The sequence below is a fragment of the Ambystoma mexicanum genome, chromosome 6q, assembly GCF_040938575.1.
Source record: "Ambystoma mexicanum isolate Mex_15411 chromosome 6q, UKY_AmexF1_1, whole genome shotgun sequence".
NCBI classification, from domain to species: Eukaryota; Metazoa; Chordata; class Amphibia; order Caudata; family Ambystomatidae; genus Ambystoma; species Ambystoma mexicanum.
The window spans coordinates 1,096,005,866-1,096,150,044 of NC_090937.1; positions in this window are offsets into that span (position 1 = coordinate 1,096,005,866).

Consider the following 144,179-nt stretch of genomic DNA (forward strand, 5'->3'; position numbering starts at 1 on the left):
AATTAGGAGGCCCCACAAGGCGATGTACACGGCATACACAGCTAGACACCCCTACAGACCACATCTATAGCACCCAGCGGACACCTGGAGCAGGCGGATTCCTGCTATCAGAGACAACCGGAGAGAGCAGCGAGGGGCAGGGGACTTGTGAGGATGCATGAGGACACGATCCTAAGTGCAAGCTATGCCGTAGAGACAAGTAAGGAGAAATATAGGCGGTGAGCATGGGGCGCACATCACACTGCTGGTGTCTCACAATACCTAAGGGAAGCACCCACTGGGACTTGTGAGGGGAAACGAGGACCAACACCACCTCCTGACCAACAAGAGGTGCCCGGCACACACCATGAACTGCAACGCACGAACTGCACGGAGAAACCAACACGCCTACACCCAGGGGAGCAGACGGCCCGTGACATCTCTCAGAGCTGAAGCCCACAACTCAGACATGTGCACACTGTGCCTGAAGCCAACACACAAATAGCATAATGTGGGGCGGCAACTCCTCTAATCAGTCAAGCCGCCTAACACCCATGGTGGCCCTACGATTAAACCTGAACCTGGCCTACTGAGGAATACACCGATACGCTGCAACTTAGGGCCCCCTGATGCAGTGGGGTCATAAGGGAGGCAATGAATTGTGAAAACCACAGCCATAGAGACGCGCGAAAAGCTCAGGCCGAAAGACGCACAATGAGAGCAGCCCATATCTACCAGATGCCACTCGAACCGGACACTGCTGACATTCAATACCCAACAACTAATCTTGGACTAGCTCCTAGGCGTAGATAGGATTCACACCAGAAACCGCCAGCGAAGAAACACTACCACAGGCGGGTACTCTGAATGGGCCCCAAGTAGTGCACTGTGTGACCTCAACTCGCTGGTCAATAAATTCTAGTGCACTGCAGTCAGCTATGTCAAACTCCAAAGGAAAAGGCAAGACCACAATTATGGAGTCATTCAATGCAGCCAAGTCCAAAAAAATTTGCCAGAAGCCCAAAGGGACCTGTTCTGAGCCACTAACACTGGAAGAAAATGACATAGACAAGCAAGTACTAGAGGCCATCAATGGGCTACGTTCCTTCATAAACACCAAAATAGAAGAGGTGAAGTCCAAAGTGAGGCTGATGTGCCAGGACATACGCAACCTCGCAGACCGAGACAGAGTCGGCGCAACAGGAAACGACCGAGGCCATTAAAGGTATACAAAGTAGAGTACAAGAACTTGAAAGACGCAACAAGTTCCTGGAGGAAAGGGCAGAAGACGCTGAAGGGCGCTCCAGACGCAACAATGTGCACCTACTTGGAATTCCTGAGGGAATGGAGGGCTCCAATCCAACCAGTTTTATAGAAACCCTCATACAACAAGAAATAGGTGCTAGCCGCCTTTCGCAAGGGTTTGCGGTCGAGAGAGCCCACAGGTCTTTGCAGAAGAAACCACCACCTGGATCCCACCCATGCCCGATGATAGCCCGAACCCTGAACTTTCAAGATAGGGAAATCATTTTATGCTATTCACGCGAGGGAGGTGAAATCAAGAGGGACAACGCTAGAATTGCCATATACCCAGATTATACGCCAACAGCACAAAAGGCGAAGAACTCTTTCATCCCAATTAAAGCCAGATTCCGACAACTGAACATCAAATATATGCTAATGTACCCCTCGAGACTTAAAATAATACATAAAGCCAGGGCAATCTTCCTGGAGTCGCTGGTGGCTGCCAACATGTGGTTGGAGCACAACAATATACCAGAAGGAGAGGACGACGCACCGTAACTCGCACACAAGCATTAGGAGGCAGGATCACCCGAAGACAAATCGATGACATGGATCAAGGCACGGACAGCTCAAAGGGTAGGAGGCAGCCAAGCTGTCAGGCCGAACCTAAGGCACTCCCCGTGAACGGACTGGTGACAGCATATTGCTGACGCTTTACACCCACTCAAGATGACCTGGAAGGGCTGTGAGGGAGTAGGGGCACCTGAGCATTGCCAGTGTTGCCCAACTGCTAGGTGCAATTGGTTAAGTTTCTCTTTTCTTATTTTTTGTTCTTGTTTGAAATGTTTCAAAGTCTTCAACGCAACTGTAGAGGAGGTCCCAAATAAAGCCTACACTCCAGTCTCCCATTTTGAAGTACCAGGAATGTTCACACCAAAATATGTGACATATGATAAGCAGATAAATCATCAGAGAGCCGCAGTAGGGCTCTGCCCAGTACCTATCAGAAGAGCAAACCCTATTGAAGCACCGATACCAAGAAAACCATGGACAGTAAGGTGTCCATTAAGTAAACCTTACCAGCAATGAGACGAAATGAAGATTGCCTATGTACAGTCCCGGAAGAAACCAAGAAGGTCTTAATGGAAGACGATTCGTGACTTCACGAGGACCCGGACAGACGTACAAGTAGAAGAAATGACAACCTGAGAATGACACCCAGAGACGAAACACCATGAATAAGGATATCTAAAAGGGGAGAACAATGTTGAAATGCAAAGAAGCTGAAGCTGTAAACAGGATGAAGATATTCAACCAGCTAACACCTGACAATTTGCTTGGAACCACAAGAAAGCTAATAAAACAATGCGGCTTGCAATGCTAAGTAGAAGAATAGTGCGGCAAGCGCCATTACACATAATCTACCTCAAAACAAAGCACTGTATTATAAGTGTAATTCCACTTTGCAAACAAAGCAGAATCAACCCAAGTTACTAAAGGCCGAATGAGCAGAGATTCATATTCTAGCAAAACGAGAAGAGAATCGAAACTCGGTAGATGCAAATCATGCCAGGAGAGCCAAGGCCATACTAATAGAAGGAACAAACAGTAGCTACATATAATTGAAACTTAAGAACAGAATATCCTGTCTCTGAAAGGTCAAGATAAGGAGGCGTAGGCAGGTGGCAAGCTGAATAAGAATGAAATGCACAAATTAAGAGAAACTAGACAAATTCACGATGTGGGAAGCACGTGACCATACGAGCGAGGAGAAGCACGAGTTCACACCTACGCTTGGCATCCGCCCAGGCAGAGATATCGGAACTTTCCCAGACAGAAGGTGCAGTTTCAAGGCCAACCACAGTACATTAAATGACACATAGTTGCTGAAGTGATGATTGATTGTAACCCTAATTGGAGAAATGCCGGGTAACTAGGGAGCACCCTGCACCTGGCTGACCATTCTGGATGCTGCTAAGCAAAGTGGAAATGTATGCATGTGGTTGGTGCCAACCCAATCACAATGAACCAAATAATCTAGGGTCCTATAGTTAGTAAAACCAATGGGACGTCATACTTTTAGTGACGTCTATAGTAGTCATCTTTGAAGGAAGGGCTTAGATGCCCACCTGACAGTGTTTACCCAATCCCCTCACTCGGTTACCATATACAAGTATAGTACCTACATTAAAGTTGCCTTTTCCTAAACAAAAGAATTGCATATTAACTTTTGAGTGTTATACGTCAATTATGACGAGTTTCCAGTATAAATGCTATGATTTTTATGAAAGTCATTGGAGTTGAAGCGAGAAGGATGATCGCATCACTGCTGATTTCCATGGCTCCCTTTTTTTTTGTACTTGTCATTAAACGGACTCCCCTTGCCAAACCATTGAGTTGTCCTTATTGATTGGTGTTGGAGTAATAAATCTGCACCCCCCATCCATCTCAAGGGTGCAGCTATCTCATCTTAAAGTAGCAAACCTCAGCTCTATGGGCTGGCCGGGGGTCTCCGGAGTACACAACTATCACACAGAGACAGTGGGCAAACCACAAACGGACCTGGGCATTGATGGACAGCCATGGCGACTTACATAAAGGTACTAACATGGAATTTTAGGGGGATGGGCACCTATATGCACAGAAACAGGATCAAATCTTTCTTGAGAAGAAAGCGTATCTCCATAGCACTGCTTCAGGAAACACACCTTACTGCTGAGGCTGACTCAAAGATACCTGTGTGGTGGACAGGGCTTTGGCGCAACGTACTCTAAGTTTGCTCACGGAGTACACACATGGATAAGTGGCTCTGTAGCCTTCAAACTCCTATCTATGACCATGAGGGCAGATACCTGATACTTCGAGAAACCAGTGAGCAATGTGAAATTTGCCTAGTCAACACATACCTCCCTATATGCGGAACCTCGGCGTACCTCATCAAACTGAGGCTGAAGCTGGCTTCCTACAGAGACTGCTTCTTCATCTGGGGAGGTGACTTCAACTGTGTACGGGACTACACCCTTGACAGATCTACTCCTCCAATGCAGCTGGCCAACCCGACCTTCTCCACACTGCAAAAGGTCATACAAGACTTGGATCTGTCGGAGGTATGGAGACAGCTGCACCCGAGAGGTAGGGAATTCTCTTACTACCCTTCAAGTCCTCAGCCCTCGAAGATGTCAGGCTGGAGCCAGGCCACGATCACCTACATGGCCCTCAAGGGCCTCTCCATCCCTCCAAAGACCCACTTGGAGTCAGACTTGGCGCTTGTGGCACCAGACTCACTCACTCCCATAGGATAACATTGGGGATTGGACTTGTAGTGCATTGATGGGGACAAGATGGATGCCCACACATATTTCGGTTCCCAGAACTGCATGTGCAGTCTAGTCTTTTGGGTGTGGTTCAGCCCAGAGACACCTGGGATACCCAGAGACTATTTAAGCCATGCCAAGGCTGAGAAACATGCTTTGTGTTTTCTGCACCTGCAGCGTGACACTCACTGTGTTCGGATCGGTCTCCAGTAGGCCTGCATCTTTCTTCTGCGCTCAGCTCCTGCAAGAACAAGAACACCGTTAGGAACAGCCTTACCTTGTGGCACTTCTGCCCATCATTCATCGCTCCTCCTGTTCTGCGGGCATCTTCGGTGGTGTCATTTCCATCCCGGCACGCCGCTTCCTAAGGAAAAGGGAAAAGAACAGAAAAAAGGCATTAGTAAGCATTCAGCAAATCTTCGCTTATTTTTTAAAGACTGTACGAGCTTCAGACGATTACCTGAATCCCAGCCGCTCTGGGGGCACTCTGTCTCCAGAACTTCTCATCCATCTTCAAGAGGCAAAAGACACTCCAGGTTAGCGTGGAAACATCTAGAGGCGCCGCATACCGTGCTTACTCACCGCATTTCTTCTTCATAACCGGCATCCACGCTGAAAACGTTGCAGCACCTAAAAGACACAGAAAAAGAACTCAGTTCAATACAAATACGAAAGGGTAGCATCGCGTATCTCGTTCTCACTCACCTTCAGCGCTACTCATCTCAGCAGCACGTCACCATCCCCGGACGCCGGCCATCATCTAAGGAAGGAAAGGAACGAAGTTAGAGAACTGTTCAAAAGACTCATTATACTTACCTGTCAAACTCTTGCCAGTGAAGTAACTAGGCAGCAACAAGCCTGCATCAATCAACGCGCCCCTGAGATGAAAGCAGGACGGAGAGCACACTTTCCAAGAAAACAAGGTGAGCTGTGGATCAAAGGGAGAGGTTAGACCCCGGGGAAGAAGGGGTTCAAGCACACAGAGACAATAGGAAGTTAAACTCTACCAATCCTGTATTTCAGGCCCAGTCTCCAGTCGAGTAGACTCCAGGAAAGGGTTTGAGGTCGTAAGAGGTCAGAACAGGCTGAGTGACGTCCCCGTAAACGCTCACCAGCTGAGTGTTACAACTACTCATCCCCACACGAGGTATACACCCGAATTGATTACCCACTGATAGATAAAGCACACCTGCCTCAGGTGGAATCCGCTTCCTACCTGGGCAGGACCATATCCAATCACTCCCCGCTGCTCATGGTATGGAAAGTAAAAGGCCCTAGACCACCCATATCGGTGTGGCGGATGCCACCGGAAGCACTGACAGATAGGGCTTTTAAGGAGGAACTCTGGAACAAAATAAATTAATACATGAACAACAACGTGGGGAGCGTGAGCGAATGGAGTACCATCTGGGAGGCCCTGAAAGAAGTAGTTAGGGGGGAAGTTATAGCAAGCGCCGGTGGAGTCAGGAAAACACTAAAGGAGGGACTGGAGGCTAGTGAGGAGAAGATTAGACAGATGGAGGCCGCGGCCCTCAAGACTAAGGAATCGGAAGAGGAAATATCAGCAGCCAGGAAAGATTTCCAGGAAGCCTGGGCCAGATTAACTAAATTCGACTACATTGCCAAAACCACTAGCGCACACACAGAGGGGGATAAACCCAGCAGGCTACTATCGTGGCTGTGCAAAAAAGAGAACCCGAAACAGCCAATTGTTGAAATCATAGACCAGACAGGCACAGTGCATACTACACAAGCGGAAATCAATGAAACATTCAAAAACTTCTACTACCACCTATACAGCCACAGGTCAATCATATCCCAGGGTGATATATTAGACACACTTGAAGAGATAGGCCTTCCCACGCTTGATTATGCCCAAAGGGACTTACTTAATGGGGAACTGACAGTTGAGGACATACAGGAGGCGATCAAAACATTGACCACTTGTAAAACCCCTGGGAGTGACGGGTTACCCCTGGAGTTTTATAAAGCATATGCTACTGAGCTGGCTCCGACCCTATATGAGGTTTTCAAGGAAGACTATGAGACAGGAGTACTACCAAAAACGCATGAAGGAGACGCTGGTGATCCCAATACTTAAAGGCATGGTCTAGTAAAAGATGTTATTGTCCCTAAGGGTCGGCCATGTTTTTTTAAGCCTAAGTGGCTCGATTATAGAAAACTTTCCTATGGACCTTACCCGAGTTTTCGTCCATTAAACGCACGTGAAAACAAGCACCAGGGAGCCGCCATTTTCTGATAATCCTATCTTTTCCCCGATCGCCCTGGCTGACCTGCTTTTGCTTTCCCAACGCCAAAGCACGTCTCGTGTCAACATTCGCTGCGCTTCAGCTAATGACGTGTCGCCATGGAAATGGCAGGACGCCTCTTTCCTCAATAAGTATAAACAGACCGTTTCACAACACACAGCAGCAGATTTTCGATTCCATTCCTCTCTCTGTGTTACTTTGAGTATTCTGTGACTCGTTTCAGTGCTCTGGTCAGCTACCTTCGCCGCTTGTAGCCCGTGTGAACAGATACCAGTACCACCGCTATAAATTATTTTAGTTTGTTTAACACACAATGGCTACAATAATGCCCTACATGTACGAGCCCGAGTATACCGAGGAGGAACTACTGGAAAGGGAAGCACGCGAAAACGATGGGGATTCGGACGGCAGTTGGCAGGACGAATCAACAGATGAAGAGCCTGGGCCTAGTCGAATGGACGGCGTCTCCACCTGGTGCACATGCAATCGGTGCGAGCTAATGCCAACTGAGGACGAGAACTGCTGCTGCCGAGAAAACTCGGGATGCCTGGCCTACATTTCGGAAGGCGAGCCACGACCGCAATGCATCACCGAGCTGCCAGACTTCAGGGCAGCCTGCCTCACACGGGCCGTGTTGAGAATAATGATGGTGCTTATGCACGAACTTCGCGCAACTGTTCGTCCTCGTAATCCGAGTAACGAGTAAGTATACTCTGCTTGTCATGCCACTCCTATTTCATGTTCTTCTACTATATCCAAAATTACATCTACATATCATTGTAACGCATGTAAGTCGTTCAATAGTGTGCATTGTCTAGATAGCATTTGTCCGTGTAGAATGCCATTAGTTACAAGAATTGTCATTGACAACAAACGTTTATTAAACTTATCTTGGTCATTTAAAAACAGTTTGTTTCATTCCTTTTCACAGGTGGTACAGGCTGGTGGCCTATCGTTCCTTTACATGGTGGCTCCACGGGAGGCTTGGACACCGCGTTCGAAGAGTGATACCCGCCTGTGCCGTTCGTGCCATTAGAGAAACGTTCCCCAGTGACAGCGGTCAGTACAGGGGATTTTCTCTCGCTGTGCTGCAACCTGACCTGTATAATCTTTAAAGTCTTGTATTTTTGTGTCATGAAAATAAGATACAAAATAAAACACCACATATATTTTTACAACGGTTGTTTCGATATTTTAAATGAATCAAGTGTGTCTCCATTCAAGGATGGACGTCAGACATCTGGGCTCCGAATGGGTGAAGGTCTGGTCGCTGTGAAGCAGGGTGGTCACTATCTATCTAAGCTAACATAACATATTCTCGATAATGCATGCACTAAATAACACTTGTTCAAAGTCTTTCAGTAGGTTATGTCTCTATAAAAGTCACACATATATCTATACTAACAATTACCATTGGATTATACAGGCCTTAGGGTCTTGACCACTATAATACACCGGTTGAAGTGTGGGTCTGTGCTCACAAGAATCTCCGGTATGTGGCATTTGTTATTGATAAGCAACGATATACTATCATTGATATAAAGGCGATATACTATATATTGATATAAAGGCGGTTCGCGCCAGTGGATGCGCACTGGCATGGGGGGCTGTCAGGGGCGCGAAAGGCCAAGGTGCCAAACAGCATGTACACTTCAAAAGGTATCCCACGCCAAGGGGCCATCGATCACATGGCCTCCTCAGACCCCGTGCCTCCAGCCAGGCCTCCCCTTGAAGCAGGCCGCCCCCCTGCAATCCACATAAGTGTGTCTCCATTCAGCAGTCTTCCTGTGCCTTATCTGCATGCCCCAGGCCCATCCATCCCACCCACCCTCTATCAAAGGCGGTTCGCGCCAGTGGATGCGCGCGGGCATGGGGGGCTGTGACGGGCGCAAACGGCAAAGGTGCCAAACTACATGTGCACTTCAAAAGGTATCCCACGCCAAGGGGCCATCGGTCACATGGCCTCCTCAGACCCCGTGTCTCCAGCCAGGCCTCCCCTTGAAGCAGGCCGCCCCCGTGCAATCCACATAAGTGTGTCTCCATTCAGCAGTCTTCCTGTGCCTTATCTGCACGCCCCAGGCCCATCCATCCCACCCACCCTCTATCAAAGGCGGTTCGCGCCAGTGGATGCGCGCTGGCATGGGGGGCTGTGACGGGCGCAAACGGCCAAGGTGCCAAACTACATGTACACTTCCAAAGGTATCCCACGCCAAGGGGCCTTCAGTCACATGGCCTCCTCAGACCCCGTGTCTCCAGCCAGGCCTCCCCCGGAAGCAGGCCGCCCCCCTGCAATCCACATAAGTGTGTCTCCATTCAGCAGTCTTCCTGTGCCTTATCTGCACGCCCCAGACCCATCCATCCCACCCCCCTGTATCAAAGGCGGTTTGCGCCGGTGGATGCGCACTGGCATGGGGGGCTGTCAGGGGCGCGAAAGGCCAAGGTGCCAAACTACATGTGCACTTCAAAAGGTATCCCACGCCAAGGGGCTATCGGTCACATGGCTTCCTCAGATCCCGTGTCTCCAGCCAGGCCTCCCTTTGAAGCAGGCCGCCCCCCTGCAATCCACATAAGTGTGTCTCCATTCAGCAGTCTTCCTGTGCCTTATCTGCACGCCCCAGGCCCATCCATCCCACCCCCCTGTATCAAAGGCGGTTCGCGCCGGTGGATGCCCGCTAGCATGGGGGGCTGTGACGGGCACAAACGGCCAAGGTGCCAAACTACATGTACACTTCAAAAGGTATCCCACGCCAAGGGGCCATCGGTCACATGGCCTCCTCAGACCCCGTGTCTCCAGCCAGGCCTCCCCTTGAAGCAGGCCGCCCCCCTGCAATCCACATAAGTGTGTCTCCATTCAGCAGTCTTCCTGTGCCTTATCTGCACGCCCCAGGCCCATCCATCCCACCCCCCTGTATCAAAGGCGGTTCGCGCCGGTGGATGCGCGCTGGCATGGGGGGCTGTCAGGGGCGCGAAAGGCCAAGGTGCCAAACTACATGTGCACTTCAAAAGGTGTCCCACGCCAAGGGGCCATCGGTCACATGGCCTCCTCAGACCCCGTGTCTCCAGCCAGGCCTCCCCTTGAAGCAGGCCGCCCCCCTAAGACCACGACATACATACGTCATTCATTCACAAACACACCCCTGTTTCTAATACTTTATAAACCACTTGATATGTCTCATGAGAACATCTTTGTGCTTTGCAAGTCAACTCCTGAACGTGTAACCTGGCAACCACTGAGATCTACGCTAATCTGCTCGTCGTCGTGCTATCCGTGAACTTCTGTGACCGCTTAGAGCAAACCCATCAGTGTGCTACCTGTGGCCACCCACCTATTCTCCTGCAACATACTGCTCTGCTTGCTGAATCCAACTGTTTGTTGGTCAAGGTAATGCCATGTATCCTAGTCATATTTCGCAGATTTTTAAATTTCTATCTATTTACGAGTTGAGTACACAATAGTGCTAGGTTCATTGGTCTCATTGCTGTTGACTTGAGTTTCCATTGCTATGCTATCAATAGATCTATTTATTTTCATCTGTGTCTATTGTCATCGAATTGCACCCTTCGGGGGTCCAGTCTATAATGTAAGCATGTTTCCTTCTCGTGCAATACAGAACATCCAAGGGATGAGTTACATGTTCAGTTTTTAGTCACATCATTTATACATTTCTGCAATTTATGCAAATACTAAGCCGCACATAATGAACTGGTATAGTTCCTGCGACCAAAACAAACCTTGCATTGATCATTGTATGATTCATTTACTTTTGTATCAAATCTTTATTCTTGAAGATTGTATAATAATGTTGATATTTACTTTTCAGATTTATCAACAATGCCTGCCTGTTCGATTAGCGGTTGCCCTTCGAAGACCCATGCTAAATCTGAAGGCGCTACAATGCATGTATTCCCGAAAACTGTTGATCGAATAAGAGAATGGGTCAGACATTGCGGATATCCACTGGATGAGCTGGAAAGTAGAGTCCAACAAGTCTTACAGGACAAGAGGGGTGATCGATACCGCATCTGCAGCCGGCACTTTGCCTTGGACATGTACACAACATCTTGGGTAACAAAGAAGAATAAACGGCGAACGACACGGAAATTGCTCGAAAACGCTATTCCCACTCTGTTCGTCCACATTCCGCCACCGGTGAGTCAAGTGTCCGGATTTAGCTTTAGGCCTTGCGGTAGTGTGTAGGTAGCCGAATGGATTAATTGATATTGTAGGTGTTCTATCCCTTGTAATAATTTCGATATTGATATGAGTGTATAGTTTTTTGAATAATGACATTTATCAATATATTCTTTTTCGATTTCATAACCCACAAACGCAATGTATATATATATGGGGACAGGGAACTGTGCTGTATTGAGCATTTTTCAAGTATTCTGTCGCCTTACATGGCTATTTTTAATATTGGCATTTCATTATCAATCATTAATTGACCTTTGCAACTTCTTGACTATCCCTTGAATCTGAAGCAAGAACATTCTACATCCTTGACGTGGTCGCAGTTATCAACCACTTCTAGCGCGTATCAGGTAATCTTACTAGGCTAATCCGCTACATACTTGTTTTATGCATGTCAAGTAATAGTTTTATTCTATCGTGTAATTATTTTACCGAATGTTTGGTTAGTGCTTTCCAATTGATATACACCTTAGTTATCGTCCACTGGTGTTTGTTTTCAGTTATAATTAGTGTTATCCATACTAATGCAAGTACTGTCTTTCAGGGAGATGCTGAAGCGTCCGCCACATCTACAACATTTCTAGATGTTCTTCAACAGCAGGAGGTATGGATACTGACAGCTCCATCGAGCGTCATCATCAGAGCTGGAATTCTTGTCGTTTGATTGTTCTACACAGTGTTTCATTCATGGTTAGCCGTTGATATGTACCTGTGCTGTCGACCCCAGGTGTGTGTTATGTTTTCACAATTGTAATCCTCACTAATGCAAGTACTATGTTTCAGGCAGTTGATGGGGCGTCAACCCCTGCACTTGATGCAGAGCCTGACATTCAAGTAATTCCAGGGGAAGTGGAAGCGGGACCATGCGTATACGAATCGGCGCAACAGCTTTCGGAAGTGCGCACTACATTTGCAACATCCATAGATATTCTTCAGCAGCACGAGGTATGGATAATGACAGCTCCATCATGCGTGATCATATAACGTGATTCCATTTGCTATACGTTCTTCCCTATTAACGCAAGTGCTGTGTTTCAGGGAGACGACGAAGCTTCCACTACAATCACAACATCCAATTTAGATGATGCAGATGTAAATAAATCGGAGAAAAAAGTCGATGAAATTTGATCATATTTAGATTTTCCTTGATTCTTTTGGACAATGCATCATTTGCGGTTATCTCTTTATATGTACCTGTGCGTTCGACCCCAAGTGTGTGTTATGTTTCCAATATTGAAAACCATACTAATCCAAGTACTGTGTTTCAGGGAGTTGACGGAGCTTCCACCACAATCACAAAATCTCATTTAGATGATGCAGATGTAAAGGAATCGTTGAAATAAGTCGATGAAATGTGATCATATTTGGATTTTCCTTGATTCTTTTGGACAATGCATCATTTGTGGTTATCTCTTTATATGTACCTGTGCCGTCGACCCCAAGTGTGTGTTGTGTTTCCAATATTGAAAAGCATACTAATGCAAGTACTGTGTTTCAGGGAGATGCGGATGCCTCCTCTCCAATACAACCATTCATGGCAGTCCATGCAGAGCCAGAGGTATGGATACTGACAGTTCCATCGAAATAGATAATCACTGGTCGAATACTTGTCGTTTGATTGTTGCACACAATGTTTAAATCATGTTTGGCTATTGAGATGTACCTGTGTGTTCGTCCTCACGTGTGTTTTATGCTAACAATATTTTGATACATAGTAATGAAAGTACTATGTTTCAGGGAGACGATGGAGCCTCATTCTGTGCTGTCTATGCGGATACAGAAAATATAGTCGTTGCAGCGCAAGAGGAAGGGAGGACATGCGGAAACGAATCGGAGCTACAGCGTGCAGATGTTGAAGGTCGAGTCAAAAAAGTTGCAAAGAAAAAAAAACAAAAAAAAGGTTAGTTACAAACAGTTCATAACTTTAAAAAAATGTTTGTGCTGGGGACTATTTTATGTTTTTTTCCAGTCAATTCTACTACACTCCATCTTGTGTTTAAACTGAACATCCCTTTTCCAATCTCTCCTCCAGTTACCCGTGGGTGTCAGAACTATACACACACAGACAGTGAAGCGAATGAGAGATGTGGCTTGCCAGACCGTGTACACTATGGAGGAACTATTAATTGAGGCGAGGCGTGTTCAGGCTCGAGATGCTCATGTCCAGTGGCCAGAACATGAATTAACTGTGTTTGGAGACTACAGCAAAGTTGCATTGGACCATAGCTACAGTGCGACCGCACCACCACAAGAAGATGTTATTGAATGTATTGAAGATAGCTCTGAAGTAGTTGCAGATCAATTTACACAATCTACACCCGCCAAAAATTTGCCACCAAAAAACCTGTCGACATTGTTGTGTTCTCCCATCAATGTTGAAGTAATAGATGTTGAAATGACAGAGAATGAACCAGCCGCAGCATCCATAGACGCATCAGAACTTGATATCAGCGATATTACTTTCCAATGTGTTGAAATCTCCACAACGTCACAGGCCGAAACAACGTTGACGCAGGATGACAGTCTAATGAAAGAGAGCAAATACATTGTATTCGACAGTTGTTTGATGGAAATTATAAGTATGCTGAAATGTGTGCATTCCATTAGAGGGAAAGTATGTGGGAAGCCATTGATTAATGTGACTCGTCAAATAAAAGGCAGTAACATTAAAATAAATGCCACCTGTAGATTAAATCATAGGTTCTCATGGTCTGCACAACCGATGCTGGGGAAACTGCCAGCAGGCAATCTACTGTGTGCAGCTGCATCACTTTTTAGTGGCTCCAGTTTTAGAAAGTTAGAGGCTTTCCTTCAGTTTTTGGGACTCCATTTCTTTTCTAAAGCGCTGTACTACAAATACCAACGTGATTATCTGTTTCCGGCCATTAGTGATGCTTGGAAAATTGAACAATTGTCTCTAGCAAGTACATTCGAAGGCAAACGATTCAGGCTAGCCGGCGATGGACAGTGCGACAGCCCTGGATTTTCTGCCAAGTACTGCACCACCACTTTCAAGACATGCATAGTAAGAAAATTGTGAGTTCGGTGGTCGTGCAGGTAACACAATGTACATCCTCAGTGGCCATGGAGAAACTAGGATTTATAAAATCAGTGGAATATCTACAATCAAGGGGAATGCACATCGACCTCATAGCCACGGATAGACACGTTTCAATTGCCAAGACAATGAGAGAGCAGTTCCCACATATTAAACATTAATTTGACGTATGGCATCTTGCTAAATCAATCAATAAGAAAATCTCGGCTGCAGGGAAAAAAAAGGTTTTGAAAGTATTTTGCAGTGGTCACATTCTATCACCAACCATCTTTGGTGGAGCTCAAAAACTTGTGAGGGTCAGTGGAAATACTACTTGAAAAATGGCGGTCACTGATGCACCACTGTACCAACGTTCACCGCTGGACAGCAAATGAACAATTCCACCAATGTGAACATGGCCCTTTGTCCCCAGAGGAGGCACGGAAGAAGAAGTGGTTGATTCCATCTTCACCGACACACAAAGCCATTGAGAAGATTGTTTTCGACAAAACTCTATCAAGAGATTTGAGAGGACTGACAGAATTCTGTCACACAGGAGATTTGGAGGTGTTCCACAATATGTGCCTAAAGTACAGGCCAAAGCGCTTGCATTTTAGCTTTCGGGGCATGAAACATCGCACTCTACTAGCGGTCTTGGCCCATAACAGCAATGTCAGACGTGAACAATCTAGGACTAGGGGTAAAGTAAGGATGCCTCGCTACACTAAGGTGTTTTCAAAACGAAGTAAGCAATGGGTGATCAAACCAGTCTATGATGAAATGCAGTTCGACTTTGTGAAAGGCCTTACTGTTGCTGTGTTAGAGAAGCACAGATATGGAATTTTGGACGTTTCTGTGCAGAGCAGTGATCCATTGCCACCGAACATTGCGACTGTGCCATGCCCACCCGAAGCACAGCTGATTGTGAAGTACAAATCCCGGTTTAAATAATTGCAATACGATTGTCTTTTTGTAAATAAATGTTATTGTACAGTGTAGCTGTAAACCTAACCCCTACCTTCACCATCATGGGTGGAGAACAAGCTGGGTGTCATCTTTGAATTCTCTCTATTCACCTCACATATGTGTATGTATATATTTTTCTCATGTCTCATCTCATGTAAATGTAAATGCTGCGCACTGTTAACGGAGGGGAGGCTTGCGTATTGCAAATAATAAAACAAACAAACAAACAATAAATCTCACTTTTAACTCAACTCCTGTGGTACTTTATACTTTCCCTGACCTTCTGCAAAAAATTCAATGTCTCAATTTGGGCTGCAAAGCTCGCAGACAATGGGGACAAAATTGGGGCACTTAGAACGCGCCAGCCAAGCGGGCCGTGGCATTTGGGAGAGAAGCCAGTTCGCATTTGCACATTGAGGCACACTACATAGACGGATTCTAAACTTCAAGTTCTCACAGATGCCTATACTACGTGATGTTGCAAATAAAGAATGCGAAGGACAGCGCCCAGATGAGGCCCACAAGTCGCACTGGAAGTATAAGGGTCTATTGTTTTTTGACCTTGAGACAGGGACAATGCCGAAAGAACTACATTTGAAGGGAGTGCGCAATAACGTAAGAGACGATAAGGCAGAAAATTCAGAAACTAGACCGAGTTTCATTTTAGTTCAGTATACGAAAAATCGTTGTCAAGAGCACGGTCCGTTTTACAGACTGCATTACGAAGAGACACAATGGAAATTTCAAATATAATGTAAGTAAATATTTACACACTTTTATACCGGAATGAAGATTTAATGAATGGATGCATGAATAAATGAATGAATGAACAGCTGGGAAAAGCAAGTAAAACGTGTTCGTAGTGGGCACATGGGCATGCAGGTCCACTGGTCTCACCGATCTCGGTCCTTGGCCCAGCCACTTTTCCCTGCACTGCCTACCTGCACTACGGGACTGTCTCTGTATCCTTCAGCCCCTTCTCCCGGCATTTACCTTGCACTTGCCACCAGCTGGCCCTATTATTTAATTTGTATTCAACTAACCATGTACAGCCCTTCCCCATGCGCGATCAGAAAGACACCTGGCCTAGTAGGATCGTTGTCTGTCTGCCCTTGTTCCCCACCTGCCTCGTCACGCCTAGAAACACTTGAGTATAGGCGCGTTACAAATGCCATATCATATATCATATCATTCCTCACGCATGTAGACTAACTGTCGTTTATCATTGTGTGTTGGCCTCGATTTATCTCGTTACTTTTCGCATTGATTTTAGAGACGAACATACTCCATTGAATTATCCTTGCAAGCAAATAGTTTCTGATCGGCCGTAATAAATAAAATGAGTAATATTAATGAAGTTCGGCTAGCGAGACTAATTATCATTTTTTTGTTTTCATAACAGGTATTTGATCCCATTCTGCCACTGCCATCTGTTTGAGACACCGGCGGATGGATTCTTCAGCAGACACCTGCAGCTTCGTGTCAACAACTGGAGCACGATCACCAATTATGGGACGATCGCCAAGGGCCCACATGCCCTTACGCTGTACTAGTGGCTAGAAGCAACATATCAACCTTTAGGCTGGACTAGTGCCTAGTTGATGGAACAGCCTTGCGGTTCACCGTGCTTCACAAGTGATTCTTTTTACGAAAATGAACACCCTGTGTACCATAAAGGAACAGCGCGTGACTCAAGATGAAACGGAACAGTTATTGCGGATACAGATAAAAGAAAATAAATGGCTTTCGGAGTTCATATGGCAATTGCTGAATATTCTCTAAACATTTAATGTCAAATAAATGTACTTTACCAAATGTACCGTGTTGCTGTTTCATTTTAAAGTACAGTTTCATATTCCGAATTGTGGCGCGCTGTGTTGTGAGTTGATCTGTGTTGGTTTCCGGGTTCTGTGTAGAGTCGCGCAGAAGACGACTGGGCGCGTTTGCCTACGCAGCACAGTAACGTCACAGAGAGAGGCGGGGAATATGAATTTTTGATAATGTCAGGTTCAGGGGCGGGGGAATTGATTTAGTGCCGCAAAAGCAGGTCAGCCAGGGCGATCGGGGAAAAGATAGGATTATCAGAAAATGGCGGCTCCCTGGTGCTTGTTTTCGCATGCGTTTAATGAACGAAAACTCGGGTAAGGTCCATAGGAAAGTTTTCTAAAATCGAGCCACTTAGGCTTAAAAAAACATGGCCGACCCGTAGGGACAATAACATTTTTTAGTAGACCATGCCTTTAAACCTGGGAAACCAACGGCCGAATGCAGCTCATGCAGGCCGATAGCCATGCTCAACTATGACATAAAAATGTTGACGACAATACTGGCTAATAGATTATCAAGAGTTATAGGGGCCCTAGTACATGGGATCAGAATGGGTTTGTACCAGGTCGAAGCACGGCAGCAAACTTACGTAGATTACAACACATCGTAGCACAAACAACAGGCTCACAGGAACCATATGCAGTAGTCTCCCTGGATGCTATTAAAGCGTTCGACTCCATATACTGGGAGTGGCTCCTCGCCAGCTTGAAACAATTTGGAATGGGTGATTACTTCATCCATTGGATTGAAATCCTATACAAGACACTGTTGGCCAGGGTTAAAACCGGGAGAATGGTGTCGGCACTATGGGACATACAGAGAGGCACCAGACAAGGATGCCCATTGTCACCAATGCTATACATCCTAGGGTTGGAGCCATTGGCAATATACATTAGAAAACAATTATTTGACGCTGGCATCAAAATTGGGGGAATATACCACGTGATCCCGCTATATGCGGATGATGTTTTACTCTACCTAAGGGACCCACACCTCAATATACTTACAATCCTGGAGGTACTAAAGAACTTTGCAAATGTATCAGGGAACTCTTTTAATCTGGAGAAATCATGTATATTCCCACTTGCGGGACTGGCTTGGACCAAAAATTCAGATCTCCCAGATGTTGGGATAAAGTGGGAGCCATACTCATTTAGATACCTGGGAGTTAACATTTGGCACACACCCGAACAGACGCACGGGGGCAACACCTTACTGGCGGTGCAGGGGCTCAAGAAGTCCATAAAGTTCTGGTCCAAATTACCACTGTCAATGATGGCCCGGGTGGCTGTCACCAAAATGATAGTATTTGTATTTGTATTTATTGATTTATAAAGCGCCTTACACCAAAGAGCTGTACAATGGAACAACACAATACATGAAACAAACAATATAACCGTTGAAGCAATTACATTATGAATCAATCAACAAAACAGTGAAAAGAGCAATTAACTGCTACCGCGCTTTCTGTACTTCTTCCAAAATGTTAATTATTTTATACCGGCCTCCTTTTTCCGTCTGGGGAAACACCAGACACAGGCTGTCTCTGGGTACACTGATGCTACCGTACAGGGCAGTCGGGGTCCAACTACCAGATCTAGAGAGGTACTTAGCTTAAATTTGTGGCTAAATGGCTCATAGACGAGCCTACCTCAGAGACTGACCTACTGGGACAGATGATAGCTCCGGTGCGCCTGAAAGAAATCCTCTGGGTCTGATGGGAATGCCCAGGGGGGATACGTCTGTTTATACAGCTAGGCCGAAGAGTGTGTGACAGGACATTGAAATTGCTGAAGATAAAGGGCCCGTATTCCCCAGAAACGCCAATGGCCGCTGACGTTTTGCACCAACAGAGCAGAATTGGCGCCCATAAGACTATGGAAAAGATACAGCATCTAAACTTGGGGAGACTTATATGAGGAAAATACCTTAGAGAGTTCGAATCCATGGAGATGAAAGAAGGACTAGCCAAAGGCCAATTTCTGCGGCACCGAAAAGTGGCAAAACTGAAATGGAGTGGCCAGATGAACCGGAAGCAGACCTGACCCTAACATTAAAGCACAACCTGGGAGACGGTTGGAAACCGACATCCAGGTTATATACCCAACTCATGGATAGGCCCAACCCCAAAAGTGATGCCCTTAAGAATTCTTGGGAAGTGGACCTGGGAATAAACATAACTGATAAGGAATGGGAAAGAATCCTTCAGTACCCCAGAGAAGTGTCAAGAAACGCAAGATTCAGACTACTCCAACTAAATGTCCTACACAGAACTTACATGACCCCGAGCAGAATAGCCAAGTTCAACAAGGCCACGATCCCACTGTGCCCCTGGTGCAGCTCTGACGAGGCTGGGATGGCGCACATGTTCTGGGGTTGCCCAAAGATACAGCACTTTTGGGCCAAAATTGAACAAGCCTGCAAAAGGGCAGGACTGACCCGATATGAATGGTCGCCGAACGAATGCTTGCTGGGGGCCTACCCACGAATAGGCAAAATCAGACACATTGTAAAATTCATAGATATGGCCTGTGTGCTGGCCAAAAGAGCCATCGCGATGGCATGGAAAACGCCAAGGGGCCCACAATATGCCAAATGGCATAAAGAGCTGGAACATTGGTCGGAGGCTGAAACCAGAATCTGGGGAGAGGGAGTGGCCAGGACAGGGGACGACCCAAGCTTGACTTATGAAGCCTGGAAATCCCTGATTTGGGATATGTTCTACCCGTCTGACGACAAACCCCTGTGAGAAATTGGAACTCACCGAAACTAGATTGATGCACAATTGGAACCAAACCATCAACGATTGTGAAACCACCCACGGAATATCAGACCCAACATACCTTCGGCTATGATTCTGCACGTACTTTGCCCCAAAAAGGAAACCAACACCATTGGAGGATAGCACAAGGAGGCGAAGGCTGTTTGTTTGTTTGTTTAGAAGTTAATGGGCCTCATTATGAGTATGTTGGTCCGGTAACAACAGTGCCGGTAAGCTACCGGCAACGTTGTTACAGGACCGGAATCCTCCAAGTTCTGCGAGCGGCTGCCTTTCCGCCCGCCAGGTCTGAACTGGTGGGTGGAAAGGCGTCCATTCGAAGACCTTGACGGATGCACCGGCACCGTTATCCGTCCTCCCCATTCCCATTGAGTCCTATGGAACTCCAATGGGAATGGGGAGTAATTTTTCCTGGCGCCTGGCTATGGGGAATTACCGGGACCGCCAGGGCTGTACCCCGGTAATTCCCCATGGCCAGGCTCTGGGAAAAAACGACCCTGGAGGCAGCCGTGCTGTTTTTACCGGCACGGCTACCGCCAGGGTCTTAATGAGGCCCATAGAAATGTCCATAGGCCCATATAAAGGCCACATTTTCCCTCTGGGGCTGTGGGCATGCATTTTATTTGTCAGTAATCTGCAGTGGTGACTTCATACCCTTTGGTGGTCTAGTGCCAGTACACCCATTGATGCAAAACTGAGAACAGAAAAAGTTGCATTGCTCAGCCTCAGAGTAACAGCAAGTAGTTGTGTTGAATCTGAGCAGCCTGCTCTGCAGCACCTGCGCCAGACAGGACATGGATAGACAAATCCTGTAAATGCCCATTATGAATCCATTCATAAACAGGGAGTGGGTCATGCCTCAAAGGAGCCTCACTTAATTTCTGATCCATTGAAAATGACTCTTGAGGCAAGACCATGGTGAGGATTTGACTGACACTCGCTTACCCTGTCTGATGATTACTGTATGTGCCACTGGTAGAGCATAAGGAAAGGCAGAAGCCAGTAGGAAGATGCACCAGGCCATCATAGAATAGGGCTAGAAAATAACTTTGTGTGCATATGTATGCATGTGAATATAATGTGTGTGCAGGTGTGTTGGAGTGTGCACTGTGTAATTGAAACGATGGGCCTCATTACGAGAATGGAGGTAATAGAAAAATGAAGGTGGAATGGAAATAGCGGCATCGTTAACGGATCTGGGGCATTCCGACCCGACAACCCGCCAATACCAGCACCGCCCGTACCGTGCCCCCTCATACCGGCATGGGCGCGTACACACGCCCCTTCGGGGAGCAAATACCGGCATGCCGGTAATAGGAGGACATCACAACCCATGCGGACATGCAAATACCAGCATCCCGAAGGCGGTAATCAGGGGCTGCACGATGCCGGCCATAGAGGCATCGCGGACCACCCGCAAACAGCAATCAGCAATCAAGCCAACTGCCACAGGTGCACACAATCACCACAGGTAGAGTCAATGGAGGCTGGGCCAGTATAAAATTAGTACACCCACACACCACACCCCTTCCTACACCAAAATGCTACCACTAGCTGTTGCAATCATGGCGCTGGAGGACATGCCTATACTGCTACAACTACAGCAACAACAGCAACTCCAACAACAACTACAGCAGCAACAACAGGCAGCACAGAGGAGACGCAGGAGGAGAAGGAGGGCGAGACAGGGCCAGCAATTACCACCAGTGCAGCCAGCAGTGCCTCGTAGGCAGCCACCAATCCCTCGCGTCAGACCCAGGCCATTCAACCTAACCCCTGAGCAGATCCACACCCTGTACCGGTTGGACCGGGACACCATCACCACCATAGTGGACATGATACACAAAGACATTGCCAGCCTCATAGAAATACGCACTACCACCCCCCCGCTACTAAAGATGGTGTCTGTGCTCCACTTCCTGGCCACAGGCACCTATCAACACACAGTGGGGCAGCTGCATGGCATTTCACATCCACTATTTTCCCGAATGCTGAACCAAGTGCTGGATGCCCTCCTGAAGCATGCAAGCACCCACATGTCCCTACCACGGACTGCCCAGGAGATAGCCGACACCAAAGTAGGCTTCCATGCACTGGCAGGCATGCCCAATTGTGTTGGTGCCCTGGACTGCACCCATGTGGAATTGGTAGTCCCCCATGCCATAGAGGTGGTGGACCGCAATCACAAGCAATAGCATTCCATCAATGTGCAAATGGTATGTGACTCCAGCAAGATCATCACACATTGCTGCGCCCAATTTCCCGGATCAACACATGATGCCATTGTGCTGCGTAACTCCACGCTACCCCGTCACATGGAGCGACATGCTGGACCACGTGCCTGGCTGCTTGGTGAGTTTCCGAACTGGGCCATGGTAGTGCTTTGGGCTACTGATGTGTAGGGATGCATACTCCACCTGGGTGGGAAAGGGGGGGGGATGCATACTCCACCTGGGTGTGAAAGGGGGGGATGCATACTCCACCTGGATGGCAATTGACGGTGATTGTAGAATGCATGCAGAGCTAGACACTCCTGACTTGAATTTCCCAAACCCAAAATGACACATCACTGGCAAACATTTTACCAATTATGCATATTGATGACAACAAGTAAGAGGCACAACCAGGCCACCATGGGTGTGTCAAGCAATGCATGACTGAACAGGATTGCAACTGTGCCAATGTGGCTAGTGTGACCATGCACAGTGTATAATGCACAGCATAAATGGGAGGCTAAACATTGTCGTACAACCACAGTACATCCGCCTCAGCATGCATCATTTCACCCTTCATCATCTATTGAACGTCATCCAGACTACCACACCTCATAGCAGTATAGTATGCATCTAGGTAACACTCGTGCATACGTACAGGGACATGTGCATGTACACACCAAATAGCTGCGGCCATGACTGTGCTTCCTGAAGGTGGCAGCTCAGAGAGATACACACCTATTTGTATTTGCTCGCAGGTGATGGAGGATATCCCTTGAGGCTGTGGCTACTTACCCCTGTGCCGAACCCGCAGAACAGCCATGAAGAGAAGTACAGTCATGTTCACACCCGTACCCGTGTTGTGATTGAGCAGACCTTTGGCCTGTTGAAGGCGCGTTTCTGCTGCCTAAGCAGGTCTGGTGGGGCACTCCTTTATAGGCCTGAGAAGGTGGCAAAGATCCCCATGGCCTGTGTCATGCTGCACAACATGTGCGTCCAGAGAAATGTACCACTGCCACCTGACATTGACATACATGCACCGGGTGAGCATGATGAGGATGGAGACAGAGGTGAAGTAGCCCCCCTGCCAGTACGTGATGCATGGGATGGCCATGCAGTACGCAAAGCACTGATTCACAAATACTTCTGAACCACAGGGACTATGATAGACATGTGTCAGTGACACATTGGGTCCATGTGAACATGCACACAGGGGTTGTTGGGAGTTGGGCACTGAACACCGTCACACATTAAATGGATACACACAAAATTAACAATGTCCAGCCATTGAATGTTTTTATGTGTATTAGTTCAAACAGCAAAAATGTGACCACTCCCCACCAACCCCCAGTGAACTCCCAAACCCACCCAACAAACTCCAAAAACCCCCAGTGAACTCCCAAACCCACCCAACAAACTCCCAAACCCCCCCCCAATAAGCTCCACAAAATGCTCCCCTTCACCCCCAACCATGTGTCCCACTCCCATTGTCCAACCACACTACTTGCGGAACTTTTTGCTGTCCGGGGGTGGCATTTCAGTGTGCCTTGCACTCCTTCGGGTCTGGCGCACAGGGCTGGTGGGGAATGAGGAAGCAGGTGTGGTGGCTGATGATGAGTTGGTGGCAGGTTCCACGCCTGCTGCAAGGCGTGGCCACTGCATGTGGAGCAGGATTGAAGTAAGTACTTGTGTTACTGCCCCCAGACAGGCCCTCATCAGCACAGCTGACGCATTCACAGCGGCTGTGTTTGCTGCAATGGCCGCTGTGGTCCCCGCAATGGCAGTGGCGATTCCCCGCCTGGTGTCCTCTCCATCGGCAATGTACTGCTGCAGGAGCTCCAACATGGCCTCCTGTCGGGCCTCCACCCTCGACAGACGTGACTCGAGGGTGTTGGTGGGAGCTGGAGTGGTGGGTGGTGCACTCACAGGGCCTGCATTATGGGTGCTGTCCTCCTCGAAAGGGCTCAGGTCCTTGGACCTTGGACACAGGGCTTGGGCTGGGTGGACATGTCACTTCTGTGACTCCATCCTGGTCCACATTGCCATCCATGTCATCCTGGTGGCCGGTGCTTGTGAGGACCCCCCTTCAACTGGTGTAGGTGTGGGCTGCTGGGTCTCAAGTGTGTCAGGCACACTGGCAGCAGGTGTTGTTGGCTGTGTCTCGGCTCGGTCAGGCACACTGGCTGTGGGTGTGGCCTGCTTGGCTGCCACGGAGGTGTTGTTGGTGGTAGCCCTTTTCTTTGGGTGGGACGTGGATGCCCTTGCAGTGTTGTCTTGCCTGGCATCTTCCTCATCGGTGCCTGGGAGGTAGAAGAGATGCAGGGCATCAGTGATGGTGTTACATGCCAGAAGCAAAAAATGGTGCTGTACATTATTCATTTAATCATGCATTCATGTCTTACAGGTGTGTCACACAGGGTATTCTAAGGGGGCATTTTGGCATTCCCTGCATGGCAGGTGGAATGCTCTTGATTTGGGGTTTGTGTGATGTGTTACATGGGCACGGTCCAGGCTGTCTGTTGGTTATGGGATTGGCACTCAGCATGCATTTCTGCCCGGCAGGGTTTGGCCCGCCATCTGGACTTGGATATGTTAATGTGGGTGTTGGGACATGCATTGCCTTGCCTAGACTCTCTTCCACATCACTTGTGCTATTTTATGGTTTCCCCTACAGGGATCTTCAGGGTCACTCACCTCCTTCTGGGGATGATGCTGCACCCATCTCCATCTCCCCGAATCCCTCGATGGACTCTGGATCTATGAAGCTGCTTGCGGTCTCCTCCCAGGGCATCATTTTGGCAGGAGAGTGGGGACCCCCGCATGTGGCCATGGCCTGCCTCCTGTTGCTTGCCATGATGTTGCGCACCCTCAAGCGGAGGTCATCCCACCTCTTCCTGCAGTCCTTGACACTACGTGGGGTGGTTCCTACGGCTGACACCTTGCAGGCTACCTCCTGCCAGATGTCCATCTTCTTCTGCTGCACCTCAGGCTTCATGTCATGGGATTTCATGAGGTCTGCATGTGCAGCAAGGGTGTCCGCTAACATATTTAATTCAGTGTCGGAGAAATGCTGTTTCCGCAGCCGGGGGTGGTCTTCCGGGTAGCCTTAGACATTCTCACAGTATTGGCACAGAGCTCTCCAGAAATCAACTAGTGGTTTGGGATGATTGCAATGGATTGTGTTTTTAAAGATGGCTGCTGGCCCATTTCCCCTTCCGACGCGATGACGTTATTTCCAGGGCCGGTTTTACGAGCCCGGTATTTGCATGTTGGTATTACCAGGTTGGTATTTAGGGGTTCCTCCTAGGCTGTGGCGGTACCGGCGGGTCCCGTGATGGCACTGTTGGGGGGTTAGAGGGCCTTTTGCGGCATGCCGGTATGGCCATTACCGGCATGGGGGTTCACGCGTGCTCGCGCACTCGTAATCACCCGCTATTAGTGGCATCATACGAACACGGACCCGCTCGTTCTGCCATGCCGGTAATGACCCTGTTTTTTTACTGTGCTACTCGTAATGAGTCCCAATGTGTTTGTGCGCAGTATGGTGTATTTATTTCTACGTGCCGATTGGCCCTCATTACAAGCTTGCCCTTCTGGGAAAAATTCTGGTAAAAATGGCCGTAATACAGTGACTGGCACTTTTCCCCAACTGGCAAACTACATGTTTGTTGCTGGGGGTTCTATGATTTACCTCCTGCCAAGAGCTGGCCCACACCAGCAAAAACAACTGGTATTTCCAGCATCAGTATTGTGTTGTAGTATCATCTGACTTCATATGTCCTTGGGCAGTACCCATGACAGAATGCCATCTGTGCATCCTGAACTAAAACAAAATGATTCTCGCTCAGAAAGTGAGCTCTGCTCTCTGAGTCTCACTTTCATAAATCTCCATGATGAAAAGTATAATGCAAACATGTAACTCTGCTAGCAATGTTTACTGACACCCAGAGCAGCTGCCCTGTAGGTTTGTAACATGGAAGTTGCAGAGTAATGTGCATTCCTGCTAACAGCCTGCTGGAACCCAAAGGTCCAACAGTCAGGGACTGCTCTTGTTAGGAAAGATTTCCATTTAATGTGTAATTTTCCATCCAGTTCTGTAGCCACCAACTTTTTGCTGATGTTTAACACCATAGTCTGACTTTATCAGAGGAGCCTAGCCTTCTGCTGCACTCCTCTGGGCTTTTCACTCACTTTTTATGGGGAAATTGACATGGCCTTAAAACAGTCAGTACTGGGAGACTTTGTTTCCCTTAGTCCTTTCCAATGTTGCAACTTTTCTGCAACATGTAACACGTGTACAATGTACAATGTACCTTCCAGTACAGTACACTTGGGTCTATTAGTCATTTCCAAAGGCCCCTGATACTCTGGAAGGAATTTTTAGGAGAAGTGCAGATGTGCCTTGGACAGGGTTGGTGGCAGCTTATCATTTCGTATATTTTTAACCTTTTCCTGCCAGGTAAACTGCGATTGCCGCATTAGGCACGAATAGGTGGCCTGGCTCCAATATGGCAATGCCACAAGGTTCTTTGTCCTTTTCCATTGCATGTCGATCTCTGGAGTTCTCACTGAACAAAGGATGCTGGTGACCTGCTGGAAGGTTTGGCACCCTGAGTGCTCTGTCGTCCCGTAGGACCCCTCTGCATCTGGCTGTCCTAGAAGGTCTGCGAAGACGCTTCAACCCATTGGAATAGTGGGACCAACTATTCTCGCTATCTTCATCAAAACCTGCAAGTAAGCCTTCTCGGAAGTGTCCCTCTGCCAACCAGTGAGCTGACCAGCTAACGCAGACTCTTTGCCCTGATACCGCCACCGTTTTGAGGAGGCTCTTGAAACTTGGTACATTGCTAGCTCTGTGTTCATGGCATCCTCACACTGAATTCCGTATACTTGGTGTTCCCAGGTCTGAAGTGAGAGGAGTGTGCCAGAACCGGAGTATACACGGTGACCGTGTCACCCCACCGTGGTGACGAACTTTGCAGGTGCACTGCATTTGTGCCCCTCTTGCCCCTGGAGCCTGCTGGAGTGAAACTGGCCTGATCCACCCACCAGGCGCAGAGAAATCGCCACGGTCCTGTTTGGGAATCATCACTTTATCTTCGCAGCTGAAAGCCTCAGAGCCATCAAATTGCCGCACTTGAACCTGCAACCAAAGTGGACACGACTGCCAAAGTTTAGTCCAGAGTGCGCCGCGGGTCGGTGAGTAATCGCAATCCTAACCGGTGGCCCCTAGCGCCTCCATCCATTTTTACCCTTGAGGGGCTCCCGGGTGCCCCTCTCCTTTCCACTGCTAGTGCGAGCTTGCATACTATTCTCAACTCTTGGAATCGACTCTGCCCTCAAGTGGAGGCCCTCCTCGAATAGTGGGAACCTATTCTTCATTGCCTCACTCACCTTCCTGAGCTGCTACAGACCCTTGAAGAGACCCCATTTGCCCATTTGAACTGCCGCGTGCACTAGCATTGCAGGTACATTTCAGCATTAGGCTCCTCTCTTCTTAGGGATTGGACTGCATCTTAGTTGGGAGTGTTTTGGATGTAGAAGGAGCTAAAGACTATTTGCACTGCCTGTTTCCTACCCCTTTTTAGGCTGTGGGCACAGTTCATGCATTAACCCTTTAGACCCTATTGGTCTTGTATATATGTATTTAGATAGGATTGTATTGGCTTAATAGTATTACTGTGATTTGATATGTGTGTTGAAACTCAAAGGCCTTAAAAAATGTATTTGTATTTTTAATATATCTACACCTGACTGGGAGTGATTTCTAAGTGCCCTTTACTCTGTGTGCTCAAGGTCTTTCAGTCACCCTCACCCCTCCTGACAACTAGTCTTGACCGCTGCCAAGCTACCCTGATTGGTCTGGCTTGTCCAGAAGGTTACCCTGTTCCAAGAAACTAGGCTGTCCTCCTGAACCTCTGCCCTCCAGGTCAGAGTTCAGAAATCCATCTTAACAAATTGGTGTAGAGCGGTGGGATAGGACTGAAGGTATTCACTGTTGCACACTGGTGAAGGCATTTCAAGTTATTCATATCCAGGACACATAGTGATTTTGTAGTGATAACTGTAAAGGCCATAGACCTATCTAATATAATGGAAACAATTACCTTTATAACCTTAAATGCTTCTGCATCAGAAACATTGAGAAAGATGTGTACTGAGAGGGGTTTGCCTGCTCAAGGTACAAAGTTGGAAATGATCCAGAGAGTCATGGAATGGCAAGAGTTGCAACTTGGTGCCATGGCTTCTGGTGAATGGGCAGAAGAAGGTGGGGCTGCTCCCACTGGCAGAACTGACAGTTTTGTCGCTGCCCTCATTCATTGTGCCCATGAGGATGTGGATGATGTAATGTCCAATGTTCCCTCTGCAAGCTCTGATGCTGAGGCTATTTTGAAATTCAAGAGGCAAGAGCTGCTGTTTAAGCAGAAGGAGCTTGAATTTCACATGGTTAAGCTGAAGATAGAGCAGGCAGAAAAACAGAAAGACAGGGATCACCAGTTGGAACTGGCCAAGCTTCAAGTTTCACCAGGATCCAGGGGATCTGGACATGGGTCTGGGTCCTCCTCTCATCCAAGATTTCCAAATGATCTGCTCAGTGTGTATGATGAGAAGAATGACATTATGGACTGGTTGAATACATTTGAGTATGCATGTGAAGTTCAAGAGGTTGTAAACGCTGATAAGATGGCATGGTTGCTCAGTAGACTATCCCATTTTGGCTGCAGTGCTATTATGGAAAGGTCAAAAGTTGAAAGAGTAGATTTTGCAATGTTGAAGCAATGTCTCATTTTAAAGTTTGGGAAGGTTCCTGCCCAGTAATTGAAAAGGTTTAGCGAGTACAGAAAGAAAGAAGGAAGTACTTGGGTGTCATATGAGACTGATTATTTAAAAAACCTTGACTGGCTGGGTTGAAGTCTATAAGGTCTCCACCTTTGAGGGTATGATATGTCTTGTCATGCCTGAATATATTTTTGCATCTTGTTCCGCTGAGCTTAAGCAGCATTTGGCAGATTCAGAAGCTGGCCATTGCAGCAGATTTGTGGGTGTCCCATAGAGTGTCCCATAAGGACAAGACTCATCCTGGTAAGCAGGAGGAGGGGAAAAAGTCCAAAGATGAAGAGGGTGGGGGATCTGATAAAACATCCTCCCAGATGGGCCACAAACAGAAATATAAGGGTAAGTCACAGGAGAACACACAGTGTAGTGGAGGTTATCCTCCAAAACAGAGCTCTGGTTACAGTAAGCCTCCCTATGTCAACAGACCCAGTGGATCTTGTGTGGCTTGTGGAGACCCCATATGTAAGGTCAAAACTTTGGGGGTACTCTCTCCTAATCTGGCCTTCTCCTCCTATGAGGAAGAAGAGATTACTTGAGCATCCTTCTCCTCAGATTCCTTCCCCAGTGGGATAGATTCTGAGGTAGTTTTAGTTTCCCTGGGTTCCTGGGAGCGTAAAGTCTCAGAGGCTTGAACTTGATGGACCCCAGCCGGCCCATAAGACTGGGGGGTCTCCAAACAGCCCTTGAAGATGAGCAGCAGCACCCTCGAGATAGATGGGGATGCAGATTTGTACGCTTGCATAAAATAGTAATGACAACTCAATAGTTTGGCAAAGGGAGTCTGTTTAATGATAAGTACAGAAAACGGGGAGTTCTATGAACATCAGCAACCGTTCTATCTTCCTTCTCGCTTAAACTCCAATTAATTTCAGATAAAACACAACCTTTATACCAATAAATCATCATCATTGACGTGTAATCTTAAAAACCTAACATGCAACTTGATTGGTTATAGTAAGGTAACTTTAACATAGGTACTATACCTGTATATGGTAACGGGGAGAGGGGATTGGATAATAATGTCAGGTGGGGCAACTAAGCCCTTCCTTCAAACTGGCCACTGTAAATATTACTAAAAGTATGACGTCCCTTTGGCTCTACTCTCTATAGGACCCTAGATTACATGGTCCACTATGATTGGGTTGGCATTGACCCCACACATACTTTTCCACTTGCGCTTAGCAGCATGCAGAATAATTAGCCAGGTGCAGGGAGTAAGTCTGCACCCCAGCTTCCCTCCAATTTATGTTACAACCATTCATCATCTCAGTGGCCGTGTGTCATTTACTGCTTTGTAGTTTGGCCTTGAGTCTGTTTCTTGGTCTGAGAAAGTCAAGGAGTATGTGTATGGCAAGGCTCCATGCGTAGGTGTGAAAGTCTCATCCCTTTCTGCCTGCCTTGCCACGTGACTAGGACACAGTGAAATCGGCTTCTTCTTCATGCATTTTCATGGGTGTCCAGTCATAATTTCGAAAACATAATTTCGAAAGTAAAAAAAGTCGAATCAAAAATGTCGAAAAAAAAAATGTCGAATTGTTTTTTTTTTCGATATTTTTTTTGGGCTCTAGTTTCTGTGAAAAAAATAGGTAAAAATAAAAAAAAGGGGGGTTGCGGGGGGGAACTCCCCCATTTCGAAAAAAAAACGTCATTAAAAAAAAATTCGACATTTTTTTTTTCGACGTTTTTTTTTCGACTTTTTGACTTTCGAATATTTTGTATTCGAAATTATGTCTATGAACCATTTTCATGTATTTGATTTACTAGTGCCAGTCTTCTACCATCTGTGGCTTATCTCGACCTTGCTGAACAGGAGACTCTGTTATTTTTTCTCTTTAATTGTAGGCATTGCTAGCCTATTCCATCCTGAAAAGACCTTGGCTTCTTTGCATGGTTACCTTGAGCTGAATTTCTCTCCGTCTTTAATTCTTGATTTGTTTGCTGTAGCCCTCTCGTCTTGAGACCTTTAGTAACCTCTATTCAAGTCTGCTCATGTGCGTAGTGGATTTTCACTCATCTATAAAAGTGCTTTTGAAATAGATATGTGTATGGTTGGCGCTTGCCACAATCTATTTTACTACTAAGCATAAGCAAGCTTCACGATTTCTTTGCTCTTGCGGACGTTTAAACTGGCTTAATGTCTTCATTGTGCATATGGCATAGGTTTCTTCATCTTGAAATCAACTGTTTCACCTTAGGCCCAAGATGTCACTAATCCATGGCATTTCATCTCTTTGTCAGCATTCTTAGGTCATGATATACTCTATATGCGCGTCAGTTCGATCTCTCATGACGTCACCAGTCATCTTCTTTTAGTATCTTCTTGGCTTCTTCGGGTATTCCATTCTGACAAACGTCCTTTTGTCATGTCTGTAGATATGGATTTCTCAGTGGGTACCTTAATGTCCAGGTTTGCTTAGGTGTCGGTACTTCAATAGGTGCTGTTACTCCGATAGGCACTGGGCAGAGCCCACTGCGGCTCTCTGCTGGTTTATCTGTTCTCCATGAGTCGCATATCTTGGCGTGAACGTTCCTGGCACTTCGAAGGGGGTGGCTTGAGTGCAGATGATGTCTGGCACTTCCTCTCCACTCCCCCCTCGGGCGATTCATTGACCACTCCTACTTCTTTCTTTGCATTCACCTTTCTGTCATCCTTTGGATCTGGACATCTAGGTCTGCAGAAATGTTCCTTCGGGGTCCATATCTTTATCACTCCCATTAAACATCCTGCTATTCTTACGTGCTTGTCTTTGTTCCATGTCCTTAGTTGACATTGTCCACTTCGATTGCAATAGATCAATGTTCCCACATATTTTCTGTGTTTCTTCGGATACCGAAAATTTGTTCCTTCTGGTGCGTAAATGCTGGCCTTCACAAAGTCTCTTATTTCTTCATCAGTCAGGTCTTTGGGCTTCCTGACTCGATGCCAATCATGATTTTCAGCCCTACGTCCTTTTTTGCAGTTTTCTGAGAGATTATTATCTTGATAACACAGAATCCAAGCAATTTCTTCACCAACGGGGTTCCTAGAATCTTGTATGCATCTGCCATCCATTGTGGAACCCATGAAAACAGTGATCCAAACCAACTGTCATCATCAACTTTGTCAGCTTCATCATTCATCTAATTCTGTAGTTTTGTCAGCATACCTATGGCTTCTGTTAAGGTACCATTTTTGTCATCGTGAGATGGTATAAATGTGCAACATGATTCTACGATTTTTGCACAAACACCTCCATCCATATCTGTGATTATGTCTAGGACATATCTGTTCTGGAGAGTCATTAGTCGAATCACTCTTAACTCTTCCTTGATTGCATTGAATCCCTTTATAGTTGTGTTGATGGTCTGCAGTAACTCCCATCTGGTTATCTGCAACCATTTAGTATTTGCTCCAATCTGAACTCTTGGCATCAGGATTGTTGTGAACACTGATGAGGTCAAGCTGAATAACCTGCGTTCATATGGGATTGCATGAAAGGCTTCTTCTGATTTGGCAGAGAAGTAATTCTCTCTCTTCATTTGGCTCATCAGTTCCACAGATCTCTTCTTTCTCATGTGAGCATCTGCTTTCGGGAAACTGTCAATATTCAGGTCACCTTTTGGAATCACCAATGCTGTAACATGGACATTCACCAGTGTGCATATACCTCCCCAATTCTTCGGCAATCTACTATATGCTTTGGATCTACATGCCCAGTAATGATCCATGTTCACTGCAGTACCATGTGCCATTCCTGTAGCATCAAAAATTCATCCACAGTTCTGATTTTCTCCCATTTTTCTTGTACCAATTTTTCTGAAGCACAATTGGGAATTCTCCAATGGCACTATCTGTAGGGGTCCTCCTCTGTCTTCAACCCATGTTAGCAGTCTTGCCAGTCTCGGCCATAATGGTTTGCCTATCATCTGTGCATTTTCAATGGTTTCCTTATAGTGTCCAATGATCATCCATGCTCTGCATATCACTACTCCTTTCTCCCATCCATCTGGTGAAAGCACTGTTCCCCAGATTTGCATTTGACCTTTGTTCTTCCATCTTCACGCTTCTTCCGGAGAGTTCCCTTGGACGTTCTGTTTCTTGTTTGTTTCTCTTCTGATCTCCGTTACCTTAACTCCGGGCTTTTCATATCTTATCACAATGTTCTTTGTTTTGCCGTTGTTTCTTGTCTTTATGTCTTGTACATAATCATCTTCATCTGGATCAGTCGTTTCAGTTGCCCATTTGAGTGAAGCATTTCTTCCCATGAACTGACCTCTGGTCTTGCACAGTGTTATGTGTGACAGACAGTGTGCTGTCTGCACATCTACTTCAACAGATACGAAGATCTTTGACTTCCCCATGCTGTAAGGTAGGAGTGCACACACAAAGCATTCTTCCTCTAAAGTTCGTCATTCAACTTCCTTCGTGTGTTGGTACCATATGGTGTTTCCCAAGTGTGCTGTGCTATCCAAGTAATCGTTCAATTCGTTACTGTCTTCTTGTGTGCTCCTTCTCATTCTTAAGGTTTTCCTGTAGTTTTCTATAACCACATCCTTAAACACATCTGTATAGCTTCTTCTTGCTGGGAGATTCTCAGGTATCTTCATCAATGCTCCTGGCATTTTCATCTGTACCATTTGAGTAGGAGAAGGTTCGGCAAGTATTTCTTTATCCTTCTGGTTTTTTCTGGCTCTGTTTATAATCGTCCATATTGATTCTGACAGTATCTCAGCACTTGATTGTCTTGCAGAATTTGAGCTTGACCTCTTCATCACTGGGTCAGGCGTGCTTGTCGGTGCTGTCTCTGTTCCTTCATTCTCTAGAGTCTTTTGTCTCTTTAAAAGTTCAGCTTTCTCCATCTGTCTCTCAACTTCTCTTGGTGTGGAACTTCTCATTGTTGTTTGTCCAAGCTTCCCCCATTCTCTGGAATGTGATTCTTAACTTATTGACACAAGACCAGGTGTATATGTGCTCATTATTCGTGTATGAATACCTTCCCTCAACCCCTTCTCGGGTTTACTTTGCCGACCCTATCTCCAGCATTGCAATTCATTTGTTACCCCAAGTTTTGTCCGTGTCTCATTATTTATCACATCCATCTCAAGTTCAGTCACTCTGTCATTCTTTCTAGGAACTTGAATGACTATGTAAGGTCTGGGTACCTTTGTAGGTTGCATGCGTACATAATTAGGTGGGTGTACGGGAACCTGAGCGCTCTGTGCACCAATAAAAAATGCAGTTCTAATGAAGGTAATAGGATAATGAATACTATGGGCCTCATTAGGACCCTGGCGGTCCCGTAATAAACGGTGCTGGTACAGGACCGGCACCGTTCATTACGGGATGCTCTATTATGAGGCCTGCTAGCGGGTCCCGCTTTTCACGTCTGGTCTGACACTACGTGTAATTAGAGGAGTTATCCCAAGGCCTAATGGGCCTTTTCAGCACTTGCATATCGACTACATCAACATGATTCAAGTATGTAACGGGTACAGGTATCTAATTGTTGTGGTGTTTCCATTCTCTAGATGAATAGAAGCAGGTCCATGTCCACACCCAGACTCTACCTGTGCAGCCAAATACTTGTTGAGGGAGGTGTTTCCCAGATGGGGAGTGTGTGAAGTCATGAGATCAGACAATGGTACTCTTTTTGTTAATGCAGTATTTGAACAGATTACCTTGTTGCTTGGTATAAAGCACAAGTTTTCTTCAACGTATCATCCTCAAGGGAACGGCATATGCAAGAAGCTCAACGGCTTGTTAAAGGAAAGGATAGCCAAGTTGACGCTTACTCTGAAGAAGGGATGGCTAAACTGTCTTCCACTGGCACTGTATGCACTCAGAAACCAGCCTGGCTCTGACCATCATCTCACGCCGCACAAAATCATGACAGGCAGAAGGATGTGCATGCCATTGACAACTCAGAACAGAGCTAGATGTGATGCCTAGCCAACAGGAGAAGTGTTAGGATTGGAAATGCAAAACTACTTGAATTGCATGACATCTTGTCTTACTGTCATTTCAGGACAGCTGCAGCGACAATAAGAAGGGTGCAGGGCAGCACAGAACACAGAAGGAGATACTACAAGAGACCCAGTTCTGAAATTACATGTTTCTCCCATATTCCCTGGGGACACAGTCCTGGTGAGAAACCACACAAGAAAAAAGTGGGACGAGTCGAGGTTCAACAGCCCATTTAGAGTGGAGGACTTTACACCCTCTGCAGTCAAACTACAGGGAAGAAGAGCCTGGATCTTTTTGGGTGACATCAAGCCATATATTGGAGTAGACCCTCTGCCCGCACCCCACATCGTAGAGATTACAGATGACGGGAAAGGACCACAGCACGTGCAGTTGAGATCCGTGATGAGGACGAAGGATGCATGACCAGCAAAGACAAGGAACATTTTGTGCAAATTGTGGCTTAATTTGGACACTTTCTTTGAGCAAAATAAGGGAAAACGGACATAAAAACATGGACGCTCTGTGCATCCTAGTTGCAGGGTGAAGAAGAAGAATTGCACGTATAAGCCACAAAAATAGCTTGTTGATTTTGGACTTTGGACTGAGGCACACTGAGGCCTTGAAAAGAAAGGATATGCCAGATTTTTATCGAGGATACATAAATTGGAAGAGAATACAGTATCCTGACTCTTTCAATACAGAAGCCTTATTTGGACTTATTCATGGTGTCACGCAATAGTGACCTCACCAAAGACATTCTGATCTATTTCGAGTTAGTATTGAGGTCATACCCGTCGTTGGTGGGAAGAATCACAAGCATAAAAGAGTTTCTTCAAGATCCTGAAAACGAAAAGACAATAAGGAGGCTGCTCAAAGTGATTGTATAGCAGTTTCTTTTGCTTCTGGAATACAGCAAGGACAAGACAAATGTCCCTGTCACAAGAAGATAGCAACCTAGCTAGTAACATTTTCTTTCACTTAATTGAAGACTTTCCAGAACTTGTGGGGAGACATGCCAGTGTTGATGCCCTCACTTTCATTAGAGACCCAGCGAACTCTGTACAGATGAGTATGCTCCTGCATGGTATCATAATGCAGGTTGAACTTTATAATCATCAGCAGAATCACTGGAGAAGATTGTAAAACATTCCTTCGAGGGACGGATCGTGAAGGTGTTGCCAAGGGCTTTGCTTTTGTTTATGCTGACAAAAAGGAACGACGTGTCATCTGGAGCGAAACAGATAAAAGACGATGGGGGTCATTACAAGTTAGGAGGTAGCCATGCTGCTATTAGCAGCATGGCTACCCCTTTACCAGGTAAAGGGTCCAGGTTCCTTGAATGAGGAATTACCGGGCCATTCCGACCTTGGAGGACCCGGTAACTCCTCATTCAAGGAAACCATCCCCATTCCCATTCGAGCCGCCATAGGGCTCAATGGGAATGGGGAGGGTGCTAACAACGGACCCATTAATATCGGGCCTGTTGTTAGCACCCTGGTCTGCTCGCAGGACCCCTGGTAAAACCAGGCATCCTTAACGGGTTCCCGCGAGCAGACTCGTAATGAGGCAGTAAGGGGTTGAGGGCTCCGGCACCTTTACCAGTGCCATTAACCCCGTAATGACCCGCATTGACTAATGTCCATCTTTTAAAACACGAATTAAAAGACTTGCTGAACTTATTGCCTTATTTTGAACTTTCATTTTTAGAGAAAGGACTGTTTCCAGAGACAAGAGACAGTCCAGTATTCAGACAAGGAGGATAAGCAGTCTAGCATGCGTAATCTGTAAACAGAGACAGTAGAATCCAGATAAAAATGGCAAATGTTAGTATGTATGAAAAGTTAGTTTTGCTTCCTTAAATGATCGAGATGGTAAACCAGAGCAGTAACGTTGTCCTCTATCAGGAGGAGAGACATGCATATTGGCCAAGGAACAAATGCTGTAAGCTTACTTACAAGTGTATTACTTACATATGCATAGGGCCTCATTACGACCCTGGGGGTAGCCAAGCCCTTATTAAGGGCACGGCTGACGCCGGTAATGATTTTTCATCGGGTCCAAGAAAAGGGCAACAACCGAGCAGCCGTAAACTGCTGGCAAATTATACAGTTCACCATAAAAAATGCAACGTGTTCTGCCAAGTTCGGTATGAACCAGTCTTCAGCAATCGTTGATGCTAGATTCTCCTTTGTCATGTGCGCTGCGTAGTGTAACTGTTCCAGTGCTATCTTTAATAAGGCTATAGGCATCACCGGTTTTCCAGTGCTGTCTTGTCACCACAAGCTCTCAGAGGAGTTTAAAGAACACCCTTGTCGCTTCCATAGGTTCTTGTCCTCCTGTGGTGTCTCCCCCTGGATCTCCACTAACTGAGTTCTTGCCAAATTGCTATAGCCCTCAGGCTTGCTTCATGCAACAGTCATTCTCTCATGCACATCATTTATTTCCACACTCATGATTATTTCGTCTTTAGTCGCCACACGCTTGGCTTCAGTGTCTGCTGCTTGATTTCCATGTGAGACAAAATCTGTCCCTTTCATGTGGGCGGCGCATTTCACGACCGTTATGCCCACTGGGAGTTGTAGTGCCTTAATGAGCCTGTACAATAAGGCTGCGTGTTGTACTGGCGTGCCGTCCGCTCGGAGGTAGCCCCCCCTATTCCAGTGTGCTAGGCCTGCGTGCACTGTTGACGTCACATAGGCGGAGTCACTGTACACTGTCACTTCCTGGTCTGCATGATTCTCGAGAAACATAGCTGGGTTCACTTTTTTGCATCAAACTATTTTAATCATTGTATTTCATATAACCACTTCATAAGCAGACGCTCTCTGAGATGTCAGTGTGCCTTTTGGTTTCTCTAAAATGACGAATAGTGCGTGCTCGACAAATAACGTCATTGGGCATCCCATTAAAATGGTTGTAGCCTTCTCTATGGTGAACGCTGCGGCAGCTAAACTTTGTTCACACAGGAAGTGACCCCTCATCACTGGGTCTAAATTCCCACTGTAGTATGCAAGGGGCTTGTACCACAACGTGGTTCTCTGCGTGAGTACTGCTGCCATAACACTGCTATTTGTGTGTGAAAACAGTTACAATTCCTTTGCATAGTTGGGAATCCCTAAAACTAGTGCCGTGCAAATGGCCTTTTTGAACTCAACAAACCCTTTTCCATGGTCTCGGTCCACACAATTTTTTCTTTCATTGCTTGTGCTTTCTTCAAGGCTTGTTACAAGGGTCTGTTATAGGAACTGTAGTCAAAGACCTATGCTCTGACATAATTGCATAATCCGAGAAAACTCTGCATTTGTTTTATCGTGTGTAGGTTAGCTGCCTTTGAAATGGCTTCAGCTCTTTCAGGGGTAACCTTTTTCCCCTCATGTGTGATTAACTGGCCTATATACAGCACTTCTTGTTGACAATATTGTAACTTCTCATTGTCAACTTTATATCCTTTCTCAGCCAGTATAGTCAATAGCTGAATAGAATTGTGTCTGCACTTTTCCTCTGCCGTGCTGCAAATTAGAATGTCATCAACGTATTGTAAGACAATACTCTCTAATGCGATATTGCTCAAGTCCATCTGCAGGACTCTGTTGAAAATCGAAGGAGACTCACAGTACCCTTGAGGCAGCCTTGTGCTTTTCAGATGAACTTTTTCTGAACGTAAACAATGTCAAATCTTGTGAGTCCTTGTGCAATGGGATTGAGAAAAATGCATTTTTAGAGTCAATCACTGTGAAATACCTCGCTTCAATGGTTATATTAAATAGGATCGTGGACTGGTTAGGGAATAGAGGGAACTCGACCTCGACTCTAGATGAACCCCAAAGAAGAAAATGGGATCTTTTGTTACCATGCTTACTGTTTACCTACAGAGAGGTACCACAGGAGGGTGTTGGCTTCAGCTCCTTCAAGCTTCTGTTTGGTCACCCTGTGAGGGACCCCTTGCCCATAGTCAAAGAGGGATGGGAGATGCCCACTCCCACCATTACTACCAACATAGTAGACTATGTGCTAGGGCTCAGAAAAAGGATGGTACTCCTGACGGGTCTGGCTAGTGAGAAAATGAAGGCAGGGCAAGCACTGGTGAAACATTGGTATGACCAGAAGACTTCCCTCATCAATTTCACACCTGGTCAGCAAGTCCTGATCATGAATCCTATAAGGCCTAGAGCTTTACAAGACAGATGGTCAGGCACTTACACAGTGGTGGAGTCACTGGGTGAGGTCAACTATTTAGTGGACCTTGGAAGGGATGGACAGGCTCCCAAAGTGTTCCATGTAAATAGGCTGAAGGGTTTCATCCCAAGAGTTGAATTCGCGGCACTGCTGATGGCTTCAGATGTTGAGGAAGAGGAATCAGAACCACTCCCTGACTTGTTCCAAGCCAGTCCTTCAGGCAGCTTCATTGAGGGTGTCCAAGTGGCCCCTCACCTGACTGCTAATCAACAAGCAGAGGTGAAAAGTTTGCTGAGGCAATTTTCCCCCTTTCTCACAGTCTCCTGTTTTGACACCTTGGTGCAAACATGACCTTGACACATGAGACAGTGTACCTACCAAAAGTAGGGGATACAGGATGTCAGACAAAGTAAGGTCTTACATTAAGACAGGAGTCAACAAAATGTTGGATCTTGAGGTGGTTGAACCCTCTAGTAGTCCTTGATCCAGCCCTGTGGTTTTGGTTCCAAAGGCAGTTACCTCTGAGTTGAGGTTCTGTGTGAATTACAGGACTCTGAATGCTGTCACCAGGACAGATGCACACCCCTTGCTTCAAACTGATGAGCTGGTGGATACTTTGGGGGCCTCCAAATACCTCAGCACATTTGACCTCACTGCAGGTTACTGGCAAATAGCTCTTGCAGAACATGCCAAGGAGAGGACAGCATTCTCAACGCCTGACGGTCTTTACCAGTTCAGGTTAATGCCTTTTTGGTTAAAGAATGCCCCTGCCACTTTCCAGAGGCTTGTGAATCATGTGCTGAATGGGTTGGATGAATTCTGCCTTGCTGCATATCTGGATGATATAGCAGTTTTCAGTACCACCTGGGAAGACCATGTGAAACACCTTAGGATTGTGCTGCAGGCTCTTCAGAAGGCCCACTTGACCATAATGGCCAGTAAGTGCCAGATTGGACAAGGATCTGTGGTCTACCTTGGACATTAAGAAGGTGGAGGGAGGATACAGCCTCTACCCAGTAAAGTACAAGCAGTACAAGACTGGCCTACCCCCACTACTCAGACCCAAGTGAGAGTCTGTTTAAGACTCACTGAGTACTACAGGAATTTCATGGCAGACTATGGCACCATAGCTGCCCCTCTGACTGCTCTCACCACTCCTAAGAAACCCAAGATGGTAACTTGGTCTGAAGAGTGTGGGAAGGCCTTCAATGGCTTAAAGGACTCCTTGTGCCAGGCCCCTGTTCTCAGGGCCACTGATTACCAAAGACATTTTATTGTGCAGACAGATGCCTCTGACACTGGGATAGGAGCTGTACTATCACAAGTAGATGAGAAGGATAAGGAACACCCTATTGGCTTCATTAGTCGCCAGCTTAAGGACAGAGAGCTCAGATGATCCACAGTAGAGAAATAATGTTTCTCTGTTGTGTGGGCCCTAAGGAAGATGAAGTCCTACCTCTACGGGACCCACTTCACTGTGCAAACTGACCATAAACCCTTAAAGTGGCAAATGATCATGAAGTGAGAGAATCCAAAGTTGCTCAGGTGGTCCATAAGCCTTCAAGGCTTTGACTTCACTATTGAGCATAGGCCAGGTGTCCAACTTAGTAATGCTGATGGGTGGTCCAGAATGTATAACTGACCTGAACATGAGACTCATCCAGGGGTGGATTAATTCCACCTGTCCTTGGTCTGGGAGGGGCGAGTGTTAGGAAAGATTTCCATTTCGTGTGTAATTTTCCCTACAGTTGTGTACTCCCCAACATTTTGCTGATGTTTAACACCACAGTCTGACTTTACCAGAGGAGCCCAGCCTTCTGCTGCACTCCTCTGGGTTCCTCTGGGTTTTTCACTCACTTTTTATGGGGAAACTGACATGCCCTTAAGACAGTCAGTACTGGGAGACTTTGTCCTTTCCAATGTTTCCAAAGGCCCTAGATACTCTTGAAGGATTTTTTAGGAGAAGTGCAGATGTGCCTTGGGCAGGGCTGATGGCAGTTTATCATTTCGTATATTTTTAACCTTTTCCTGCCAGGTAAACCGCGATTACTGCTTTTGGCATGAATAGGTGGCCTGGATCCAATATGGCCATGCTACGAGGTTCTTTGTCGTGTCCTTTGTCTATCTTCCACCTTCACCTTCCCCAGGTCGAGCCAACCCGGGTCAATCCTTATTTGGGCATGCATTCTCCCACGAAACGCCAAGCTTTCACGGGCTTCTGCATGCCTTGTGTGTGTGCCTCCAGGATGTGGGCTGGAATGTCTGGTTACAATACATATTATGGGTGCCAGAGGATCTGGAGTGCTGTGAATGCCTCGTACCACAGTGGTCCATGGTTTACTTCTACAGAGTGATACCACAACTTTTTAACACACAAACCACCGCAAATGATAGTGCAGCGGTACTGCCCGAAACAATCCTATCCCAGAAAAAGTTTGAGAATATATTTTCTTCACGCCAGACAAAAGGCCTAAAGTGTGTCAAATGAGAGTTCCATGTCCCCTCGCACTCCATAAGTAAATGCCTCAGTGTTTGATGTATAGGATCAATGCAAACTTTGCACAATTGTTTTGCTTTGTCACTCTGTTGTCGCCTTACCAAAATGTCTTTACAATGAACAAGATTTATCCTAGTTTTCAAGAAATTATTATGCAGGGAACTATTTGGAGATTTCATCAAATAGTTTGCTAGACATCCTAACCTTTTTTCACCACACAAAAACGGGTTTGCAGTGGACCTTATGCGCACTTTTTTTTGGACAGTTGTTATCTAATCCATAACCTCTAGTTTTTGCTTGACTTTTAGTGGATTGGAGATAAGAGTGTCTACATCTAGATCAACACTGGAAAGGAGTTCTCTTACGTTGCTCTCCAATGCTAGTAGGATTGCTGATATGGCATCTGATATCACTATACAGAGGAGTTTCTTTGCCAACCAGAATGTCCCGATAATGGGAAATTAACTTCCAATTTACCAAGCACCACAAACATTTTAATCCTAGTTCAAGTCTGAGGCTCCAGATGGAAGTGCACGTAGGGAGGCCTAAAACTCTTTTCCATATCGGCCTTCAAAAAGGTCCCAGTTAGTTGACCACAATCGTGGTCTGGCCTCCAGCCCATAAAGAATGACTGGCACTATTTTTGCCAAATAGTATCTAATCAAAGAGGAGATCGAAAACGTACAAAGTTTCTGGTTTAGTTTCTGCATTTGTGCGACTCCCTGCACTATTTTAGCTGTAATTTCTGCTTCAACTTTATTAAAAGCTGGAAATGCATGGATAAAGTTTTGCAAATGCTTAAATATCACAATATTTGATTTAGCAGGATTTATAGAGAGCTTATTCGCTTCTGCATAGATACCCAATTTTGTCAGCAAGTGCTGTAGACCTATTGGCGTCCAATCTAACAGCACTATGTCATCTGCATAGGCCAGCCAAAAGATCTTTCTCCCATTCAACACAGGGCTGTCCAATGCAGATGAAAATATGGAGAACCCCATATCTGCCAGAAAGAGGTTAAAATAAAAATGGGTCTCCTAGTCACCCTTGCACCTCAATAATTTCTGACAGAAGCCCCAGCTCGTCTAGGCGAACTCTGATATTGGTCTCCCTATGCAACTCCATCAGCATTGCAAGAAGCGTTTCTGGCAGACCTCACTGTCTTAATTTGTTCCAGAGAAGGGCCCAGTCCACTTAATCAAAGGCCTTTCAAAGGTCAACCCATGCTCCAAAGAGGGGTAATGATCTATTTTCATCTGCCTGCTCACTCACCAGATTTAATATTAGGCCATTTAGTGTGGTTGACATGCCTTTCCTAAAGCCTGTCTGGAAATATGGTCAATATTCCATGCACTTCTACCCACTGTGTCATCTCATTCAACAAAAGTTTCATAAAGATTTTACTCTCTATGTCGAGCAGGGCTATAGGTCGATAATTAGCTGCTGCTCTACAATACCCAGCTTTGAAGAATGGGATGACCAGGGCAGTTTTCCAACGCCTCTTCAGGATTTCATTAAATAATTTATAAATCAGTTGAGACCAGAATACAAGCTCTTTTTTGAGTATTTGATAGGTCAGGCCTTTAGGGCCTGCTGCCCGCGAAGCTGATGACTTAAAACTATCTCTTCTATGTCCTTCTCGTCAAATTTTAGAAGCCAAGGTATACATGGTGAAACCACAAACTGAGAGCCTTCGCTCTTTTTAAATACTTCTGTTAAGTGCTCTACCCATCCTATCTCTGAGACCAGATTATATAGTACGCCACCTGGACCATCTTCAAATTGGTTAATGAGTGCCCAAAAATGTTTGGTATTCCCTTCTCTGAGTAATTTAAGTACCTCCTCTCCATCATTTTGTAGGCAGGAGGGTCTCTGAAGGAATGACAAAGATCTATAACATGCCTTTTCTCTACTCATTTCTACCTTGTAAACCTCCGGTGAATACCCTGCTTGTTTTATTTGCCATAAAACTTTCCTATGTTCTCTTTTGTTTTTCTGTGTTTTTCCATCGAAGGAATGAGTATGCTTTTGCTTCATCTAGCATGCTGATTCATTGGGAGCAGATGTAGCCCAGAGAAATTTGACAAACATCTGGGGGTGGCAATTTGCTTCCGAGATCTCTCTTGGAATCTTCTTCAGTTGACTATTTAAGTTTTCGCCTTCGCGTCTATACTTTATTAGCCGGATTTTGAAGGGAGCTGACAAGTGCGGGTAAAAAAAGTTCCAGCCTACTATGATCACTCCCTCCGTCGTGCTTTACGACCATGGTCGAGGGCAGCGCATGTAAATTCTGTGAGACAAAAACATAATCTAGGGTTGATGAGGATTCCTCTCTATGCCATGTTTTGGAAGGCTTCAAATCTCCCTCTGAGCTGTCATTCATCAACTTTAGGTCACAGGAATCCATAAAATCTACCCATAGTCTCCCATTTTCTTTCTTGTTTGCAGATGAGCAGTTTTTGGCCCCTTTTTCAACTGCAGACAATCTGCATTGAAATCTCCAGCCAAGATTATGCTGCTATTTGCCAAACCCGGTTTAATCTTTTCCAACAATAATCCCAGAGATTCCAAAAACGCAGGCAGTTTTGAACAGGCGGGCTTCCAGTGTATATTAATTAGCACCCAATCTAGGACTAAACCATCACGATTTGAACAGGCTCTACATGACTGAATTCCCAAAGAGTTTTCAAAGATGGTAATTATATCCGTAAATAAATATTTTTAAGGCTAAGATTAACCCCCCAGATGGTCTCCTTTTTGCTTTGTGCTGTGCTGGTAAGCAAACTTCAGTGAAGCCCACAATATTCAGTGGGTTCGCCAACCATGTTTCTTGCAATATCTCCTAGATTGAATAGAACTAGATTCCTGCATACTTTTTATCTTAAACTTACTGGAACCCCACGTGTTCCAGCTGACAATGCTTAAACCTTCCCTCCTAAAGCTGCTGAGTGCCTACACCCAGTTTCTGCAGAACCTGTAAGAGTATCTCAGGAAGGAGAGAAAGAGCATTTCCCTGCAAATTGGGCTCAGTTTTTTTAATTCTAATCTCTTCTTCCCCTTGACCTTCAACTTGACTTCCTCTCAGTGTATTTCTTATAACAGACTCTGCTTCCCCCCTGGAGCTACACAAACAGCCTGTGAGTCATTAATTGAGACTTCCAGTTCATAGGCCTCCAAATCTCCAGCTTCATTTAAGACAGCATTTCTTGCTTCAGTTGACAAGAAGACTACCTCTACTAGGAAGGGGTCTTGTGTCAGAGGAAATGTCACAGTTTCAATATCCTCTGACGAAAACAAATAAAGGTTTTTGACCTTCTTGATGATTCCCAAGATCACTGAGCGGCTTAGAGACTTATGATGTTTAACTTTACTCCGAAGCCTCAACCAAGCTCTTGGGATAGCATAGTCGTTAAAGCTACTTGTTGATAACAATTTTATTTCTTTGGATGTCTCTTGAGAGTCTCAAGTATAATTAGCTTAACTGTGCTGAAAGGTGAGAGCCACAGATTTCCTAATACCATTATACATATTTCCCACTTGTGAGGATCTTGTCTGTGAAAGTTCCTGGGCTGTGTCAGTTGGTGAAACTTCCTGTCCAACCGGAAATTCCAGTGTGTTCTTCTTTTTAGTTGTAAGAAAGATCGGGGCCGGCTTAAAATTCTTTTGAATACAAACCAATGATGGCTCGCTGGAGGCTTTGGCTTTCTACAACAAAGGTGTATTTTTCTGTAGAAAGATAGGTTCTCATTTGATCTTGTTCACTAGTTTGTCTTTGTGGCAAACTTCAAGCGGAGGATTTGCATCCTGAAATATTTTGACAAGTCTTAATCCATTTGCACCAATCTCGGCCAAATCCTCTCCTGGGATGCTGCAATACCTTTGATTTGATTCTGTTTGAGAGCCAGTGCTTATCTTCGTAGCCTTGATGCTCTCCTCTATGTTGTCTTGCAAAGTGGTTTTTATTTTTTTACCACTATCTTTCCTTTTCCCCTTGCTTTGTATTTTGCTTAAGTCTTCCTCTCCACCTGGACAATCTGATACATTATGAGGCCCGTCCACTGACATTGTTATTACTGTACCAATTTCAGAGGTTGTTTTTTTCATTTTTTGTTTGTTCAATATATCAGATGCCTTAACAACAGGGACAGCTTTACCTTTCATTTCTTGATGTTTTCTTTGGAGGAGGGTTGTACCATTTTTTACCCTTTCTTGCCTTCTTGACATTATCTCATTTTTCTTCTGCTTCTTGATCGTTGGGAATGCAAAGGCTTCCAACCCAATTCCCCTTCCGTTTGTTTTTCTATTTCCACTACCAGTTTTGTTAATGGTGTTTTCTCTGAATTATTCAATTACCATTCTGCTGCATTTGCCAACCGAAAAAATTCCTCCAGCATTGATTCTGAAAGAGGTGTATCATCGAAGGGCTGGTTTGAGTTATTATCCTTTTTTGTAGCAGGAAGTTGTAATGTGGTAAATTTTCCCAGGGATTTAACCATTTCCTGCATCAGAACCTTATTTTCTTCATCTAATTTTTTTTTGGTTGCTCAACATAGTCTGTATTGATGAAATGGCGAGACCTTGCTTGGCTACTTCTAGCCTCAAGTCTCTTAATGATGGGATCATGCTGGTGTTGATAGCCGCCACAACACCCACTAGAGTGGATTCACAAGAGGCCACTTCCTTTGTGTTCTCCATCAATGTGCCAGCCTGGGTTTGAACTTCTGCTTTTAGTAGTTCAAAAACTGAAACAAAAGAGTTCAAAACAAAATGTAAAGCCGTCAGTGTATCTGAGCTTGGCACAGAGTTGGTTGTGGGCAGATCCAACTGAGTTGCATCTTCTTGCATTTTTAAGTTCTGTGAAGGAGTTTTTGGAGAGCTACTGAGATGTGAGAGGGAAAGGTGTTTGTTCTGCTCAGGACGACTGCGTCTTCATCATTTTCCATGAGGTTACTTGAGGAGTGCACTTCGTGACTTCGCAATGAGGATTGCAGAGCTTGTTGTATAGCCCAAATGATGGCCAAACTACCTTCCACATCATTGTGGCTTTTATGCCTTTTTTTCCCGAAATGGTTGTACATTTTTTGCTGGATCTTTTTTTTTAGTTGTCACTGTATATTCTAGACCCCGCTGCCAATGTTGCAGGAGCATAGCTTCGTACATGCCCTTTGGGGTAGTGGACATTTGCTCAGCATGCACTTGGGCATGAGTTGTTGCCTGGGTATGGCGATGTATATTTGGGACGACCATTTCGACAGGAAAACATCCTGCCATTTCTGGGTCTGGTAGATAAGAACCATTTCTTTCCACCTCACTCTTCATGCCTGTGTGTAACCTACTACGTAGTTTCATCTCAGTTGTTGCACTTAGCTCACTACTGAAACACTAATCAGGTAGCTGTTGAGCTCTTTCAGACTGTCAAAAAACAGCAGACCGAGGTAACACGTTGCTGGTGCAGTGCCTAGAAATGCTACGTTTCCTTTCAGTAATATTCAAATCAGATCATGTAAATCACCACAGTAGGAACACACGGTTTCCAGTCATTTGGTCGACTGAAAACTGGTCGAATGACATTTGGTCGACGCAATTTGGTCGAAAACCAAATGGTCGAATTTTTTATTTTATTTATATATTTATTTTTCGGGTTTTCGTTTTTAAAAAAAAGGGGTTTTTAGAGAAAAAAAGAGGGTGGGGGGGAGCCCCCAAAAAAATAAAAAAAAGGGGTGAAAATAAAAATAAAAAAAATTCGACCATTTGGTTTTCGACCAAATTGGTTCGACCATTTGTCTGGTCGACCAATTTTTTTCGACCAAATGTCTGGTCACCGGAACACACCGCGCTTGATTCCGCTGCAAGGCTTCATCGTGCGTGACTAGAGTACAAAATTGATCCTAAAATAGTTTTACAGCTAAAGGTTTCCTAGCCAAACCAGATAAGATCCTCTAGCCACACATCAGCGAGGTTCAAAAGCTATTGCCCGCAGTTGCCTCGCTGATGTTGCAGAGAAAATATACAATCAGTTACTTCAGGACAATTTCCTGGGAATACTTCACAGTTCTATTTTTGCAAATGTTTATTTAACTGAGTGGGGGCACAGAAGAATAATTTAAATATACAGAATCTTCTTCACCAAGAGGAGTGAACCGTTTTCACACCTTGAAGGTTTCAGACATCTTCAGGAATAGGTCCTCACCAACCGGGACAGACAGGCACCGGACACCTGACACACAATGCTGCCGGTGTCAGCATTATGTGCAATCTTTTGGGTCCGCCCCTGGACGTCCACCTCCATGGGTCCGCCTCCTATGGTCCGCCTCTTTTCTTTTCTGTTTGTTGAAGGGAGTAAGCACCCAAAAGGAAACACCAAGTATTTCCAAAGTTCGAAAAGCACACAGGTTAGTGCCAGAAAGCAAAATCAGGCACCAGTAACACCTGACACACAACGCTGCACACCGCATCCTGAAACTAAGAAGCAGAGTCGAGGAACCTCTGGTGACCCGCTGGAAGGTTTGGCACCCTGAGCCCGCTGTCGTCCAGTGGGAACCCTCTGCATCTGGTCATCCTAGAAGGTCTGCGAAAACACTTCCACATAGTGGGACCAACTATTCTCAGCACCTTCATCAAAATCTGCAAGTAAGCCTTCTCGGAAGTGTCCCTGGGCCAACCAGTGGGCTGACCAGTTTACGCAGACTCTTTGCCCTGATACCGTCACCTCCATCCATTTTTATGCACGAGTGGCCACAGGGGGCCCCTCTCCTTTCCACTGCTAGTGCGAGCTAGCAAACTATTCCCAACTCTTGGAATTGATTCTGCCCTCAAGTGGAGGCCCTGCTCAAATAGTGGGAACCTATTCTTCATCACCTCACCCACATTCCTTTGCTGCTACACACCCTTGAAGATACCCCGTTTTGCCCATTTGAACTACCGCATGCGCTAGCATTGCATGTACATTTTAGCATTAGGCTCCTCTCTTTTTAGGGATTGGAATGCCTCTTAGTTAGGATTGTGTTGGATGTAGAAGCGGGTAAAGACGATTTGCACTGCCTGTTTCCTTCCCCTTTTTAGGTTGTTAGCCCAGTTCATGCATTAACCCTCTAGACCCCATTGGTCTTGTATATATGTATTTAGATAGGATTGTGTTGGCTTAATAGTATTACTGTGATTTGATTTGTGTGTTGAAACTCAAAGGCCCTGAAATAAATCTATTTGTATTTTTAATATATCTACACCTGACTGGCAGCGATTTATAAGTGTCCTTTACTCTGTGTGCTCATTGAGGTCTTTCAGTCACCCTCACCTCTCCTGAGACCTAGTTTTGACTGCCGCCAAACTACCTTGATTGGTCTGGCTTGTCCAGAAGGTTACCCTGTTCCAAGAAACTAGGCTGGCCTCCTGAACCTCTGCCCACCAGGTCAGAGTTCAGAAATCCATCTTAACACTCTTAACCATGAGCAACTCTGAAACAAACTATAGAATTGTACATCCCCCAGCCCTGGTGGCAGATCAATACATAAATATAAACCATACCAGCTCCTTACTCACTGCAGGAGCAGTGCTCACCAACTCACAAGATCATCTCCATGTCATGGTAAGTCCGTGGGCTTTGACCTCACGTTCAGCTTGAGCAGTTGGACTTTATTGAAAAATACGAGTGCTGTGTGGGATCACACAGTTATTTTCACTTCAACTGCTATTATCTTATCAAAAGTCTCGCCAAGCATACAGCGACTGAAGCGTTCCACAGCCTTAATTTGTTCTGCTCTGGAAACCACGAGGGAAAGTACATTTAAAGATGGCCACTGCGTGATTTTTGGCTACTACATCCACAGCATTGTGCTGACATCATAGTGTGTGCATGTGGATTGGCTGAAGCTATCCACTTTAACCAATACGAATCGCCCCCATCAACAAAGGCCCAACATCTAAGGCTTCTGTCCGAGCCTGTCAGAGCTGGAATCAGTCGCAGCGCTGTCTGGAAACCACCCACTTCCATGGTGCAAGCCGATCTAATCAGCCATCGGGTAAGCGCTTATGTTCTGCCTTCGGCGGAGTTGAGCTTTATTTATCATCATCTAGAAACTCTGGCGATCCACTATTAGGGCGCCACTGCCCTCTCCCATCACCTGCAAACATTATCACCACAGCTATTAACGCATATGACCACTAACTTTCTTTCCCGGGCAGAAACGTTCCTAAGCTTTCCAAAGCCATGTATGGTCAAGTGAATGTATAATGCTTACCCCTCATTTTGCTGAGACCGACCCCCCTGCGGCTCATTGAGGCCCGCCTGACTTAAGATCCCGAAGGGGCCCAGGGCCATTGTCGACGTCTCTATTTACTTAATTATACAGTGCAACCAATATACCTACTATTAACGTCCACCTAACCACTTTTGATCAGGCCTACAGCTTCTCGCATTAGCATTACTGCGTACCTAAGCACGCCTGGTAGCTCCTTTACTTGTTACTCCACTAGAATTGTTGCTTATTTTTGATTTGCACGGGGGCCTCAACTAATGTTCTGCATATTTACTGTGTTTACCCACCTAGTCATTACTGCAATGCTAGAATATATTATTCTGATCTGCTCGCATTACTATCACTGCGTACCTAATTGTTACCCCACCTCAGAGGCGTTGCTAGCGGGGGATTAAGGGGGCTATAGCCCCTGGTCTTTTGGTTGTAGCCTCGGATAGAATCCCGGAAACTACAACCAAAAGGCTAGTTAGCCCCCATTCCTGACAGTTCCGACAACATTGTAGCCCTGGGTCTTTTACAGACCTAGCAACACCCCTGCCCCACCTGAATTGCTGCTTATTCTTGAATCGTACAGTGGCCTCAACCAATGTTCTGCATATTCACTGTGTTAACCCACCTAGTCATTACTGCAATGTTAGAATCTTTTATTTTGATCTACCTATTCTACAACACAGCCCCACATACCAGTGATTATTCAAACCTCTCCCCGCCCTTCCTGCTGGTCCGGTCCCCCCCACAGGACCGTAGTCTGACCTGCACCAGAATCTGCTCAAAAAGCACATACATCCACTAAGGCACATGCCTGACCCGTATCTGTTTCCCCAGACATCAACCGCTCCCTTGCCCCACACCATTCCTGCTCAAAACAGCAGCCTTCCACTCCACAGTAAAAAAAAAACACTGCCTATCTACAAACTCTCTCCAAAGGCACAGTAGCTACGGAATTCACTCTTGCATCCCGCCATCCCATTTTAGCAAGTCCTGCCAGCCCCTCTGCTATTATTAATCTTACTACCCGATGCCTAGGATCCATGCGTCGGACGCGCCTCAGCACAAGAACCCAAGATCACCCCCCCTCTCTCCCTAGTCCCATCCTGGGGGCCACCAGGAGATTTAGACTCTCTGCTCGCACTTACCAGCACCCTCCCGCGAACTGGAAACAGAGTAGCCCACCATCCAATCATCTCAGCACCTCTAACAACAACCCACACAGGATACTCAAATCCTGAACCATAAGTCAAACACCTTAGCTACCACGCTTCAACCCAAACTCCAGCATTCCCACTCCAATGCTCAGCCAACTAATATAGTCCACACAGATCTACCCTCCACACTCATTCTGCACAATTTTCTCCCAACATGCACCTGAGAGGTGCGCTACTAAATGTGCGGTCCCTGGGTGCACATGCCATCAATGCACACAACCTCATCTTGGAACATCTACCAGACTTTTTAGTAACGACTGAAACTTGGCTCCACCCAGCCTCAGGTCCATTACTCATTCTAGCCATCCCACCAGACTACACCATTCTCAGAACTGACTGCCCTGATGCTACGGGAGGAGGAGTATCGATTAGCGCTAGAACCTCCTTACACTTCAGAGCTTGCAAAACACACTTAACAGACAGGTACGAGTTTCTAGCCCTTAAACTATCTACTGACCACAAAACAACCATCAACTTCCTCAGAGTCTATAGAGCACCTAGCTCCTCTAATCACCCGGATATAGATATCCCCTTACTTATTACCCCTCTCCTCAAAACTAAGACTAAATTCATTCTATTAGGAGACATCAACTTGGGTTTCAATGACGCTTGTGACCACAAAGCCACAGCCTTCCACACTGCACTACAAGAAATGCAGTTCTCCCAAATTGTCAACGCACCCACACACACAAAAGGCATAATCCTAGATTGCATTCCAATCCTGAATACTAAAGTATCCCTTGAAGACATCTTAAAAATCCCCTGGTGAGATCACTTTCTAGTTCGCTTCAACGTATCAACTACAAAAGCTCAAGAATCACCCTCACCACCAACTATTCCAATCCTGGTGAGGAATTCACGTAAACTCACACCAGAAAACATGAACCCAGTCCTCAATAAACTACTCGAAGCACAGCCCAAAATGATTACTAATCCTGACAGCATCTCCCTTCTCTACCACACCTGCTTGAAAAATGCTATCGACAATGTAGCTCCACGCAAGTCTAAACTACCCAGATCTAAACTAAGCAACTCCTGGTTCAATGATGAACTTATCGAACTCAGAAGAAACAAAAGAGCACTAGAACATCTAACTAGAAAAAACCCTTCCAATGAGTCCAAAAAAGAGCTCCTGGTAATGTCACAAAAATATAAACTTGCAGTTATTACCCATAAAGCCAGTACTCTGAATTTACGCATTACCAATGCTGCACCATCAGAGACTCAAGAAACCTATGCATCCTTCTATTACTTGACCTGTCCACTCCGTTCTATGTAGTGGACCATGACAAATGATGCTTACCATTATCAAAAAACTTTCAGTTTTCAAATGAGGCAACCACATGGATCAAATCATTCTTATCAGAATGTACGTCCAGAGTAGCCATTGGCGAGGAGGCGGCTGACCCTATACCAGTACCTATAGGCATACCACAAGGATCGTGCCTCTCCCCCACTCTTTACAATGCTTACACAAAACTTATTTTTGCAGCATTAGATGCCATGGGAGTAATCTATACTAACTTTGAGGATGATACACAGATACTCATCCCAATCAATGTCAATCAAGAACAGGACTCTATTCTCATGAATCAAATCTACTCTCTCATCCAAAAATGGATGGCCACAGTCTATGCCTTAATGGTGAAAAGACCGAGATCCTCATTGTGGGTTCTCCAGCCCGACTGAAAAGGTTACACCAGGACTATACATCTATTGTAATAGATGGTACTCCTATTCCTATCTCAAACCAAGTCAAAAGTATAGGGGTATGCCTAGACTCATGTCTCACCATGAGTAAACATATCAACTCACTTGCCTCACCCACCGCCTACACGGCAATGCCCTTAGCCGACAATTTCTCACTCCACAGAACTGCATCAGCTTAGCAAGAGACCTTATTCTCTCTAAGTTAGACTATTGCAATACACTCTTGCTAGGCACCACTAAGAACAATCTAGCCAAATTGCAATTATTGCAAAATAAAGCACTAAAAGCAGCACTTTGAATCAAAAAAAGGGACCACATCTCTAAGACTAGGAGAGAGGTACACTGGTTACCTATACAAGCTAGAATACTAAACAAAACACTTACCACCACACACAAATGCATCACCCAAAACGTCCCTACCTATCTTAATAAATGTCTCACTCGCAAAACGTCAACTAGATCTCTCAGATCTAACTCTAGCACTCACTTAGTCATCCCCCATTTCAAGAACTCAAGAACAAGAGGTTCCAGCTTCCCTGTAGCAGCACCCAGAATTCGGAACTCATTCCCCTCGAACATAAGCAAGGAGCCTTCCCACACTCACTTTAAGAAACTGCTAAAAACCTGGCTATTCAACCAATTCTAACTTGCCTGCCTTCATAAGGGCTGTTCATCACAACATGTTTTTCCCGAATAACTGTAAGCTTACACTGCTGTCAACCTATACTTGCTCTGTAACTACCATGTCACTGTCATTATTATCACCTGACATCTTTCGCCCTTGTAACCAGAAAACTTTACTGTAACCTTGTAACCTTGTAACCTACGCCGTGACGTTTGGGCGTATAATCACATGTAATAAATAAATCAATAAATAAAAGGCCAAAACCCATCAATCTCATTTCTAAAGGCTCATTCAATTGGCAAAGTTGTGTGTACCACTGTCTGGGGCTAAGCTGAAATCAAAAGAAAACCATTTAGGCCCAGCCCTAGAAGCTCCCTTTTGTTCTTTCTGTGAAGGCTTGTCATGTTCCCAAGAGAACAGGATATACTACCATGCGGTTAGCTGTGAACCACTGCTTCAATAGCAATCCTGTTGGAACAAATGAGAGGTCACACCTGGGTGATTATTACTGGAGGCTCGTTCACATAAGGCAGACCAGGGAGGGGAGGAGTTAGAGTAGCCCAGGATATACATTAGGGCAAAGCACAGGTTTCTACCATCTTGGGAATCCTGCAGCTGCTCGCAGCGCATGTGCCCCCTCACCACTTCCTGCAGAGTAAACACTCTGGAGCTGACATCAGCAGGCAAAGACTCTTGTCATAGCAGCCAGGATGGGACCCTTAAAGAAGGCTTGACATATGCAATCATCTGTGTAAAAAAGACTATAGAAGGGGGTGAAATTATATTTTGGTATACAGTCTTCTAAAAGCTCTCTGCTATAGATAAAAAATTCCAAGGAGGGAGCATGATCCCCCCATCACCCATTTCAGAGGACAATTTGAAGTGAGCTGCTATTTGGACAAGGCCTTCCTGTTATCTGAAGACTGGTAATTAGGAATCTGCCCATTGAAGGTAGCAGCTCCTGCCCATGCTCTCTGGCAACCTTTGTGGCTGGGTACTTTATCCCTGGAGGCCCCAGATGGGGTCCACCAGCCACCAAGAAGCCATGGAATAGCTTTGGCTTTTGTTTCCCGCCTATAACCACTTTCAAGCTGACTCAGCCACTTTCAAGTCATTTTCGAGCTGATACGTGACCCCTGGAGATTACTTTTGTTTAGATGGATTTCTAGATACTGACCTGATGGACATAGTTTAGGGGGCCACCCTAGTTATAGTGAACAGGAGAACTCTGAGAGGTTATCTAAAGCCAATCAAGGTAAGCTTGGAGAGCGATTAAGTGTTAGTCTCAGGGGAAAGGGAGTGGGCTAAAAAGTCCACAATGAGTACACAATAATTCAATTTAGACAGATAAGTATAAAAATATTTTATTTATTATAGGCCCAAAAACACACGCTCGAACAATGAAGCAAGTAGGTAATGATAGCACACAATACTCAATTATCAAACATATATACAGTCACCTTTAGGTGTTTAGGAGTTGTGACAAATCTGTGAATGTTGTCCCTCTTCCCATAGGGGGAGACCTTTCCCATGGGGCCAGGGTGGTGCATCCTCAGTACAATAGTCCCGCTGGAGGTGGTGCACAGGGGGAGGATCACATGAGAGAGGAAACCCCTTATGGGATTAGGGATGACCCTCCCCTGAGAACGCAGTATCTCCACCAACCACCTGACACTAGACCCCTTTCCTATAGCCCTGTTGAAAGTCTGTCAACCCCTTTTAAGGAATTAAATTCCCTTCCCATCTGCCCTGATAGGGCTGATATGTTTTATTGTGAGACGACCAATCCAACTAGTTCATTCATGCAGAGTAAAGAGCTAACCAGTATTGACATTGACTTGTTACATCTGAAACCATGCACTGAGATGAGGAAGAGGACTGAGAGATTGAGGATCACTTGGGTAAACCGAAGTGAGCAGTCTAGTACTTTAACAAACCTGATTGGTTCAGAACAACTCTCTTTCCCAACGCAGGCGTTTAAATCTTGCACAGCTGAGAGACAAATGAGAATCCTTCCTGGTAGAAGTGACTGGGTAAGCAACACAGTCACTGCAAAGCACTGCACAGAGACGTGAGACCGACATGCAAACAAGACACCCCTTGCCAGGGAAGAAGAGAGAACAAATGTAGCCAGTTAGCCAGCTTCTCAGATGCTCACTTACCGATTAGATGCCGGGGTGTCTTACCGTGTCCACAGCAATGCTGAGTGACCGGCCCAGGAGAAGGATGCAGGACGCCGCAGATGAACAACCGAACCGAGAGCAAGTCCAAGGGCTACTGGAGTCTTGAGACGGGATCCCGGCAACCAGAAGACGCAAACCAAAAACAATAGTTCTCAAGATGGTGGGGATTGACAGGAGGTCCGAGGAAGCCGGGTGAAGTATAGAAAGTACTGAATGAGGGTCAGAAAGTATTGTGGACTAATACACTAAAAGGAATACGGAAAAGCAACAGGGCAGATGCCCCAGTCATTAATAAATGCCTGACATGTGAATATAAGACAAGTGAAAATAAGCTTGGCAGGAGAGTGAACCAGCCTATTACAGACAACAATTGTAAGTTGGGGACCCACACATATATAAAGTATAAAGTATAAGGGAGTCAGAGACTGGATTGGAAACAAGGAACACTACATTTGTCAGAAGAGTAAAATAAACAATCTAAAGGTTCCATTGCGAGTCTGAGACACGCACCCAAAGGAGAGACCAATGATAAAAGGGTCTGGGACACTAATCAGAAATTATAGGGGCTTGAGCTCTATACAAGAAACAAAGGCAATATATGAGATGACTGGGTCTTGGCAGGAGAGAATACCAAGACACCTCAAGTCTTGCGAGTCTGGGACTCACACCCAAATAGAAGGTTGGAACCAAAGGGGTTTAAAAATCTGGCACTGAGGAACATGTTGTACTTTTAAGGAAACTCTTGTGTTTTGTATGAGAAGGGACTGGAAAGACATTTATCCTCTTGAAGTCTAGGGGAAAGGAGCAACATTCTAGTGTACCCTTACATTCTTCAATCCTTTTTGTTTTATTTGAGAAGAAACTTGAAAGACATACCTAGTCTGGGAACATTATTTTCTTGAACATTGGTTTGAATCCTTTGGAAGGCCGACTGGCTAAGAACATTTATGTTGCCTTGATGAACACTCTTTTCTTTAGAGCAAGATCACCCTTGCACCATTGTGTTAGTGTGTAGTGTGAGGGACAGAGATAGGATTTGGGGATGTGACTGGGACAGACTCTTACTTTTAGACACCCTGACTGTTTGCACTAGTTCTGCTGAGGCATGTACACCCTCTTAGATTTAGGGATAGAGAGGCCTTTTTCCTAACCTTTTGTGATCAATAAAAGTCTATACCTAAAAATATGCCACCCTTGTGTCTGAGCCTTACTTTTGGTACCTCACAAGGTATATCCTGTTATCTTGGGATGGTGACAAGCCTTCTCAAAGAGAACTAAAGTGAACTTCTAAGGCTGGACCCAAACTGATTGTTTTGGGTGGAACTCAGCCCCAGGCAGTGGTACACACGTTTTTGATAGTTGAATGAGTCCCTACAAATGAAATTGACGATAAAATGACATCAAACAGGTTTTGGCCTGTATACTTATATATTCCCCTAGAAGACCATATCAAGGCAAATATGGTGGCAGATACGATTTAGATTTACTTATTGATCTGCCATCAGGCCTAGGGGATGTACTGTTATATCGCTTGGATCAGGTTTGTCCATGGTTAAGGGACGTCCCTGGCTTTTGGAATATTTGGTTCAGCAGGCTGTCTGCAGGAATGCACATGTTGTTACGCAATTTACATGTTTACAAACAACAGGGCAGTTTCTGGGGTTGTCAGTAGTCAGTGCCAGAAGAGTTACATGTTTTCAATATATCTTTCAGAATGGAGCATTATGAAAGTGAGCTAACCTTCGGAGACAGAATTACCAGCATCACGTTGTGTTACAAAAATCAAACCAGCTTGTGATTGCTTACCTGCACAGGTGACATTCAATCACATGTGTCTCGAGCCAAAAATGTGTCGGCAGCCCCTTCTAAGGGTCTGGCTCATCATCATGCCTTAAGTATCTTCTGAGGCCATCTGTGTTCTAGTGTTGAGATCCAGGCTTATGCTGTATGTCCATATTTAAGGAAAGAGCCCCGAAAAAGAAGCTTTGGATTCTACCCATATATAGCCATTAAGCACCTGAGAGGCCTTTGGACACTAAAGTGAGACTACAAAAATATAGGGATTCAACTTGTGAACAGCCCAAACCATCACAAATGCCTCTTTTTCAATTGTGACCCACTTGTGTTTTACGCCTGCTAATGTGGCAACAGGTTGTTTAAGCTCTTCTGAGATTATCTCTGTGAAGACTGCCCCAATTCCAAGTTCTCTGGGGTCAGTATGGATAATACATTTCAGCACATAATCTGGGATTTTCAGAGCTGGAGCCCTGCACAAACCACTACTTGGCTTAGGGGCTCAAAGTCACAATGCACCACTGGGATCACGTCGGACACACTTACTTCCACAAAAGCTTGAAGGCTTTTCAGCGTTTCAGGCCCGCTAACATTACAGCCATGGGGGAGACCCCTTTCTTGACACATATTGTGAAATGTGATAGCTTTCATGTTGATGACAGTTTCAAAAATGCCCTGGCTGTGTTTAATTATTATCGTACAGTTCTTTTATTTTTGTCTCTCTAAACTTTAGTTACAGTCTCTGCTAGATCCCAACTGCAGGCCACTAGTGTCACTTAATTACTCTTGCTCTGCAGGAGTACAGAGATGAGACGTGGTTTCCAAACTCCTACTCAACCCCACACCTTTACTATTATATATTTACATTAGTGATCTCAGTCATAAAACAGACACGGGATGAATGGTACACCTCCTTCTACTTGCAAGGTAGCATGGGCAGAATGTAGGCTATACTCTTTCTCCTCCACGAGGTAGCGTGGGCAGAAGGTAGGCTATACTCTTTCTCCTCCACGAGGTAGCGTGGGCAGAAGGTAGGCTATACTCTTTCTCCTCCACGAGGTAGCGTGGGCAGAAGGTAGGCTATACTCTTTCTCCTCCACGAGGTAGCGTGGGCAGAAGGTAGGCTATACTCTTTCTCCTCCACAAGGTAGCATGGGCAGAAGGTAGGCTATACTCTTTCTCCTCCACGAGGTAGCGTGGGCAGAAGGTAGGCTATACTCTTTCTCCTCCACGAGGTAGCGTGGGCAGAAGGTAGGCTATACTCTTTCTCCTCCACGAGGTAGCGTGGGCAGAAGGTAGGCTATACTCTTTCTCCTCCACGAGGTAGCGTGGGCAGAAGGTAGGCTATACTCTTTCTCCTCCACAAGGTAGCATGGGCAGAAGGTAGGCTATACTATTCAAGGGGAATGTGAGCTAGAAAAGCAGCAGCCAAACAGCAATGTCACTGTCATATCAACTTCCAACGCCCTCTGCCTCAATGCCAGCAAGACTGAGATCCTTCCTATTGGGACCCCTGCTCCGTCTTTCTTCCCCTCACTCTGGCCATCCTCTATGGGCTCTTCCCCTTCTCCTACATCTAAAGCCAGAAACCTTGGAGTCATCTTCAACTCCTCTCTCTCCTTCCTACCTCACTCTCAGCACGTTGCTAAGAAGTCCCACTTTCAACTCTTCCTTCTCAAAGGAATTCTCCCTCTGCTCACTTCCCCCCAGAAGCTCAATGTTACCCAAGCCCTGGTTCTCGCTATGCTTAACTACTGCCCTAGTTTTCTCCTGAATCCACCCTCTTCTACTCTATGACTCCTCCAGCTAATCCAGAATAGGGCAGCAAGATATATCCTTTATCTCAATCTCAGGGACCACATCTCTGCTGCCCTAAAAACTCTTCATTGGCTCCCGGTTGCTGCACGGATTAAATTAAAATCCCTTTGCATCATCCACAAGGTCGTCTGGGGTCTGGCCCCATGCTATCTGCAACTTTATCTTACTAAATGCTCTCCCTCTATACATCCTCTGGCACAAACTCTCTGGGCCTCATTACGACCCAGGCGGTAAGTTACCGCCTGGGCCATGACTTTACCACCATGGCGTAAACTATGTTTACGCCATGGTGGTTGGCGGATTTACTGCCCCATTCCAACCTTGGCGGGGCGGTAAATCCCCATTTTCCCATTTTCCCTTCCCCATTCCCATTTTGCCCCATAGGGCATAATGGGAGTGGGGAAGGCGTTAATTACGCCACCGTAAATTACGGTGGCGTAATTAACTCCATGGTCCCTTAGCGCCATGGATTTAAACACCTGCTAAAAGCAGGTGTTAAAACCTCCATGGCGCTAAGGGACCTCGTACTCAGGCGGTAAGGGTCGGCGCTGTTTACGGCGCCGTAAACCCCTTACCGCCTGAGTTGTAATGAGGCCCTCTGTGTGTAAAGCGTTTCGCTAAACAGAAGTCCGGAGGCCGATCTCTTTCTTCAGTGCTCCCTCTTGTCAAACAGCCTCCCCTTCCTCTTCATCTTCAGCAGAACCTACTAAAATTCCGAAGCTCCTCAAGACTTTCCTCTTCACTTCCTCCATCCCTTCTTCCCTCCTCTGTTAATCTCACAGTCACTGTGATTGGTGACCAGGGCCCTTATGAGTCCTTCGGGCCCTGGCCTTGCACACCCCTCGGTATCTAACTACTCACAGCACTTGACTCAGCACCCACCAGCCTTCATCCTGTAGGCTTGCACTTACCTATCTAAAGCGGCTCGACACCTCATAGCACTATCTACACTAGGCACTTACGTATGCTGCTCAGCCACGAGCGCGGACTCCTGCACCTATCCCCACTCCCCTCTCCTCCCTGCACTTGCACGTTCTGAATACTCACAAGGCATAGTGGGTTTGTCTTTATCCTCCACTGTATTTATTGTTTCAATCCCATGTTCCCTACCTGTTGCCCTGTGGGTGCTTTAGAACAGAATCGACTTACTGTGTAAGCACCTAAAAAATACACAATAAATAAATAAATAAGGTTCTCTAAAAAGTTAGCAGTCTTAATTAAACTAAAACGTTTGAACCCACTATTAAACCACTTCAACCCACCTCTTTAAAGGAATACACAGAATATTCAGACTTTTGGATGAAGTGGGCAATCTGGATCTGAAAGCAATTGTCTTGCAGTAGGCTTACAATGGACCAATCTCCAGAGACAAATGGGTTTGAATCTCCCCCACTCTCTTAGTTAAATCAACTTTGGACAACAGAAGATAAAGTTGTTACCAGGAACTTTATTGGGGTACTGTCTGCCCAAAGGGGGAGTATGACACAACTCTCATCCACTCCAGAGGACCATTTGAAGTTACCTGCTGTTTGGACGTGGTCTGTCTGATGCCTGCCTGATTACCTATAACTAGGACTCTGCCTACTGCATGTGGCAGCCCCTGCAAGTGCTGCTGACAACCTACCTGGTTTGGAAGGGCAGAAGAAGGACTCACCTTGCCCATGGAGAACCTGGACTGCGTACCACAGCAATCAAGAAGCTAAGGAACAGCTCTTTGTAATTGTAATAGTTTATTTGTAAAGCGCGTATGCACAAGTGAAGTGCTTCAAAGTGTTTCAAGGCAGGAAGGGAACAGAGGAATACAGATTCTTAGGCCTTTAAGATTCTGAATGATCTAACAAAAAAATGACTAGCATACTAGGCATGCCGGCATTATTACTGGTGAAGTGGCTGTGTTTCCTGCCTCTAACCGTTTTCGGACACCTCAACCTCTTTAGAGTTATTGTAGAGCCACTGCAGAAGCCCCAGAGCTGCCTTCGACACTCATCACTTTTTGAACTTCTTCAATCTGTCGAGCCACTGGCTCGACCATGGCCTAACTACTCTCCAGCCGTCATTAAGCCGATCACTGTTGCAGAACTGCATCACTTTGCTACATCTAGTCAAACTGACTTGACCACTTCGAGTCACCGATTCGGCCAATGAGAGCCAATTTGAAGTGATCCTTGCTACAGGACTGCCCCGCATTGCTGGACCATGTCAAACCAACTCGAGCATCTCAATGCGACTCAATTTCACTGGCAGCACCTGACTCGACTGTCTTTATGCTGACGCAACCTATTGAAAAGCACCCAAAAACCCGGCTCGACATTGTCAAGCTACCTAAAAAGACGATATAGGTATTCACAGTGTTTCTGTCCCCCTGGCCTGTTTTTTGGGCCCTAGTATCTCCTTGAACTTGAACATTACTGAAAAGACAATTTCCTGCAGGCTCCTGTCCCCAGAGTGCCCGTTTTAATCAAAAGTCTGCATGTTCTGTGCCTTGCTGTAAAGGGCCGGGTTATTGATGTTTTTATTGGTGTGCTTGTATTTGTAGTTTAATTGAAGTGTCCTGTTTTTTTATAGAACCTTGATTGGAACATACTTATATACACCCTGCAGAGCAATAATCATTTCATCACACCCCTCTCTCTGCACCATCTTTGTGCTCCTTTTAAATGTTGGTTTGGCGCTGCCTCATTTGTTATCCAGGCCTCTCTGGAATTTAGCGTATTAGGGGGGTTGACAAGCCTTGTTAGTAATTGGCGCTGGAAATTCATGGTTGTCCACTTCCTGTGCGGTTCATCTAGGCACCAGTTATGCATGTGTGGATGGGGAATGTAGACACATCAGTCAAAGGTTGTTTCTGTACATGTTTATTATCTACTCAGTAACACGTGACAATTTCTGGCAATGGTCCCTGGTTGAACGTCGGATGGAGCCACGGAGACTCTCTAACAGATAAGCTATCCAGCTTGGAGCAGGCACCTTTAACAAGGAGGCCCTCGGACCATAATATCTTCCTTCTGGCATCCATGTCACCTAACCTGTGTTTGCCTTGATAAAGACTACGGTCGAAACGCGCGTCGGCTCTTTGTTTCATCCGTATTGGCTACCATTGCCAGAAATTGTCACGTGTTACTGAGTACATAATAAACATGTAGAGAAACAACCTTTGACTGTTGTGTCTACATTCCCCAACCACGCATGCACAACCGGTGCCTAGATAAACCACACAGGAAGTGGACAACCACAAATTGCCAGCACCAATTACTAACAAGGCTTGTCAACCCGCCCCAGTACGCCAACTTCTGAGAACCCTGGAGTTTGGTTCTCTGACAAACCATGTGCCAGGCGGCAGGCAACATTCCAATTCCTAACTAAAACAGTGTGCAGGGACCGCTGATTCCCAACCTAAACCCCAACCCTTCTGAAAACACACTCTCTGGAATTTACCTACAGAACCCATTGACCAAATTTGCTACACAGCAGAAAAACAAGGTTTACGGTTATGATTTTCAAAATGTACATTTTGGTCACAGGATAAAAGACAATCTTGCAATATTATATGTCATCATTAATCACATAAATATCTCTTAGAGGCGCAAACAGACAAGATTCAGTTTAAGTGCCTCATTCCGAGGTTGGAGGTAGTCATGGCGCTATTAGCGCCATGACTACCTCCAATACCTGTACCGAGTCCGCCCTCGTTCAATGGGGACCTACCGGTGTATTCCGACCTTTGCGGGACCGGAAAGTCCCCATTGAAAAAGCCATTCCCCATTCCCATTTCAGCCCCCATAGGGCTCAATGGGAAGGCGCTAATAACGGTACCGCAAATTGCGGTACCGTTATTAGCTCTGAAGTCCCTTAACGGGCCCCGTCCATAACGCCTGGTAAAACCAGGCGTTAAGGAAGGGACCCGCAAAGGGACCTCGGAATAGGGCACAAAGAGATTACCGGCACCGATGTCCTTAACGGTGCCCGGTATCCCTTTGCGCCCACCTCGTAATGAGGCCCTAAATGTACAACGAATATAAAACAACTTAATAGGTGATGGGAACAAAAGTGGTCTCCATTCACCGTTCCTTGAGAGAGGGGAACATAGTTTTTACCTAGTATGTGCTATTTTGCTTGCATACTAAATAAAACTGCACTAAATCCAAAATGTAACACAGCCTCCAGTGTGCCACTCGGGGGCACATGCACCTAGCATAGAGCCAGCGGACCTCAGAAAAAGATCGTCTCGACTTATGCCAGGTAATCCTGAGAATCTTTTCCAGTTAATGGTCTGTCTGCTCTACACTAAGTGACCTGACGGCAAGCTCAATAGCTGTACAGAAAGTAGGATGCTTCTAAGCTGCCCTAATATCAGTATTGCTGGATCTGCAGAGATATGCCCTCTGCATCTGCTTGCACCATGCCCTACGAGAAGAACGGTCTGCCATCCTCACACTTTTCTATTCTGCTTTCACAACAGGACAAGGTGTGCAGTTACTTGTGCTGACCTCCATCTCTGCGCGTGGGCATGTCTATGCATGCTTCTGCTTGGCCATCATCAACCTCTTCAGGCTTGTGAGCATAATATCTCAGGACAGAGTCCACGTCCAATAGAGCAGCAATATGCTCAGCAAGGTGTGCAATTACTTGTGCTGATCTCCATCTCTGCGCGTGGGCATGTCTATGCATGCTTCTGCTTGGCCATCATCAACCTCTTCAGGCTTGCGAGCATAATATCTCAGAACAGAGTCCACAGCCAATAGAGCAGCAATATGCTCAGCAAGGTGTGCATTTACTTGTGCTGATCTCCATCTCTGCGTGTGGACATGTCTATGCATGCTTCTGCTTGGCCATCATCAACCTCTTCAGGCTTGTGAGCATAATATCTCAGAACAGAGTCCACAGCCAATAGAGCAGCAATATGCTCAGCAAGGTGTGCATTTACTTGTGCTGATCTCCATCTCTGCGTGTGGACATGTCTATGCATGCTTCTGCTTGGCCATCATCAAGCTCTTCAAGCTTGTGAGCATAATATCTCAGGACAAAGCCACGGCCAATACAGCAGGAATATGGTCAGCAAGGTGTGCAGTTACTTGTGCTGATCTCCATCTCTGCGCGTGGGCATGTCTATGCATGCTTCTGCTTGGCCATCATCAAGCTCTTCAGGCTTGTGAGCATAATATCTCAGGACAGAGTCCACGGCCAATAGAGCAGCAATATGCTCAGCAAGGTGTGCAGTTACTTGTGCTGATCTCCATCTCTGCGCGTGGGCATATCCATGAATGCTTCTGCTTGGCCATCATCAAGCACTTCAGCCTTGTGAGCATAACATCTCAGGACAGAGTCCACAGCCAATAGAGCACAAATATGCTCACATCTATCCATGCGGTCAACATCTTAATTAGGGATTCTAGGGTTGGATTTGTGGAGAGCACGATGACATGAGGTGATCTTATGAAGGTGGTATAAGAACATCCATGCATATAAATCCCAATGCACAGAGACCACTGCTGTACCACATGACAGGCCAGCACAGCCTGAAGAGCCGAGAGCTACAGTTAGGGACACAGCTAGGGACACATATTCATGAATACGCGAGATGTGTGCACTGAATCTTTCCACAGGCCACCGCCATTTCACACCTCATAAAACGAAAAACAAGAAAAAGAATGGGAAAATGTCTTCTCGGACCCAAATAATTGCACATTCTGCTTCACAGTCCCTTGATTGCAACTGGTATTGCCAGATACCAATGCAAGGTGTCACTCCTGAGAGGCACGCTTGCTAACCCTTTCCAATTTAACACATTAACACGCATTGGCAATGGCAACAGTTTGGAGTTTTGTGTAGGCATTGGAAAGGCACTTTACAGGCACAGCCGTCGTGGTTTTAACTGGCCATTGATGCAGGTGCACAATGGTGTGACTACCTGGGCATCTAACAGCAGTGCCTGGCAAATGCCTAATACAGCATAAACAAACCAAAACTCTTGGTTTTGCCAATGCTTGTTTTTAACAGTCAAAAATAGTCTTTGGTGCCTCTCTGTGAGAACGAACATGGCTAAATGACCTGTTCTTTGGCAAGGTACCCACTCGAGAGTCTGCAGCCACACTTTAGCTCACTGTACATTTCACAGAAGGGAAATAGCCATTTGCATATCAGTCTTTGTCCCGCCCACATGGGCAGTCCAGCACCTAAATGCTACACCAACAGCAACCCCAGACATGTGTTTCAGCCTAGTTGGGCCTCATTAGTGAGGTGAAGCTGTGACTTTTCGAGCACAGTGAGCAAGGGGCCCACGTCTGAATAACCCTAGGTAACTTAGGGTGACCAACCCCAAGTTCCTTTTACATACAAAAAGAGGTCAGGGCGCCCCTCTGTAAGAAAGAACACAGCATGATAACCTGTTCAGTGGGAATGCACCCACTCGGAGCTACAGCCACATGATTTAGCTCACTGTATCTTTCATAAATGAGGAAATCCGTTTGCATATCAGTCTTTGTCCGGCCCATTTGAGCAGTTCGGCACCAAAATGCTATGGCAATCCTCCTTTGAACAAGAGTACCAACAGCAACCCCATACACGTGTTTCAGCCTTGTTGAGCCACATCAGTGAGTTGGAGCTGTGCCTCCCTGAGCACAGTGAGCAAGGGGTCCACGTCTGAATGGCCATAGGAAACTTAGGGTGACTAGACCCAAGTCCCTTAAACAATCAAAAAATAGTAATTGGTGCCACTCTGCGAGATCGAACACGGCTAAATGACCTGTCCTTTGGGAAGGTACCCACTCGAGAGTCTGCAGCCACAGACTGATAGGCAAATGGATATTTTCCATCCGTGAAAGGTACAGTGTGCTAAAGTGTGGCTGCAGACTCTCGAGTGGCTACCTTCCCAAAGAACAGGCCATTGTTGCTGGGTTTGATCACGCAGAGGGGCGCCTATGACTAATTTTTTGCTTGTTTTTAAGGACATCTGTGAAGGACAAACAGTGTGCTTATAAATCGAATAGGTGAAGTCAGATCTGGTAAGACATTTGTATTGTACCAGTAGCGTGTTTATAGCTCCAATTAAGTTTTTAATTCTGAGAAGACTAAATAAATACTCAACAAAGTCTGCTTTGAAAAAACAAACACTGGGCCTCATTACGAGGCTAGCGGTAGCCGTGCCCTTATTAAGGGCACAGCTGTCGTCGGTAATGATTTTTTACTGGGCCCATGGAATGGGCAATTACCGGGTCATGTCGACCTTGGCGGACCCGGTAATTGCCCATTCCATGGGCCTGGTAAAAGTTGATCCCCATTCCCAGTTGAGCCTCATAGGGCCCAATGGGAATGGGGAGGGAGCTAACAACGGACCCGTTAATAACGGGCCCGTTGTTAGCTCCATGGTCCCCTTGTGGGAACCGCTAAGGACATCTGGTCTGACCAGATGTCCTTTCCGAGTCCCGCGAGGGAACCTCGTGATAGGGTGGAGTGGGTTTAACGGCACTGGCACCATTACCGGTGCCGTTAAACCCATTCCGCCAGCCTCGTGATGAGGCCCACTGTCAGGCAATTGAGTGCAAGGTTTGATAGTAAGCCTTGAGTAAAGCGAGCTCAGCAAGTTCCCTTAAGAAGGTGTTTTGGGTGGGGAGGGGCTGGAACTGAGTTGGAATGGCCATAGGGATTAGCATGGCCATGGGCAGTCAATGGGTGGGCAGATAACTAAACAACACCTACAGGCTCTGTGTCTGTCCTCGTGTGCCATTCCTCTCTTCCTGTACTCTATTACAATAGTTTTGGCTTATGGGTGTTGCAACCAGGGGTGTTGCTAGGTCTGGAAAAAATCTGGGCTATGCTAATTTTGGGACTATCGGGACTGGGGGCTAGCTAGCCTTTTTAGTTTTAACCCCGGAGCTTCTATCCGGGGCTACAACCAAAAGACCTGGGGCTATAGCCCCCTCAGTCCCCCCTAGCAACGCCTCTGGTTGCGACACTTAATTGCCCAAACTAAAATTGGGACACAAGCTACCAGTGAAATTCCCTATATAATGATTAGCAAATCATGTATTACAGGGGCAGCACATGTATTACAGGGGCAGCACATGTATTACAGGATTTGCGCCATTGTGCATAACATAAGGTGTTTGCCTCTACCGAATGTTAGGACGTGGTTATTTTGTGCTATAAATGCTCTTATTTTGCTCATGTTTTCAATAATGCTACTGTTAGTTGATGGTGAACATGTTGTATCATAGTAAAGTGTAATTGTTCCATACATGTGTACACAGTGCCTGCACCCCAGACATAGTCCAGGACCTCCAGTGTCAGCCTTTCCTTTCTTTTTTCTCTTCCCTCCTTCGTTTAATTGTTTTCGCTCTCTTTCTTTCCATCTACCTGCCTCTCCCCTCATGTCTGTCTTTGCTTCTTGTTGTCGCTCCTTCATTCTTCTTACCTACCTTTCCTCCGGAGGGATGGAAGTGAGGAGAAGGATAGATTGGAGGGAAGGGGGGAGAGGCTGCCGAAGGCTCTGTGTTGGGGGCTGGGTCTGCTTTTTGAACGAGCCGTGGGGGGATTGGAGGACTGTGTGTTTATGTAATAACCACGAAAACATGAACCTGTTTAAAAAAAAGAGTAGGGAAACCTAAATGCTGTGTACTATGGTGCAAAATGTGCACCTGCTCTAATTTACCACCAACCAGAAAACGAGCTGCCAAAACACGAGCAGCTACAACAAGTAGTTTCTGCTGTCCAGCCCCCAGTGTGCAATCCATTTTATGTTTTTTAGCTGTTTGCATCTGGTAGAGCCTGCCTCGGTCTGTCCTATGGGCGGTCCACACAAATCTACTCAGTCGGTATTGTGGATGAACGGGGAAGCAGTCTGTTCAATTCTGGATACTTCTCTTTCACCCCATGCTCTGCATGGACTTTCCACTCATGGTACAAGGCTTGTGTGCTGCTTTAACCCTTAATAGGCATCTAAGTGTTTGCAGCATCTGGACAAAGGAGACAGGTCAGACTTACTACTACAGAAATTGCCACATTTTAGATTACAATTTCTGAGTGTTGTGAATGGTGTTCTGGAAGGTCATTTAGCGTCTGCAAAGCATCAGGTCTTTGTAGGGCCTCATGACGACTTTGGCGGCAGTGGAAAACATCAGGCCTTTTGGAATACCGGATGTGCTACCACTCCACCACATCGTTGACTTTCACAAAGGAAACTCTTGCAAACTGCCTGATTGTGTGCGGTAGAAGTGTCCTCTACACCAACGTGTTACCATGAGAAGTGTGGCCCACCCATGCAGTATTGCCACACCTGATTATAATGCATGTGCCCAACAGTCCGATGGGACTTTAGAACGGGACATACGAGATGGGTTCCCATGACTTCATGACTCGAGGTCAGTGGTGCATAACGTGTGGGCACTCCAGGACATTATTTTTGGCCCTCCAAGTCACATGAGTTTGAGGAAGTGTTGCCTGGCCTAAAGTCACTCAGTCTGTCATGTAATGTGTGTGTGTGTGCATCCTCTGTGTTCTGGTTGTTGTTATTGCATCAGGATGCATGCATTTTTATATCCATTGAAGAACATTCAGCCACATGACACAAATAAATCAAACTGGTAATGACATTTAAATGCAAGGTATCACGTGCTACAGTAGAAAAGTAATAAGTAAAAAGTACACCTTAAAACTAGTCATTTTAAATCCAAATCCCTGCACGGATGCCCCGCCCACCCACTCCGATGCACGGTTTGGTCCACTGCATGGAACTTGTGTGGTATATTCGGCACTGCAGTGAAACAAGTATTTACCACATATTTACCACATGCTGTATTAGTAAACAAAACTGATTGGGCCGGATTCTCAAAAATGTTTTGGCACAAATGAGCAACGGAGAAGCCCAGTTCACAAGGGGCATCTGAATGAGCGCCTCTTGGATGAGCTCATTCACATGCTCTCCCCTCCTCCCCCCTTTGCGCATTTGTGCAAATAAGGGTGAGTTTCAGGGCATTTAAAAGCACACCCTAAATTCACAAACGGGATACACCTTTAAATGCCCCCAAATGAGGGTCACTTCCTGGTGTCTTTTGAAACAGGATCAGGGAGAGGTGCAAATCATCACAGCCATTTTCAAGAGTGACAGCCGCAGTTTCGGACGCATCTGCCGCGCATGCATTTCCACCACTCCCCCCATAGACGGGTGGAAATGCTTGTTTTTTCTCCGAGCATTTCACCGAGACGGCCCGTCTTAGTGATCTATGATCCCATCAACCACTAGTTGCTGGTAGCCTGCCATACATGCATGCTCCCGACACAAGGGGCGGGACAGCTCATCTTTGCGACACTGTCCAACCCCTCCCGAAATGCTGAGGTCATCTTTGTCAATAAGGTGACTTGAGATTTTCTGAAAGCAGAGCAAATAAAAGCAGAGAGCGGGGCTGAGGGTGGAGGCGCACAAAGTCTATTTTTTGCGCCATCCATATACTGTAAACGTTAACAAATATATCCAATATACCCAACATATCCATCCATATTCTATTGATCTATCGCGCACCTTCGCAAGGTCTAGCCAATTCTGTTAATGTTTCACAGTGTACCATGTATTTGGCATTGAAACATCCGAATCTGATCCTTATGGGTGACTTCAATGTCCACCCTAATGATCCTGCAGACGTACATGCAAAAAATCTGGTGACTACCCTGGCTGGCGTTTCTATGGTTTTGCGTAATTATCTTCCCACACAGCCTGGTGGAAATACGCTTGATTTAATCTTTTCTGAAGAAACACTTGTTGCTACTTTTAGTCCTCTCCCAATGGTATTGTCTGATCATTTCCTACTGCCATTGCCTCACCAATTGGCCCCAGTAAGCCCTTGAACAGTCTTCAAACAGTGTGGTTCTGGAGTACGCTGGACCCCCTCATGCTGGCAGAATGTTTGGTGACAACTACTAGCCAGTCTGTGGTGTATGATGATCAAGAACCATGGATTGCCCAACTTAACGCCCTTACAGAAGGAGAAGATTTTTTTTATTGCTTCAGTGGAAACACGGTTTGGCCGGTTTAAGGCATCCTCCCCCTGATTCACTGCCAACCTGCGTTTCTGCAAACAAGCATATCGCCGTCTTGTACGCAGGTGGCGTACAGAGTATTATCAGGAAGCACGAATAGTCAGAAATCAGTGATACGCTTTCATAAAATGACGGGTGAAGCAAAATCAAGGTTTTATGCAAATCATATTACTATCAGGCTCTATGCTGGAAACTCTTCAAAATTGCTAAAGAACTCTCATCCCTTCATCCAGTGAAAAATAATGCCTCTGGATCACAGATGAAATATGAAGTTATTGATACTTTTTTTCACTGAGAAGATTAGCTTAATTCGTCAAGCTATTGGTGATGAAAATCAGACTTGTGTCGAGGCTGCACAAGTGACATGGTCCCCTGTCTCATTGGCCGAACTTCTTCAAATGGGAGTATTTCAAATTCAACCGGTGGATCACGCAATTTTGGCTAAGATTCTGGGACAACTTAAATCAGTTTCCTAAGTGATCGTGTACCACTACATAGCCTTCAGGCTATCCCTCAGAAAGCCATTTCTCTGGTTACTGCTGCACTTCAACACTCTTTTTAATCAGGGTCGATTCCTGCCCCAATGAAGCGTGCGCTGGACACACCTCTTTTAAAAAAGCTCCAACTTGATCCTTCTGTAGTGGGTAACTAAAGGCCAATATCTTTACTGCTGGCTTGAATGAAACTGATGGAGGCCATAATTATGCAGTCTCTTTCTCGGCTCTTTGAAACTAATGACTGTTTTCACTCCTGCCAATTGGGTTTTTCGGCCTTTGATGGGCATAGAGTCTGTCACGATTTCACTCATGGATGACTTAGCAATGCTTTAGGACCATGGAGGGTTTGGAATATTGGTTCTTCTCGACCTCTCCGTGGCCTTTGATACCGTAGATAATGGCATTCTCCTTGGACACCTGGAACAGGCTCTTGGGTGTTCCACTGGCATGGTTTGCTTCTTTCCTTGTCGAATGTACACAAGCTGTCTCCTTCCAGCCCTGTGTCTCTCCTTCTTTCGCTCTTCCTTGTGGTGTGCGCCAATAGTTGGTGCTGTCACCAGTTCTGTTTACTCTTTACGTGCAACTGCTCGCTGACCTCATCTCAAAGTTTGGAGTACACTTTTATACTTATGTGGATGACGCCCAACTCGTGTTTCGTCTTGATTCACCTTCAACTGAGCTCCCCCCCCCCCCGCAAGCTGATGGCATCCAACTGGTTGAAGGTCAGTGGGGAAAAAACTGAAGTCCTTGTGTTTCGTTCCCAGAAGGCTAAAAGCACTTGGAGATCTGAGTTCCGACCTGATTATCTGGCCCTTGGCCCACCCACAGCACCTCTGTGAAAGGTCTTGGTGTTAAGCTCTTACCTATCAGCTCTCTAGAAGCTCAAATAACGTCCGTCTGTAACTCTGTCTTTGTTTAATTAAAAGTGCTATGAAAGATCCTCCCTTTGCTTCCTCCTGACTGTCACACAAAGGTTGTTACTTCAGAAATTATGTGTTCATTGGACTACTGTAGTGGGTTATACCTGGGACAACCACTCTATCAGATGCAGCGGCTGCAAGTGCTTCAGAACTCTGCAGCAAGGTTGGCTTTAAACATGACAAAACTCACCCCTTCTGCAAACATGTTGTGGCAGCTCTATAGGCTGCCTTTGAGAGCTAGATTTGAGTGTAAGTCCTCATGTATTACTAACCAGGCCCTTCACAACACTGGTGAAACTTATTTGAAAAATAAACTGGAACGTTAACAACCCACCAGGTGTCTTCGTTAATTCTCCCAGGTGCTATTAAAAGTGTCAGGTTACCAGAGAGCGCGGGTGGTTGGCCATTCTTTCTCGGTTCTTGCCCACACCCTGTGGAACAAGCTTCCAGCCACGCTGAGTGATATTGGATACTATCGTCAGTTCTGCAAGGCGCTGAAACCCCATCTTTTTACCATTCTTTAGAATGCTGTAGCACTCCTGAACTGTCCATCCTTGTCAGTATCTCGATGCCCTCGGGCATTAGTCTGTACTCTATAGATTTAGTACATTACATTGCATTACATTACAAATAAAGTGGTATTTAATCACATGGCACAACTCATTTACTTCAACATCACTTGACTATCTTGTCCAGGGAGTGAATGTTTAGAAATGGTTACAAAATTCCCAAATTGCAAACATCTAAACATGTGTGCATGCATCAACCCTACTTCTCCCACTCTGGATCCCCTTGCTGCTAAACCCGGAAGCAGCCTGCAATCCTCCGGGTGCGTCTCTCTGGTTGTGTCCCCCATATTCAGCAATTTATTGCATCCCTGCTAGGTTTGTGCTTTATGAATTTGCTGCTCCTAGTAACATAACATAACACATTTTACATCCCATAGATATTTGGCTCTTGAAGTCAAGGCATTGTGCACAATATTTCGATAAGCTCATTGGACTCTTTCAATTCTTCCTCTCTTTGCACTACTTCATTACATTCATCTGTGAAAACATGTTCCACAAAGGGATAATTTTCTGCATGGCCATATGGTGCAGCACGCAAGACACAATGAAGTGCACATTTTTGGGGATTGTGCATCCTATCCCCATAATGTAGCGGAGCCGGTGATGTCATCTCTAGTGCCCGCCCTCTCACCTCTGTCATACTGGATGATCACCAGTAGAAGAGCTCTATGTGTAACACCAGGTATTGTCCCAGTACCGCATCGAGTGTATGAGAGACATTATGCACTCAGACAGCTGTATCGAATGCACCCTTGTACTGAAGTGGTGGAAGGATGTCGACATATACCATTGAACATAGAAGAGCTGTAAGTGCAATTTGACACGAGTAAAGGAACATCATAAAGGGAAGATACCATGACGCACAGAGACGATATAAGAATACTTAAAGAATGAAGATGTAACTGAAGTAACAAAGTATTCAAGTAAGAAGAGTTGAGAAAATCGTTTATGTTGAAAAGACAAATGGGATGAAGCTCAACAAATGTATATATGCAGAAACGCAAGACAGATGAGTTAGATAGAAGCTTACTGCAGTAGAATCTATAACATGAGTAAAGCGGCCATGACAGAAAGATGGACGTCAGATCGTGATGAAACTATCTCAGAGACAAACCATGGCTGCAGATTGGGAGACGCTGCAGAAACAAGTTCATGCGAGAAATAAAGATTATCTGTTTCACTAACGTGCATGACACAGCAAGGCATACTTGGAAAGTACAAAGGGAGTTAACCAGGATAAGCTATTAACAAAGGGCACATTTATCTTAGATTAAGCAGAAGCAAAAACATCTGCAAGTATTGGACAATCAAAGATGCGAAAAACTTATGGAAGATGGAACAACCAAATCTCCAGAGGCTAAGAAGAGTAATCCCACCAAGCACAATTAAATCAAATAGCAGTAAATAGAAGGTTGAAATTGACAAATTGATGGTCAACTAATGTGGATTAAGAACTTGAAAACAAGGCCTGATCATTAAACCTCAAACAAAGATAGTGGTGTACCGTGACTCTCTTACAAATCCCAGAGAAGAAAAGAGTCAGCAAGGTCAACTATAAAGGAGAAGCCTTGGCTTGTGGTCTCACTGATGAGATATGGTAGGCTAATTGAAGAAAGTGTGGGCAGTATTCTGACGTCGTTCTCTGCAACTGGGTTTCATTTTGTTCATGTGCTGCTAGCGAGGTGATTGTACAAGGTTGGGAGAGTACGCCAACCAATCATGAAGGACTATGTCGCAGAAGACAATTGGCTATTATTATTTTGCTATAATCAGTATTATACGTATCTTAGAGGTAGTTCGAGGCATGCCCACCAGATATGGGGCCGTCAATGATGTTTTTAACACTTACACATACCATAGTCCCCTAACCAATCCCACCCCTCAATAGGTTTTGTTGTTTGCCACGTAGGATGATGTCATAACTGACATACATTGGAGTATAAAGTCCTTTGTGTAACAGAAATGCTTTGAGAGTGTGTGAGCTGTGACTTGTTAAGTTTGCCAGATTTCCCTACTTTATTCGAGCTGACAATAAAGTAGTACTTAGCCATATTCTTTGAGTCTGCCTGGTTATCTGGGTCTGAGTTAATTTATTATAATTCCATTTTGCGCATGAGATACGCTCCAAGGTGTTGCTGCATATTTTTGTAGCAGATGATGGTTTCGATCCATCGACCTCTGTGTTATCGGACCAGATATAGGCCTCATTACGACCCAGGCGGTAAGTTACCGCCTGGGCCGTGACTTTACCACCATGGCGTAAACTACGTTTACGCCATGGTGGTTGGCGGACTTACCGCCCCATTCCGAGGTTGGCGGGGGCGGTAAGTCCCCAATCCCCATTTACCCTTCCCCATTCCCATTTTTGCCCCATAGGGCATAATGGGAGTGGGGAAGGCGTTAATTACGCCACCGTAAATTACGGTGGCGTAATTAACTCCATGGTCCCTTAGCGCCATGGATTTTAACACCTGCTAAAAGCAGGTGTTAAAAGCGCCATGGCGCTAAGGGACCTCGTAATTGGCGGTAAGGGGTCGGCGCAGCTAACGCTGGCGTAAACCCCTTACCGCCAGGGTCGTAATGAGGCCAGACTCGAGAATGATTGACATCTTTTGCCATTATATAGCAGATCATAGAGCTTCCTGTGGAGAGTGATGCGCAAATACATGTGTGCAAAGAAGTGGTCAACAGGTGCTCCTTTGAAAAAATACTTGTCCGGTTCCCGCAGGTGCCCCATGGACTGAAGCCAAACTGGTCGATTGGGGAAGAGTTGATGCCGAGAGCCTCAAGCTGAGCCACAGATGTAAGTAGAGCATTGAAAGTGGCAAATAAAGGGGAGAGGCTATAGTCTAAGTGTAAATATATGATAACAGGATTTGTGTTTAAAGAGTTCCTCAATTTCAGGTTCAAAGAGAACCAAGGAATACGCATTAAACTCGAAACAGAGTATATGATAGGGATTCCGTAGGCAAAATGCCAATTAAGAAGAATGCATATTAAACTCCAAGATGGAGTCAATAATAAGATGAGATACATTTACTATGGGATAGTAAAGGAAGGTTGTCACAAAAAAAGAAAAGTGCACGTTTATATGGGGTAAGAAATATAAAATGATAAGTAATGAAATCAGTTGAACATCAGGCCTTAAAATCAAGCCATTGACGTCAATCAGAGAAGGATAAAAGTTGAGAAACAATAGTACAAATTAAAGAAAGTTTCTTGCGATGGCAAAAATTGAACAATAGGCCAGCAAGAATTGATAGAACTTAAAGCTAAGAAATAATGAGAACAATATCATGGAGATTTAAAAAATTAGTCTTTTTGTAAAAAAGGGCATCGACTGATAGTGCTCGCCAAAACCAATTTTTGTGTTGTAAGTATTTTAAAAAACCCGGTAAGTATTGGCAGCTGAGATTGATTTGCCGTTATGGCGGGCATGCCTCTTTTACATCTATGCAAGATATTACCAGGGTACACACCTAAAATTATTCAGTATCACGTGGAGTGGGTGAAAGGTACGACTAATAAAACACTTATGCCGTGACCTCAAGAAGGCACACTTTGTGAAAGACAGTATTGCAACACATGACAACGTATTTGTATGCTACGTACACAGGGAAGAAGTTACAAAAAGATTAGCTCTTTTAGAGTTATGAAAGATGTATCAAAATGAGAACGAAGATCCACCCAAAAAGGAAGGAGTGGATTTTTAATCAGCATAAGGAGGAGGACGTAATGCCCTCATTCTTCTTACCCCTCCCAAAAATGATAGCACAGCTGAAGATAAACAGGGAATCTATCCTTTAAAGGGATTGAAGGCAGCAGTGGGGTATGTCAGTCCAACATATGTACCCCCGCTTACCAAAGTGAAGGCAGCATGTAAGAAAGTAAGGTTAAGGAATGAAAAAATATTTCAGCACGCAATGAACAGAATAAGCCTGATGAGCGAAGAACTAGACAGAAAGAAATAGAAGAGGAAGCTAAGAGACAAAAAGAGATGGAGAGAGCCAAGGAAGGGATTACAGTGCAAAAGGACAGATATTAAACAAGTTAGATGGGAACGGCATCAATGGTGTGAGAGAGAGGGAGGAAAGGGAGGCATGGGAACTAGAAAGAAATACAACGGGAAAGAGCATACAAAGAGGAGAAGGAGAAGGAAAGGAAATGAACGGAAGAACAAAGAAGATATGAGGAACAAAAGAAAGAGAAAGAAAGACTAGAAAACATGAAATGAGGTGAAACAGAAGCCCAGAGAATGTAAGAATGTAGGTTGCAAAGACGGCAAGAGGAAGAAGAAGACAGGGAGATGAGGCGAAGGCAAGAGAACAAAAGGATGGCGAAATAGACTATTTTGTTAATAAAAGCATGGTGCCAGTTGAAGCACGAGAACGATGGGAAGAAGAGAGAGGATCACAACCGCCACTCCGAGAGCTGCAGGGAATACTGAAAAAACAGACATGGACTGATGAGCAAAAGGCAGAAAGCATAGGGAAAAACGGATTGGAGATCTATATAGGCAAATTATATATAAGGATGGTTACCAAGATAAAGGGAATATCAAAGAATCTTTATTAGAAGAAACAGGAAGTAGATTAGGTGTCATAATGGCAGACGAACAAAGAGCCCTGCCTGTAAGTGGGTTAGATCTTAATGACAAGGACAGGAATGATAGCCTTACAAGCTGGGGAATAATGATGTCAGACTAAGAAAGGGGACAAAATGAGAAGGCACAGAGAGAGGGTGCATGTGGTTTTTCAATAGATCAAAGTATAGCAAAAGGGGTAAAATGATCAGACTTAGAAGACCCTAAAGAGAAAACACCGGAACCAACACCATATTCCGAACGGCCACCAGCATGACCACGCAGTACAGGGGATATATCCCCACCATATGTGAGCAGATTAAGGTTGCTGCCAGGACAAAGACATACGAGGAATGTAGGTGGGTATGGTTATGGGCGAGGGTGTTCTCAATTCCCATTATTACAGAAAGGGGGGGACGACCGCAATATATTCCATGGCCAGAAATGGATAAAGAAAATTTAAAATGTAAATTGCCTAGTTTGACTGCAGGTGTGGGAAAATGGATCTATGAGTTAGAAAGGATGGCAGCTGGAACTATGTTAGCATAGGCAACATGAAAGGTCTATTGGCAGCCATTCTAGAGGAGAGAGCTGATGACATTTGGAGATGAGCAGAGTATGCAAGTGTAACCGCTCAAAACACAACACATGATGGAGCACCATTCAATAACTGTAGAGCAGATCTTAAAGTACAGTACCCTGACACATGAGACATGGGTGCAATTATGGTAAGGAAAATGGGGGAAAATGAAGACCCTGTTGCCTTTATTCAAGAGATTCAAGAGCGCTGGAGGGAACTGAGGGATAAAACAGTGGCATCATTTAACCACATTTTGTGTCAGGGGATGCTCGAGCTAGTGCAACAGAAAATGAAGAAACAGATGGGAATGGAAGCAAAGCCCTGGCCTGAAATACAGATGACTACTGTATATCATTGTTGATTGTTGCAAAAGAAGAGCAAGGAAAAAGCTGAGGGTAGAAAGCAAGAGGAAGTGAAGTTAGTTCAGATAAAACTTTCAAAGTTTGCTATAGAAGGAGCGGTATTGATAAGTGGTGAAAGTGTGGTATCACAAGGGGTGCAGCCAGTGTAGTCAGGCAATGTAGGGTATCATGCGGATTAAGGTGGATATAACCTTAGGCCACAGGGTAGAGGGAATGAATCTAGAGGAGGACGAGGGGGATTTCAAAACTCGAGGACAGCCGCAGCAATGTTGGAATTGTGGGAGAATGAGACATATAGCCGAACATATAGGTGTAGATGGCACCACCATGGAACATGAATACAGGCCCCCACAAGCATCCACACCTAGGATAGGGAGTGTGACAGTGGTAGGAGGAAATCCTTTCACAGGTACTGGGATGAATTTATACCCACAATAAGACAGTCCACAGATTGACCTGATGTGTTCAGTACTATCAGTGACACCAGAACCCCAAGAGGAACCAAGAGTCGGGGTGACGATAGGAGGCAAGATATTTTCATTTCTTGCAGACACTGGAGAAACTAGGTCATGTGTTCGAGAGGGAAACTACCCAATGTATGACATTGCCATGAATGTGCAGGAATTCCCTGGGGCGATGACTTTAATTCCTTTTACTGATGAATTGCCAATTTCTATAGGAGAACTTAACGTATCTATGCCATTATTGTTTTTCGACAGACACCTTAATATATTGGGACGAGATTTGATAACAAAACTAAACATGACTAAACTAAACTAAACATGACTATATGTTTTTACTAAAAAAGGGATTGTGTGTTCCAATCCAGGAATACATTTTTGGAATGTAAGAGAGTTTATACAAGCATTTGCAAAACACAAGGCATTGAGAGACCCATAAGTATTTTTGTATGGAGTAACAATTTTGTTAACATGGCTTCCCAGACTACTAGGTAAAATATTCAGAATACCTAATGCATTTTTGTTCAGACCAGAAATACCTATGGGCTATGAAGACGGACAGCTAATTCCTCTACAATTAGAAGCAGCCGTAGTCAGAGAGGAAAGGGTGGTTGTTCATGGCACAGACGATGAGAGAAGAGGATGGAGAGCAGTGATAGCTCTTGGTGAAGGATACAGACTGACAGATTTGACAGATGTGGAACTGTTTAGGGATGATTATTCAGATGATGAATACATGTTTTTAATAAATCTTACTTATTGGATTAAAATATTTGTGGATTAAAATAGAGAACAGAGACATCCCACAAGGAATGGCACTAGTGAGAATGAAACCATCATACTTCCAGGAAGACTTAGTGAAAGTACCAAGCATCTTGTGGACTAGTAGCCCTCATGACATAGGATAACTGAAAGGAGTAAGGGCTGTTAAAATCAAGCTGAAGCCTGGAACTATTCTACGACAAGCAAAGCAGTACCCCATGTCCAGAGAAGCAGATGAGAGTATATTTGAAACCATTTCCGCTTTAATGAAGCAAGGAATATTAGTACCATCAGATTCTCCATGCAACACGGCTGTGTATCCCGTAAAGAAATCCAAAGTGGGGTCATGGAGATATATTCAGGATCTCCGCACTCTTCATAATATTGTCAAAGCAGACTTTTCTTTAGTTCCAAATCCAGCTGCAGTATTTTGCAGTATTCCATCCACGGCCAAATATGTTACAGTAATAGATTTTAAAAAAACACCTACTTCTCAATTCCTCTTCATGAAGACTCACAGGATTTTACTTCATTTTCATATAGAACAAAGCACGTGAAACACACTCATTTGCCCTAGGGATACTGTGAGTTCCCCTCAATTATTGATAGGGCCCTTCAAATGGACCTAGTGCAATAATTCAATACGTAGATGACATACTAGCTTGCAGTGAAACAGAAGAAAGATGTAGAAAGGATTCAGTTCAACTCATGACTAAAGGGCATAAGGTGGATAAAGAGGAGTTACAATATTGTCAAGAAGAGGTCCTGTACATAGGACAGTTAATCTCTCAAGAAGGGAGGAAAGTGACACCTGAGAGAGCAGAGGCAATTTGAAATGCTCGTAAACTATAGACAGTAAAATAGATTCAACAATTATTAGGTCTTTGCAATTATTGTAGGGCCTGGGTTTTTGATTACAGTACATATATTCCACCACTTTTAAAAGGGCTCAAGGAAGAACAGATGGACGAGAAAAAAATTATATGGACTGAGGAGATGACGGAGTGGTTTGAAGAATTAAAAAGAGCAATTTGCACAGCTCTTGTGTTAGGAATACCAGATTATAATGATGAGTTTTACTTATTCTGCATTCAAATGGAGTACTGATAACAGCAGTCCTTACTCAGAAAATGACTTTAGGACATGGACATAAAGCATTAGCATATTACAGTTGAATTGTAGACACAGTAATGCAAGGACATTACCACTGCAAAAAAGCTTTAGCTGCTGCTGCATTTGTGATTGAAAAGGCTGTAAGTATTACAATGGGATGCTCAATGATGTTATTTGTCGAGCATGCCTTATTTGCTCTTTTAGATATGCTCAAAAGTACATTGACTTCACAGAGAGAATCAGGGTACAAGGTGTTTATTTCAAATCCAGCGATTAAAATTGTTAGATGTAGAACAATCTGTGCTCTGATGCAGCCCCCGCCCCTTCTGTGATTTGGCTAGTTCCTTTCTTTCATGGCCAAGCAGGGAGCCAGCAGGCGAGAGCCAGCCCTCTGACAAGGCCCACACTAGGCCCCTATCTGGTTTTGTTTTTCTTTCTTTTGTCCACTCTCTTTGTTTCACCGGCAACACAAGACACATCTGATCTCCACCTGCAATCAGGCTGCAGGGCAGTCAAGGGACCCAGCAGAAAACTAGGTAAGCCTTAAAGGGCTTTTCCACCGGCACCCCGCCTTTTATTTCCACAATGCGGTGTTCCACCATACCAACATGGCAGCCGCCTCTCCTCCTGAGCACTGGAGTGCAATGATGCAGCCCCTACCTCCTCTGTGATTGTGCTGTGATTGGGCTAGTTCCCTTTCTTCATGGCCAATCAAGGACCCAGCAGGCAAGAGCTGACCCACCAACAAGCACCACGGTAAGGACCCTGTCTGGACCTGTCTGGAGCTGGAGGGAGCCCCTCTCCATGCCACTGCCCCTGCAACTTTTTCCCCTGTCCATGCAGCGCTACGGAAAAACTCACTCTTACCCCTGCGTTTCAGGGCCTTGAAAAAGTTGCTGCTACATTGCACTGGTAAGCACTCTAGATCACCCAGTCCTGGACTCAACCACCTACCTGTTGCCTGCTGAATCTCGCTTCCCTTCCCCTCTAGCCTAACTGAAACCTGTAACTTGCCCATTGATTTGTGTATCTGCCTTAAATTCCCATTTTACTCTCTTTCAACTGCTTTTAATGCCTAACTCATTATTCCTTCAAATGTGGCTTTCAATCATTGGCAAATTTGAATTTAGGTGTGCTTTCATTTATTTGCATCCTCCATTTTGTACTGTATTTGTGCTTTTTGGCAAATTCGTATTTAGGTATGCTTTCATTTCTTAGCATCCTCCATGTTGTACTGCATTTGTGCTTTTTGGCAAATTCAAATGTAGGTGTGCTTTAAATGTGGGCACTGATTATTCCATTGCACACTCCTCCTTCTGTGCCTGCCTGACTGCTGGGCAACTTGGTGAGTTCCCGTGCTCTGTGCAGCTCCCCTGTTTATCTCACCCCCACTCCACTAATGGCACTCTCTATCCTATCTATTCTAACTGCTATTCTATCGTCTATCCTACCTCTCTCAAGAAGTCTGCAAGAAAAAAGCTGAAAAAAGCTCTCCTGGTCCCCAATCCAGGACTACCTATTCTTGAAACCTATGTCAATGCCACTTCCAGGCAGACTATTATGGACATTATCTTCACTGTCCACTCTCCTGACCTAGGGACCCCACATCTGGTCTGCACTCTTTCCCCTTTCTCCTCCTCACCCATCAGTGGTGGCACTAGGTGTGAACTACTCCTGGCATACTTCTCATCCTCTCAGTGTATCATTAATGTCTATAACAGCGGCACTATCATGGCCCAAGGTTCTTAACCTACTCTTCTCCTTCTCGACCAGCGCCTGTCCTCTCTCATAAACTTCCTCCCTGTCACTCCTTCTCCCTCTCCTCTCACCTCTTCACCACCAGCGATGGGTGTACCATGCCCATTTACTATTTTGCCATTTTTATTTTCCCCTGGTCCCCTTCCCATTTAGCCTTGTGGTGCTTTGAAACACTATTCAGTTGTATAAAGCATCTAACAAATGCTCAATAAAATAAAATAAAATAAACAATAAATCCAGTGACATTTTTAGCAGAATTGGTAGGGACAGAGGACTATGTGCATGATTGTACAATGTTTAGTTTAGTTTATTATTTATATTGTGCACCTAACCCTGGGGTAACTGGGCGCTGGAGCTTATGACAGAGTATACTGTATTCTATGATGGAATTCCCTGTGTTAGAGAAAATGCCCTCACAGGGGGAGTGGAGGTTCTCTTTATTGATGGTTCCTTGAAAATTAACCAGACAATGGGGACAAAAGGCATACTGGGACGGCAGTAGTGAAATTAAACTGTGAGGCCAAATTTGAGGTAATGCCAAGTGCAAGACTGCCTTTGCATTGTTCAGCACAGGCTGCAGAATTAATGGCACTTATTTCTGCACTCCAAAGATACGAGGATGAGAAAGTGACAGTGTATTCTGACTCATGACGTCAACTGTACATGCAGGACTGTCACATTGGAAAAGGAAGGGTTTTCTACACACAGACAGCTCACCAGTGCAACATGCATCGCTATTGGGCAAGCTTATTAAAGTACCGAAGCCTCCATTCGCTATCACAGTTGTGAAGTGCACAGCCCATACTAAAAGGGCAGATTTGATTCCTCGTGGTAACAAAGCCGCAGATTTAGAAGCAAAAAGAGCAGCATATTTCCCAACCATTTCTGATTTTGATGAAGAAAGTCTTAAACAATTGTCAGAAAGATGCACGATGACAAGGGCAGGGTTTAATATGTCATTGTACAATTAATTGAGCTGCAAGATCGAGCACCACTAAAAGAACAGGATTTGTGCAAAAACAGGGGGACTTTATCCCCCACTGAGGCCTTGTGGAGGCAGGATAGCACTGGAAAGCAGTTATGCCTCTAGCATCATTAATGGTGGCATTGGAGCAGAATCACTACCCAACACACACAACAAGAGACAGTCTTGCTCCCTGATTGCATCAGACTGATTTTCACCAATTCTATTAGAACATGTTGCACAGTTTATTGTGAACTGCATTGTATGCCAGAAGTTCACAGCAGGACACACTTTAAATCATGTTGAAATGTTGCAAGTATGCAATGGTTATAGGTACATGCTGGTAGTAGTATGTCCCTTCTCCAGATGGATCGAGGGAGGTCCATGTTTGTACCCCGATGCCACATGCACTGCCAGGTTTCTTGTGCGTGAGGTATTTCCAAGATGGTGTGTGTGAGAAGTCCTGCGGTCGACAATGGACCACATTTTGTAAATGAGTTATTTGAACAGATAGTTCTCCTATTAGGTATAAAACACACATGTTCATCTGCTTATCACCCACTGGCCAATGGTACCTGTGAGAGATTAGACACACTCCTCAAAGACATGATAGAAAAACTAAAGATGACACTAAAGAAGGGGTGGCTGCATTGTCTGCCCCTTGCTTTGTTTCGCACTGAGAAACCAGCCTGGTTCAGATCACCAGCTGACTCCCCATGAGTTGGTGATTGGATGTCGTATGCGAATACCTCTTGCTCCTATCACTAGAAAATAAACTGATGCCCACAGTGTAGCAAAGGTTCTAGGTGATGAAATGCATGATTATTTAACAAATATGACCGTTAGTGTTTGTTTTGTTTCTCAACAGATCAAACATCGGAGGGAAGGGTAAAAAAAGATTGAAGAAGACAGCCAAACCAATTATCCAAATGAACTATTGAAAAAGCATAGCTTGTACCAAGGGGACCAGGTGCTAGCACAAAGTTTTGTGCACACTTGGAAAAAACCCTGCTTGGAAGAACCCTACCTAGTAGAGGACGTCACACCTACCGCAGTAAAATGATATGGTAGAAGAGACTGGCTGCATCTGAATGATGTGTAACTCTGTAAAGGAGAGACCCATATCCCTCCAGCAGCCGATGAAAGAGAAGCAAGAGAAGAAGTTCCACGCATGCAGACCAGATCGGCTACCAAGGCCAAGGATAAAGACTCCCTGGATTTGAAATGTTCTGAAACCAACTGACATTTCCTAGAGTTTAAAAGGAAGTGAATGGACTTGGTGCAGTTCCAGAGACTTTTTTCAGCTGAACTAAAAACAAGATTACACATAAAAAAAGACACAAAGATTTTGTAAATATAAATTGGGCCTCATTACACGGAAGGCGGTAATGGTTAACGGCCACCGTTAATGGTAACGGTGACCGTTAACCATTACCGCCTTACTACAAGGTCCTTTAGCGGGTTGGTGCTTTAACGCCTGCTTTTTGCAGGCGTTAAAAACCAACCCGCTAAGGGACCTCGGAGCTAATTACGGCACCGCAAAATTGTGGTGCCGTAATTAGCGCCTTCCCCATTCCCATAGAGCCCTATGGGGCAGAAATGGGAATGGGGTAGGGCAATGGAGGAAGGGGGATTTACCGCCCCTCCAACCTTGGAATGGGGCGGTAAATCCCCTTTCCGCCAAGGCGGTGCCGGTATTTTACCGGCATGAGCCATGGCGCTAATAGCGCCATGGCTCACCGCCTTCCGTGTAATGAGGCCCATTGTCTGCTGCTTGAAACAGTATAGCAATTTTAGAGTAAATATACCAGAAACTAAACACTAATGCATATATAAATATTACTTAATGAAACCCAAAAGTGTAACATTGCACACATTTCTGTTTGCCCTTTTTACCTATATTCTCCATTGCTACCCATCTTTAGTAAGACAAGATGTGGATGCTTTCACATTTTTGGGGATCCTACAAATGGTCCTATCATACTTAGAATTGTTACTGCAATTATTCTGCAATATTTCAAAGTGATTAAGTACATATTGAAAAAAGAGAAGAAAATGAGAATATATCAAAGTTCAAGAGGCCCTATGCCCGTGAGAAGAAGATCAATAAGTTCATTTGGGTTGATTATTGTATTATCATTCTGTAGCATGATTTGTCTTTTCTTCCTTATTATTGTGGCATTTAGGAGAATAATCGTTAGCAATGCTGATTAAATGTTCGGTAATGACGCTTCCATGATAATTCCGACATATAAATAATCTTTTCCCTAGTATTTCTGAACAAATGTTTCAAGCAAAATGAAATGCTGCTCAAGATAATGAGGATATAAACTCATATTTTGATAATTCCGCTCAATTAAAGAATAAAATGTAGTATCAACACATGAGAAAGGTAGAGAAGAGAATGTCAGAGGAAAGCTGTTACTTGTGTTCTCTCATTCCTTATGCCATGAACGCAGCCCGAACATTCATTGCAAAATAAATACGTGCATACGATGCAAAGTGCCTTAGTCATCTAGCAGCATGCACAACCGCAGGGCAATTCAAAGGGAGAAGGGCATCCCTAAGGTGGCGATCGAGGAGAGCATTCCGATATAAAGATGCTTATGTGAAAACACAAAAGATGGAAAAAGAGAAAGGTTGAATGAGCAAGAAGCTTGTAGATGCGCCCCTGATTGGGGAACAAGTAAAGGTTGTTGAAATGAGGAGAATGGAATGTTCAGACATAATGGACAAATCAACAAATCAGGAGTACCAGGATGCTGGGAGAGACCTCGGCTGTTGGTATATGGACGAGTTTGTATTAGCACAGTATGAGAAGAAGGAATGCTATCAAGCAGAGCACATTTATTGATGAAAGAATCAGTAAACAATGGATGCTTAAAGTCATGGGCCAAGTATTCAAAGCTACTAACATGGGTGGACAATGAAGCAGGACCGATTTCCATAATACCACTAAAGAATGCAACAGCATGCTTCAGGAATGAAGGCCTGTTTCAGGTTGGAGAAAATAAAGGATGCAAGCAGATGTTCGAAGTACCAGGAATGAATGCAGGAAATGCTGTACTGGTGGATCACTATTTGCCCTGTGGATCCAGAGTTTATGTGAAGCTGCCTAAAAATTAGGGAGGAATATGCTCCTTCCTACGTTAGTGATTCCCCAGAGTGATCTCTATATGGAAGAATTTCTGAAAATGGATATGCACCAGAGAAGAAAGAGGTCGCTTAAACTCTCCCAGATCAAGAGAGAGAACTATTTCTCAGCAAAATCGATAAAGGCGTATAATGATATTCCAGATGAGCATAAACTATTCGACAAAACAGCAATTATACTTACATCCATATTTATGCCAAGACTTCAGACGGCAGTGACTGCCAAATGGTTACAGATCACTAGTTGGGAACTGCTGCAAACGCTTAGTACAACAATCAAAGAATGTAATGTGATTCAAGAATAATTAAGGGCCATTTGATTGATGACCCTCCAGAACAGGCATGTCTTGGACTTGATTACTGCAATGGAAGGTGGCGTTTGTGCCAAGGTCAGGCCTTCTTGCTGTATATACTAACCTGCCCATGATGGAGAAAATGGAACCCTGACAAAGGCAATATCGATGTTATAAAAGCTGCATATGAAAATGATAGAAGAATCAGATGAATCGACAGGAGATGATTGGTTCTCATCCCTGTTTTCATGGATTCTGACCTGGATGGCAAATGCCTTCAAGCATTTAGGAGCAATACTGGTGCTGGTAATGCTGAGATTCTGTGTTGTGAGAATCATCATTGGATAATGTCAGAAGACAGCAAAGAAAGCTGTTGGGATGAAGATAATGATTGGCATAAATGCTGAAACTGGCGAAGACAACACACAAAATGAGAGCACAACCCATGAACATATATTGAGAAGTCCTCGGGAACCCTCAGGAACTAAGTTCTACTATCCAAAGAATTGTAAGGAGTATGTGGGATGGTTGATATTGTGTCAACCATCTGGGGAGTGTTGCCACATGACTTGGAGTGTGGATGAGCATATCAAGAATGCAGGTCACCTGAGGGGGGTGAAGAAGATATGCATCCCAAAGAAACCACAGGGTGCAGAAAATGTGAAGAAGATTGAGGAGGTGGTTGAGGACTCGACCAGAGGGGGGAATGTAGAGGAGCAGGTGATGTCATCTCTAGTGCCCGCCCCTTCACCTCCGTCATCCTCGGCTAACAGCAGTAGATGAGCTCTATGTGTAACACCCCCGTTTTGTCCCAGTACCGCATCGAGTGTATGAGAGACGTTATGCACTCAGACAGCCATATCGAATGCACCTTCATACTGAAGTGGTGGACGGATGTCGACATACACCATTGGACATATAAGATCTGTAAGTGTAACTTGACACGAGTAAAGTGACATCGTAAGGGGAAGATACTATAATGCACTGTTACGATATAAAAATACTCAAAGAATGAAGGTGTAACTGAAGTATCAAGGTAATCAAGTAAGAAGAGTCGAGGAGATCATTTATGTTGAAAAGACAAGTGAGATGAAGCTCAAAAAATGTATATATGCAGAAACGCAAGGAAGATGAGTTACAGAGAAGCTCACTACAATATAAACTATAACATAAGTAAAACAGCCATGCCAGAAAGATAGGCATCAGATTGTGTTGAAACTACCTCAGATACTAACCAAGGCTGCACAGTTGGGAGACGCTGCAGAAACAGCTTCATGCGAGAAACAAATAATATCTGCTTTACTAAGACTAAGGATGACGCAGCAAGGCATAATTGTAAAGTACAAAGGGAGTTAACCAGGATAATTTATAAATGAAGGTCACATTTCTCTTAGATTAAGCAGAAGCAAAAACATCTGCAAGTGCCAAGTATCGGACAATCAAGGATGCAAAAAACATATGCAAGATGGAGCAACCAAATCTCCTGAGGCCAAGAAGAGCAATAGCACCCAGCACAATTAAATCAAATAGCAATAAATAGAAGGTTGAAATGGATACATTTGTGGTCTACTAATGCGTGATTCAGAACTTGAAAACAAGGCCTATTCATTAAGCCTCAGGCAAAGATAGTGGTGTACCCTGACTCCCTTCAAAGTTCCAGAGAAGAAAAGAGTCAGCAAGTTCAACTATAAAGGAGGCACCTCCTTGGCTTGTGGCCTCACTGATGAGAGATGGTCAGCTAATTGACCGAAGTGGGCAGTATTCTGACATTGCTCTCCACACCTGGGTTTTGCTTTGTTCATGTGCTGCTAGCAAGCCGAATGGCCATGGTTAGGAGATTACGCCAACCAATAATGAGTGGCTATGAAGTAGCATGTTATACAATGTTTCAGAAACCAATCCACTATTAGTATGTTGCTATAATCAGTATTATATGTATCTTAGAGGTAGTTTGAGGCGTACCAACCAGACATGGGGCAGCCAATGATGTTATTAACACCTACACATACTATAGGTGTACATATTCCCCTAACCAATCCCTCCCCTCTATAGGTTTTTTTGTTTGCCACATAGGATGACATCATAACTGATATACATTGGAGTATAAAGTCTTTTTTTAACAGAAATGCTTTGAGAGTTTGTGAGCTGTGACTTGTTATGTTTGCCATATTTCCCGACCTTATTTGAACTGACAATAAAGTAGTACTTTGCCATGTTCTTTGAGTCTGTCTGCGTTATTTGGGTCTGAGATCATTTATTATGATAATTCCATTCTGTACATGAGATACGCTCCAAGATGCTACTGCACAATAGTAAAGTGTAAACATCGACAACGTTGTTTTAAGAGGCCCGTAAGTATATTCTATTTTATTACATGTCTTGACAAGGGCAAGATTGCAGCATGTCTCCAGAACTCTGCTGGGAGCAGTATTGGTGTCAGTACCCATGCCTTGAGCTGTTAGGTACTGTCAACTACCACTTTGTTATGAAACTTGTTTATAGCACAATGCAATGACAACATGTCCAGGGAACTTTAGTGAGATTTGCGACATATATTGTTGTGAGACGGGTTCAGTTAATTCTGTAATGTGTAGTGCTCTGTGATGCCATCAGCAGTGCTGGATAGAGCATATCCCATGACATGTAATCCTGTGGGAGAGGGAACTCCTTGGTAGTGTAAGACAGAGTGTAGTCTGGACAGGCAGCTTTTGGGGGGCATCTGTCCTTAGTGATGAAAAGTGTATTCTGGGGCATGCAATACCTCTGTTTTCTCGGTGAGGAAGAATGAATTCATAGAAGTGGAGTCCTGGATGCGCTTCTATAATGTGTCGTCCTTGGCATGTCATCTGGTGTGTTGGGGAGGATATGATCTAAGCGAGGAAGAACACCTATTGCGCATTTTGTCCTTTTGAAGCAACTACATTGAGGACAGTGGTCTCTTGTAGAGGGCACATAGTCTTGTAGAGCTATTTATATTAAGTGTGTCTTGGTGCATTCTAGAATAAGTAGTTAGATTTTATCTGTATTATGAGAAACCAAACGTATTCTGGAACCCAACGTCTGTGGGGACAGATCGACTGAGGCAGAGGGCATTTTGGGGCATGAAGTTCCCATGTGGTCTCTTTCATTCTGACATGATGCATTCCGGGGGATGTAGTCACGTGGTGCAATTTGCCATGGTTGGAGAAAACATGAAATGGCACATGTGCTCATGTATGGTAAACTATGCTGAGGAAAAGTGAATGCCAAAGGTGACATCAGAAATTACTGGGGCATAATGCACTCTTTGAGTCATGTCCCAATGTGAGTTCTGAGTGATGCAGAGTGAAAATGAAGTGTTCTGGGTATCTGGCCTGTGTTAGTTGTTGTGCAATATGAGACATAATGATCTCTGCCTCAATTCCGGTAAGATGGAGATCCTTCTCACAGAGACCCCTTCCCCTGCTTTCCCTCTCTCTGGCTGCCCCGCTTTGGGCCCTCTTCCTTTGCCATCCTGTGATGCAAAAAACCTTGGTGTCATCGTTGACTCCACTCTCTCTTTCTCTCCTCACATCTCGAATGTCGCCAAGAAGTCCCACTACCAGCTGCACCTCCTCAAAAGGGCTCTTCCCGTTCTCACTTTCCTCCAGAAGCTCACTGTCTCCAGAGCCCTGGTTCTCTCGAGGCTGGACTATTGCAACAGCCTCTTTCTCAATCTTCCTTCCTCTACTCTTTGCCCTCTGCAACTACTCCAGAACAGGACTGTAAGACTTGTCCTTGGCCTCAAGGCCAGGGGCTGCATCTCTGCAGCCCTGAAATCTCTCCAAAGGCTCCCAGTGGCTGCAAGGATCAAGTTCAGGACCCTTTGCATTGTCCACAAGGCTTTCTGGGCCGGGGCCTGACCTACATCCAACGCTCTCTTAAAGAATATCTTACTGATTGAGCCCTTCAGTCAGCCACCATAAACTCTCTAAGGGTTAGATGCTTCTCCAAGCAGAGAGTGGGAGGTATATCTCTCTCCACTGCACGTGTCTCCCTCTTGAATGGCTTCCCTGCCCCACTCATACTTGAGCTGGACCACCTAAAGTTCCAGAAGTTGCTCAAAATGTTCCTCTTTTCCTCTGCTTTCTCTCTCTCCCTCCCCTGCTGACCTACCTGACCCACCTGTCTGCTATACCGACTGGTTGCCTGGCTATGCTCAGAGTATCACTGGGTACCAGGCTCTTTCTTGATCTGTCACCCTTGCACTGCCTCCGTCCCTACCACGCACGTAGGGGCTGTAACTGTAACCCTACAGTCCCTTGTTCTCCTTGCACTGCCCAGAGCAGCGTTGCCCTGGATACACTTACTCACAGCATTACAGCCCTATTCTCCCCTCCCCTCTCCCTTGCACTTCCCCCTTCAGTGGAGTAACTTTGCTGAAAATGTTGAGGAGGGGGGCATGACATCTGAAGAAAAGGTGCCCCAGCCAAATGAATGGGGATAACACAGTGTGCCATGAAACTTGGTGGGGGGGCAAACACCCCTGCCCCCCTAAAATTACACCCATGTCCTCCCTCCCTTTCCCCTTGCACTTTGCGTTCTCGCACTTGCACCATCTGAATGACACAAGGCCCAGTAAGATGGTGTGTCTTGTCTTCCCTCTGTCTTCCCTCCCTTGTCTTGTCGTGTCTAGAAACACGTGTGTACAGGCACTTTATAAATGAATTATCATATCATATCATTGGATGAATGTTTGAACTTCTACACTGAACGACCAAAGTGTTTTCTGGGAAATGTGATTTAGTGTACTTTGTGAAGAAGGAAGTATTCTAGCATTTGTTTCGGTACCTAAGCAGGGGTCTGCAAACATTTGAAAGATATTAGAGCAGCTTGGTATGCGAGACTGTACTTAAAATACAAGGCTGTATTTGACATATGATCAGGGCTTGGGTATTTAATTGGTATACCTGGAGTACATGACTGGACCTGGGCATAGGCTGACTGCAGATGAGTGCATTTGGTTGCACTTGGGCAAAGGACAGTGCACCTCTCATGGGATAGCAGTGCCTCCTTACATGAGGCTGCACCTGGCATGTGATGTGCGAGCATGTGTGCATATGCGTATGCAGTGTTTACGCTTTGGCCATTTTACACGTTTGCATTTTAAACATGCAGTTTTCACTTCGGTTGGTTTTATTAAACAATATATATATATATATATATAAATATATATATATATATATTCAGTGAAAAAACTTTGTTAAAGGGACGTTATGTTTAAGTTGCGCTACTAAAAACCTATGAAATTCAGTGAAAAAACGTTGTTAAAGGGACGTTATGGTTCCAAGTAAAACCGAAAAACCCTTGAAATTCACCAGTTATGGTAAGCTAAGTAACCATAACTCGCGCTACCACCGTGCACTGCTAAGACTAACACCCAGAACATCAAAGATGACATCACAAATGTCATTGCTGACATCACTGATGACATTACATGTCTGGCTCCCCCTTTTTTCCTTTACTGACATATCTAGGCCACATGGTTTTCTTCAGTAACAGTCAGGAATTAAAAGTGGAAAACGTAGTATATTTGTAGACTTATCCTTCAAGTATGTTCTTACAATAATTCCCCTAGGGTCCAGTCATATCATATGAAACATATACATAGAGGAAGACACAAGCTTGAAAGATAGCAATCCTTTCTGTGCATTAAAATAATCATCAGAGTTGTCAGCACTTTCTGATACTTCTGTTGTTTTTTTATTACTGTACTATCCCTGTATAAGCTCCTATTTTTATATCTTGTATTCACACTACTTTCATTAGAGTCCAGGTACATCATGTGATATATATACATAGGGTAAGTAGCAGCTTTGAAACAGAACAATCATTTATCTGCATAAAGGTAATCAGTTAGGTTATGAACACTTTTGCTACTACTGCTGCTATTTTTCTCTTACTTCAATTTCTTTGTATATACTCATATTTGTATGTGGTGTTGTCTCTTTGTGTTTTGTCTATAATAATGCAATTATGTCGTAAGTGGTTTTTATTATCTACTTAAGACATGTTTCACAGTATTCAAAAGTCTAATAAGAAAACAGTTATCATTTCACTATTCAATATGGCAAGCTTATGAATATTGCATCTCCATCATGTTTGCTGCTCACAATGCCTACTACGTTTCTACCTGAGCACGTTAGTATACTGGATGGACTAATTAGCCCTTGATATTTATTCCAATGATCCTTCACACTTTTTTTATTAACATTACAATAAGAAACCCTTGTACAGACTTTTCATGAAAGGTAAATGCATATGTGATGTTATCAGTGATGTCATCAATGACATTTGTGATGTCATCTTTGATGTCCTGGGTGTTAGTCTTAGCAGTGCACGGTGGTGGCGCGTGTTATGGTTGCTTAGCTTACCATAACTGGCGAATTTCAAGGGTTTTTCGGTTTTACTTGGAACCATAACGTCCCTTTAACAAAGTTTTTTCACTGAATTTCATAGGTTTTTAGTAGCGCAACTTAACCATAACTTCCCTTTAACAAAGTTTTTTCACTGAATTTCATAGGTTTTTAGTAGTGCAACTTAACCATAACGTCCCTTTAACAACGTTTTTCACCGAATTTCATAGGTTTTTAGTAGCGCAACTTAACCATAATGTCCCTTTAACAAAGTTTTTTCACTGAATTTCATAGGTTTTTAGTAGCGCAACTTAACCATAACGTCCCTTTAACAAAGTTTTTATCACTGAATTTCATAGGTTTTTAGTAGCGCAACTTAACCATAACGTCCCTTTAACAAAGTTTTTTCACTGAATTTCATAGGTTTTTAGTAGCACAACTTAACCATAACGTCCCTTTAACAAAGTTTTTTCACTGAATTTCAACAATAGTAACTTTGACTTTATGTACATGTAATATGGAACATACTGAACCACTTCTACTGAATGTGATGTCCGTGAACTTTTTTGATGTCCGCGGACATGTTCGCACAACAGTACCACTACCTAAAAAGTCTGAGGGGGGGTGTATGTTTAATTGTTATATTACAACATGATAACATTTAAAAAATTCACAAAGTAGTACACCTACATATTATGTAGTAATACATAAGAAAAGTAAGCCATATATGTACCACACTAACCATTCATTTAAATACAATATGTTCTAAAATGGAATATACCAAGAGAATATAAATTGGCTTCCAACATAAATACCTCACAGACACTCCACAACTAAGACCAAGACCAGACCTACAGAGTACTCAGAACATATCTTGCCTGAAATAGTAAGTGTACATCATTTTACTCATATATTTATAAACGTTCTGTATTAGATAAAAAAAAATTATTGTATTTTTTTTTTCTCACAGAAATGTCTAGTACTCTGGAATGGCTAGAGGAGCACTTCCCACATGACGAAATGTCAGACGATAGTGAAGCTAATGGTACACACTTTACAATATAAACCATTTAATTGTTATTATTTTATATATATTTAACATATATATTTCTTTTTGTACAGAGCATACCAAAATAGAAAATATCTCTGAAGAAACTGTTATGGAAAACACGCTTGACAGCATAAAAGAATAAATGGATTTATTATTGACCAATTTTAATAATTTGAAAACTTTTGTTGAGGATCATTTTAAAACAAAAACCTCATACCATTGCCCCACATGTACTTGTCCCCCCTCACCATATCCAAGTCAATTATCCCCAAACCCTCTCCATAACCCAAAACGTTTTGATGAGACTTCCATCCCTTCTTCACCTGATACCAATCATGTTGAAACCCCTAATTCTCCTGTTTTTGTTTCTGTTTCTGCCTCACCTTCTCTGTCATAAATTATTAATATATGTTAAATAAAGTTACATTTTTATATTGTGTTGTAATTAGTTCCCGTTTTTTATTTTTTTATTCCCGTTTTTTGTCCGCAGACAACGCGGGTGTTCTGAAATGTTCGTAAATAAACGAAAATGAAGGTGTCCTGAAGAACACTATACCTGTCCGTGGTGTTCGCTAGCAAGTTGAAACTGTTCTAAGAACACACGCGGTGTCCTGAAATGTTCGTAATTAAACGAAAATGGAGGTGTCCTAAAGAACACTATACCTGTCCGTACTGTTCGCTAGCAAGTTGAAACTGTTCTAAGAACACACGCGGTGTCCTGAAATGTTCGTAATTAAACGAAAATTGAGGTGTCCTGAAGAACACTATACCTGTCCATGGTGTTCGCTAGCAAGTTGAAACTGTTCTAAGAACACACGCGGTGTCCTGAAATGTTCGTAATTAAACGAAAATGGAGGTGCCCTAAAGAACACTATACCTGTCCGTACTGTTCGCTCTAAGAACCCAATTGGTGTCCTGAAATGTTCGTAATTAAACGAAAATGGAGGTGTCCTAAAGAACACTATACCTGTCCGTACTGTTCGCTACCAAGTTGAAACTGTTCTAAGAACCCAATTGGTGTCCTGAAATGTTCGTAATTAAACGAAAATGGAGGTGTCCTAAAGAACACTATAACTGTCCGTACTGTTCGCTAGCAAGTTGAAACTGTTCTAAGAACACAATTGATGTCCTGAAATGTTCGTAATCAAACGAAAATGGAAGTGTTCTAAAGAACACTATATCTGTCTGTAGTGTTCGCTAGCAAGTTTAAACTGTTCTAGAACACACGCGATGTCCAGAAATGTTCGCTTGATGTGTGATGCACTTTTAATTAATTCAGGACCCGAACAGTGTCCGTAGAACATCAACGCGCATGCGCAAACCAATGTCCATGCATTTGGTGTCCTGCGGACAGGAGCTTCCTTCGCGGACATGTTCGCGATGGGATCATGTGACCGCACCAACGCTAATCGTGTGTTCTGAATGCGGACACTGTTCGTGTCCCCGAACAAATTAAAAGTACATTTTCGAGTAATCCACAATATTTTTCCATGAAAACTCATCATGGCACAAGTACCACATAGGAATCCTGAGTTTCTACATACCTTTTGAAACTTTTTGAACCCTTTTTTGTGTTTGTTCTGTCCGCGGACAGCGCGCATGTCCGCTAACCGCGTACAAGCACCCCTATAAAAGACCACGCCCTAGACCTTATTCTCATTGTGTTTCTGGCTATTCTTCAGAGCACAGCTATTTCTCCTGCAACTTGCAGATTACACCATCGAGATGGCATCCCTGGCTGCAGTACTGCCACCTGGTGCTGTACCTGCTTCATCCTCTGTTTCTGATCCTGTCACCACAAGGACCACCTCTGTGGGACAGCGTCTTCCTCAAGCTGCCTCACAGGCCATACAGAATTCTGATGACCCTTACCTTTCGAGGGTTACAGTTGTATGTATGTACTGTGACACAGTACTCTGCAGAGGGGAGCGACTTTGCAGTGCTTTTGAGACTATCGTCTCAGAGCATGAGAAGACCTGCTCACTACCCAAATAAAACCCACTCCACATTTTCCTCTCTCAGCTGGCCCTTTCTTATCCCTGTGGTTGGTGTCACCCCCTTTACCCTCCTTTCCCCTCCTCTCCTAGTGTGTCGTGTCTAAAAAAAAACCAAAAAATACAAAATTACAAAAATCAAAAAAAAATAAGGCTCTTTTCAGAGCCGCCTTTCACAGTTAAAAAATAGAAGTGAAAATAAATGAAGCAGGGCCCTTTGTATTTTTGAGAAGTCCGGGGACAGTTTGCGGACATCCAAAAAATTGGGTTGATACCCTATCATAACCATTGCAATTTTCTCTGGTAGGAAGTGGTGGCTCTTAAAAGAGCCTTTGGGAGGTGTTTGTATGTCAAAAATTATAAATACTTAACACCAACTTCAAAATGGATGCCGTAAATCTAAAAAAGGTTGTAATGCATTTTGTAAATTTTTAAAAAAATCTGATTGCCAGCATAAGTAAGATGGACTCCATCTCTGTTTCAAGGTATTTTCACCATCGCTTCAATGCTATGCTACATTTTATTTGTAATAAAACTGTTCCTCCCCTTTGAGAAGTGCAACACTTCTTTTGGAGAAAAGAATACCAAGCCAGAGGAGCACCACATATCCACATGCTTGTATGCCACTGTTTTACAGTTTATTGAAAAATATGTCACTTGTGAAATTCCATCAGAATCCACAAATAGTGATCTTCATGCACAAATTTTACAATTTCAAAGACATAAATGTGGCAAATATTGTCGTCGCAAATATAAAAACAAAGGGAAATACTACACCAAATGCCGATTTGGTTTCCCTAGACCAGTTACAAATACAGGTCAAGTGAACAACCTCATGTCTTCAGTTAGACATAGTGTTAAGGGTAAATTACCTAAAAATACATATTACATAAAAAGAAAAGAAGAAGAAAAATATATCAATGATTACAATGCAATCATTGCCCACTTATGGAATGCAAACATAGATGTACAGTACATTGCAGACAATTCTACTGCAGTTGCACAATATGTCACAGCATACTTGATCAAAGCAGAAAAAACAGAGCTCCAAGACCTCTGGAATGACCTGTCATCAGATAAAACAGTGTCTTTGAAATTATACAGCTTGGCATAAAAATGCTCTCCCATAGAGAATGTGTATCATATGAAGCAGCAGTTTGTTTAACTGGTACTGCATTGTAAGGTAAATCCAAAAATATAGTATGGCTAAGTCTTGGTCCAGCTAAATCTAGAAAAAGAGTTCTAAAATCCTACGAAGATATAGAAACAATAGCTAAATGTGATCCCAACAGCCAAGACATTTTAAAAAACAATTTATTAGACACATACTACCCAAAGTGAAGTAATACTTTGGAAACCATGTGTCTATACCACATAGCCCAAAACTACACATACAAAAATAATATAAAACCCGATGAAAAAAAAGGTAAATACAGAGTGACAAACTTTGAAGGCAGCTTAGTTAAACTCACTAAACCAAATTTAATTAATCATATCAAATTGTCATTGAAGACTCCTCAACATAAAGAAGTATATTACATGTCCCTGCTACAACTATGGAGAAAAGAAGAAGAAATACTAGAAAACTATGACTCATATGAAGATGCTTTCAAAGCAAATGAAAGCACTATAACTGATGTAAACTTTACACAATACAAACAATGTTGCACAATGAACAGCAACACGAAGAAGAACTCCAGGCCCAACTGGATTAAAACACTCCTGACAGTAGTCAACCTTCTGTAACAGGAAGCCAAGAACCACTGGGAGAACCACTAATAATAAATGAGGCAGAATTAGCTATGATAGAAGTAGAAAACACCATGTGTCAGTATGAAGATAAAGAAGACTTAACTATACTACAATCAAAACTAAGCAATGAACAAAGTAGCAATTTTGAAGAAGTAACAAAACAAATTGCACATGGTGTACAACATGAAAATAAAGAATGTTCCTGTCATAATTATAAACCTATACTACTGTACTTCAGTGGTGAAGCTGGTTCTGGCAAAACATTCCTAATCAAAATCATCAGTAAGTTCCTTCAACAATTGACAAACAACAAACTGTCAGCTGTTGTCACTGCCCCCACAGGTTTAGCTGCCTATAACATAGGTGGTGTCACGTTACACCGATTACTACTATTACCAGTAGAACACCAGAACAAATTAGACTATTACAAACTTTCTGCAGAAGCTGCAATGGAACTACGCAGAGTATTGAAACAAATGAAAATGCTACTAATAGATGAAGTGAGCATGGCCTTAATGCCAACTCTTGCAAGATGTTTCAAATTCAATGAAATAATGTTAAGTAAAGAAATGCAACCAATAATGGAAATTAACGCCACAGACAAACTAGATGTACATGGTATGACACTACCTATGTGTGACCAAGCCACAACAAGACTAAATAGTTTAGAAAAATCAATCTCAAACACAGCAGGCTTAGAAAAGATATTAAAATTATCCTTAAATTGCAGAGTAATGCTTAAACGTAACCTTGACGTGGACCAAGGACTAGTTAATGGAGCACTGGGTACAGTTGTTGGCTTTCAAACATACCCACGTGACAACAAATTTCAGTTTGTCAATATTCTCTTTGACAAACTTTCAGAAGTAAAAAGGATAGGACGCTCAACAGCTCAATTCCTTCTCTTCAAAGACATGTATGTACGCAGAGAACAATTTTATCTAATTCTTGCATACGCAGTCACGATTCATAAATCACAAGGTCTTACCCTAGACAAAGCAATGATAGATATTGGTAACACAGTCTTTAAAGAAGGCATGAGCTATGTAGCACTATCACGCTTACGTACACTTGACGGTCTATTTCTAATCAACTTTGATGCAAGTAAAGTAAACACTGATATTCCTTGCATTTATGAATACAATAGACTTCGCTCACTATACACCCCCCATCTAAACACATATTCTGTTCTACAAAAAGTAAAACGTTATGAAAGAAAAATAAATCAAACAGAAATGCAACAGGATGTCACTGCAAATCCTCCAAAGAGAGTAAAAGAAAGTAATACTTCATCAAGTACCACAAGCAAAAAAAAATCAATTAGGGAAAGTAAACCAAGTACTTCTTCAAAGAAGGAAGACAAACTCCAAAAAAAGCAGTCAGATACAGAACTACCTGGTCTATTTAAACTCTCAAATATAGTTGGTGTAAGTTGCTACGCAAATGTAGCAATGAATATTCTATTTCAATTACCACCAATTGTTGACAACATTTACTTACACAGTACAGACCCATTGTGTATGCAAATGTTAGTACTTCACAGAAATGCAGCAAACAATCCTGATAACACATAAAGTGTTTATGGAATAAGACAACAATTGGACTACTGTGCTGGAATGGTGAAATTCACTATAAACTCACAGGAAGAGCCACAAGAATTTCTAATGTACTTACTACAAGTACTGGAAAACAAAAACATACCTATAAATGAAATCTTCCAGATTTCATACATGTGGAAACATACATGCACTCTATGCAACAATGTGACAGAAGAACAAATCCCCAATGAACGCTTTGTATATATATCAATACCTAATTGTGAATCCATTCCATTTCAGCAACTTGTACAAGATGCAAACCATAGTAGATTATGGTCTACCTGCAATTCAGATAATCGCTCCACGTTACTAATACAAACACATAGTAAATACGTAATATTAATGCTTCTATGTTACAATGCAGATGGTACCAAAAACAACTGCAAGCTGACTGGATTCACACATGGTCAAATATCACTTGGTAAGAAAACCTTCACAACAATAGGTATAATCTACCACACAGGAGCCACAACCAATTCAGGGCACTACACTGCATATATAAAAAAGAAATGTGGATGGTTTCAATGTAATGATGGTACCATTACTCTAAAGCAGAGATTACCAGCAAATCTTACAAATGCTTATTTAATGTTCTTAAAACCAAAATTTGATAACTAAACTGTACTTAAACCGTAAGTAAACTTGTAGTAAAAAAATGTAAACTGTTAGAATATTCCAAAAGCTATCTAACTGCCCAAAGATTCTACAACAACCAATCAGATAAATGAATACCCACGAATTATAGCAAAAAAAAGACAGTTAGAATACGCCAATTGGTAGCTAACTGTCCCAAAATTTAACAATATCCAATCAGATAAATCAATACCACTAAAATATATAAAACAATAGACAGTTATAATACGCCTACTGGTATCTAACTGCTCCAAAATTTTATAATATCCAAACAAGTAAATAATATGTTACTGCTCCAAAAAAATGCAACAAGCCTATGTATAAAACATTAGCCAGAAGCAACAAGTGAACACTGAAAACAAACAAACAAATAAACTGTAGCATAACAGAAAAAGGTTTTTTTTTTAATCCAACATGGATTTTTTTTTCTCCCACAGACCCAATGATTTTAGCAATGAACACAGAAACTGAGCAAATTGCACAGTACTCTGGGTTGTAATCTACTAAATATGAGGGTAAAAAAAAAAAAATGTTGATTTTACAATGTAATAAGTCATTACAAAATACTAATACTAACATGCTATTTTCTTTTATCACAGAAATGAACAAGAAATACATGTACTCCAGTTACTAAACCAAACAGTAAGTATATTATACACTCTATGCCCTGGCCACAACCATCGCAGCATATCACACCCATAGTATCTTATAACTTTGTCCCGTATAAATTTGTTTTTGACCCAAAGTTATAAGCAACCATAAGTGTGATATGCTGCGGTGGTTGTGGCCAGGGCATAGAGTGTTGGGTGCATGGCCAAACGGCCAAACGGCCATGCACCCAACACTCTATGCCCTGGCCACAACCACCGCAGCATATCACACCCATAGAGTAAAACATTTCAACTATGGCCTATGGAAACTTTTATGTCCGCGGACATTATGAGTGTACTTAGAACACTTTGAACTTGACAACGAACAATACGGACAGCGTCCTCAGAACACCCCCATTTTGTTTATTTACGAACATTTCAGGACACTGCGAGAGTTCTTAGAACATTTTCAACTTGACAACGAACAATACGGACAGCGTGTTCAGGACACCCCCTACGAACACTTCAGGACAACGCGAGAGTTCTTAGAACATTTCCAACTTGACAACAAACAATACAGACAGCATCCTCAGAACACCCCATTTTGTTTATTTACGAACATTTCAGGACACCACAAGAGTTCTTAGAACATTTTCAACTTGACAATGAACATTACGGACAGCGTCTTCAGGACACCCCCTACGAACATTTCAGGACACCACGAGTGTTCTCAGAACACATTCAACTTATCATCGAACAATACGGACAGAGTCCTCAGAACACCCCCATTTTGTTTATTTACGAACATTTCGGGACACCACAAGTGTTCTTAGAACACAATCAACTTGACAAAGAAAACTACGGACAGCGTCCTCAGAACACCCCCATTTTGTTTATTTGCGAACATTTCAGGACACCACGTGTGTTCTTAGAACACATTCAACTTGACAAAGAACACTACTGACAGCGTCCTCAGAACACCCCCATTTTCTTTATTTGCGAACATTTCAGGACACCGCGAGAGTTCTTAGAACACATTCAACTTGCCATAGAACTATACGGACAGCGTCCTCAGAACACCCCTATTTTGTTTATTTGCGAACATTTCAGGACACCACGTGTGTTCTTAGAACACAATCAACTTGACAAAGAACACTACGGACAGCATCCTCAGAACACCCCCATTTTCTTTATTTACGAACATTTCAGGACACCGCAGGAGTTCTTAGAACACATTCAACTTGCCAGAGAACAATACGGACAGCGTCCTCAGAACACCCCCATTTTGTTTATTTACGAACATTTCAGGACACCGCAAGTGTTCTCAGAACACATTCAACTTGCCAGAGAACAATACAGACAGCGTCCTCAGGACGGACAGCGTCATCAGAACACCCCCTACGAATATTTCAGGACACCACGAGTGTTCTTAGAACACATTCAACTTGCTATCGAACAATACGGACAGCATCTTCAGAACACCCCCTACGAACATTTTAGGACACCGCGAGTGTTCTTAGAACACATTCAACTTGCCATCGAACAATACGGACAGCGTCTTCAGGACACCCCCTACGAACATTTCAGGACAACGCAAGAGTTCTTCGAACACTTTCAACTTCACAACGAACAATACGGACAGCGTCCTCAGGACACCCCCATTTTGTTTATTTGCGAACATTTCAGGACACTGCGAGTGTTCTTAGGTCACATTCAACTTGCCAGAGAACACTACGGGCAGCGTCCTCAGAACACCCCCATTTTGTTTATTTGCGAACATTTCAGGACACCGCGGGAGTTCTTAGAACACATTCAACTTGCCAGAGAACAATACGGACAGCGTCCTCAGAACACCCCCATTTTGTTTATTTATGAACATTTCAGGACACCGCGAGTGTTCTCAGAACACATTCAATTTGCCATCGAACAATACGGACAGCGTCCTCAGGACAAACAGCATCATCAGAACATCCCCTACGAATATTTCAGGACATTATGAGTGTTCTTAGAACACATTCAACTTGCTATCAAACAATACGGACAGCGACTTCACAACACCCCCTACGAACATTTCAGGACACTGCGAGTGTTCTTAGAACACATTCAGCTTGCCAGAGAACAATACAAACAGTGTCCTCAGGACACCCCCTACGAACATTTCAGGACAACGCGAGAGTTCTCAGAACATTTTCAACTTGACAACGAACAATACGGACAGCGTCCTCAGAACACCCCCATCTTGTTTATTTACGAACATTTAAGGACACCGCAAGAATTCTTAGAACATTTTCAACTTGACAACGAACAATACGGGCAGCGTCTTCAGGACACCCCCTACGAACATTTCCGGACACAGCGAGTGTTCTTAGAACAGTTTCAGCTTGCTTCCGAACAAAACGGACACATATGGAGTCCTTAGAACACCCCCATTCAGTTTATTTAGAACATTTCCGAAAACCTATGATGTCTGCAGACAAATTGAACACAACAAGAACGTCTACACATGAAAAAACACAACTTTCAATCTATCTCATACTCTCCCACCCTCCCCAAACACTCCTACACACCAACACACTCTACTAAATACAAATTTTGAACCAAGTTTCACTGCGCTGTCCGCGAACGTCTGCGAATCCAAGATGGTAGGCGCCACCGAAAATCTGACACGCTTCACGCTCCACACCGTCCAATCAGCGAACACGTTGCATGTCCACGGACATGACGTAAACCGATCGGCCAATCAGGACACTGCCCGCGGAGCGAACAGGGAAGTGTGTCCGCGGACCGAACAGATATCACTAATTTTTTATGACCCACTTTTTGATCATTTTTTTAAAAACTACTGGACGGATTTTCACCAAATCTGCAAAAGCACGCTTTTGGGACCAAGCCGCTACTCCTGGTCCAAATTTGGTGAAAATTCGTCCAGTGGTTTGGGCTGTAGGCACGAGCAAAGTTTTCTTCCCATTCAGTCTCTGGGAAAAAAAGAAATTTTGGGACCCCCCCTATAACTTTCCCCCCCCTTAATGAATCCTCACCAAACTTCAAAATAATTTAGAGTGGACCATATACTTTTTTTGCAAAGTTTGGTGAGGATTCGTCCAGGGGGAGCGAAGTTATAAGCCGTGGCCATATATATATATATATATATATATATATATATATATATATATATATATATATATATATATATATATATATATATATATATATGTGTGTGTGTGTGTGTGCGATTAAAAAAGAAATCTGCGAAAGTTATCACAGTGAAAATTGAATGGTTAAAGTGCAAATGGGTAAAGCGGCTGTTTTAAAAATACGTGGTGCCGAGGTCTCTGAGCATATCATGGCTGTTGCTGTGCATACGACACCACGCAGCACTAAATAAAGCAGGAGCTACTGGCTGTGTCAACGCTGGTGAAACTTGTCAAAACATACGTATGAAAGCTGCGTGTCATATATTATGACAGTGCATGCACAAATGAGTGTGTGAAGCCCAGAAACCTTCAGAGCGGTCTGGCCCTTGCCCCATGGGATATTTTACCCACCCGAATTCTGCAGCTTTAGGCATGCACCGAATGGGATGGACCGATGCTAACAGGTTTTGTTTTGCTCAGAAATATTTCTCCTACTAGTAACACTTACTGAGTGAGTCAGTCCCATTTCTCATTTTCCCTAAATCCATTTTTGTCTTTCCTTTTTCAGTGGCAGGGGGGCCAGTGGATATCAGAGAGTACACATTTTCCATTGCAATGCCCACCACACCACTCAACATATGACTTTTTTTTAAATTCTGTTTCAGATGCCTTGAGTCACTTAAATGGCATTTCCCCTCTGAAAATTGCTAGTATGCCTATGTGCCGCCAGCGGTTCCAGCATGTCCATTAGAAGAACTATTCCTGGCAGAATGGGTAAGTAGGTGTGTCATGTGACAAAGACGAAAGCTGTAATTCTTAACTCAAACAGGCCATATTTATGTCAAGTACAGTGATTCAAAAAGATTCGCAGCAGTGACTAATCACAAATGTATGCATTGCATGACTACTGCAGAAAAACACATCTCTCTGAATAAGGGTTGCAAAGCAAGGTTTCACGTAGTAACCACAAGGATACGTTTTTATACAGCGCTTAAACCTAAGCGCTGTACATAGAGCATAAACACAACATCATCTCCCACCCGGAGTTGGTACTTCTTTATCGACCACCGAAGGATGAAAGGGTGGCGGGATTCGAGCCTGCGGCCCGCGGATCACACACAGATCGCAGTCGTGAGTGCTCAACCTGCTGAGCTATCTTACCTGCTGTAAGACACTGTAATAAAGGAGCATAAGGGACTCTATAATAAATGATTAAAAAAAATAGCAGGGAAAAACTTTCAACAACCTATGGATAGTTCTAATGCAAAAATAGTTGCGGCAGGATCATATTTAATGGAAATATGAATTGAGCTTTCTAGCCCTGTTTATGCAGCAAAAGGTATTTTAAGTCATCTCTGTTTGGTTCTTTCCATTTTATTTGCCAAACGTATTTATTACATGTGTCCTCGGGATACCCCATGGAATACAACTTCAGTACTGAACACAGAACAGCTTGAAATCGTTCTTCTTTGTCAAGCAAACGCCCTCGCTTTGCAGAATGTGGCGTCGACAGATCGCACCAAAAATCTAATTGATAGTGAGATAGAAGAGACTAAATCAGTGACTCACCCCGCTTCAGTGTGCCTGAAATAAACCTTTAATGAGTCTAGCAATTATTGTATGAAATTCCAGAAAGACAAATAGCTCAAATAGCCACATGGCATTGGCCACAGCCCAGGAGCTTCAATTTGTAATAAAAAAGGGGGGGGGGGATTCAGGGTAGCAAGGGAGACCTCTGGATACCCTAAATGACATCCCTGGCCCCTCCCCCACCCCAAGCCTGTCGAGGTCTCATCATTTTGCGTTTTTTTTAATGGTTTGCATAACACAGTGGCGTATTGCTTTGCATGCCAGGGAAGTGTGTGGGACTATGGCGTGTGTGTCCCGCAACACCCCGCTCACTATACTATACAATGTAGTGAGCGGGGGGTTGCGATGGACAACCCCGCAGCTGACCGAAGGAAAAAAAAAAGGAAAGGAAAGGACCCTGTGGCAGCGGCGCCGGCGGTTCCTGATCACAGAAGTGAAAGGGAACAGGCAGCGCAGGGACACAGCAATACAGATTGCAAGGTAAGTAGAGCGTGGGGATGTGTTGGGAGCAGGGCAGTTTCTAGTCCATTTGGTGCCCAAGGCGAAACACTAAATCGCGCCCCCCCCTCACGCTCGGCAATCGCGCCTCTCCCAAACTATAACCTGCGGTTACGTAGCTCCTACCCAACGTCAATAAATCACTGTTATACACATGAAACAGGTTTGATTACATTGTTATTCAAGAACTTTTTATTAAAATTGCTTTTTAATTTTCTAACAATTAGTGTCTATTTTAATTTCTTGTATGTGTGATTTATAAAAGCAGATCATTTACTTTTTGCATTCTTTCTGGTCCATCATCCAACTGGTTCTTGATTCGTCACTCTCCTGTGGTCCTTGGCTCCTTTGCATACCTGCCAGGTAGTGCCATGCCCTTCGTGACACTGAGCCAGCCTAGGCATCTCCTGTTAAATGCTAGGACTGGTATTTGTGTTCTTCCCATTATAAGTATGGGCCTAGAAAGACCACCATGCAAAGTGAAAATCCAGTACTGGCTCTTGGCGTCGCGCATGCATGGGCCCCCCACTTGGCAGCAAGGCTCTTGTGAGTTGCTCCGCTTTTCTGTCACCCCTCTGGTCCTTGACTCCCTTGTGAGTCACTCTTCTCTGCTCAGTCGCCCTTCTGGTCTTGGGTAACCCGGTTGATCGCTCTCCTCTGGTCCTTGGTTCATATGGCCCATCACCTCTCTGGTCATTGGCTCCCTCATGAGTTGCTCATCTAGTTCATCACTCCTCACATTTTAATGTAATCATAAATTACCTGGGTGGTTACCGAGGATCATTTTTGGTGAAATAAGGTAGGAATAAAGTGTTTACAAAGCGTCCATTTGTACTCCCCCAAGTGAACAAGGCAAATGCCAGGTTCTATGGCAGTACTGGCGAAAGGATTCAGTTGTCTGGTTCACGCTAGAGTTGGCCTGTCAATGAGCTGAACAAGAAGGAAACTCTTTCAGCTCTCTTTATTTAAGCCTTAACATCAAACTTTGCACTTGAAGTACATGCCACTGTTTTTTCAAAGCAGTCTTCTGAAAGTTAATGACTTAATTTGAGCTATAAACTCTACTGGTGTAGTAAAAATGTCTTAACCAGGTCTGCCTTTAGTCAATCGATTTATAAGCACTGTTCATGTCCATCAGTGAAGTCCTATAAAAAAAATCATAGGCAAAACTAATAGTTTTTGGCTTGTGTATACGTTTTAGGCATAATCATAGGCAAATGTGTGGTGTGTGGTGCTCATTTGTCGACTTCGGAAGGATGAAAGGCTGAGTTTGGCCCTGCCAGGATTCAAACCTGTGTTAGCAAGCTCTGCACTGGATGTCAAAGGGAGCGCTCTACTCACTGTGCCACTTGACCAGGTCATATAAAGTACTAATGGAAATACATTTCTGCAATTTCCCCAGGTCCCTTTCCTTTTGAAAACACAGGAAGTGAATGTTAATATGGTGCATCCACCCTGGTAGAAAGAATGGCCTAGTGTGGACTGTCACTGCTACAAAACACACCAACTCAGGGGACATACCGGCCCTGGATGTAAACATGATCCCAGACTACAAACAGAAGTTTGGTATGCAGAACCTAGTAAACTTTCGGGGCACATTAACTATTATAAACACTGCCACAGTGACTTACTATAACGCACAACACACTGTATCCTGTATTACAAAAAGTATTTAATTTCTTCAAAACAGCATTTCCTGTTGGCATGGTTCATTTGCGCACACTTGTTATGAAAGTGATGCAGAGCCCATGGAACTTTGCAGCAGTGTTGCGCCGCCGATAAGCCACGGGGAAGTTAACTCCTAACATGATTGAAAAAGGAGTAAACTTCCCCGCGGCTTATTGTTTCTTCACTTCACCCGCTGCCGAGTCTGATTGTGACCCCTGCTGCTAATGAAATTTAGCAGTAGGGGTCCTTGCGCCGCAGCAAGGATTGAAAGGAAGAAGGGGGGGTTATTTGGAGGTCGTTTGTTAGTGATTGCTAGAGTAGAGACAGCAGGTATTGGCGCTGCCTCTGATGTGCCGGCAGCTAACGTGAGCACATCAGAGGCAGCGCCAGCACCTGCTGCCTCTACTCGAGCAATCGTCCCCGAGGTAAATGCGCCCCTAGGGCAATTCGAGCCCTCATCAGGGTGGGCGATTGCACTCCTGGGGCGATTGCGCCCCGGGCAGTCGCCCGCTTCGCCTGGGCCAAGATCTTCTGTAACAACCACTAACCACTGCTACCAGTGGGGCGGATCCTAGTGACCTCCGTGCATGACACATATACATGTGACCTTTTTTGCTACTGACTGGGGAGTGAGGAGAACATCTCAGAATTATTGCTGGCAGGCAGAAGATTCCCTTCAGTAATATAGTGGGCCATCTGTTGTGCTGAATGTGAGAAGATACCGACAGAAACCTCCGGTATTGGTGCGCGCAACTGGAATCTTTGAAGGAAGTCACAACTCAATTTTATTTGCAAATGTTTTACTTACGAACCCACATCTTGTTTCTGTTGCTCATTGTACCAAGATCAGGCACACGTCAATAATTCACTCAAATCAAACCATACAACTCCTGGCTATAGGTACATTGTAATGCCTTGCCATGTACACTATCGAATACCTCTGATGCCTAATGCCAACATTTAGCAACTGGTGCATGTGCAAATGTTTCCCCATGCACAGGCTTCACCTTGGCGAAAAAACGTATTATTGTTCCTTCATCTCGGCGAAAAAACCTTGTCTTTGTTCAAAGGTCACAGAACCCAAAACAGACATAGAAAGTACATTCTTGGACATGACCGAGTCCCACATAATCCACCTGTATAGACGCACAAGAGATAAGAACAGGCAAACACAAAGAGGGCGAAAATGTCAAATGAGAATGCTTGTATACAGTATTCCAACTTCCATTTTCCACTGCGCTTGAGTACCACGCTATTCCACTCTTACAAAGGCAAGCTGCAAGACCAATAATCCCAGCTCGCATAGCCCTGCACAACGCAGCCATTCCATAATTACCCATTGCTTGACTTGCACATGTAAAAGCATTTTTGGTTCCCAGCAAATATAACCCAAAATGTATGTTTGTATGTTGACGGTACCCCGATATTAGGATTTATTAATTAGGTTTAAGGTCTTACTTATTTTCAACAATTTCCTCAAGATCTGGACTTGTTGCGGATGTTTCAAGGTCTCGTAGGGATTGGCTGTAACCAAAAGATACTTCCCATTACAATTGCGGTTGCCCCCCCTTATAAATGCTACTGGCTGGTCCACACAACATCATTTTTAGTTTGCTAAACTCATAATGATATTTACCTCCCATTCCTCACCGATATGTAACAGTGTTATTGAGTGGGGATATTGATCGTGTGTGAAATTCTCAGTTCCCTGTAACAGCAGGTGTGGGACTAATGTAACAATGTTTATGCATGACTATTATAAGAAATCCTTTATAGAGATACCTGTTTCAGATAGTAAAACCTTAGAATTCTTTGGAGGCAGGAAGAGATTATTATACTCAGAGGCCATATTATAGGCCCATCTATTTGTGATGATTGAGAGGAAATGCTACTTGGAAAGAAAATATCTCAGAATTCTTTGGAGACAACAGGAAATTACATTTACAGGATAATTCATAGAATTTCGCAGAAAAGTGTCGCAAGCGGCTGGCGCAGAGTGTCCGCGTGCGATTGACTGCGCCAGGCGCGTGCGCTAAAACCGATTTCCGCGCACAGCGTATTCATGGATTTCAGGCTCCCAAACCAGCCGTGGCGCAGAGTATCGCAGCGACCCTGCAGCAGCGCCAGTAACGCCCCCAAGAACGCCCTCGCGCAAGGAAAAGCCATCAAAATCGCTAAATCATCGCAAAGGGCAGCGCTAACCCTGGACCAGTCCACAGGGCTGCCAAACAAGGAACGCAAAGCGGGTAACGTGCATATCAGGGGTACGCGTGAAGTTTTACACGCGATTAGCCAGGGCACGTGTATCACAGGGGTACGCAGGAATTATCACACGCGATTTGGCTGGGTACGTATATTACAGGGGTGCGCGGGAATTATCACACGCGATTTGGCTGGGTACGTGTATTCCAGGGGTGCGCGGGAATTATCACACGCGATTTGGCTGGGTACGTGTATTCCAGGGGTGCGCGGGAATTATCACATGCGATTTGGCTGGGTAGGTGTATTACAGGGGTACACGGGAAGTTCTACACGCGATTCGGCTGGGTACGTGTATTACAGGGGTGCGCGGGAATTCTCACATGCGATTTGGCCAGGTACGTGTATTACAGGGGTGCGTGGGAATTATCACACGCGATTTGGCTGGGTAGGTGTATTACAGGGGTACACGGGAAGTTCTACACGCGATTCGGCTGGGTACGTGTATTACAGGGGTGCGCGGGAATTCTCACATGCGATTTGGCCAGGTACGTGTATTACAGGGGTGCGTGGGAATTATCACACGCGATTTGGCTTGGTACGTGTATTACAGGGGTGCGTGGGAAGTTCTACACGCGATTGGCCAGGGTACGTGTATTACAGGGGTATTTGGGAATTATCACACGCGATTTGGCTGGGTACGTGTATTACAGGGGTACACGGGAAGTTCTACACGCGATTCGGCTGGGTACGTGTATTACAGGGGTGCGCGGGAATTTTCAAATGCGATTTGGCCAGGTACGTGTATTACAGGGGTGCGTGGGAATTATCACACGCGATTTGGCTTGGTACGTGTATTACAGGGGTGCGTGGGAAGTTCTACACGCGATTGGCCAGGGTACGTGTATTACAGGGGTATGTGGGAATTCTCACATGCGATTTGGCCAGGTACGTGTATTACAGGGGTGTGCGGGAATTATCACACGCAATTAGGCTGGGTGGGTCCTCACAGGTGTTCCCTGTACACCCTCCACAGCCCCTGCAGGCAGCCCACAAAACAGGGGACTACCCTGCACACCTGCTCATGTCCCCCTGCACCCCCACCCCCCAGCAGTGCAGGGGCAGCCTCCACCAGGCCCCCACTCATGTCACCCACCACCCCCACCCCCCAGCCACCAGGGTCACCCTCCACCAGGCCCCCACTCATGTCTCCCACCACCCCCACCCCCCAGCAGTGCAGGGGCAGCCTCCACCAGGCCCCCACTCATGTCCCCTATCACCCCCACCCCCCCGCCACCAGGGGCACCCTCCACCAGGCCCCCACTCATGTCTCCCACCACCCCCACCCCCCAGCAGTGCAGGGGCAGCCTCCACCAGGCCCCCACTCATGTCCCCTATCACCCCCACCCCCCCGCCACCAGGGGCACCCTCCACCAGGCCCCCACTCATGTCTCCCACCACCCCCACCCCCCAGCAGTGCAGGGGCAGCCTCCACCAGGCCCCCACTCATGTCACCCACCACCCCCACCCCCCAGCCACCAGGGGCACCCTCCACCAGGCCCCCACTCATGTCTCCCACCACCCCCACCCCCCAGCAGTGCAGGGGCACCCTCCACCAGGCCCCCACTCATGTCTCCCACCACCCCCACCCCCCAGCCACCAGGGTCACCCTCCACCAGGCCCCCACTCATGTCTCCCACCACCCCCACCCCCCAGCAGTGCAGGGGCAGCCTCCACCAGGCCCCCACTCATGTCTCCCACCACCCCCACCCCCCAGCCACCAGGGGCACCCTCCACCAGGCCCCCACTCATGTCTCCCACCACCCCCACCCCCCAGCAGTGCAGGGGCAGCCTCCACCAGGCCCCCACTCATGTCTCCCACCACCCCCACCCCCCAGCCACCAGGGGCACCCTCCACCAGGCCCCCACTCATGTCTCCCAACACCCCCACCCCCCAGCAGTGCAGGGGCAGCCTCCACCAGGCCCCCACTCATGTCTCCCACCACCCCCACCCCCCAGCCACCAGGGTCACCCTCCACCAGGCCCCCACTCATGTCTCCCACCACCCCCACCCCCCAGCAGTGCAGGGGCAGCCTCCACCAGGCCCCCACTCATGTCTCCCACAACCCCCACCCACCAGCAGAGCAGGGGCAGCCTCCACCAGGCCCCCACTCATGTCCCCTATCACCCCCACCCCCCCGCCACCAGGGGCACCCTCCACCAGGCCCCCACTCATGTCTCCCACCACCCCCACCCCCCAGCAGTGCAGGGGCAGCCTCCACCAGGCCCCCACTCATGTCTCCCACCACCCCCACCCCCCAGCCACCAGGGTCACCCTCCACCAGGCCCCCACTCATGTCTCCCACCACCCCCACCCCCCAGCAGTGCAGGGGCAGCCTCCACCAGGCCCCCACTCATGTCCCCTATCACCCCCACCCCCCAGCAGTGCAGGGGCAGCCTCCACCAGGCCCCCACTCATGTCTCCCACCACCCCCACCCCCCAGCAGTGCAGGGGCAGCCTCCACCAGGCCCCCACTCATGTCTCCCACCACCCCCACCCCCCTGCCACCAGGGTCACCCTCCACCAGGCCCCCACTCATGTCTCCCACCACCCCCACCCCCCAGCAGTGCAGGGGCAGCCTCCACCAGGCCCCCACTCATGTCTCCCACCACCCCCACCCCCCAGCAGAGCAGGTGCAGCCTCCACCAGGCCCCCACTCATGTCCCCTATCACCCCCACCCCCCCGCCACCAGGGGCACCCTCCACCAGGCCCCCACTCATGTCTCCCACCACCCCCACCCCCCAGCAGTGCAGGGGCAGCCTCCACCAGGCCCCCACTCATGTCTCCCACCACCCCCACCCCCCAGCCACCAGGGTCACCCTCCACCAGGCCCCCACTCATGTCTCCCACCACCCCCACCCCCCAGCAGTGCAGGGGCAGCCTCCACCAGGCCCCCACACATGTCCCCTATCACCCCCACCCCCCAGCAGTGCAGGGGCAGCCTCCACCAGGCCCCCACTCATGTCTCCCACCACCCCCACCCCCCAGCAGTGCAGGGGCAGCCTCCACCAGGCCCCCACTCATGTCTCCCACCACCCCCACCCCCCTGCCACCATGTGCAGCCCCCACCAGGTCCTCACAATGTGCGTAATGGTCAGCCTCCACAGCCAAAAAGCCCTACCAAGTAACCCATTCACCCACATGGAAATGGAAATCACATGTTACACCCCCAATGTTCATGAAGCAAATGAACCCATGTCCGTCACACACATATTTTCCAAATGAATGGGAAAACACACAACATGACATGCATGAAACCAATGAGATGAAACCACACAGTGAACAATGTAAAAAAAAATGTATTAGAAAAAAATATGAATGCTAAAGAAAGAAAACTAACTACAATGTAAATGTGAAAAAAGAAGCTGCATGTCCGCATAAAAACACAAAACTAGAAAATCTAATCCAAAAAATTTTGTCCAAAGTGAAATGTCAAAACTCTCCGTGCAACAAAGAACTATGTACAAAAATAACAAGGGTCCATCATCACAACAGAACTAAGGAAACCTCCTAAAAAACCTACCTAAATATCAACTATATACAAAAAGTGGAGCAGTGTCCGTCGACTCCAAATCATAAGAAAAAACAAAGGAAACCTAAAACTAAAGAACTATATACAAAGGCGGCGGGCAAGTCCAGCGGCTCACTCTGTGGTGTTCCGGGCCAGGGCATCATCGAACTCCTGTTCGATGTCCCGGAGGCGGTCCAGTTCCATGGCCCCGAGGGTCCGCAGGGACGACGCCGTGTCCTCCTCCAACCCCCTGCGGATTGCCTCGAGGCACTCGGCCCGCCTCAGGGCCCTCCGCATGGAGTTCTCCGCCCTGACCATTGTGAGCCGCGCCTCTTCCGCCCGCCGCCGCTCCGCACCTATGGCGTGGCCCAACCGCTGCCACACGGAAGACACTCTCTGTCCTGGGTCCTCCTGCCCTCCGGCCGATGCCTGCCCCTCCGATGTCAAAGGCCCCGAGCCTTCATGGCTCCCACCATCTTGCTGCTGCTGCTGCTCTGCCTCTGCCCGTGCACTGCCTCCTGCTGCCTGCACATCCTCCGCCGGCTGGGGTGCAGTTGTTGATGTGGCCACCCCTGCTGGACGTCCGACTCCCGACTGTGGCAGGGATGCCTCCTCCACCAGCCTGGCCGCACTGTCAGAGGCAGCTCCACAGGGCACCCAGGTGACTGATGGGTGGGAAGATGGCACAGAGGACGACTGGCGCGTAGGGGGTCCAGTTGAGGAGGGGGTCGGAGCAAGCCCCATCAGACAGCGGAATCCGGCCTGGGTGACCTGTCCCAGCAGGCTGACGTGGTCAACGAGCCATTCGAGATGACGTGCAGTCTCTCCATGAAAAGACTGCAGGTCACCTCGCATGGCCCGTTGACGCAACGCCACACCAGCCAGGACAGGCTCAACCCGGACCTGGATAGCCACGTCCGCAGGCAGAGGAAGGCCAGTTGACGTCAGCTCATCCCCTGCCTGAAAACGGGTCTGGACGTAGGCATCCCTGCTGGTGCAAGATGAAGCAGGGACAGGATCGGGGACAGGATTGCACACAGGCACCTCCGCGGCCGCCTGTGCTGCCTCCTGTCCCTGGTCCTGGACTGCACCACTAGCACCAGTGGGATCCCCACCTCCAGACCCCGTCTCTGGTGCTTGCACGGCCTCCTCCTCCACCAAACCCCCCACCAACCTGGATGACTCTGTGCCATCTTCCCCTGTTGGGCCCTGTGGGGTCCCAGCTGCCCCTTCTGCTGCCGAGGAGTCCAACTGCAACCTCCGCCTCTTGGACCTCCCCCCGGCAGCTGCGGCCTGGGACGCGGCACCGGACTCCTCACTCCCCGACGAGATGACAACACGGGAGGGGAGCCGGGCCTTGCGTCTCCGGCTGGCGGTCGGATCCCCGCCGCTGTGCTCCACAGCACCTTCTCCGCCCTCTTCATCAGTTGACGCTGCAGACAGGGAGAAACAAAACACAGGCATCAGGGCACTGTACAATGGACACATACACGCATGACAGTTGCACATGAGTGGCATTGGCAAACCTCAGACATGTCATCACAATCCCCAACACACATGTCATTGCAACTGGCACACATGAGCCATACCACAGCCATATCGCAACTGCCACCACCATCCCTACACATACAACAGCATCAGCAGCCAAAGGGGAGCCATACATCACATGCAACACAGGAAGTGCACCACACATGTACACACACCACCACACTTGCATGCATGTCTACACCTCTGCCAAGTGTCGCACTGTTCAGACGGGCATCCATGTCACATCTGCCAATCAGGCTTCCACATACCGCTGTCACATGCATCCATGTAGCATCACTGTTGCACCTTTGACAAATACACACACATGCACATGTACACAGTGCTCATACATGCAGCTGAAAACAACATACATGCCTGACATCACGGACATGTCTACTTACATACACATTCATCCAAACATGTGTGCACGCACAACTGCATTTGCCATGCAAGCCCACACACACAAGCATCATCCATGTCTCACACATTACAGCCCTCGCATGTGTCAGCCCCACGGCCCTGTACACCCCCACCCATACTCCACCCCATACAAACAGATGTGCAACCGGCACAATGGGGAATGATCACCACACGCCCTGCTCACAACCAGGATGCATGTACACTCACCGCTCGACTCCAGACGGCTCTGCTTCTCTAGGACCTGGACGTGGAGCGCTGGGGATATGCGTTCCAGGACCCCCATCTGTTCTTCCGACAAGTGGCCCCGGCGCCCCTTGGCATCCGCTGCCTTCAAGAGGCGCCGGGCCTTGTTCAGGGTCCTGGACCTGAAGTCCTCCCAGCGCTTCCTGACATGTTGTAAGTCCCGGACTGCCACCCCCTCCGCGTTGATGGCAGTCACGATGTCAGTCCAGATCCGAGTCCGTCCTTCCTTGTCGGCGCGGGAACTTCCAAAGAGGGCATCATACTGCCCCAGGACTTGCTCCACCAGGACACCAACTTCGGTGGCACTGAAGCTGGTGCCCCTCTGCCTCTCTGGCCGGGGGTTGTCAGTGGTCACAGATGGTGTTAGCCCCGACATGACAACCCCAGAGGCAGGAGTGGGTGGGCAACTGGGTCCTGGGGCTGGGCTGTGGAGCGATGGAATTCCAGTCGGGAGTCTTCTGTTCCAGCAGGGGTGGTCACAGCAACAGCACCCCTGGCTGATGTGCAGGCAGCAAATGGCAGTGCACGTGGGCAGCAGGCAGTCAGGCAGCAGCAGATAGCAGGTGGGAGCGTGCTCGGGGCTCTGGGGGGCAGTAATTCGGCCTTCTGGGCAGGAGCGTGGTCTCCCGTGTGCTCACGCGTAGCCAGCTTGGTACGGAGTGAATTGGCACGTGAAAATCCTGCACGTCAGCGTGAAAACCGAGGAAAGGCCCTTAGCGCGTAAGCGCGTCAGCACGCATACGCGATTCCATTGGACCAAAGGCCCTCAGCGCGTAGGCGCGTCTGTGACGTGACCCGCACGGGTGTTTCCCACACAGCACGTGATGACAGAGCACACGTGGAAAGACTGCACGTCAGAGTCTCATCGCGTGTAATTGGACAAAAGTGCGTGTACACGCGATTGGCCTATGTACGTGTATATGAGGTGTGCGTGGACACTTACACACGCAAGTACGTCAGCGCACCTGTATCCCGGTGTACGGCCATTTCCACCAATCACACGCGATGAGACTCTGACGTGCAGTCTTTCCACGTGTGCTCTGTCATCACGTGCTGTGTGGGAAACACCCGTGCGGGTCACGTCACAAACGCGCCTACGCGCTGAGGGCCTTTGGTCCAATGGAATCGCGTATGCGTGCTGACGCGCTTACGCGCTAAGGGCCTTTCCTCGGTTTTCACGCTGACGTGCAGGATTTTCACGTGCCAATTCACTCCGTACCAAGCTGGCCACACGTGAGCACACGGGAGACCACGCTCCTGCCCAGAAGGCCGAATTACTGCCCCCCAGAGCCCCGAGCACGCTCCCACCTGCTATCTGCTGCTGCCTGACTGCCTGCTGCCCACGTGCACTGCCATTTGCTGCCTGCACATCAGCCAGGGGTGCTGTTGCTGTGACCACCCCTGCTGGAACAGAAGACTCCCGACTGGAATTCCATCGCTCCACAGCCCAGCCCCAGGACCCAGTTGCCCACCCACTCCTGCCTCTGGGGTTGTCATGTCGGGGCTAACACCATCTGTGACCACTGACAACCCCCGGCCAGAGAGGCAGAGGGGCACCAGCTTCAGTGCCACCGAAGTTGGTGTCCTGGTGGAGCAAGTCCTGGGGCAGTATGATGCCCTCTTTGGAAGTTCCCGCGCCGACAAGGAAGGACGGACTCGGATCTGGACTGACATCGTGACTGCCATCAACGCGGAGGGGGTGGCAGTCCGGGACTTACAACATGTCAGGAAGCGCTGGGAGGACTTCAGGTCCAGGACCCTGAACAAGGCCCGGCGCCTCTTGAAGGCAGCGGATGCCAAGGGGCGCCGGGGCCACTTGTCGGAAGAACAGATGGGGGTCCTGGAACGCATATCCCCAGCGCTCCACGTCCAGGTCCTAGAGAAGCAGAGCCGTCTGGAGTCGAGCGGTGAGTGTACATGCATCCTGGTTGTGAGCAGGGCGTGTGGTGATCATTCCCCATTGTGCCGGTTGCACATCTGTTTGTATGGGGTGGAGTATGGGTGGGGGTGTACAGGGCCGTGGGGCTGACACATGCGAGGGCTGTAATGTGTGAGACATGGATGGTGCTTGTGTGTGTGGGCTTGCATGGCAAATGCAGTTGTGCGTGCACACATGTTTGGATGAATGTGTATGTAAGTAGACATGTCCGTGATGTCAGGCATGTATGTTGTTTTCGGCTGCATGTATGAGCACTGTGTACATGTGCATGTGTGTGTATTTGTCAAAGGTGCAACAGTGATGCTACATGGATGCATGTGACAGCGGTATGTGGAAGCCTGATTGGCAGATGTGACATGGATGCCCGTCTGAACAGTGCGACACTTGGCAGAGGTGTAGACATGCATGCAAGTGTGGTGGTGTGTGTACATGTGTGGTGCACTTCCTGTGTTGCATGTGATGTATGGCTCCCCTTTGGCTGCTGATGCTGTTGTATGTGTAGGGATGGTGGTGGCAGTTGCGATATGGCTGTGGTATGGCTCATGTGTGCCAGTTGCAATGACATGTGTGTTGGGGATTGTGATGACATGTCTGAGGTTTGCCAATGCCACTCATGTGCAACTGTCATGCGTGTATGTGTCCATTGTACAGTGCCCTGATGCCTGTGTTTTGTTTCTCCCTGTCTGCAGCGTCAACTGATGAAGAGGGCGGAGAAGGTGCTGTGGAGCACAGCGGCGGGGATCCGACCGCCAGCCGGAGACGCAAGGCCCGGCTCCCCTCCCGTGTTGTCATCTCGTCGGGGAGTGAGGAGTCCGGTGCCGCGTCCCAGGCCGCAGCTGCCGGGGGGAGGTCCAAGAGGCGGAGGTTGCAGTTGGACTCCTCGGCAGCAGAAGGGGCAGCTGGGACCCCACAGGGCCCAACAGGGGAAGATGGCACAGAGTCATCCAGGTTGGTGGGGGGTTTGGTGGAGGAGGAGGCCGTGCAAGCACCAGAGACGGGGTCTGGAGGTGGGGATCCCACTGGTGCTAGTGGTGCAGTCCAGGACCAGGGACAGGAGGCAGCACAGGCGGCCGCGGAGGTGCCTGTGTGCAATCCTGTCCCCGATCCTGTCCCTGCATCATCTTGCACCAGCAGGGATGCCTACGTCCAGACCCGTTTTCAGGCAGGGGATGAGCTGACGTCAACTGGCCTTCCTCTGCCTGCGGACGTGGCTATCCAGGTCCGGGTTGAGCCTGTCCTGGCTGGTGTGGCGTTGCGTCAACGGGCCATGCGAGGTGACCTGCAGTCTTTTCATGGAGAGACTGCACGTCATCTCGAATGGCTCGTTGACCACGTCAGCCTGCTGGGACAGGTCACCCAGGCCGGATTCCGCTGTCTGATGGGGCTTGCTCCGACCCCCTCCTCAACTGGACCCCCTACGCGCCAGTCGTCCTCTGTGCCATCTTCCCACCCATCAGTCACCTGGGTGCCCTGTGGAGCTGCCTCTGACAGTGCGGCCAGGCTGGTGGAGGAGGCATCCCTGCCACAGTCGGGAGTCGGACGTCCAGCAGGGGTGGCCACATCAACAGGTGCACCCCAGCCGGCGGAGGATGTGCAGGCAGCAGGAGGCAGTGCACGGGCAGAGGCAGAGCAGCAGCAGCAGCAAGATGGTGGGAGCCATGAAGGCTCGGGGCCTTCGACATCGGAGGGGCAGGCATCGGCCGGAGGGCAGGAGGACCCAGGACAGAGAGTGTCTTCCGTGTGGCAGCGGTTGGGCCACGCCATAGGTGCGGAGCGGCGGCGGGCGGAAGAGGCGCGGCTCACAATGGTCAGGGCGGAGAACTCCATGCAGAGGGCCCTGAGGCGGGCCGAGTGCCTCGAGGCAATCCGCAGGGGGTTGGAGGAGGACACGGCGTCGTCCCTGCGGACCCTCGGGGCCATGGAACTGGACCGCCTCCGGGACATCGAACAGGAGTTCGATGATGCCCTGGCCCGGAACACCACAGAGTGAGCCGCTGGACTTGCCCGCCGCCTTTGTATATAGTTCTTTAGTTTTAGGTTTCCTTTCGTTCTTATTATTATTTGGAGTCGACGGACACTGCTCCACTTTTTGTATATAGTTGATATTTAGGTAGGTTTTTTAGGAGGTTTCCTTAGTTCAGTTGTGATGATGGACCCTTGTTATTTTTGTACATAATTCTTTGTTTCATGGAGAGTTCTTACATTTCACTTTGGACATAATTTTTTTGATTTGATTTTCTAGTTTTGTGTTTTTATGCGGACATGCAGCTTATTTTTTCACATTTACATTGTAGTTAGTTTTCTTTCTTTGGCATTTGTATTTTTTTCAATACATTTTTTTTTCCATTGTTCACTGTGTGGTTTCATCTCATTGGTTTCATGCATGTCATGTTGTGTGTTTTCCCATTCTATTTGAAAATATGTGTGTGACGGACATGGGTTCATTTGCTTCATGTACATTGGGGGTGTAACATGTGATTTCCATTTCCATGTGGGTGAATGGGTTACTTGGTAGGGCTTTTTGGCTGTGGAGGCTGACCATTACGCACATGATTGGGGATTGTGAGGACCTGGTGGGGGCTGCACATGGTGGCAGGGGGGTGGGGGTGGTGGGAGACATGAGTGGGGGCCTGGTGGAGGCTGCCCCTGCACTGCCGGGGGGTGGGGGTGCAGGGGGACATGAGTGGGGGCCTGGTGGAGGTTGAGCCTGCACTGCTGGGGGGTGGGGGTGGTGGGAGACATGAGTGGGGGCCTGGTGGAGGGTGACCCTGGTGGCTGGGGGGTGGGGGTGGTGGGAGACATGAGTGGGGGCCTGGTGGAGGCTGCCCCTGCACTGCTGGGGGGTGGGGGTGGTGGGAGACATGAGTGGGGGCCTGGTGGAGGGTGACCCTGGTGGCTGGGGGGTGGGGGTGGTGGGAGACATGAGTGGGGGCCTGGTGGAGGGTGACCCTGGTGGCTGGGGGGTGGGGGTGGTGGGTGACATGAGTGGGGGCCTGGTGGAGGCTGCCCCTGGTGGCTGGGGGTGGGGGTGGTGGGAGACATGAGTGGGGCCTGGTGGAGGGTGACCCTGGGGGCTGGGGGGTGGGGGTGGTGGGTGACATGAGTGGGGGCCTGGTGGAGGCTGCCCCTGGTGGCTGGGGGGTGGGGGTGGTGGGAGACATGAGTGGGGGCCTGGTGGAGGGTGACCCTGGTGGCTGGGGGGTGGGGGTGGTGGGTGACATGAGTGGGGGCCTGGTGGAGGCTGCCCCTGGTGGCTGGGGGGTGGGGGTGGTGGGAGACATGAGTGGGGGCCTGGTGGAGGGTGACCCTGGTGGCTGGGGGGTGGGGGTGGTGGGTGACATGAGTGGGGGCCTGGTGGAGGCTGCCCCTGGTGGCTGGGGGGTGGGGGTGGTGGGTGACATGAGTGGGGGCCTGGTGGAGGGTGCCCCTGGTGGCTGGGGGGTGGGGGTGGTGGGAGACATGAGTGGGGGCCTGGTGGAGGGTGACCCTGCACTGCTGGGGTGTGGGGGTGATGGGAGACATGAGTGGGGGCCTGGTGGAGGGTGACCCTGGTGGCTGGGGGGTGGGGGTGGTGGGAGACATGAGTTGGACATGGGTGGGGGCCTGCTGGCAGGTGCCCCACAGTGCTGGGGGGTGGGGGTGGTGGGGGACATGAGTTGGACATGGGTGGGGGCCTGCTGGCAGGTGCCCCACAGTGCTGGGGGGTGGGGGTGCAAGGGGACATGAGTTGGTGTTCATTAGTTCAAGGAGACATGTGCCTTTGCTGGGGGGCATGCCCATGGTGGGTGGGCTGTCTGCGGGACATGACCAGGGATGCATGGTAGTCCCCTGTGGTGTGGGCTGCCTGCAGGGGCCGTGGAGGGTGTACAGGGTACACCTGGGAGGACCCACACTGTCAAATCACATGTGGAACTTCCCGCGCACCCCTGAAATACACGCGCCCAGGCTATTCACGTGTGGGACTTCCCGCGCACCCCTGAAATACACGCGCCCAGGCTATTCGCGTGTGCAACTTCCCGCGCTCCCCTGAAATACACGCGCCCAGGCTATTCGCGTGTGGAACTTCCTGCGCACCCCTGATATACACGCGCCACCAGGCTATTCGCGTGTGGAACTTCCCGCGCACCCCTGAAATACACGCGCCCAGGCTATTCGCGTGTGGAACTTCCCGCGCACCCCTGAAATACACGCGCCCCCAGGCTATTCGCGTGTGGAACTTCCCGCGCACCCCTGAAATACACGCGCCCAGGCTATTCGCATGTGCAACTTCCCGCACTCCCCTGAAATACACGCGCCCAGGCTATTCGCGTGTGGAACTTCCCGCGCACCCCTGATATACACGCGCCACCAGGCTATTCGCGTGTGGAACTTCCCGCGCACCCCTGAAATACACGCGCCCAGGCTATTCGCGTGTGGAACTTCCCGCGCACCCCTGAAATACACGCGCCCAGGCTATTCGCGTGTGGAACTTCCCGCGCACCCCTGAAATACACGCGCCCCCAGGCTATTCGCGTGTGGAACTTCCCGCGCACCCCTGAAATACACGTGCCCAGGCTATTCGCGTGTGGAACTTCCCGCGCACCCCTGAGATACACGCGCCCAGGCTATTCGCGTGTGGAACTTCACGCGCACCCCTGAAATACACGTGCCCCCAGGCTATTCGCGTGTGGAACTTCCTGCGCACCCCTGAAATACACGCGCCCAGGCTATTCGCGTGTGGAACTTCACGCGCACCCCTGGAATACACGCGCCCCCAGGCTATTCGCGTGTGGAACTTCCCGCGCACCCCTGAAATACACGCGCCCAGGCTATTCGCGTGTGGAACTTCACGCGCACCCCTGGAATACACGTAGCCCGCTCCCCCAGGCCCGATCGCGTGAGGAACTTCACGCGAACCCCTGTAATACACGTAGCCCGCTACCCCAGGCCCGATCGCGTGTGGAACTTCCCGCGCACCCCTGAAATACACGCGCCCAGGCTATTCGCGTGTGGAACTTCCCGCGCACCCCTGAAATACACGCGCCCAGGCTATTCGCGTGTGGAACTTCACGCGCACCCCTGAAATACACGTGCCCCCAGGCTATTCGCGTGTGGAACTTCCCGCGCACCCCTGAAATACACGCGCCCAGGCTATTCGCGTGTGGAACTTCCCGCGCACCCCTGAAATACACGCGCACAGGCTATTCGCGTGTGGAACTTCACGCGCACCCCTGGAATACACGTAGCCCGCTCCCCCAGGCCCGATCGCGTGAGGAACTTCACGCGAACCCCTGTAATACACGTAGCCCGCTCCCCCAGACCCGATCGCGTGTGAAACTTCACGCGAACCCCTGTAATACACGTAGCCCGCTACCCCAGGCCCGATCGCGTGAGGAACTTCACGCGAACCCCTGTAATACACATAGCCCGCTCCCCCAGGCCCGATCGCGTGAGGAACTTCACGCGAACCCCTGTAATACACGTAGCCCGCTCCCCCAGACCCGATCGCGTGTGAAACTTCACGCGAACCCCTGAAATACACATAGCCCGCTCCCCCAGGCCCGATCGCGTGAATAACTTCACGCGAACCCCTGTGATGCACGTACCCTGCTGAAATCGCGTGTTAGACTTCCCGCGCACCCCGGTATACACGCACACGTATTTTTTGTCAGCGGGTGTCCGTGTTTGTGGGTACCCCTTTGCACGTCATTTTTCCTGGAGGGCCACAGTATGGGACATTCATCATGGCAGTATATAGGTGCTATTTGTTGGCGCACCTTTTGGCGCACATTTCTTACAGCCGCAGAGACGCTACCGCCTGCTTTCTTGTGGCGGTCGTGTTTGTGCCTGTGCGCTGGTTTGAGCGTGCGCTTTTTTGCCCTATTCTATTCCATGAATACGTGTTGTAGGCGAGCGTGTGGGCGTTCCGCGCACTTGTGCCCTGTACTTCCCCCGTGACGCCCACGTTTTGACAAGTTGTTCCCCATTCCGAGTGTTACGCCCGTGTTCCGCCTACTTTTGTTGCGTGCGCCGCGCTATGTGCGAATTTCGCTGTGCCCTGTGCGATTTTCGCTGTGACCTGGCGCACGCTGTTAGATGGCCTGTGCGCCAACGTGCGCCGCGCACTTTTTTATCGCACGTCCGCTGGTTTTCTCGCGCACGGCCTTCCATGAATCGACGTGCGCTGCTTTTCGTGCGATTTTCGCAATTGCACTGCGATTTTCGCTATTCCACTGCGATTTGCACGTTTTTGCCCACTTGCGCCGCGCTAATTATTCCATGAATCGGCCTCATAGTGTCTAGGGGCCTCATCAGGAGTTGGACAGAGCAGTAAAAATTTGGCGGTAACACTACTGCCACCACATTGCTACTCCACCCAATCCAGAGTTTGGGCTGAAAACTGGAGATTTAATCCAGCTTTAAATCTCCAGCTTTCCACCCATTTTCAACGCTATTACCACTGGTGCTATTACCGCCAGCGGTAATAGCGCAGAAAAGACCCATAGAGTCCTATGGATTCTCAACAAAAAGGGTATTTGCAGCCTTACCACTACTCGGGATCCGGCGCAAATTGCGCAGGACCGAGTAGTGGTAATGCTATTTGTGCTGACGATATTCTGACACAATTACTGCCGGGGTACCGCCAAGGCCGTGATGAGGCCCTATAACTCAGTATGCCAACTTTTTGCGAGGGATGAGAGAAAATACAAGTTGCACACACAAGTGTAATTCTTTGGAGCAGTAGGAGATTACATTCAGTAGCTGTGACTCCATGTGTCAGCTTTTTGTCATGGACGAGCAAGTATAATAGTTGTGGAGCAAAACTCTTAAGCTTTTTTGAAGGCTGGAGAAAATAGTATTCATTGGCTGACCATCAGTGTGCCATCCTTTTGTGACGCATTAAAAAAACACTATTTGAACAAATCTAAGAATGGCGGGAGGCAGAGATGTCTTCATGGGAGGGCAAAAGGAGCACGTGTTTCAAGGCTGTCCGATCTAAAGAAGTCAGTTGCCACTGTTCATAAACCTTAAATAGCACACACCAGGATATTTTATGACTGTTGCTGAGCCTCTAAATCGATTGCTTATCTGTTGTACATTCTGCTCTAACAATTAATATTGCAGTGCTACTCTGTGTTCACTACGGCATAACTGTAGAATTCTCACCTTTCTGTGTGGATTATAGTGATCATGCACAATAGCCAAAGTAGAAATTAATATTGATACATTTGAGTGCTAGGATGGTCCAGAATATAGCTCAGTGTGTTAAGCACGCATTGCAGAGATTTGTGTTCATATGCAAGAATAAAATACAAAATTCCAGCAAGGCCAAGTCAGCCATTCCTATGTCTGAAGTTGATAAACATGCATATATATGTACTTTGGCAGCACAACAGGTGCTATTATCACCAATGTACCTGCACACGATAGTGCAACATCAGTATGGTGAAGGCCTAGAAATCAGTTCTTTCAGCAGGGGCTTATAAAACCTAGGCAGCCACCCCAATGTTGAGCATAAAGTGTTAGTCCATGGAAGTGATTAAACACTCAGATTCCAGACTGTGAAACCAAAGCATTAATTCTTGCATCCTGGCTTTACTAGCAGATGATACATTGATCCTGGACAAATCATCTTGTATCACTGACAATACTGTGCTGTCTTCTGTGAAAAAGTTAGTCTTCTAACATTCTGGTGGCATTGTTTAGCCCATTCCCAGTTTTTTTTATTTTTTTATGTAGGTTATTTGAGTGGAAGGGATTGCAGACCAAACATCACAGGTCTCTCGCAAGCATATTTTAAGGTCTGCTTATTTTACACAAAAAAACGTTTTTCTTATTTGTACAATTGAAAGGTTCTTCTGTACATCATAAATATCAATCCACAAGTTTGTGCTTTGGGTGTATTTAAAGCGTTAAGAGAAACCCAGATTACATTTTTTTAAGATCACTTCAATTAGCATGCTGGTACATATATACTTCCCTTGATGATGGAGAGAATGAAGCTACAACCATTACCATTTTGCATAATATGCTTCTATAACGTTTTGCTTTTAAACATTGTCATGTTGGGACATGTTATTTGTGTACTTTTCAAGTCGGTTTATAAAAGTGGAGTATTTTAGTTCCTGAAAGTCCAACATTAGCAAATAACTGCACCTTGCTCATGGTAAGAACTGGAAAAGAAAGTGGAAAAGTGCAAAAACGTCAGATTGGTTAAGTGGTGAAGCTAGGATTATCGCTGAATGTGTGATCTGGAGCAACTCTTTTATTTTTGTATTGCCTGGCATGTCAAAAATGCCAGTATCTAAACCTTTCAAAATTGTCAACCCTTCAGTTACTTCGTTGTCAGTGTATGATCTTTTAAAATGCCTCACTCAGAGTTTCACTAGCTATTGTGTTACCTCATCTGTAATAACAGTGAACATTGATATATTGTACAACACAGCTGCTTGTTGCTTTGCTCTCTAATAGTAACACCAATTGAAAACCAGGTCCCTCTTCTAATCTCAGTCTGTATGGACACATGCACCTTTCTGGTAGCTTCTTATCTGCACCCACGAGCTATGCAATGGTATATGTACATGTCTCACTGCTTTCAATCTGTCTCCTTGCTTTAGCACTTTTGCATTCAGTGTCTGTTTCCACTGTCTATTCTGGGTTATGTGCACCTTTTTCATATGATCTCTGACCTATATTCATACTACAGCCAGTGAACTGGGACAACTGGCCCAGCTCTTTAAGGCGAGGCAGCAGTACTTAGAGATGGTTGGTGATGCAGAATATACTCAAACATCAATAATAAAACTGACTCAGGAAGTTGGCAAAGTACAACTGTTTTAATATCAATTACCTAAAACAGGGAGCACAACGGACATCATCCGACGTCGCAAAGCAATCTCTCAGAGCATTTCAGGAAAAAACACACACATATAGTAAAACTCATCATAATTGACATCTACCTGTGTGGCAAACTACAAAAACCTACTTGGAAGAGTGATAGGCTTACAAGGAACCTCTAGGTATATGTTCCATACTGTTCAGGAAGTGATTGGGTATCTAATATCAGATGGGCAAATAATCCCGCCCCAAGTGCAAGGCACTATGAACGTCATCAAATACACAAAGTCCCATTGGTTATACAAACTGTATGGCTCTCTGTTACCCGGCCCTCTATAATTGGTTGGCACACTTGTACCCCCCCTGTAATATTCCACCTGCGTAAGCAGTACGCAGTTTGGCACCCAGATGTTTGGCAGGTTGGTCATAACCATAGCTTCCCACCAATTAGTCCACTATCCATCAACACTCTGTAGTCTGACAGTCAATTAGATCTTTGAAGTTTGGCCTTGAATGTGTTCTCTGTGTCCAGGAATACGAGGAAGAGGAGGCATCCCTGGCCTCCCAGTTTCACTCCTACTCAACCCATGTCTATTTTTATCCATCCACGTGACTGCAGACCAGGTTTTAGAGCATTTTGCTGTATTTATACTCTATTAAATGGGAAACCTCTGACTTCTTCAGTGTTTCTCCACATCACCTCATCAAGAGTTTGTTCTTTTCACATGTTAATTGTATCTACTGTAAGAACACTTCAGCCTTGACTTTCTGATGTCAGGCCAATCAAGCCCTTCCTTGATTAATTTCCACGGTGGAGCTTCCCAATTTCTAACTACGACACACTTGAAAATCCTTTCTATTCACTGTGTCCAGCTCTACTAAAATGCATCATGGAATATCTGTAGTCCATTCATTCCTATATGTATACGTTGGTGCATCGCTGCAATCTAATCTCTACATAGCCAGCCTTAAAGAATACCTGTCTGCTTGCGTTGCTGCGACTGTAGAATTGTAAAATGACTTAATGTCTTCATCTGTGTCTGTAGCATGAACATCTTTATCTTGAGCCCAAAATGCTGTTCACCTTTAACGCCTCCTCCTTTGGTTCTATAGAACGCTTATATCTTCTATCTCTGCTTACAAGTGCGTCAACTCTGCTCTGTGTGACATCACCAATCTGCACGTTTGCTCGTCTTTCCCACTTCCTCTGGGATTTCATTAAAATGGCCATCATATTGTCATGTATGTATGTATGTCTTTCTTAATGGGAACCTTGCTTCCATGATCCTCTTCGGTATTGGTATTCTTACCGGTACTGCACGTGTCTCACACTCTGGCTCCCAACATATAGACAACATGGGGGCGGAGCTTTGGGTGGGGGTACTTGGCTCCACCTCTACACCAGTATACCTTGCTCGTGGCTGCTATTGTCCTGTACCTATACTAGAACACAAGTACCCTTGTCGTGGACTGCTGCAGTTGGCCAGAGCATGTTATTTGTTTATTATTCTATTACAGCAAGAATGGAGATGGCAAAGGAACTGAAAAAGAATACATATGTTTATGTTGCTCACTGCGAGGCAGCATCTGAAGATATGGGTTGTAATTGTCACGAGGATGGCATGACAAGATATTCTGGATCCCTTGTTTCAGTGGATGGGGCCCCAAAGATGTGTGGGCCACAGGCCCCAAAAGTGCTTACGATGGCCATGACAAAAGGAGATTATATGCAATGGCTGAATCCCAGTGTGCCATCTTTTTCTGATGAATGAGAGAAAACAGAAGTTATAGAGGAAGTCCTGAAATTATTTGGTAGCAATGGTAAATTCAGTAGTCATACTGAATGTGCCATCATTTTGTGACTGATAAGTCAAACATTTTAGGTGCAAAGAAAAAGTCTCTGAAATATTTACAGGCAGAAGGAGATTATATTCATTGGCTTCTGTGATGAACTAGTTTCAGATAATTCTTTTGAAGCAGGAGGCAATAATATTTAGTGCCTGTAACTTAGTGTGCCACACACCTGCCATCTTCTTGTGGCCAGAGAGAAGGAGCCATTTTGAGAGTCCACATGTCTCAAACACATACAAGTTATAGAGGAATAGGGTGTTATGCCGTTATGGGTGTTTTACATCAGCCTCAGCTGTTGCCATATACAATGGGAATGGCAGCTGTGTGTGTGTTAATTTGAAGGTATCTATTTTAAATTTCAAAAGGTAGAGAAGGAGGCTTTAAAGTCAATAGGGTCTTTTAAGGTGTACCGGAGGACAGGGCCACTTCAAATACCTTTGATACATGCCTTTCAGGGCTCAACAGCACTCAGCTAGGCGTTTTGGCATTGAATTTGGAGAATGGGTGCTTTTGCTGCCAGGCAGGAGTCAAGTCGGGGAGCAGTGGTGACATTTTCCAACATTGCATTGCTGTTTAGCAGCAGCAATGACATGCAGGTTAAAGACGCTGGGGACGGCAGGCGGGGTTATGTCTGCGGCATTAGAAGATTCAGCGGATTCAGGTGGACAGAAGTTCAGACTTGCCTTCGCCAGTGAGTGAGCTTGACTGACTCAAAACAGTGTCATGGTACTGCAATGGTTGACAGCTTGGAGCTCAAAGAAGCAGGCAACCAGGCAGGCGTTGCTAACTTAGAGATGCAAGAAAACCTGGTGGGTCTTAGATGTGGAGACAGAGGAGCTTTGGTGTCAAGTGAAATCAGAGATGCACAGTCATTTGAAAATAGAGGTTTAAGATGACTCCGACTATTCCGTTGCAGCAACAGCATCGAAGGTGCACAAACTAACAAAAGGGGTTGGAAATATAGGGAGAATCAGGAGTGTCTTCCTTGTTTCTTTGTTTGCTGGGAGATACTGTTCAGGGTGCTGGGACATGACAAGTCCTTTACTCTGCCTTAATCAACAAGGAAGGCTTGCAGACAGAAACTGCAGAGTTCTGTCACCTCCAGTTATAGGTGCCTGGGTACTAATGTCTCAGTTGCAGTTGGCCTTGTCCAGCCAACTGGTCATCCAAGATAGTCCCTTAGGATGGTTAGGAAAATAAACGTTGAACTCCGAGTCCCCAATACTCTCGCAGAGGACTTTGGACTGTACTGCCAATCCGGTTCCAGTGAATCCTTCTTCAAGCAGTGTCCAAAGATGAATCAACTAATGGAGGGACTCCACCCCTTACTCAGGCAAAATGCTACAGTGGATTGGCCCATACCATGCCTGTTTTTAACAGTCCAATCCAGGCTACTGCAAAACATGTACTTTGCCCTCTGATGTCATACCCAGAATGTTTTCTCTGCCGGGACTTGGAAGGGGACAGGACTTTTAGAAGCCCTGGCAAAACCAATGATGTTGAGACCTTTTGTGAACGGAAGCTCTTTTCTGGACCTGGGCTACTCTAAATCCACACAATTCCCCTGTTTGCCTATAGCAAAAGGACTCCAGTAATCCACACCTTGATGAGTGGTGGTCATTGTATGGGCTGGCCTGCCTTTGAAGAACCGGTTTTCAGTTGAACCCCCCAGGGAGTATTCCTGATCCCTAGGGAATGTGACCAGCCTTCTCAGGTGGATCAAAGAGGAGTCTTCCTGGGTGGGGCACACCTAGTTGTTGTGGGTTCATTCATCCCAGACATCCTAATACATTCCATGCCCTGTCATGAATGAGCCACTGTTCACCAAGCTGGTAATAAAATTATATCAAATGTTTGCGGCTCTAAAATTTTGTAATATCACTAGCCACAATTGCAAAATTAGACATATCTAATATCTGTTTTTGTATCAACTTCCACCAGACTGCTTATATACACAATTATTATATCTTAAAAAACAAAGGTTCATACTCTTAAAAAAGCCACCTCTGCCTGTTTAAACTGTGGGTCCCAGCAGCAGGGTTCAGGAATGCACATGTGACATTTAAAGCTGCCCTGTTGCCACTACAGGGCAGTTGCTGGGGCTGTCAGTAGACTGTGACAGCAAGGTGCATGGTTGCATTATGCTTTTTGACATGGAGCATCATGAAAGTGTGCTCTGATTAGCCGATCCCACTTTCAGAAAAAGAATTACATGTATTACTTTATATTTAAAAATCAAAAAGGTTCTGACTAACCTGCACTCAACATATTGCAGCTGTCACAATAATGATAATGACTAGCAAGATAATGGTGACCCATCTAACACCAGGCAGCAACCATTAGTTTACAACCCTGTGATATCAAGGAAGACAATTAGATGGGCAATGCTACATTTCCAGAGGCAAAAGGCAATGACACATTGACTCCCCCATGTGTATACAAGGTCTTTAAGACACAGCCTGACATATCTGAAATTGCAACACAGCATGTGGCAGCTACATCATGAACTCTTCCACAACCTTAGCAGCCAGAAGAGCCTAGTTTTGGAATGTGTTCATAAAGGACAATAAATGACAAGTGCTTTCCAACTCCACTCTGTTCAAGAAAATGTTGAGCTGGGCAAAGGCTAAGCACAAGTTAGGTGCCACATCTTTGCAGTGCTGTGTGGTGCACATCATGCACAGGACGTGGAGGATCCCAGAAGACCTCTACAGTAGTGCTCTCACCAGTACCCAGTCATCATACAGCCACAGCCTGTACTATCACCTCAGAAATGGTTGGGTCTTAGTCATGCTTCTAGAGACTGAGTGCAGCTTTGACAGACTGTGATAGTATCAACACCTGTTGCATTTGTGCTACTATTGTTCTGTTATTGAATTTGTCTTCTGCTGTTTTGCAACCACAGTGAAGCGCATAGTCCCACTTTGCTACAGGGCAGACGGCCCCCGTGACAATTTCTTGGGTTCTCCCTGTCTAAGAAGAGCTGGAAACAAGAGCATTTTGGGCACACAAATCTCTGCTAAAGGACAGCTATATAAGAGTCAGTTTAAGTGCCCTCTGAAGTTCGCCTAGCACTGAGGCGAACATAATGTTTAGCTGAACTGTTTTTCAAGCATGTTATTCCAACATTACTTTATCTAATTGTATATTCTACTGAGTACCAACTGCAATAATCTGCTAAAATGCATTGTAATGTTTCATGGTTTTATGGCATTATCTGCTTTTTCAATTTCGAAATTGCAAACATATCAACATTTGGTTCAGAAACTACACCATCAACCCCATCAATAATGAAATGACAATTTATCTGTAAAGGCTTTGATGTTCAAGCAGTCTTACTGGTCTGTCTGCTGCTGTTTAAACTATCACCTGACATCCTCTTCAAATCATTGCATTTTTTGCGTGTTCCTCATTCAGCCAGCTAATATCAACATTGGATTCAGGGGTGACTTGATAAATGATCTATAATAATTGTTTGTATTATTGCGTTTGATTTGATAAACATATCTCACAAAAGAGTAGATTACAAACATTACAATCATATATTTCAATCACATTTTTAAACGTTTAAAGGATCTTCACCAAGTTCCATCATAGACACAAAACAGATAAATGTGACCTTTAAAAATATTGTACAAGAATACAATGTTTCAATGCAAAGCAGTAAATTGGTTCGCATTAAAAATCTCGTCCACATGTTTTACAATAGCAACTATCAAAGACACTTTGGAAGCAACATCATAAACCACTGAAGTTCCATTGGCAAGGAATCTACTTGTTCACAAAAAGTTGCACAACTTGAGATGTATTTGCAACCTAAGCTCAGGCATGTCATCATCATATGTTCTAAATTCTCTAATTCCTCAGATTCCTTACACAATCTGCAAGTGCGCTGAAATCTTGGTAAACCGGTACAAGCACCTAACACTTAATTGCTTAATTATACAGTAAATCGAAATCTAAGAAATGTGGCTCATATCCTGGAACATGGAAACTTCCGTTAATAACAGGAAATCACATCAAAAGGTTTCATGTCATTTTTAAAATGTAAAATAGTCGATACTGCTTCCCTGCTTCACACGATTCAGTCCAGTCCATCCAGTACAGTTGTTTCTTAACAATTAATTAAATATTTGATAAAATATCAACATTCACACCCAGCCAATGTAAAGGTATTAAAATAAATTCCATCCAGAGTAACAGCCATGCATCCTTTTTTATATTTTATTGTGCGATATACAAAGTTGTACACAGAATCCTGAACACCAAGAAAACATTTACGAAATAATGTTAGCATTCACCATTCAGTCATTGCCTGCATTGATAATAAACCCAGTTTACATCCAAAAGTTTTGTTTGGGACCCCATTCGGGAATAATACAAATGTTTTCCAAAATATTCCCTCTAGGGAAACCCATAGTTGAAAAGCAGTCATAAGGCGGGTTTCAGCACCATATATCAGGGCAGGCACAACCTTTGATTTATAAAAGAGAACAACTGGCATCAAAGAGAATTTTCCATATTGTTTGTTGATAAGACTCGGTTGAGAAGCCAGACACCTAGTTTTATCTTTCAGCTTATCAACAAGTACGTTAAATGTACACTTCCAGTATTACTAAAGCCAAGATAGACAAAAGAAACAACTCTCTCCATTCATTTCTGAGATAAAAAACTATATTGTTTACACCTGTTCTTTCAAAAACTAAAATCTTCGTTTTAGCAACATTTATAGTGAGAGCGTTTTCACTGCATATTTTGCCAGTTCATTCAGTTTGATCCATCAAAACTACGTCATCTGCATATAGCAGACGGCTAATTGGACATCCTCTTTAATTCGGGGGTATGCACCTGGCTTTGCTTAATGAATCTTGAATATCAGAAATAAATAAACTGAACAACAGCGGTGCCAGCATGCAACCCTGTTTCAGGCCCCGATAGGTCGGTATGTAGCAAGACAGTCTGCCTCGTTGATTTAAACATACAAAGATAAGCGTATCAGTATGGAATTTGCATAACATTTATAACAAATACGCTGGACATGACCACTTAGATAGTTTAGACCATAGAACAGAAGTGTCAACACTATTGAATGCAAAAGCAAAATCAACGAATGCTAAATAAACTTTCTCTTTATTTATTGCTCTGTGTTAGGACAGTTTTTCTAAAGTCCATGGGCCTCATTATAAGATTGGCGGAATGGGTTGATGGGTGCCGCTAATGGATGCGGACCCGTTAAACCCATTCCGCCTGATTACGAGTTCCAGGTAAAACCAGGCGTCGTTACCGGGTCCCGCGAGGGGACCAGGGAGATAACAACGGGCCGGTCGTAATCGGCCCGTTGTTAGCTCCCTGCACCCATTCCCATTGAGCCCTATGGGGGCTTGAATGGGAATGGGGAAGGACCGGCCCGGGTTCCCTGAGGGAGCAATTACCGGGCCCTCCAAATGTGGAATGGCGCGGTAATTCCCCATTCAGGGAACCCGGACCCGGTTTTGGAGGCAGCCATGCCACCAATAGCGGCATGGCTACTGCCAAAGCCGTAATGAGGCCCCATCTAAGGAGTTCAGAAAGCCATACATCTGGGGCAGTACACAAGCTCCACTCTTAGTATAAGACTGTGCCACCTGAGAATGGGGGGTAGCATGAACAGAGCAGCCAGGCTTATTTTAGGAGCGAGAGAGGGTTGTAGCTTGGTAGAAAGAAATTGTAGCATGCATATGGTCCAAAGACACACTGAAACACTATGGGCCTTATTACGACCCTGGCGTTCCCGTAATGAAGGGGGCCGGTACCGGACCGGCCCCTTTCATTACGGGAGCACCTATTACGAGTTTCCCTTTGCAGGACCCAGATCAGACGTCTGACAAAACCAGACATCTTTTTCGGGTCCCACGAGGGGAAGAGGGAGGTAACAACGGGACACTTGTAAGTGCCCGTTGTTACCTCCCTCCCCATTCCCATTGAGCCCTAAGGGGGCTCAAATGGGAATGGGGAATGAAGGGGGATTTACCGGGTCCTCCTATGTCGGAATTACCCGGTAAGTCCCCATTACAGGAACCCGGTAATGGATCCCGGTTTGGAGGCAGCCAAGGAGCTAATAGCTCCATGGCTACCTCCAAACTCGTAATGAGGCCCATTGTCTATTCGTCTCATTTTCAATTATTTAGCAAAATGTAGCTGTATTCCTCGTAGTTTGTGAATTGAGCAACAATTCAGAATCTCTGCAAAATTGGTGCCCTATGATTTCTTAACCAGTTAGTATATTTAACTTTTACTTTCTTAATTTCTTTGGGGTCCGCAATTTGAATTGCCCTTATGCTAGCTCTCATCTGTCTCTTCTGTCTTAACTTCTCTGTGTCAAACGCATGTTTGTGCTTACTCCGAAAAATTTGAGTCAGTATAAGAGTACCATGTAAGAGTGTCAACACTGAACATTCTTCTTAGGAGAGCATAATGCATAATCAAAATCTTCATTAGATACAGCATTTTATTAGAAATTAATTAAATTTTTCTATGGTAGAAACACCTCAACTTAGTCATTTCTTTCCTGAATTAACTTCAAGACTAGTGACACAATTAGCCCTTTGTAGAGGAGCAGTTACATGCCTCTGCAGGAAATCCCACCCCCTACCACCACAAATGTTGGAAGCCTGAGATTGTGCCATGCTTAACACCAACAGTTGTGCCAATACCGCAGAAAATATTCAAAAGAAGGTATCCACTGAGAAAACTGTATCAAATGTATCCACGAAGAGACGATAATCTGAGGGAGGAACTCCCTGAAGGATTATGAAAAGGAGTAAAAAGAGGAGCTGGTGAGGTCACTAAAGACGTGCGTGACGCCCTGAGGTTAATGGCTGAACAGAATGCATGGATCTTACAGAAACTGATGACGAAGTTAAGAATCGAGTAAACTTTCATATGCGAAAAGAAGATTGCATGTGTGCATAGCGCTGCAGAAAATGCAAGCCGTTCAATAACTGTACAGATGCAATAACGCAAGTAAATTAAGTAATCTTAGAAGCTGTCTATATGTAGTGAATAGACCGCAGGCGAAGCCACCAGTGTTTACAAACTGGACATCAGTGTCATGAATTTAGTAAGCCAGGACCCATGGAGAGAAAAGGAGAGAACTGTGTTGCAGAAAGAATAAGCTTAGATCGTGGAAACGAATGGTGAGGCTGTCTGGCCAGGTATCAAAGCTGAAGCAGCCAAGATCGGTTATCTATTCTTGAAGGCAGTGAACGTGCGAAGCTGAATCATACCTTGCTAAGGTGCAAAGAAAGAACACGAAGTGTGCCAAGTTTTATTCATTTAAGACATTTAAATGCTACAAAATGGACCAAATCGTGGTCTCCTGTCACGTGAGCCAAGGATGGAAATAGAGTTCAGCTTGGAATCCTAGAACAATGATAGTGAAAGCCTGTACTCCCATATATTCCCACAGACAAGGATACTTTGCAAGGCCAAGTTAAAAGACAATCTGCATGGCAGAAGGCATGGGTGATGACAGATGCTGGGCTAATTGAGTGGGGAGGTAAAGTCAAGTCCATCTCATGGCACCTGGGTCTGAGCTTACGTGCTGCTAAGTGTATCGAATGTTTCAGACATGGCACGAGCATGGCAACCAATTATAGAGGGTGTTATAATGAAGGGCCTTTTAGTTTGAAGACCAATGATATACTGTGTACTTAATAGTGTTGAAGATGACATGTTTTAGAGGTAGGCATAAGTTGTCGACCTGACAGTAGACAGCCAATCACAATCCCAGCCCCTATAGAAAGTATACTTAGATGTTCCCCTTGAACGTATCACAATCCCTTGTAGGTTTCTTATTTGCCATGTAGTATGACATCACTGCTGATGTATTTTTTGCATATAAGGATGTTTTTTTATGAGAAATGCACTGAGAGCCCAATCGAACATCCGTTGATGTCACTTGTAACTCCCTATTTTAGGTAATTGTTAATAAAACAGCACCTTTGCCATCTTCCTGAGTTGGTTTTATTATTTGGTGTGAGAGTTATTCTGCATCCCCATCCAATTTATGGACGATACCCAAAGGGGCATATGCTCACCTTGGTGCAAATACTGAAAATAATTCCCCTTCCATTTGAGCAATACAGTGATCATTACGTTCAGTTTCCACAATCTGCAAATGAGTTACATCTTTAAATATCGATTGAGAAGCATATATATAATCAATTAAAGTACAGGAGGTTCCTTTCATCGAAGTTGGATGAGCTGGAATATCACCTTCAACTTCTCCATTTAAGTGGTTTAAGTCCCCGTCCTTCATCAGATTCAACCAAGCATCACCTTTGTTACTGAGGTTATTTCTTTTCCGGAGTAGATCTATGTCCTTGTCACCAAGGGAGTTACAATTAAAGGCCACCCACTATCAAAATACCACCATGATTAGGATCACTCCACCATTCATGCATTAAGTTGCCAATAATATAGAGAAAAGTCTGTGTGACTATAATGATTGGTTTCCAGTAAAGATCTATTGCTAAAACTGGAGCACACCTGGGGAAAATACAAGAATCCCAAGTTAAAGTAATCAATCGCCTGTATAAGTGAATTAGGTGGCTTCCAAGAACTGGCAGTTAGACTAATAGTATTTTTCACACCAATTAGTAGGCCTTCTGAGGGTCTACCCGTAGAACCTTTTATTGCAGGATTCAGAAATAACTCAAAACCATCCAAATAGGGCAATTGTCATAGACAACTTTTTTGGAGAATAAAAATATAATCGTCGTTAAAATTCCAATTCTCAGCATCTTTTTCAAAAAGATGGAAAAACCCTCTAGTATTCCATGAGGCTAAAATTATTTTCTTTTCACATCTTTTCTGGATTTGTTATTATTGGTGTTTAGTCTGCAATAAAGTAAGCTTTATTAATTAAATCCTCCCTATGTTCACTTTCCTCCACTGAACAGATCACCTTAATCAGAGAAAGGTTATTGAAATAGAAATCACCTACACTCTCTTTTTATCTGTTTGAAAATATCCCCATCTAGCCTAACTCTGGCAGGTCATAGCCAAAAGGAAGTAACAGAGAGGCAACGTCCAAAAATACCTGCATGATTACTCACAAATGAATGTGTAAAAACACCTTATCCACAATGTTGCCATCCACAAACTCAACTAAGGCTTTATCTTTTTATACAATTGCCCAAAGAGATGGAATCAAATGGAAGAGGGTCAAGACATAAGATCGATTCAAAGTAATAACTTCTTGATGATTGAAATAATATTCCAATAATAAACATTGTTGCAGAGATACAAAAAATGTTCAAAACTCTTAACCCCCAACTTGTTTTGTGTCCTTATCAGTCATATTGTTGTTCAGACTCTTTCCACTTAACATAATTCTTCTTTGCTCTAGAGTAAGAAAAAGCAGAATCACAATTTGTATTAGACAAAACTTTGTTTTTAACTGTAATAGTGGATTTAAAGGGTACATTGGGCAGAACAGAGAGGACTGTTGAAACCACAAAAGGTTTCCACCACCTCTAAATTTAGGTGATCTGGTACAATGTTATCATGGATAGGCATTGGAGAATCTTAGCAAGCGTAGACAGAAATGTTTATCAACTAATTTTCCAACCATCAATCACTTCCTACTACTTTGCAAGTTGTTGTGCCCACCCTTGTTACCCACTTGCAATAGGTTCAGCTCATTTTCATACATGTCAGAAGAACTCATCGGACAGTCCCTTGTCTCCCATTTGACGACTACCCCAACTCTGTATCAAAACTCTTTGGTACATCTTTTGGGGGCAGAGTCAAGGACCTTAACAACCTTGGTGGTCCATTGTTAGCTACTCCCCTAGATGATTTAATATTTTTAGTTTGTGCGTGCTTTATTATGACACTGTACATCAGCTGTCTTCTTTTTTCCCCTTTTGACAAAAGATTGGTTAAAAAAAAAAAGATTGGATTATTGAACTCTTCTTTTTTACCATTCTCCCTCAGCAGCACCGAAATATCTTTATGTTATCATCTTGCACATCCAAGATTTGTTCAATAGTACTATTATGGAGATCGTCTTCAACTGCAAAAACCTGGATTCACCCATGACGCAGTTATCAATTGGCCTGGCAATTTCATTCCACTAGTCAAATAAGACAGGGATATAGAAACTTTCTCTTTCTTGAGAATCCTTCACATCAGGCTAACTGTTACACCATTATAACACCATGTAGAGGTTCTATATTAGCATCTTTATTTTGGGATACAATTTTTCCTGCAAACTGGTCATCAGATTTGACCACTATGTAACCTCTTAAGAAAGATGCTTTTGAAATTAACGTGTTCAAAACCACTGTTTGCGTACTTTTATTTGTGTTAAGTGAATTATTGGAGCTTACCAAGGAATTCAACACAAAATTCAAAGCAGCCAAGGTGATTGATCCAAAGGGAAATCCCCATTCAATTGGTTCCTGCAAAATAGGGACACTGGGCTCTGGGGAAGGGAAAAAGGAGAAGACGAAGAGGAACGGGAGGACCTGGTCGACGCTGTAGGGGAATTATACAGGGCAGGCCAAGTTAACAGTGAAGAAGGTAATTGACCTCTGAAATGTTTAGAGAAATGATTATATTTATCATTATCCACAAAAGGAATATTAATCAAATTGTTCACATATTTCATATGCCTCAATGAAGAATCCAAATCTGAAATACCCTCCTTCCCTGTCAACAGTGTGGATTCCTGTACACCCAATCTAGCAGGGCTGACCTCAATAATGATCTCTGGTTCTAAAGAGTCAGATGTGACATGTACCATTTGTAATTTCAATGCCTTGGGCACAGGGTAAAAAAGTCAGGATCAGTGCTGTCCCTCATAGCCAACCCTTCAACCGCCCCATTTCTCAAGTCATTACTCTCCTTTGGTTGAGAAATATTATTAGAGTCAACCCCTCTAGGATTTCCTTCTGTTTTATCTGTTAGCAGAGCAGAACCCGGTGAAGAAGATGATTGCGCACACAATAGCAACTGGCTATCAGCACTTGAACACTTGAATCAGGAGTAGAATTTTCAATTACCAGAGAGACGTGAGATGTATCCACTTTAGAGGAAAAGGTTGTCATTTTCAAGGTTGGTATCAACTGCAAACCCTTTTTGCCAAATCTCAATGGAGATTGTAAGGGGAGAATGGTAGATGAAGAGGCAATTGATGCCTCAATCACTTCTTGTTGCAACGTTTCAGAGCCATGGGCGTAATTATAGGGGGGAAGGAGGGCACAAGTACCCCCCAACTTTTGTGGCATGCCTTTTTGTCCCCTTCATCATTTGCCAGGGGCAGTGCCGGGGGTCTGCATTGCGGTTGCCGCATCAATTGATTAATTGGGCAGAATCCATCCAGCCTTGCGCTGTCTCATTAGTTGGGCTGACCCAGCTGTTGGCCCTTACGAAGTGAATAAAAGAGTCAGTAACAGTGAACGCCTTTTATTTAAAACATAAAGCGGGCGGGATTTTGTTTCTGTGTGCATCTCTGTGATGCCTGCTGCAGCCCTATTTCTACTCAGCAAGTACTGGTGGTTGGTGTTGCTGGGAGAGGGGAAAGGGGGGAGAGTGTGTGTGTGTTGTGTGTGTGTGTGAGAGAAAGAGAGAGAGAGAGAGAGAGAGAGAGAGAGAGAGAGAGAGAGAGAGAGAGTCAGATCTACATTCTGGGGCTGTGTTCGATCAAAGTTGACACTGGAAATAGAAGCTTGTGAAGTGAATTAGGCAGGAGCCCTTTTATTCCGCCTCTGCCATCAGGTAGGGGGCTACAGATACAGGCAGGCCCCGGGAGCAGTGCCAAGAAACGAGGAGAAACAAAACCACCAGGAAGCAAGCAGTAAGCTGTGTGCAGGCAGTCAGAGGGCATTGGAGCAGGCAGGGAGCTGAAGTAGCCCGAAGTTGGTGAACACTTGCCAAGCAAAAGAGGAACCCTTTGCTCAGTCCTCTAAGATGAGAAAGGGCTGCATGTGTGCAGTCCAGCACTGTGTTGAGCCACTTTTGCTGCACTCAGGAGAGAGGGAGAGTCACATCCATTTGTGAAGAGTGTTATTTCCCATGTGGGACTGCATTTCCAATCTCAACCCTATCCTGTTCCCCCTGTCAATCCCACCACTGCAGTGTGGGAATGTATTCAGAGATATTGATTTGCCCAGGGTCACACTGTTCGACAGACTGTTATTTAGCTACACAGTAGTGAGTACGCCCTGCTGGGACATCTAACACCCACCCTTCACCACCACAGCCCCAAGGTGTTGTGCAAGCATTATGTAGAGGCTGGGGAAGATGGCTTGGTGTGCACACATCAGTAGGGAGTCAGACACATTGTGCAGTTACTGAACAGTGACATTATTTCTTCCAGATACACGCTCATGGTTCAGTATGTTTAGAAGTTTGCAAAGACTATGCATTTTCTTTTCCAGGGGCTTTAAATAAATGTGTGCTCTCTGCAATCCACCATCTCACAGCTGAATCCAGAATGTTGTTGGTCTATATATTGACTCCAGTTATTGGTCAAAAGGTTTGGTTGCTTGTTCAAGTTCAGTTGCTGTGCTCCTTCATTGATCCCACCCATTCGATCCATTGGTCTCTTGTTCATTCCCGCAGGCAGTGCAATACCGGCAACATATTCTCTTATCCATGTTTATGCAATAGGGTGGCATAATTCTGTATAATCAATCACTCCTGGGGCACATGGGTGTAATTTATTTGGCGGGAATTCAAGGGTGTTTGTCCCCCCAACTTTCTGATCAGAGCTTGATTTTGAAGAAGCAGCCTCGGGCACTTCTTGAGTTTCATTAATATGAACTTGGAGTACTTCTGTCAGTAACGGCTGCACAGGCTCCTGTGGCGCTTTACTCATCAAACCATAGGAAAACATCATTTTAAGTATACTTAATTTATCTCCTATTAATAGCAAAGAAAATAACTCAAACTCTCAAGGGAAAAGCAGCCGAAAATTATTCCAATCCAGCAGAGCAGCAAAACAATGAGGAACCTTCCAAAACAGTGAGTACTGCGAACTGTGCACTTCTGATGCACTTGTAACACGTGCACTGACGTGCATCACCTGGTTTTTAAAGTCCCCCTTATGGTAAGTAAAGTGAGCTAGCGGCACTCTAAGAACTTCAACTCTCAAGGGAAAAGCAGCCGAAAATGATTCCAGTGCCGCAGAGCAGAAAAACAATGAAGAACCTTCCAAAACAGTGAGTACTGCGGACTGTGCACTTCTGATGCACTTACGAAGTGCGTGCTGATGCGCGTCTCCTGGTTTTTAAGGTTCACCTTCTGGTAAGTAAAGTGAGCTAGCGGCACTCTGAGAACTCCAACTCTCAAGGGAAAATCTGCCGATCTGCCGACGGGCTGGGTCCAGTGGTGAATCCCGTCTCGACTCCTGTGGGAGAAGAGACAGAAAACATTCCTGTGGGAGAGGCTCTCAACCCGGAGGATCATCTCGACCTTCAATGCTTGTTAGCTGAAGGGGGACCCTCCCGGGCAGACTTCTGTAAGGGACAGAGAGAGTGCCACTCTCTCGAGGGTCTGAGGAAACAGGCCCTGTCCCAGGCACACAGAGAAGTGCCTAGGACATTCCGAATCTATTGGGAGGGTGAGCTCCTTGTTAGTGAGCCCACTAAGCCTGAACCTGGTGCCCTCAAGAGGTTGGTGGTATCCCAGGTTTACAGGACCTTCCTACTGCAGTTGGCGCAGGAGGTACCCTTGGCTGGTCCTCTTGGAACCAAGAAGACTAAGCAGAGGCTCTGTGCCCATTTCTACTGGCCACGGATGGGAGTAGAAGTGGAGTTCCACTGCAGGACCTGCCCAACTTGTCAGTTGTCTGGCAAGACTGGAGGCAGTGTCATTGCCCCTCTGCAGCCATTGCCAGTGGTTGGCACACCGTTTGAGAGGGTGGCATTGACATTGTCGGTCCCCTTGACCCTCCCACGTCAGGTGGACATTGGTTCATCCTGGTCTTGGTAGATCATGCCACCAGGTACCCTGAGGCTATACCCCTCCGGACGGTTACAGCCAAGGTGGTTGCCAGGGCTCTCCTTGGCATTTTCACCCATGTTGGATTCCCTAAGGAGGTTGTCTCTGAGAGAGGATCCAACGTCATGTCTAGTTACATGAAAACCATGTGGAAAGAGTGCGGGGTAACCTACAAATTCTCCACCTCTTACCACCCCCAGACCAATGGTCTGGTTGAGAGATCTCAAGGGAATGCTAGGCGCTTTGGAAGAGCCCCTAAGGAGGAAATGGGATCTCCTCCTGCCATGTCTGCTGTTTGCTTACAGAGAGGTACCTCAAGAGGGTGTTGGTTTCAGCCCCTTTGAGTTACTCTTTGGACATCCCGTGAGGGGGCCCCTTGCCTTGATCAGAGAAGGTTGGGAGGCCACCCGTCCAGGTCCTGCCAAGCAAGTGGGGGACTATGTGTTAGGCCTCAGACAGAGGATGACACAGATGATGGGTCAGGCAACAGCAAATCTTAAGGCCAGCCAGGAATTGAATAAGTACTGGCATGACCTTAAAGCATCGCAAGTGGATTGGACTCCGGGACAGGAGGTCCTCGTGATGGAGCCTACCAAGCCTCTGGCTTTGGCAGATAAATGGACTGGACCCTTCAGGATCATCTCCAAGATGGGTGAAGTCAATTATCTGGTTAACATGGGAATCCCTGGGGTAGCCCCTCAGGTATTCCATGTTAACAGGCTCAAGCCTTTACAAAGGCGAGCCAAAGTCTCATGTCTCTTGCTAGTTTCAGAGCAAGAAGAGGATGAGAGTGAGCCCCTTCCTGATTTGCTGCATAGCAACCCTCAGGATGGCTCATTGGAGGGAGTACATCTCTCTCCCGATCTGACAGCAGAGCAGCAGAGGGCCTGCAGGGCTTTGCTCCGGCAGTATGCCTCTCTGTTTTCACTGACACCAGGCCTTACACTGTGGTGTAGGCACGAGATTGACACTGGTGACAGTGTGCCTGTCAAAAGCAAGTGCTACCGTATGTCAGATACAGTTAAGAACCACATCCAGGCTGAGGTCGCCAAGATGTTGGATCTGGGTGTTATTGAACCCTCAACCAGTCCCTGGTCCAGTCCTGTGGTCATTGTCTCCAAGGAAAGTTCCCAGGCAGGTACCAAGGATTGGAGTTTCTGTGTGGACTACCGAGGAGTCAATGCCGTCACCAAAACTGACACGCACCCACTGCCCAGATGATGAGCTTGTGGACACCATAGGTGCTGCCAAATTTGTGAGCACCTTTGACCTTACCTCAGGCTATTGGCAAATAGCTCTGACGGACCATGCCAAGGAAAAGACGGCGTTCTCTACCAGTTTAGGGTCATGCCTTTTGGGTTGAAGAATGCCCCTGCCACCTTCCAGCGATTGGTCAGTCATGCGCTCAGTGGGCTGGAGGCCATTTGTGTGGCCTACTTAGATGACATTGCCATCTATAGCTCCACCTGGGAAGAGCATTTGACACATCTGGGTAAGGTGCTGCAGGCCTTGAAAAGGGCTAACCTCACTATCAAGGCCACCAAGTGCCAGATAGCTCAGGGGAAAGTCACATATCTTGGTCATTAGGTAGGAGGGGCTCAAATCCAACCTCTCCCCAGTAAGGAACAGGATGTACATGACTGGGAGACTGCCACTACTCAAACTCAGGTGAGAGACTTTTTGGGCCTCACTGGGTACTATTGCAATTTCATGGCAGACTATGGAACCATAGCTGCACCCCTGACAGCTCTGACTTCACCCAAACAACCTAGGAAGGTTAATTGGACTGAAGACTGTCAGAGGGCCTTTGATGGCTTGAAAGAAAGTCTGTGTAGGGCACCTGTGTTATGTGCGCCTGACTACAGCCGACCCTTTATCATCCAGACGGATGCCTGCGACACCGGAATTGGAGCTGTCTTGTCCCAGTTAGATGACAAAGGGAGGGAACATCCTATCATATTCATCAGTAGACAACTCAAGGGTCGGGAACTTAGGTGGGCTACTGTTGAAAAGGAATGTTTTAGCATAGTGTGGAGCCTTAAGCATTTTAGACCCCACTTCAGGATCATAAGCCCCTGAAGTGTCTTGTGCAGATGAAGGGAGAAAACCCGAAACTGCTCAGGTGGTCCATTAGCCTGCAAGGGCTAGACTTCACCATAGAGCAAAAACCAGGGAAGAGTCACGATAATGCCGATGGCCTTTCCAGAAGGTATGTTGACCGTCTGGATGAGGGTGTCTATCTCGTGGGAGATTAGGCACCCTAACCTCAGTCTGGGGGGGCGACTGTGATGCTGGAAATGCAACGGAGGGACAGGGCCTCCGTATTCTTGTCCTTTACTGTTTTTTATCATGTGTTCTGTTGTGTTTTCCGCACAGGAGTTTGTCTGAGACTCCTGGCGGTGCAGCTCTCTCTTTTGGTTTGGTGAACAGACCCATGGGATACCCTTATGACACCCATGGGTAGGGGTGCAACCCTGTGCCCCTAGTTTATGTTTTTGGGCACCTGTGTGTGACCCACAGAGAGGGTACGGGCTAGTGCAGCTCCTTGCTGAAATGACTGGTGCCCTGAGCGTTCACCATTTTGGGATGCCCAGGCCCTGTTATTGGAATCGGTAGATTCCGGATGGAGACAAAATGCCCCCCATGGCCTCTTGCCTTCCATCACCTGTTACCTTGATCTTCCCGAAGTCCCGGGAAGCCCTGCCTCTGTCCCTTCCCCCTGACTGGCTGTTGGGTGGAAGTTCCATATATGGTAGTGTGGGGAAGGGCTGACCAGACTGGCTGGAGCCTCCTCAACGACCGTATGTTGTGAGTACGCCTGTGGGTGG